General features: G+C 46.3%; 7 protein-coding genes across 11 annotated transcripts; 4 read left to right on the forward strand and 3 right to left on the reverse strand.

Moving 5' to 3' along the window:
- Positions 1-2,531: 2,531 nt before the first annotated feature.
- LOC107314477 (scavenger receptor cysteine-rich type 1 protein M130-like) lies at positions 2,532-7,018 on the reverse strand. Its single transcript, XM_032445039.1, has 12 exons — positions 6,355-7,018; positions 5,922-6,242; positions 5,534-5,848; positions 5,152-5,454; positions 4,736-5,050; positions 4,344-4,658; positions 3,965-4,273; positions 3,538-3,888; positions 3,275-3,421; positions 3,100-3,189; positions 2,945-3,028; positions 2,532-2,789 (listed from the first exon to the last, which is right to left on the reverse strand). Exons 1-12 carry the CDS (start codon positions 6,545-6,547, stop codon positions 2,626-2,628), a joined length of 2,907 nt encoding a protein of 968 aa, XP_032300930.1. The 5' UTR covers positions 6,548-7,018; the 3' UTR covers positions 2,532-2,625.
- Positions 7,019-17,152: 10,134 nt separating this feature from the next.
- On the forward strand, positions 17,153-21,708 carry FTH1 (ferritin heavy chain 1). The gene is made up of 4 exons (XM_015863682.1): positions 17,153-17,557; positions 18,944-19,090; positions 20,536-20,661; positions 21,367-21,708. Exons 1-4 carry the CDS (start codon positions 17,447-17,449, stop codon positions 21,526-21,528), a joined length of 546 nt encoding a protein of 181 aa, XP_015719168.1. The 5' UTR covers positions 17,153-17,446; the 3' UTR covers positions 21,529-21,708.
- Positions 21,709-21,719: 11 nt separating this feature from the next.
- Positions 21,720-32,569, reverse strand: BEST1 (bestrophin 1). Of its 2 annotated transcripts, XM_015863681.2 has the most exons (10): positions 32,325-32,569; positions 30,014-30,173; positions 29,267-29,361; positions 28,638-28,871; positions 27,819-27,973; positions 27,044-27,121; positions 25,723-25,875; positions 25,215-25,295; positions 24,563-24,714; positions 21,720-24,197 (listed from the first exon to the last, which is right to left on the reverse strand). In XM_015863681.2, the coding sequence occupies exons 2-10, from the start codon at positions 30,163-30,165 to the stop codon at positions 23,006-23,008; spliced, it is 2,292 nt and encodes a 763-aa protein (XP_015719167.1). In that variant the 5' UTR covers positions 30,166-30,173; positions 32,325-32,569; the 3' UTR covers positions 21,720-23,005. The 2 variants fall into 2 exon arrangements, with proteins under 2 accessions (XP_015719167.1, XP_015719165.1); XM_015863679.2 differs by lacking the exon at positions 32,325-32,569 and having other exon boundaries at positions 30,014-30,283.
- Positions 32,570-36,261: 3,692 nt separating this feature from the next.
- Positions 36,262-49,831, forward strand: RAB3IL1 (RAB3A interacting protein like 1). 3 transcript variants are annotated; one of them, XM_032445037.1, is made up of 12 exons: positions 36,262-36,405; positions 37,174-37,439; positions 39,437-39,671; positions 40,028-40,123; positions 41,527-41,604; positions 42,051-42,266; positions 43,564-43,683; positions 44,839-44,967; positions 45,081-45,190; positions 47,655-47,754; positions 47,876-47,942; positions 48,377-49,831. In XM_032445037.1, exons 2-12 carry the CDS (start codon positions 37,426-37,428, stop codon positions 48,457-48,459), a joined length of 1,248 nt encoding a protein of 415 aa, XP_032300928.1. In that variant the 5' UTR covers positions 36,262-36,405; positions 37,174-37,425; the 3' UTR covers positions 48,460-49,831. The 3 variants fall into 3 exon arrangements, with proteins under 3 accessions (XP_032300928.1, XP_032300929.1, XP_015719126.1); XM_032445038.1 differs by having other exon boundaries at positions 37,260-37,439; XM_015863640.2 differs by lacking the exon at positions 43,564-43,683 and having other exon boundaries at positions 36,266-36,405.
- Positions 49,832-57,292: 7,461 nt separating this feature from the next.
- On the reverse strand, positions 57,293-73,981 carry FADS2 (fatty acid desaturase 2). Its single transcript, XM_015863639.2, has 12 exons — positions 73,518-73,981; positions 70,123-70,233; positions 69,096-69,293; positions 68,370-68,471; positions 68,008-68,133; positions 65,579-65,639; positions 65,010-65,086; positions 64,701-64,798; positions 62,042-62,138; positions 60,862-60,941; positions 59,635-59,760; positions 57,293-59,111 (listed from the first exon to the last, which is right to left on the reverse strand). Exons 1-12 carry the CDS (start codon positions 73,722-73,724, stop codon positions 59,060-59,062), a joined length of 1,335 nt encoding a protein of 444 aa, XP_015719125.1. The 5' UTR covers positions 73,725-73,981; the 3' UTR covers positions 57,293-59,059.
- Positions 73,982-80,260: 6,279 nt separating this feature from the next.
- LOC107314438 (acyl-CoA (8-3)-desaturase-like) lies at positions 80,261-89,883 on the forward strand. Its single transcript, XM_015863638.1, is given in 14 exon segments — positions 80,261-80,285; positions 80,288-80,341; positions 80,344-80,600; positions 82,024-82,134; positions 82,440-82,637; positions 83,423-83,524; positions 84,007-84,135; positions 84,887-84,947; positions 85,066-85,142; positions 85,813-85,910; positions 86,241-86,337; positions 86,927-87,006; positions 87,444-87,569; positions 87,970-89,883. Coding segments are annotated over 14 exon segments (1,467 nt in total). The 3' UTR covers positions 88,022-89,883.
- A 2,250-nt stretch (positions 89,884-92,133) lies between these two features.
- Positions 92,134-111,943, forward strand: LOC107314472 (acyl-CoA (8-3)-desaturase-like). Of its 2 annotated transcripts, XM_015863708.2 has the most exons (13): positions 92,134-98,782; positions 100,101-100,623; positions 102,968-103,078; positions 103,688-103,885; positions 104,620-104,721; positions 104,908-105,036; positions 106,849-106,906; positions 107,312-107,388; positions 107,838-107,935; positions 108,427-108,523; positions 108,844-108,923; positions 109,125-109,250; positions 109,347-111,943. In XM_015863708.2, the coding sequence occupies exons 2-13, from the start codon at positions 100,405-100,407 to the stop codon at positions 109,396-109,398; spliced, it is 1,347 nt and encodes a 448-aa protein (XP_015719194.1). In that variant the 5' UTR covers positions 92,134-98,782; positions 100,101-100,404; the 3' UTR covers positions 109,399-111,943. The 2 variants fall into 2 exon arrangements, with proteins under 2 accessions (XP_015719194.1, XP_015719195.1); XM_015863709.2 differs by lacking the exon at positions 100,101-100,623 and having other exon boundaries at positions 109,347-111,942.
- Positions 111,944-119,533: the final 7,590 nt, after the last annotated feature.

A 119,533-nucleotide genomic window follows, 5' to 3' on the forward strand; every position in this document is an offset into this window, starting at 1 on the left:
CAGGGCGGCCTCAGTGCCATCACAGAATCTAATATGCAGCCAGATGCGTCCCTTGCCCTTCCCAAATAGGGAATATGTGGATGTATGGGCCACTGTGCCACAGCCCAGCTGCCGGCACACCACACCAGCCGCATCCATGTCCCAGCCAATGTCGTAGCTGCAGACGGAGCCCCATTCGCCCTCATGCTTCACCTCCACCCGACCGGCACAGCGCCCACCGCCATTCACCAGCCGCAGCTCCTCGCTGCCTGTGGACAACACGGGGACGTGGCTGAACCTGGGTGTGCCTGTCCCATGGCTGCAACCCTGATCCATCACTTCCCCCCTGTCCCATGGCCTTACCCCTGCCCCACAACTCACCCTTGCAGAGCTGCACACAGAGGAGCAGTCCCAGCACCCTGGCAGGAGCCATCACGCCCCACATGCTCAGCTCATGGACCTGCATGAGGAGGGGAGATATAGGCAGCCCCTGCTGGCAGGAGCCAATGAGGATGGCGAGATACAGTGGGAGACATTATCAGCAGGGTTATCAGCCGCCTGCTGGGTCCCAGCCTCCAATAACCTGCTTCATGCCCAAATATGAGGCTGGCTCCACTTCTGGCGTCACACAGCCCCACAAGCGTTCTTGGTGCCTGCATGTCCCTGAGGGAGCCAGCCTTCCTGGGTGATGCATGTCCATGAGCTGGGACTCTGACTGTGACCATTACAGTGGGTCACCAGTGGGACAGGTTTGACCCCAGTAGGGGTCTTCACCCCAGTGCATACCCCATTCTGGTGGGGAGCTGGACCTGCCTTTGTAGTTCTGCAGATAGTATTGAGGTGAATAATGTCCCAAGGCTAGTATGGACATGCACAGGACAGCCATCCCCAACCCCGTACATCAGTGAGGACACAGCACTGCCTGCAACTGAGGACACGCAGCCTCCACACCTACCCTGCATCATGAGCAGTAAGGAATGAATTCCCCCACATGGGGACCCAGCGTCAGCACCAACCACTGTAGCAGTCCCAGGGCTGTCCAACTTCTTTGTGGACATCACAGCAACCCCAGCACCATAGGGGAAGGCTGCGTGGCTGAACTCTCCCGGCCCATGTCCCCTTGTGCAGCTTAGTGCTGGGGAAGGAGGAAGTGTGCAATGGCTGTGCGGCCGCATTCAAAAGCGAAACCTGCTGTATGTAGGGCTGGGATGTGGGGCAGCACCCGGCCCCGCTGCAGGGTCAGTGCATGGCGGCAGAGTTCATTGGGCACTGGGGGCTCCTGGGAACACGGCTGTGGTGCCAGGCTCTTGCTGAGGCTGTGGGGATGCAAGGTGCAGGATGGGGATGCCAGCATGGCCCGGGCATCGCTCCCGCCCCACTGTGCTCACGTTGCTGAGCTGCGGCCTTGCCCTGCACTCAGCAGAGCACCAACATGGCCTCCCAGCAGGCCGCAGAGGGGCCCAGGAGGCTGCAGCAGCCCCGCAGCAGGGCTCAGCAGGGCCGGGCATCCAGCTCTGCCAGCAGCACCAGGCAGCTCTGCAGCCACAGCTCCGCGCCCAGCTGAGGGGCCTTGGCAGGAAGGCCTGGTCTGCGCTGGAGGAATGAGCGTTGCCAGCCAGGAGGCCGCCATTCCTCCTGGCAGCGGCACACAGTGGTGGCATAGAGCACATGGGGAAGGACAGCCTGTTCCAGGACTTGAACTGAAACCCCAGGGACGGCTGCCTGGCACCTTCCATCCGGAACATACATCAGCTGTGGGAATCCTGACCTCCGCCTCTGCAGGTCCTTAGAGGGTGCAGTAACAGACAAGCGCAGGAGGCGGCTCAGACCCCTGACCTGATGTTTCTCGTGTCAGAGGGAGCTCTTTAACGTGTGTGCTCTTCCCACTGACAAAGGAGGTGTCCTCAGAAGGGGAGATCCTCCCAGCAAGCGCAGGGTGAGAGTCAGCTTACCCGGGTTTGCTTATCAGAACGTGTGAGAAAAGGCAGTGAATGTGTGTGGAGTGACATACACGTACAGTTATCATCTGCATTTCTGTAACTGCTTTCCTTTTTTGCCCTTTTTGGTTTGCATCCCCCACACAAGTTTGTTTACAGCTCTCTCCCCCATGGCACACTGGGGGCAGGAGCGAAGTGAGTGAAGGGCCGGGTGCTGCTCAGCTGCCTGCAGGGTGAAACCACAGCGCGTGGCAGCGTGCCTGCACCTGTGTGCCTGTGGGGGCATGCGCTCCTTGTTGTCCTTCCACTGCAGCGCAGCACGCCTGGGAGCCATCCCACCGCCTCTCTGTCCACTTTCAGACTCTTTCTGTTGTTATCCCCGTGTCCAGAGCCAATGGGGTTGTCTCTGAAATCCAGCTTTTCAACCCAAACCCTAAGGGATGGCCCACGTGCACATGAACAGGAGCCAAGAACGGAAGTGAGTTTCCGCACAGATTTATGCTTTAATAAAGAAGTGACTTTAAGGGAATAGTCAGAAAAATAATGTTAAAACAAGGAGATTATCTGTTGCATCCCAGCTTCAGGAAGGAGAACGAAGCATTTTGCTGCTGTTCTGTGCACCAGGCAGGGAGAGGCGATGATGCCAAGGCCAGAACCACCCCTCACAGGGCACACAGGTCCCAGTTCCAGCCATGTCCCCACAGTTTGCTCACAGCGATGTCCCCATGGTGCTGACACCAACATCATCATACCCCGTGTCCTCGGGGGGCTGTGCTGGGGCATCCCCGGGGTGGGGAGAGGGAGACGCCTCCGGCACAGCCACAGCATCATCGTAGCCATGTGAGGGGCTGTGCTGGGGCTGGGCAGGGGACTCTGTGACAAAAAAGGGAGGGGATGCTGGTAAGGACAGTGTTGGAAGGGATCTGTGATCTCACCTACGCATGAGTCCCGTGTTTGGCTGGGTTCCCACAGAGGGGTTCCCTGTGCCCTTCTGCGCTCACAGTGCACCTCAGTGCCCGTGCCCCTACCTGGGGACACCTGGAGGTCACTCTCCTCTGCACCATATCCATTGTGATCAGACTCTGCTTTCCCTGAGCCCTGAGACAGGGAACCTGGAGTGGAGGAAGTGTGTTGTGGACATGACAGGGGATGGGGACAGCCACAGAGGCGATCCTGCTCCCACCTGTGCGGCTGGGCACCTCCTGGTACTCAGGAATCAAGTTGTAGTCAAGCTCCTCATACACAGCCTCGGAGGCAGCATCCTTGCTGCGGCCTGCAAGGCAGCACGCATGGCATCGGTGTCCCCAGTGTTCCCAAGGCTTTTCCCTGTCACTTGGAACTCACAGAGAGGTGCCCACCTTGGCACTGGGCCCGTGTACGGTGTGCCAGCACAGCCAGGGTAGCCAGGGCCAGGCACAGCAGTGTCCCCAGGATCACGCACAGCACCGTGAGCGATGACACGGTCCTTGGTTCTGCTGTCAGCGGGACAGTGCTGTGGGTGAGAGCTGTGGGGCAGCGATGGGAAGGGTGAGGCCCCATGGGGATCCAACGGCAGCAGTTAGAGAACAGTGAGCATGGGCAGAGCCATTTGCTGAGGCGTCTCTGTCCCAGTGGTTGCTACCTGGGGCTGGGCTGGTGACCTCACTCCTGTCGCTGGTGTCCTCGTCACATGTGATGTGTGTGATCCCGGCAGGGCCGCATTCCTGCAGCTGCCAGGGTGCTGAGGGGCAGCGCCAGAGGGAGCGGGCCCCCTCCTCACAACTCACCCAGCTCAGCCACGCACGGCCTGAGCCCTCTGCAGGGAAGGCTGCCAGACTTCCCCCAGTGCCACATCCCAGATGTCGGCAGACGGCAGTGGCCGTGGCAGGGCTGGTGTCATTGGCGCAAACATGACCCCACGTCCCCTCATGCAGCACCTCCAGGTGCCCACTGCATCTGCTGCTTTCCCCCGTCAGCCTCAGGTCCAGCAGCCCTGCAACGAGGTCAGAGGATTGCTGCACCCCAAGGGTGGTGGGGCTGCTCCCATCCAGAGCGATGGTAGCACTCACCTGAGCACACGACGCCTGCACCGCCGCCACGCCGACAGCCATGCTGCACTGGGGCTGTGCAGTGCCAGAGAGCATCCTCTGACCCAGAGCAGTGCCCAGCACCCGGCCACAGCGTCCCAGTGCCAGGCCCAAAGCGCTCAGATCCAGGTGCCTCCAGGGCCCTTCCACAGCCCAGCTGGGCGCAGGCAACGTTTGCATCCTGCAGGGTCCATGTGTCCTGGCAGACGGTGCCCCAGCTGCCCTGGCTGTACACCTCCACCCTGCCGGCACAGCGCCTGGGGCTGCCCGCCAGCCTCAGCTGCTTGCTTCCTGTGTGGGAATGTCAGGCTGGGGATGGGGATGGCAGCGTGATGCCTGCGGCCCTTCACAGTGCACTCACCTGAGCAGGCAATGGCCAAACCCACAGGACTCTTGCTGGGCTCCTTGGCCATCCCCGATACGTTACACTGTGCCAAGAGCTCCTCGGTGCCAGCGCATTGCAGCTCCTGTAACTCCATGGGGCTGGAGCCATTGTCCAGCACAGCATAGATTTTCTCAGGCACACCGCAGCCCAGCTGCCGGCACGCCACAGTGGCAGTGCCGTTGTCCCACAGCCCCACAGACACACGGGCCCAGACTCCAGGGCGCACAGCCACCTCCAGACGTCCATCGCAACGGCTCTCCCCACCGTGGAGCTGCAGGGGCTCAGCGACACCTGCAACAGCCCAGCTGTGTGCTGGGGACAGGCAGTGCACCCCACCCGTTGGGAGTTCCCACTTTCCCCACACCCACCTGAGCAGCTGACACCGGCTGTGTGCCCGGGGGTGCAGGCAGGCTGCCCCAGCACCTCCACAGGGCACTCGCCTGGGTGCCGCTCGCTCCCACTGCAGCTGAGGGCGTCGCTGCGCAGCCTTCCTGTACCCATCCCAAAGTGGCCTGGTGGTGGTATGGAGATGGCAGAGCCACATCCCAGGTGGTGGCAGAGGACATGGGCGTCGGGCAGGTCCCAGGCAGTGGCACACAGGGGCCCCCACACCCCTCGTGCCTCCACCTCCACCCGCCCAGCACAGTCTGAGCCTCCGTCCACCAGTCGGAACCCGGTGTAGGCTGCAGCAGAGAGAGGGTGTTGGGGCTGGTGGAGAGAAACACCCCCACCATGTGCACCACGCTACAAGGGGCTGATTCAGATCCATGGCCCCTGTACTTACGGGAGCACATGATAGCAGTGGGTTGTGTGCAGGTCTGGATGTTGAGAGGCTGCTGTGCGCAAGCGGACAGGAGGGGCTCGGTGCCATTGCACTCAAAGGAACCATCCCAGAATGACCCCTCTGCTGGTCCAAATTGCCCAGTCCCATATAGGGCCAGTGCTGTCCCGCAGCCCAGCTCTCTGCAGACAACCTGGGCAGCCATGAGGTTCACATGGCCATGGCAGATGCTGACCCAGGACCGGCCCTGCCGCACCTCCAGCCTCCCTGAGCACTCACTGTCCCCTCCGACCAGTCGGGAGAACCCTGCTGGGAGAGGTGGGCTGCTGGGCTGAGGGACGTGGGCAAAGGGCTCCCCATAGTGCTGTGTGTCCCCAGCTCTCACCTTGGCAAACCACAGAGGTGTTATGATCACGAGGAAAATTGTATGGACCCCAACCCCTAATGCTGCAGTCCCAAATGGCCTTCTCATTCCCCTTGCAGCTGATATTGGCCAACATTAGCGGAATGTGTTCTTCCGAAAATCGCCAGGTATGCGTAGTGTGAGCAGCTGAGCCACAGCCCAGATGTTGGCACACCACCTCAGCATGATTCATGTTCCAGGCTTTGTCAGCCACAGTGCCCCAGCGTCCCCGCAGCTTTGCCTCCACTCTCCCCTCACAGGGTCCCCCGCCGTCTGCCAGCCTCAGCTCCATTGCCTCTGCATCAGGGACTGGTCTCAGCCCTCCCCGGGGTCCAGTCATGGTGTACCAATCCCAGCCATCCCACCTTACCTGAGCAAATCACTCCAACATCCCATTCGTGGTCACAGAAGTGTTTGCCCCAGCCCAAGTTACGGCAGTCCTGCAGGGTGGCCTCAGTGCCGTCGCAGAAGTAGTGATGCAGCCAGATGCGTCCCTCACCCTTCCCAAATAGGGAATATGTGGATGTACGGGCCACCTTCCCACAGCCCAGCTGCCGGCACAGCACACCAGCTGCTTGCATGTCCCACTGGATGTTGTAGCTGCAGACGGAGCCCCATTCGCCCTCATGCTTCACCTCCACCCGACCGGCACAGCGCCCACCGCCATCCACCAGCCGCAGCTCCTCACTGCCTGTGGACAACCCGGGGACGTGGCTGAACCTGGGTGTGCCTGTCCCATGGCTGCAACACTGACCCTCTGCTTCCGCCTTGTCCCATGGCCATCCTCCTTCCCCACAACTCACCCTTGCAGAGCTGCACACAGAGGAGAAGTCCCAGCACCCTGGCAGGAACCATCATGACCCACACGCTCAGCACGAGGAGGGGGAGATATAGGCAGCCCCTGCTGGCAGGAGCCAATGAGGATGGTGAGATACAGTGGGAGCTGTTATCAGCAGGGTTATCAGCCTCCTGCTGGGTCCCAGCCTCCAATAACATGCTTCGTGCCCAAATATGAGGCTGGCTCCACTTCTGGCGTCACACAGCCCCACAAGCGTTCTTGGTGCTTGCATGTCCCTGAGGGAGCCAGCCTTCCTGGGTGCTGCATGTCCATGAGCTGGGGCTCTGGCTATGACCATTACAGTGGGTCCCCACAGGGTCAGGTGTGACCCAATAGGGTCTATCTCGTCACCCCAGTGCATACCCCAATATGGTGGGGAGCTGGACCTGCCTTTGTAGTTCTGCAGGTAGTAGTGAGGTGATTAAGGTCCCAGTGCTGGTATGGACATGCACAGGAAGCCACCGCTAGCCCCTCACATCAGTCAGGACAAAGCACTGCCTGCATCTGAGGACATGCAGCCTCCACACCTACCCTGCATCATGACCAGGAGGGATTGTATTCCCCCACATGGGGAACCAGCGTCAACACCAACCACTGTAGCAGTCCCAGGGCTGTCCAGCTGCTTTGAGCACAGCAACAACAGCTCCACAGGGGAAGGCTGCAGGGCTGAACTGTCCCAGCCCATGTCTCCTCGTGCAGCCCGTTGCTGGGGAAGGAGGAAGTGTGCGATGGCTGTGTGGCTGCTTTCAAAAGGGAAACCTGCTGTACACAGGGCTGGGACGTGGGGCAGTGCCCGGCCCCGCTGCAGGGTCAGTGCATGGCGGCACAGCTCGGTGGGCACCGGGGGCTCCTGGGAACACGGCTGCAGGGCCGGGCTCCTGCTGAGGCTGTGGGGATGCAAGGTGCAGGATGGGGATGCCAGCATAGCCCGGGCATTGCTCCCGCCCCGCTGTGCTCTTGTTGCTGAGCTGCGGCCCTGCCCTGCACTCAGCAGAACACCAACACGGCCTCCCAGCGGGCCGCAGAGGGGCCCAAGAGGCTGCAGCAGCCCCGCAGCAGGGCTCAGCAGGGCTGGGCCTCCAGCTCTGCCAGCAGCACCAGGCAGCTCTGCAGCCACAGCTCCGTGCCCAGCTGAGGGGCCTTGGCAGGAAGGCCTGGTCTGCGCGGGAGGGATGAGCATTGCCAGCCAGGAAGCCGCCTTTCCTCCTGGCAGCAGCACACAGCGGTGGCATAGAGCACATGGGGAAGGACAGCCCGTTCCTGGACTTGAACTGAAACCCCAGGGGCGGCTGCCCGGCACCTTCCATCGGGAACATACATCAGCTGTGGGAATCCTGACCTCCGCCTCTGCAGGTCCTTAGAGGGTGCAGTAACAGACAAGCGCAGGAGGTGGCTCAGACCCCTGGCCCAACCTCTCTCGTGTCAGAGGGAGCTCTTTAACGTGTGTGCTCTTCCCACTGACAAAGGAGGTGTCCTCAGAAGGGGAGATCCTCCCAGCAAACTGCAGGGTGAGAGTCAGCTTACCCAGGTTTGCTTATCAGAACGTGTGAGAAAAGGGGGGTGAATGTGTGCGTAGTGACATACACGTACAGTTATCATCTCATTTCTGTAACTGCTTTCCTTTTTTGCACTTTTTGGTCTGTATCTCCCCCACAAGTTTGTTTACAGCTCTCTCCCCCATGGCACACTGGGGGCAGGGGCGGAGTGAGTGAACGGCTGGGTGCTGCTCAGCTGCCTGCAGGGTGAAACCACAGCGCGTGGCAGCATGCCTGCACCTGTGTTCCTGTGGGGACACACTGACCTCCTAATTAAGCAGACATGTCAGTCTTCTTCATTAATTATTATATTTGGGCTTCTGTTTTCTGGTAAACTTATTTCATAAGGATCTCTTTGTGAAGGCCAGCCTCTGCTGTCCTGAAGCCCATGGCTGTGAGCTGTGAGCTACCCGTGTGCTCTCCTTGCTGCCCTAAGGATCCTGAAGTCCGCTGGTAATTGGACTGCAGCCATGGCTGCCCTTGAGATTGTCATTGTCTTCTTGCCCCTCCATGTGAGTGAGAGAGAGCACCCTCACAGCACCTGCTTGTTGGCTTTTCAATCACTAGGGGGAGGAGCATTTCATCAGTATATAGGGACCTGCTGGGATGTTTTTGCCTGGCTGTTCTGTCCTTCCTACAGGTATTGGGCTTTGTTGATGTCCCCCTGACCTGCTTCATCCCCTGAACCTGCTTTCTGCTGCAATATGAGTTTTAGCTCTATTTCTGGTAGCCCCAGGATGGGACCTTGGTACAACATGTCCCCAAGAAGAGCCAGCCTTCTTGGGCTCTGTGTGTCCTTGAGCTGGGTCTGGGGCTGTGCCCATGGAGAGTGGGCCCCCAAATGGAAACTTTCCCCTGCACGGGGACCCTTTGTTGGCATCAACTGCATGCAGCTGCTGTGCCACCTGCACTGCTGGAGATAGCACTGTGGCTTTGTGCATCCGTAGGGTTGCAACCGAGGGAGCTTGGGGCCCTAGCAGGGCCCAGGGACCTGAAGAGCTTTGTGTACACTGAGCTGTGGCACATTTCTTGAAGAGAATGTGCCACCTGCAGGGAAATGTTATAACTGTATGAAGTGATGCTTCTCTACTTGGGACTCCAGCATGAAGGTAGGTGATTCACTTCCCCTGCTTTGGTACTCCAGATGCCTATAGACTGAAGGAGGAGACAGGTGCAGAGATGTCTTGGACCTCTGATATGGTGTCTCTTGCTTCTGAGGGAGCTCTTTCAGGTGTGTCCCCTTCCCGCTGACAAGCAGCATGTTCTCAGACCTGGTGATCCTACTAGCAAGAGTAGGGTGAGACTCAGCTTGCTCAGCCAAATATGCTTATCAAAGCACCTGGCTGTGAGTTTGTGCTGGCCACCCAGCCTTCCTTTGCTGGCAATAAATCAAGTGAAACAGGTGATTGTAAATGATCTAATGATTATAAAAGGATTTCAGATGACTCAGACTGGCATTTTTGGCAGTTAAAAGGAGGTGTAAATTCTTTCTGTTGTGGAAATGGAGGTGTAGTTGGATGGTATTTTCTTGGTTTTTGGTTTAGTGGGACAAAAGTCACTTCAGCAAATCCTCAGGTTAGTGGTAAACTGGGCAGAGGGAGGAAGGGAAAGGCAGTTCATAGCCACAAAGGTGATGCATCAGCATTTGTGTTAAGAGAGTGCTCTTTTAAGGGTTTCTGATGAAGGGCCTTTTCCAGTACAGCAATGAATACTAAAGGCAGGAATTGACGGGATCAAAGTCTGATCTGTCACACTCATCAATGAGGGTATGTGAGTGTGTGGCAGTATTCATTCCATCTGGGTTAACTGATTGAAGACTTCTGCATTATGATGGTAAGAAGAAAATACAGGAGAACAGTGCTGAGATGGAGACTTGACAAAGTGAAAATGGAAATGATTATAAGAAATAAACCTCTGGCTATGTTAGTAGTTGAGCTATCAAGGTACAGGTGCTGCTTCCAGAAAGGTATATCTGGACTTTGCAACTGATAAAACTATGAACAAGGGCAGGAGCTGGACTAGGAGGAGTGCAAGAAAACTGCACTGCTCTGGGAGCCCATGGTGGGAGCAGGAGGAATAAAGCAGGGAGACTGGTAGAAAGGGTATGAGTGCACATGAGGATCTGAGGCTGCTGTTTGCCTCAAGCACGAGGTTCTGTGCCTGTGCTCCCCAAGTCCTCTGTTCTTGACCTCAGGAATAGGTCTGGTGGGCATCAGCACAGCCAAAACTGCACTTTTTTTTTTTTCCCAGAGGGGCCCCTGCATTGTAGCTGTTGGTCACAGGCTGGGCTGGGCCTAAGAGTGGGAGATGCTCTGGCATTACAGATAGCCTTAGGGCAGTCAGGTGAGAGGGAAGTGTCACTTGGATTTGTTTTGCTGCAGAAAAGAAGGCTAGGATGAATTATGACACTGCTGTACATCCTGAGGAAGCAGAGCTAATGTATATGAAGATCAGCAGAGTGGAAAGTACAGGAAAATGAGCCTTCTTGCTTTTACAATGACGGGATTAGGCAGGTGTGTTAGCAGTGCAAACTGTAATGATCCTGGAAGATAGCACTGGCATCTCCCTGCTGTCCTTTCTCTCTCTTTTGAATTCTGACTTGTATAAAACAAGGAAAACCCCCTGATTTCCCACAGTAACAAAAAATTTGCTCATGGCAAGTGAATGCTGTGCTTCCTTGTTTGGTTGTTGCAGACCTCAGGCAAAATGTGTTGCCTAGAAATGAAATGTTAACCCTTCCTCAAAGAAGAAAATGAGTAAAGGTTGCATGCTGGCTCAGAAGAGGCTCTTCTTCCCAGCCTTAGAGTTTGGTTGCTGTTACAGATGGTGTTTTACTCAATTGTGATATTCCTGCCTAAGAGGAAAACAGAACCTGACTGAGACTAAAGGTCTGCCTGACTGTAAGGAGACCTGTGTTGGTGGTGACACAGGGGAAGTAGAACTGCTTCTACCGTGTCTTGCCAGAAGAAGGCGCTTCTGAGAGACCTCAGGTGCAAAAAAAATAAAAAAAATCTGGTTGATGTGAAGCGGAAATGGTGTTATTTCTTTTCTTCCTGTTTCTCAGTCTCATGATGCAGTGGTGTTTCTTGGGCTGGATGTGGCTATAGAGACAAATAGTTCTCGTTGTCCTTCCTTCTTCCTTTTCAGCAACCCGAACTTACAGTTCCTTTCAGGTTTGTTTTGACAGGCTTCTGTGTGACTATCACTGTGATGTGATAAGGGCAGTTCAGGCTGAAGTCATCTAGGAAGAACTCCTTTCTCTTGAACTGATCCACTTCTGGATCAAGCAGATTTCTGACCTCTACAGTAAAGCAAGTAGATGCTGAACCCTTCCCACCTGAGGAAGTTTGTGATGACATGGGGCCTTGCAGGCACTACAAAGCTCAGGATGCAAAGGAGAAGGGTTTTTAGAGGCAAACACTGGAAGGGAATGGTCTCCTCTTTCAGGGCTGGCAGCTGTGGTCCATTCTGCTCATCTAGAAATGTTCATGTTTACAGAGGGGGAAGTAGACCCAATTGATTCCAAGAATATGAGATGATGAAGAAATCAGAGAAGCCTCATCAACACCAGCTTTTCTTAACAAGTGAGTCTCTGGACAAATGAAGAAGGTAGATAAATGGTGGAGTTATTTTGTGGAGATTCATATTCTGCCCAAACACTATTCTTCAAACAGTATGATCAGCAAATGTTACTTGTTTGTATTTAGCACCAATCACAATTGCTGGTGAACTATGTTTGAGTGGTTCTGGCTCATTAGATTTTGTAAATCCAAAGGTGTTTTTTATTAGGGCAATAGGACAGCCTGTTCCTTGACTGCAGGTCTGAATCGACTGATCAGAGAGGCAATGTGATATGGGAGTAGGTGTTAAATGAGAACAAAGTTTGATGGAAAATCCATTTGACCCTTCTTTCTGAAACTGAGGCACTTGGGATAACGAGTGAGCAAAGGGCTGGTGTGTATGCTTCTGGCTGAGCAGGGTCCTGGGCTCAATGCAGCAGTATTCTCAAGGGAGCCTCTGCTATAGTGAGGGCATTAGGGGCAGGGAAAGAAGCAGGAATTGCCTGTGTCAGGCAGTATTCAGTGCCAGTTAAGATTCATTATGCCCAAGAATGCAGGCAGTTATGAATTCCAGTAAAAGACTGTGTGATCATGCGGGGCTAGTTCCTCTAGTTGATTTTACTGACAGAGTTTCCTGGATTAAGTAACAGTGCTGCAATTCTAGCTTAATTTTCTTCTCAATCAGGGAATTTGTGTCTTACATGGTGACCTCAGTAATATCCACATGGTTTAGCATCTGAGCCGCTCCCTCCACCACCCCGTGATTTTAGCTGAAGTCAGCCTGTTGCTCAACCTGCGCCTCCTGACCGGAGAAATGCTTTGTAAGAGAAATCAGTACAGTCACTTCTGCTTTAGGGCTGATTTAACATCTTCACAGATCATCATCTTTGGCATCTTGGCCAAGTCCTAGGTGTTTAGTGGGCAAAGGGGAGCTGCACAGGCAGTCTACTCAGACCATAGGAAGGTATATGCTCCCCAGTGGCATCAAGAAGGGCTGTTTCTGGCATTCATTGGGGGAGTCAACTCCAGTTGTGGCTGAAGAATGCAGACCTCATGCCAATATCTGCAATGGTCACCTCTATGAAGGCACCTGTAGGACAATAAGGAGCTTCTATATGGGGAGATTTTCAGTCTGCATGTTTTGTTCCTGAAGTGTTCAGCCTTTGCCAGTCCGTGTCTGAGGAACGTCTGAGAGCTTTCAGAAGCAACCAAGTGCACCAAGCAGAGGCAAGGAGCAGAAATCTGTTTTCCTGTCTTACTGGGAAGCTCCTGATTTGACTGGTTTCAGTCTTTGTCATCTCTGGCCTACTGAGACAAGTTTGATGAAGTGTGTCCATGCATGACTGAGCAGGCCTGCTTATAAGGCTGAATAACTGAGGGGAGGGAGGGATGTGTTAGGTCAGGTTAAGTATTCCACCAGCCTTCCTAAACCTGAGATGAAGCTGGCTGCAGTCCTAGATGAGAGCCTGCACTACTTACTAACTCATGAGACTAATAGTAAGAGCATTTAACTGGAGCCTCTTTCCAGAATGCTGAGCTAAATCATGGGGCAATGTTATCTGATTGCCAAGGTATAAGAGTCTGATGGTCCGTCTGGGTTTCATGATTCCTCCTGATCTGTTTTGCACAGAAGCTGCCAATACAGCTAGTGCTATGTTGTGAAAAAGCCCAATGTGACTGCTAAGGAATGGATATACTCCTTTCTGTAGCACCACATGCTCCTGCAACTGCCTTTCCATGTAGCTGGCTGCAAGGGCTTGTCCTGAGAGTTTTTTTCTGGTTGCTGAAACATTGGACTGTGCCCACAGATAACAACGTCTGATGAATTTATGCACAGTCCTCATAATCGATTTAATAACACCAAGTCAAGCCTTGCCTCACTGTAGCCTGCTGACACCTTTTCCTTGTTTTATTTCCCCATCCAGTTAAAACACTAAGACCCAAACTGTCAAAATGGTGTCTAGGGGATGGACAGTAATTACTAATATGAACACACACAGGCAGGTGGGCAGCCTGATCGGGGTGCAAAGCCATGGGACAGAGAAACCTTAGAAGAGCTACATGGCTGTATCTCAGATGGCTTCAGCTGATAGCACTAGGGACAGGCAGGATGGGACCCAACAAAAACACATATTTTAATAAAAAAAAAAAGGTATGTTCAGTCTGTGCATCCCACTCTTCTTCTTTTTTCATTCTTGAAAGCTGCCCGACTCTCCATGAGGACTTGAGCATCTATCCGTGTTTGGCAGTGGAATTCGTGATAGGATGAAGGTTTCCGATGTACTAAGAAATTTCCCACTGGCTGTTGACACAGGCTGTAATAGGAACCAAATCTAGAGCTTCTGACTCACCGCTCTTCAATTAGGATAAACGGGGCTGGTACACGCTAGTAAATGCACCAAATCTTGCTTCTGGCCATGCTGAGCAGGCAGAACTATTGTAATATTAATTAACATTGCTCTTCCTCACCCTCATGCCCCAAGCGCTTTTTCCTACCAACGCATGCCAAGGAAGACAAATTAAATTAGAAGGATATTCTGAACAAATTAGAGAAGTGACACCTCCTGGGGCAGTCAGTTCAGACTCTGTGCAAAAATATTTGGGGGCGGGGGGAGATAAAAATTCTAACTGCATAGAAAAAGTGTCTGTCCAAAATGGGTCTTGTATTACTTGCCTTTAAAGCACAGACTTTTCTATGTCAGAGCTGCTGACCGCCTCCTAAGCACGTTTCCTTGAGTAACTTTCTGTTAGCCTTTGTGTTTCTGCCATTGGACTGTGCTTCCAGGAACTGGCAGTTCTGCGTAACCGGCCATTTGCATCCAGAGCTGCAAGTACTCTGTGAAACCTGTTGCCTAAAACCGGAGTTTCCCCAGGAAATTGCGCACCTAAGTGAGACAACAGAGGAACCAAACAGTGTTTTACCCAAGGGGACACGGGGGGGGGGGGTTTGCAGTCAGTGTTCTGTGTGTAGGATTTCTCACAGAACAAACGGAGCCCCGATGTTCTCAGTAAATGGCTTTCAAAACAGTTGAGATCAGTGTCAAATTTCCAGGCACGTGATGGAGCTTGGAGCCAAGTTTGGGGTTACTGTTGTGTTTACCCAAAGTCTGCAGGCTGCATTGCACCGAAGGCTGTGTGTGGGTGGAATAAAATTCTCTGTAACAAATATTTGACCGGACGTGTGGTTTATCTTATTTACAGGACTTTGAGCTTTGAAGAAAGGCTGCTTTGTTTTTGTTATTGTAATATTCAAGGCATATTCAGCTATCTCTCGCTCGCTGGATTTAGACCAACAGTTGTGTTTTTAACATAGATGTGTTAGGACTCTAACCATTAAGAAACCAAGTGTTTTAAAGCCAGAAGGGAACCACTTGTACAGATGATCAATGCACATTCTTCAGCACTCTGCCTTGCCTGACTGCAGTGACCTCTGCCCACATGGAGGAACGCCTCTTGTCAAAGGTCGACCTGGGTGCCTAAGTCACATGCTAAGATCTTGCTAAGGCAGTGAATCAGCAAAAAATCCAACTCCCATTTTTACAAGCTCAGAATTTACTTTTGGTGTGTACTGTCCAGCATCACACACAGCGTGTGCCATTCACTCTGCTGAGAAACCCTGAGGTGTGTAGAAACAGCACACATATTTTTTTCTGTATCTAGACCTTGACCTCTGTCAACCAATTCTGACTTCATGGCTTCTGTATATTGTCTCTATATATCCTGTATATCTAAAGAAACACCTGTCAAAGGAGCTGGGATTATTTTTCCAAACTGAAGTTGATGTCTCAAGCTGTCACGTGAAGGAAACTAAGTGTTACTGTCCTTGAGATGGCTGACTTTCTGATCTGAGCTTGACATATAACAGTTAAGCTGTAAACAGAGAGAGATTTTGCTCCATTGTTTCAGATGGGATCTGAAACAGTGACTGTCTTCAACAATTTGAGGCTTGTGTGGGCAAACAGTAAACTGCCTTTTGCCAGTGGGCAGCAGGAAGAATGCTTCTGCTTCACACCAACAAATAGCCAAGAGGCGACACAGCTGCAAAGTAAGGCTGTGCATGCTGTCAGCTAAGTTGATGGATCAGCCCCCGGGCAGCTGTGATGTTTGTGTGCAAAAGGATACTGAAAGAAAGAATTTGGACTACTGGGCTCTTTTTCCTCAATACACCAAGATGTTTCATCTATTGCCTTTAAATGAAAAGGGCCAGGATTTCCCCACTACTTTGAACAGTTTAATGAATAATGGTCAGACATGCAACCAGCTAGTAGCTGCTGAAAGTAATATGACAGAAAGTAGTGTGCAAAGCATTGCTGGGTGCAGAAGATGAGCTTGTTGGTTAACAGATGTGAATGTCATTTGATGTGAAGCCTGGACAGAGCACGATAATGCTTCTGCCAGGCTGCTTCCTGAGCATGCCCATAACTGCACTCCTGGAGGATGAAAGAGGGCTTAAAACAAGCCAAAGGAAAACATGATGGAACAAAGTTAAAGCGCTGTGATGGTAGTTTGAGACAGAGAAGTTTTGGTTATAGCTAAACCTGAACACTTTCAGACAAGAGTGAGAGACAGGCCTTCTGTTTGTCCCCAAGACGCCGTGATGCATGGCCTTGCAGCCCTATGTTTCCTATTCTGACCAAGCAAAATCTGCTGCTGTCGATGTTGATGTGTGTGTTTGTGCAACTTGCCATTGATCTAAAAAAGCAGAATTTACTGCTTCCCTTATCTTACTGACATTTGATCACGGGTGGCACAGACTGTTCAAACTACAGAGGACGCATTCCTGTTATTAATAGGGTATTTGCTCAGTTCCTTATGAATTGTGCTGTTGCGCAGCCTTTCATGAAACACCGTAATGAGGATTTATGCGTGCTTGGTCACAATGAGACTGGAAAAAAACAACAAGCAATGGTTTGCAATCTAGAAGCTGCTGGGAAATCGTTTGGAAGTAGGTTCAAGGTTAGCCCTTCTGGAGTACTGAGCTGTGCTCTGCCATCGGCTGGCAGTATAGAGGCCTACCTGATCATAAAGCTATAAAGGGGTTTGTGCTTTGAGAGGACAACTCCAGCCAAAAGCAAGGGTTCAGCTTCCAGCTGCTGAAAATACCACACTATGTAAACAATAATGCAACTCTGCCCAGCGGTTACAACTTTCTTCCTTTCTTCCTTTACATAAGCATTAGCGTGGGAGGCGAACAGGAGAATTCAAATGTAGCTGGCAGCCTGAGAAGCAAGAGGCACCATCCACCTTAACTTCACGATCTTAATGACTCCTGACTGTTAACCGACAGGAAAGCCGTGAGACAAAGGAAGGCATCGGCTGCCCGATTCTTTCAGACACCCAGCTAAAAAAGCAAACACACCCCTATGCATCACCCGGGGGCAATCACAGCTTCAAAGACCATAGTAAACTTTGCAGAACGGGGCATGTCTGAGGAAAAATGAAGCCAACCAGAGCTTGTAGGCTCAGTGATTCACATTGCCATTGCTTGGAGTGCTCCTGATAAATGTCAGCGTTTTCTAATGGTACATTAGAAAGGTGATGGCACAGCAGCAGGAGGCCATGCTTGGCGTCTCTATGTGTGCACACGGTTCCTTTGTCCATTGCCCTGCTGCTCCATGGTCCCTTTAGGCTTCTCCCATCTCTGACCCATCGCCCCCCGGTCCCGCCCGCATTGGAAGTGCCGCCCCCCGCTCGGGTGCTGAGTCACGGCGGCCCGGCCGGCGCCCGGCGGGCAGCGCACGGAAGCCCCGCCCCGTCCCCCCTCCCCGTGGGGGCGGCGGTATAAAAGGGGCGGAGCGGGGCGGGAGCGCTCAGAGCGCGTCGGCGAGGCTGAGCGGAGCGGGTTCCTGCGTCAACAGTGCTTGGACGGAACCGGCCGCGCTCGGACCCGCCGCCTCCCCCCACCGCCACCGCAGCAGCCGTCGTATCCATCGCATCGATCTCTCTCTATCTCGGCAGCGCCATGGCTACGCCTCCTTCCCAGGTGCGCCAGAACTACCACCAGGACTGCGAAGCCGCCATCAACCGGCAGATCAACCTGGAGCTGTACGCCTCCTACGTGTACCTCAGCATGGTGAGCGCCGGAGCGGGGCGGACAAGGCCTTAGCGGGGGTTGGGGCCCGGTATCTCCGGGGACAGGCCCGGGCAAGGCCCGGCGGGGGGCGGCTCCGGGCGGTGCCTCCCGGCGCAGCCGCGCTCAGTTCCTCCCCCCAGGGGAGGGGGCGGCCCGCGCAGCTCGCTGGATGCAGGGGGGGAGGGAGGCTCTTATCTCCGGGCCGGCCTCGGCCTGGCGTTAACTGCTGTTATCGGCGCGGCTCAGAGCTGCCGGGCGGCGCTGCCCTTGGGGCAGGGCTGGGTAGCGGCGGTTGCCCGATGGAGCGCTTGGCAGCTCTCCCACTGGCGTTCTCTGGAGGCACGGCTCTCGGGTCCCGGTTTTGAAGTGAATTAGGAGGAATCCGTGGCATCCCCGGTTCTGTGCTTGGCACGCAGCTCTCGAGTTGGTGCCCGCAGTTCAGACAGCAGCTCTGACCTCTGCAGGCAGCTTCCTACCTGTATTGTATCGCAGTGTGCTGGTGTAGGATTAAAGTGCTTGCTGCTATGTTACTACGAGGACGTGACCCTCCACTGCAGGCTCTTGGTGATAGTGGTACACAAACACCAGCGTCCTGTGAGCCTCTGAGCTGCTGCTGCTAGAACTCAGAGCTCTGCAGGTTCTTCCCTGGTAGATAACTCACAAATACAAAGATACAAGTAATACACAGATAAAAAGCTTTCTATTCTGCTCTTTATCTTTAAAGGAAAAGGAGTTGTGGGATGGCTTCTAACAGTTGTCACAGATGTGGCTTTCTAGAGCTGTTTATGCTGTTGAATAGGTGTTCTAAATGCAGTTAAGCTTTTTGCTTTTAAATGTAGTACTAAAGGCTTTCTCAGAAGTAGGAAGCATATTGCTGGTCTAACACCTGCTAAATCTGGTGGAGTATGCATGAAAGCGTTATTGAAGAAGTACTTCAGTGTTTCTGCTCACTCTTTACTTACTCTTAGCAGGTGCTACGTTTAGAACTTTGACTTGAGACCATTGTCAATGAATTTGAGTCAATGAAAAGAGTAGGAAACAATCCTGGAAAGCAAGGTGCTCAAGGTGGCAGAGCTTAGAGAGCTTAGTGGTGTGTGGGTTTTCACGTATTCATAAGTGAACCACAAATCCAGCTAGTTGTATTTACTAAGCAGGACATGGATTAAAATCAAGTAAAGCTTAAATATATCAGGGAAAGCTGAACTTTCCATAGAGGGAGGATTTTGGTCATGTTACCCTGCTGCTTGTCGTGCTGCTGGTAACCCCCCTCTTGGGCTCTAGTCTTCTTGAAGGGCTGAGATGTTTGAAGTTACAGCATAAATGTTGCTTTGTGCTGCAGCTAGAGTGAGACTTGAGTTTCTCAGTGCACAAATTCTTATTTTTCAGTCCTACTACTTCGACCGGGATGATGTGGCTCTGAAAAACTTTGCCAAGTACTTCCTGCACCAGTCCCATGAGGAGCGTGAACATGCTGAGAAGCTGATGAAGCTGCAAAATCAGAGAGGTGGGCGCATCTTCTTGCAGGACATCAAGGTGAGCTCTAGGTCTCTGGGTTGTTATGCCTAATGCAGTACTAATCTTAGGGCCTGTCTCCAGGCTGTCTGGGAAGGAATTTCCCTGAGAGGCTTCATGTAGAAAAGCAGCAGCAGCTGCCAGTGGTTGAGCACGTGTTGCTGTTATCTGTGTGTGGTGGCCAGTCTGGGCAAAGTCTAGGTATGCACATTAACTTGCTGACCTACTAGGAGTCACTTCCTCCATAAGAACAGCTGCATATATGTAGCTTATAGTGGTTTTAGAGGGTGGTGGTGGTGGTGCTGGGAATGGTGAACTACAGTGTAAGTGGTTCATTTACGTTGAACTGCATGTGCCTTCTTGGATTTCTACTCTTGTGACTAGAGCTGAGATGACAAAATAGTCTTTTCCCAGTTGTTAATTAGGACTTGCTGCAAGACTTCATGGCATAATTTGCTCCCTTTACTCGTTTTTCCACTGTTTTGATTTACTACTAGCATGTTCAGTTTGATACATAGCAAATCTTTATGGAGAAAACAGTAAGTGATGGTCACTTAAGAAAAATAGTTTTCAGCTTCCCTGTTTGGATATCTTAAACAGTTTGGTTTTCTTTGAGGTTGTACCTATGCAATCTCATGTTCACTCAATCCCCTCAATCCTCCCCTACTGCGATGGGGGGAACATTAGAGAAGGGATTTTTAGAGGCTGAGACAAAAGGGAGTTGACAGGACAGAAATGGAAGGAAATATAAGGGATATACTAAAGAAGTGATGTGTGGTGCAGTTGCTGGCTGGTGTTCAGCTAATCTCAAGGTGGCAGCCCACCCCTAGCAAACTCCCCCAGCTTTATTATTCAGCCTGATACCATATGGCATGGGCAATCTCTTGCAGTTTTAGTCTGCTGCACTGCTTCTGTGCACCCCCAGCCCCTTGCTGGCACAGCAGTACAAGGAGCTGAAAGGTGCTTGATTTCTAGTGTGAGCTCTGCACAACAACTAAAACATCTGCGTTATCATACTGTTTTTCTTCTCAGTGGCATCATGCCAACCACTATGAACAAAGCTTAGCATGTTTCAGCCAAAAACTTGGCACCTGCTTAGGTGTTTAGAGCATGAGATTAGAAGGGGAAAAAGAAAGGTAGTTTTGACTTTTAACCTTTAAGATTTCACAGAATGTAATGTAAGAAGGTCTTGGAGAACAGATGTATGTCTGCTTGTGGCTTTAGTCTGCATTCAGTTCTGTCCTAAGTGCAATGTGAGTGCCAGGTTGTTTGGTTCTTTTTTATGCGAGACCCAAATGCTTGAGCTTGGTTGTGTTTAAGGAGTTTTGGGTAGAAGAGCTTTACTGGAGAATGGGTAGTGCAGTGAGTTGCTTTTTTAGATGGACTTTGAGACCGACCTAAAAGACTTTGCTTTCTATTGATTTGTTTGCTTTATGAAAACATGGCTGTGGCCTTTTACCTTTTAGAAACCAGATCGTGATGACTGGGAGAATGGATTGACTGCAATGGAGTGTGCCCTGCACCTGGAGAAGAACGTGAACCAGTCGCTGTTAGAACTGCACAAACTGGCAACTGAAAAGAATGACCCACATGTAAGTGGATGCTGAAGCTGAGAGCATAGCTGTGCAGTGAGTGGGCAGTACACGCATATGTGTGGCTGTGCACATGGGTGTGAATTGTATGTACCTGCTGTTCCTAGTGGTGAAAGAGGGATGAAGTAGTGCAGCTCTTTGAGAAGGGATGTCCTGGTGTTTCTGTTAAGCAGAGGACCAGTTGTATTAGAGTGGCAAAGGTCTGTCACAGAGCATGGGGTGTGTAGCTGTGCTCAGACCCTTCTGTTGGTGCTTTTGAGAACAGGAGATGCTCGTGTGAACGCCACTTTGCAAAGTATGGCTTTATTCTCTGGGGGCTTCTGCCGCAAGGTTCCAAGTCACTTTTTGGGATGATAAAAGCTGCTGCCACTTCAGGCTGCTGCGATTCAGACTCATGCTATGAACCTCTTCCTGTTAGTTAAAAAAGCCTCAGTGCAGCCTTGGTAGTGATGTTTGTAGTGAAGCCTCCAGCTGGGAATTAACTTGTTCTCAGAGTACTATTGAAAATATCCTGTGCAGCTAGAAGGACTTATTTTAAAGGGAGCAATGTAGCTGGCTGTTCTACCAACATGTATAAAGGCTCATGAAGTGCTGTACCATGTACTTCTTAAATACATTCAGAACCTTGATTCATCTTTTCTTAGCATGATTTTTTTTCAGCAGGTTGAGCTTTGTTCAGCCCTAACCTTTTCTTCTCCCTTCCAGTTGTGTGACTTCATTGAGACTCACTACCTGGATGAGCAGGTGAAAGCCATCAAGCAGCTGGGTGACCATGTGACCAACCTGCGGAAGATGGGGGCACCCAAGTATGGCATGGCAGAGTACCTGTTTGACAAGCACACCCTTGGGGAATGTGACAACAGCTGAAGGCTTGACAAGAACCACCCTGTGGGTTTCAGGGGACTTCTACTTTACTGGTCCAGCAATGCATGCGTCTTCAGCTTTCTAGATTAAACAGTTCTTATACTCTGTACCAAATATCAGCTATCTTTTCTTTTGTGTTTTGTGTACTGCCCTCCATCCAATAAAGTGACTTGGTTCAAGGTAGATTCTTCTGCTTTATTTTTTTCCCCTTTTGGAAGAGTACATGCAGGGTTGTGGTCTTAACTGAGGAAGTTCTCTTGAGCAGAGCATGGATGAGGAAATGAATTGGAAGGGTGGAAAAGACCTGTGATATTTGTGAAGGACCGGAGGTATGTTTCAAAACACCTTTGCCACCAAAGCTTCTGTCTTAATGTACAAGAAGAGGAAGGCTTGAGCCTTGATGCTTCCTGCACCTGTGGATTTAGGTGAGATTGTGCTTGTCTAATGGAAATGGCTCTATGCTTGTGTATGGAGACATGACACAGGGCTTCTGCATTCTTCTTCACAGTATAAGCTACACAAGCAGCATTGCAGGTCTCAGAAGGCAATGCATAGGGTATTGGGTATGGACTGTAGTGCTGTTTGCCCAGTTCAAGCAACTGTGCCTGGTAGACAGAGGGTCGGAATATTGCATGAGGTTATTGCAAGGGAGGTGGGTGGACTGAATGTGTCATGTGCTGCATGTGATTGAAGGGAACGTGCAGATTTTTGTGAAAAGAGGAAGAACTTAATGGTTTCTTTAAGCTTTTATTGTGTGGGAACTAAAATGAGGAAGCGCGTGGTCCTGGCCATCTGCCTTGCTTTTAGGGTTGGTTCCTTTATTTTAGGAAAGACTTATTTAAAATCTTTGTGTTGGATGCCACCATCCGGATGATTTCTTTGAGTGCTTTCAAATCGGCAGTATGTGACAGAAAACTTGAAGCAATGTAAATACCATTGATGGCAGCCATGTGTTTGAGTGGCTTTAACTCATTGCACCCCGTTGCTTTACTGGTGCTGCAGGACATCAGCTGGGCAGGACTTGGTGAAGCACTGCGGCTCTGCATCCCAAATGCTGTGCGTCAGTCCCTTTCTTTCCTGGGAGCAACTTGTGCGAGTCCTGGGCCTTATGGCAGAAAGTCGTGTAAACTTGTTTCAATTCTTGCTGTAACAAAGTACCCTTAACTACAAACCTCTTCTGCTTAGGCTATACCTGTGCTTCAGGTATCTGTTCAGCTACAGTTCTACAGTTAGGCATTGTGATACCTAATGCTAGAAGTCTTGTTTTGCTGGAGTTTACAGAGATTATTTCCTCTTTTCTTGTTCTTGTTGCAGCACTGAAGTGCCTGCTGCTATGCCTGAGTCCAGTAGTGGTGAGTCACTGGTGCTGGGTTGTAGGTGCTGCCCTTCTGTTAGGAGGCTGAGTGCCAGTGTGGGCCAGGTGTGGAAACACTGTGGTCTCACTTCTCAGGTACCTGGCATACGTGTGTGTCGGTCCCCTCTAGCTGCACTGATCCATCTGCTCTTCACATACGCTTTCACTTGTCTCCATGATCACCTCCATCAGCCCCACATAGTCACCCTCAGCAAGAGAGATGCCAGAGTCATTAGTGGATGGACTTTCTGCCCTTCTTGTCTCTCTCATAGGAGGAGCATTACTGCTTCTGTTCGCTGTATCTCTTGTGCTCCTGGAAACCTCTGATGGATGCTGGTCTGGTGCGCTAGCCATGTCCTCCAAACTTAAGCTGTGAGTATCGGGGCCTCTGTTCCCCATGGGGGATCTCTCCAGCACTGGAGATGCGACAGGAGTGAATGAGAAGCAGAGGGAGGTGCTGCTGCTGGGCAGTGTGTTGCTAGGTTGGGGGAAGGCACTTGGTTGCTCAGAACTGGGAGTGGTGGTTGCTGTGTTCTCCAGCGTTAGCCAGGGTGGGTGGGAGCCTTTCAAACTCTTCAGACTTTTGAAGCTGCCCTGCTGCTCGTGGTCTGGGGACTCTGCTAGGAAAGGGAATTTAGGGCTGTCTGATGCAGTGGATGGAGCTGCTGGACTTCCAGTTACGGCAGCTTCTCTGCTTTTGTTGTTAGAGTTGCTCTTTTCCTCTTCCACCATTACAACCAGTGAGTCGGGACCTTTATTCCGTTCTGTTGGCCAAATAAATGTTTCCTTTGCACCTGAGCCGAGGGAGCTCTGGCTTTTGTACATATCACTCATCCTGGAAGGTGAGGAGTTGACAATGACGTCCTTAAGAGAATTTGAGCACGCAGCTATGCTGGAGAGTGCAGGGGGCTTCTTGCGCCCTTGGCGTCTAGAAGGGAAGATCATGGGGATGGAGCTGATGGGTGTCTGTGGAGCACTGTAGAAACCAGGTCTCTCATAAAATGGGGTCGATATGAAGGCATCAAACTCCCTTAGCTTTCCATCCTCCCCGTCCCACTGCTCCTGTGAGTTGGTGTCTCCCCTCGGCTGACTGATGTTCCCCGACTTGCCCATGTCGTGGTACGTGTAGTGGGAGAAGGGGGATGTGGGCTCCCCTCGCCTGCGCAGTAGGTTCATCCGGGAGGAGGACCTGGAGAAACTTGGTGACTGGACACCCAGGAGGCGGCCCAGGTGTCCCAGTAGTGGTGTGGAATGGTTGGCTTCCTCATTCTCTTTAATTTGCTCCAGGGGCTGGAACTCCATCTCTTCTTTCTGCATGCTGGGGAAAGGCAAAACAGGGTGTTACGAAGCCACAAAAGATGGTGCTTTGTGGTGGTGAGGCTGGCAGCACAGGGAGCATTGCTTCCAAAGGCAAGCTTCTCCTGTACTGCCACATCAGTTATGTGTTAGGCCCTCCGCTACAGGGATGCTTGCTGTAGAGGAGGGGGGCAAGAGATCAGATGTATTCTTTGTGAAGAAGGGTACTGGCTGTCACCTTTGGACAAATCTGTGAGTATTTTAGAGCAAGGTTTCACAGACTAGAGAGGAAGACAGTGTTCTTTCTTACTCGAGTATAATATCCTGCACTGCACCTGCTCTAAGGTGTAAATGCTGTCTGTTCTGACTCTCTGTAGCTGCATTCACCTGATATCAAAGGTTGATCCAAGGAACGATGGGCGCTTGTACTCAGCGGTGGCTGCAGTGTAAGGTGGCTGGGGGTCGGGCTCGTTCCAATATAGGTCCTTCTCCAGAATGGGCAAATCCTGATGCATCTCATCCACTGCCATAAGGGAGACCTGGGGGGGACAGCAGGAATGTTGAGGTGAGCAGCCTGTTCTCAGCAGACAATGGGATGCAGGGCAGAAGGCAGCAGTGTAGTGTGGAAGTGAAACAAGCAGCTGGATTTCCTTTATGTTTTCCTGTCACTTCTGGTTTTGTTGTTGTTGTTGTTTGATTTTTGTTTTGTTTTTGCCATGGAGAGATTTGATTAATTAGAAGGGAAATGGTACAGGAGGAGAAATGAAAGCAATATGCTCACTAGAACCAATGAGTTTAGTGTTAGGGAGTTCTGAAGGAGGAGAGTTATTGCCCAGAAGAAACCAGAGGAGGTGATTATAGGTATAGGCACAGTGTGGGAAAAGCCAGGGAATGATGTGTCATTGAAAGGCAGTGAGGGTCTGAAACAGAATCTGGATCCAGCATGTGTGCTGGAAGATGGACCAAGGGGGCAGATGAAACCTCAGTTGCAGCCCTTAGTGTTCCTCTGCAGGTCAGGAGAATTCTGCCTTCACTTTACCTGCAGGTTCCTGTCGATGAGCCTGTTGGTCTCAAAGTCATCATCGTCCTCCCCAAAAGGGTTAATTAGTTGCTCGGCCACCTGCACACGGAGAACACACAGCAAAGATCGTGGTCATACCCACCTTTCCCTGCAGGGAGAAAATCTGTTGGACAGAGCCTGGAAGGGTGACATGCCCTGAATTTGGAGCAATGCTGGTTCTCCACAAAAAGGGGTGGCTTAAAAACAGAAGCTTGCCAGTTACTAGGAAGCATCGTTATACAGGTAATGCAGTCCACTGCCTCTCTTATCCCCCAAACTTAGGAAAGGTGAAGCTGATATTCAAGCAAGATACTCAGAGTCTGAGAGTCGTCGCATTGCCCTTAGCTCCCGTTGGCTCTCCATTTGTCTACCAGCAGCTGGCATGTTGCTCATAGACCACAGTACACAGCTGGGTTCTTTGTGAGCGTACAGTGGGAAAAACCCAGTGGGTCAGATTTCAGCTCCGGGCATAATTTCTCGGACATACCTTTAACCAGCCAGCATAGAAGAAGAACTGCAAGAACGTAAAGACAGGCACGAAGAGATCTAGCTCATGGCCAGGGTATGCTTTTTCAGGATCCAGGAACTGCCGCCCGATCAGACAGGCCAGGAAGAAGCTGTAAACAGCCATGGTCACCACCTGGGAAAGATGCCAGGGGACACAGCAGAGAAACTTCAATTCCCAACTTGCCTCCTCAGCATCTTCCTCTTCTGTTCCCACCCCCCGCTTATATCAAAACTGCAGTGCTGGCTCGGGAGCCTTTTGAAAGCCTTGTATTCAGTTACAACAAGCTTTCCCTCTGTTGTGTTTTTTTTTTGTTTTTTTTTTTCAAGAGGATTAATTTCCACTGCAGGTAACTAAGTGTATCCTCTGCCCTTCACCAGTTATGTATACTGCATTTCATTCCATGCTGTCCCTGGAATGACATCTGTGTCCTAATAGTTCTCCGGAGCCCCTCATGATCTGCTTGGTGCTGGTAAGATACCTGGGATAGGAACCCTGAGCATTAGTGCCAGCTGTGGTTTGGTCCTAATGAAGGATATTTTAATATTTGCCTGCTTGCTTGCCCGAATTTCAGGCTACAGTTAACTTTGTACTTTTTCTCTGTAATCATGAGTCTGGAAACTTCCACTTTTCAAATTAATAGCAGCTGAGACTGGTGTCAAGCAGGAAGGTTCAAAACAAACAGCCAGCATCATGAGATTCTAGAGTTAGCCCAGCACTTCCCAGCAGGGAATAGCACAGGGCTGCCTCAAGATGCACAGGTTACAGGGTGCCTGCAAAGACAAACATTGCAGTGTGGATGGGCAACCGTAGACTAAAAGGTCATGCACTGCAGAGAGGAGACTGTTCCAGATCATCTGGCAGATCCTGCTCACAACTCCAAGACCCAACTGAGGCGGACAGAGGAGCTGCCAGTTTGGGCCCAGTCTTTTCTACAACCTGGCATGGCTCTGTTTTGTGGATCTAGACTACAGTACTATCTCCCTCTCTGCAGGACATGGGTCTGCATGTATCTGTGTATTCTGTGCTCTCATATGGAGCACATTATAGGTAACTAATTACACTAAGGGAGTGTTTCTGTAGAGGTGGTTGTGTATTACAGAACTAAGGGTGGATGGTGTGTGCGCCTATGTGTGAGTAAGAGCCAGCAAGGGGCTTGCACGTGCAGGCATGGATGAGAGGTCCAATTATATGTAGCATCAGCATGGTCTGTGTGTAGGGCAGGTACGGGATCAGGGGGGATTCTGGAGCAGCATGTGTAGGCAGATAGTGCAGCCATGGATTTGGGGGAAGCCTCTCTCACCTGGGTGTAGACCAGGGGAATGCTGATCCAGTCGTACCCATAGAGCCGCCCGCACTGGCTGCGCAAAGTGTTGAGCTCCTGCAGGGAGAAAAGGAAAGACCTGTTGGCACTACATGTGTGTGTCCTTCCCCATCCCCTGCTGCTCTGAAAAAACATAGGTCTCTCAGCACATGAATCTTAGAGAGGATGAGCTGCTCCAGAGTTGTTATTTTCTCTGCAGCTGTGCAAGGACCAATTCCAGGTCCTGCCTGTGGAGTATGGCCTGCATCCCAGGACTGTCCAAGGGTTTTCAATAGTGAAGTTCTCTATAGGGACCTTGGTTGTTTAATATGCTTTTGACTTCTCCTGCTTTTTTTCTGTGGCTTTACAGTTGTATCCTACAGACCTTCATTTGGCACTGGAATGTGTGAATGCTGCAGGAAGGTTGATTCAGAACCTGCTACATAGACGTCTCATATGACTGCACCTAGATGTGAGTCAAATGGTTCTTCCCAGTCCCAGTTTTGTGAAAGGTGTTACATTCTTTAGCCTCTTCTGTGTGTGGCATCGCTAATGTGTCAACAGGCCATGAAAAACTCTACTTTGCCATCTGCTAGAGAGTGGCAGTGGAGGTATTTCCCATTAAAATGAATGTAATATCCCCAGGGACAGACATGGCTCACTATCTGGACATCCTACCTCAGTGTTCCTGTTTCTTGCCTGACCTCTGGAAATCCCTGCTGTTCCACCTGGAGGACTGGATGAGGATCTCAGTTGCCTATTGATTGTCACTCACATTCAGGATGCCTTGGAGCAGCACGCTGTCTCGGATCCTCCCCTCATTCCTTGCTTTCACAGCCAGGTTGGAGAACCACACGCACGGGATCCAAAACTTGTTGTGGGGGGAGTTCAAGCTCTCAAACTTCTTGTGCTCTTCAGGTGTCATGAGGCCTAGGTGCAAAAGAATAGGTGAGAGAGGAATGGCCATAGAGAGTAGGAGGTAGTCACTATAGCTCTTTTTATATTCTGAGAAAGACTTCATTCAGCCTTTGGAAGATGCAGAAAAGGATGGTGAGCTTTGTTAAAACACTGATTTTTAAATAAGTGCAAGAAGACTTTCTCATTTCATAGAATAACCCAAGTTGGAAGGGACCCATAAGGCTCACAGAGTCCAACTCCTGGCTCCACACAAGACCATTCAAAATTCAAACCCTCTGAAAATGTTGTCCAGAATCTCCTTGAACTCTGTCAGCCTGAGGCTGGGCAGCCTGTTCTATGTCCACTGCATTCTGGTGCAGACCCTTTCCCTAACCCCCAGCCTGCCTCTCCCCTGACAGCTCCATGATTGGGTCCCGTCCCTCAGCTCTCTGCCCCCCACTCCCCTTGTGAGAAAGCTGTAGACTTTGGATGTCTGCAGCATGTCTGACCCAATCCCAGCCAGCAGGGAGATAGAGAAATGCTGAAGGTGCAGTTACAGAGCATATTTAGACAGTCACTGAGAACGTGATAACTCATGTCCTAGAATTGCACCATCTCTGCTCCAGAGGAGGTCAAGTGGCAGGGTGCTGCTGCCCACCTGGCCCAGAGCTGTGTCGAAGGCAATACTGGTACCAACCTGCCCTCACCACATGCTCCATGCTGGGAAAGCGCTTGTAGACAGCAGTGCTGACGGAGCGCAAGATCAGCACGCTGCACAGGTTGCTGTAGCGCATCAGGGTGCGACGCAGCAGCCGCCCATACTCATCCTCCCCATCCACGTTGCAGGAGACCAAGTTCATGATGCGGTCAGGCCATGGGATGCTCTCGTACTGTGCCCACCAGCGGGACACCACCAGGGCCACGTAGAAACCTGGAGGTGAGCCGAACAAGTTAGCCATCCTGAAGGAGGGGAGGTGTATGCTCTTGTATAGAAAGGCTGGCACTGCTCTTAAGGGGATGAGGGAAGGCAGACCTAGAGGTGATTTGGATCTCCATGCTAAAGCTAACGTTTGGCTTTCACAGCTTATCTAGAGATATTTGGTCCTTTCCCTCCTGGTAGAACCCAGAGCATGTCAGCGTATCTGTGCAGTGAAAGCTGTGTGCATACCTCACAGCTGCAGCATTAACTGATGTATTTATAACAAAGGCAGAATGAGAGGACTGCTTAGTGAATCCTGCCTGCTTGAAGAGCTGTATCAACCCAGGGTGAGAGAAGAAATGCTGCCTGCTTCCCCTCCCTGCGTGTTCACAGTCAGAGCTCCTTACCCAGCACAAAGGACACAGGGATTAGCTCAGCATAGCTGTTGCAGTAGAGTGCCAGCTTCTCAAACATCAGCCTTTGGCTTTCGCTGAGGATCAGCCTGGAAGGGAGGAACAGAGGCATCAGCCTTAAGGAGGAGACTGTGCCTTGTTGGGCCTGCTGGGTAAGACTCTGGCAAAGGAAAACAAGGGCACAGAGCCATGGCACAACCACACTGTGGGCATGGGGTGATGTGGGGAGCACTCAAAACACCCTGCTGACATGTCCAAAGGAGCCTGAAGTGGTTGTTGAGTGGTAACTGCTGCAGCCTGATTAGAGAGTCCTATGTTTTCAACCCAGGGGAGAGTGCTATCTGGAATCAGGGGTTTGCCATAGTGCTTGGATGTGCAGCATGTTTTATTTAATACCCTGCGAAATATCATTCCAAGCTCTGCTCACTTCAATGGTACCCAATGTGAGTTCTTTCTTCTTAGAGCTGCTTTCCTGCTTCCATTCTGCATTCACCCAACCAGGGGAGCTCTGTGGCTTTCCCCACCCAAATCAGACCTACCCCAGTGCATAGCTGCCTTCTGACAGGTCTGCAGTCTGATGTCTGCTTTCAGAAATACTCAGCCACCGCAGCAGTGGGGAAAGACTGGAGAGTGTCTGGCTGGCTCCTTTTTCTCAGGACTGCTGTTCCAACCCTTGGTTGTCCTGCTTTGGGACTGGCTGAGAACGAGGGGCTGTGGTGGTGCTGGTGTAAGGATGCTCACCTGTAGACAAGGCTGATGGCGAAGTAGAGGGAGATGAAAATAAGGAACTCAGAGTAGAGGAGTTTGTAGATGCTGCCTTTCCACTGGAGCAGGAGCTGTGAGAAGGTGCCTAGGCGGGCATCGGCCACGCGGTTGGTGTATGTCACTGTCATCACAGATCCTGGTAGAGACACAAAACGAGCAGATGTTGAAGCTGCCAAGCAAACCTGCACAGAGGGAGGAAACAGAAACCTCAGGCGTCCCAGCAAGGCGGAAAGGAAGGAAGAAAGAATGAGCGAAAGAGCTGAAATCAAAAGACAAATCTGTTCAAGTCATTAAGGTAGAAAACCAAGAGGAAGCTTATGGTGGGCATGTAGCGTGATGTGCTTAGCAGCTTCTTCCTGTGTTTTACCTGCACATAAGCTGGTTGCAGTGGCAGAGAGCACACTTTTGGTGAAACCCTATGTTTCTAGCATTGGACTGTCAGTGTTCAAATGGAGCAGCTCGATGGCAGTGGACAGAGCCCATGTGCCGCTGTTTTCCACACATACAGTTGTTTGAGATTAATGATCAGTCTCACGAATTCCAGAGTTCCTCATTTATCTGTCTTTAAATTAAGGCTGATGTGCACAACCAGACTATGCCAGCCCTGGTCCTGTAAGCAAAACAGCCTTCACTGTCAGAGAGCTGAAGGATGGATTTTGGCTGGGCTTGCAGAGCACAAATTCCGGTAACTCCACCTCCCCAGTCCTCATTGTGAGATAAACGGTGCTGAAAGAAAAAAGAGCTTTTATCCAATCATGTGGCATCCTCGCTGCATTTATTGCTTTCTAACCCTGTGTAAATAATTATTTATCATCAGTTAATTGTTGGTCTGACATTCAGATAAACCTGAAGTTATATATAAAAATAAAAGCCAGCGTAATCCGTGCCATTCATGAATAATTATTCAATGCAAAAAATGATGGAATTTCTAAGTTGAATCAAAACACACTGCATAGTTGTTAGACACTGCTTTGGCAATGTGGTTAATAGTAGAGGGGCCTCGGGCTCTTTCCTGAGTTATGGAGATGGGGAGGTACGTCCAGGGCTGATTCAGCCCTTGCTGGTCTGCAGCAGCAGCTGCGGGCAGGTGAACTTGTGTCCATCCTCTTCATTTAAGCATCCCAGTGAAAGACTTATAGTTAGGTGGGGAAAATTCATGTCCAAGACAGCTGGTGCCGTGAAGATAAACTGCAACGTCTGTTGGCTGATTCAACAAATAACATCTTTGTTCTGACTTTGGCTTCTTGGTTCTGCTCTTCCTTTGGGTTTCCTTGTTGCAACTCTCCCTGAGGCCCCCAGTGATTCTATCGGAGGGGCAGAGCTGGCACCTGCCCTGCCAAGAGCTCCCCAGCTGCACAAATGCCCCTTTCACTGCAGTCTCATACACATTCACGCCTCTCCCATGTGTATTTCTGGTCAGCGCACAGGATTGAGAAGTGTTTTGTAACTGCCCCGAAGGCATCACACACATGAGCTGTACAGATGAGAAATGTATGGAAACACATGCAAATGTGCTGGGGGCCGCTTACAGAGAGCAGAGTGTTTGCTTTAGGCTTTGGGTCTTGAAAGTGCTCAGGGAGACTCTTCATTGCGTAATTCAAATGCAGATTCACTTTTTACCAAACATGGAAAACTTCAGCTCTTGTCTATGTAAGTAATGGATGTCACCCACCTCTGTGCAGTTCTGCTCAGGCACGGGACGTGAGGCTCTTCCCAGTGCTTCTGCCTGCAGTCCTGTGCTCTTAAGGCAGCTCCATGCCTGCCAGCCTGTGTGCTTGGCCCTGGCTGTCACTTGGCAGCTGGCACACTTGCAGTGCTATGTGGGGTTGAAGTTGGTGGTGTGAGGCAGCTCACTACAGCACCGTCACAATGGTGCTGGTGAGGCAGAAGACCCGTCCCTGCACAGAGCCCACAGAGCCCAATTCCCCATAGGGAGATGGGGAGCACGGCACTGCCTGTGCGTCTGCTCCCCGTCTCTGCTGGCATCAACTTGGCAGGTCCCCCTGAGCTCACTGCTGCACCTGGGGATCAGCTGACACTGACCAGCCTTTGGGAGTCCCCAGCAATGAGGATATTGCAGCAGCAAGCCAGATTTGTCTGTGCAAGTTGTGTTACCCGCTGCATAATGCTGCAAGTGGACACGAGCGCCTATTGCAAGTGCAGGGAACAAAGAGATACAGTGGACAGAGAAAAGCCAGAGGAGTGATGAGCGCAGATGCACAAGAAGATAGACAGACTGATCAGCTAATCTTGGAAGGAATCTTTCCGCTCTTGTGAGGATACTCACAGTCACGGGCTCCTGAGCTGCACTGGAGACGGTGGAGGTTTGGTCCTGCATGTGTCCTCGCTGGGTCCTTTGTGGCCAGCACCACAGCTTGCCTTTCCTTGCCCCCTTGGCTCATGGGGGGATTGAACCTGACAGACGTGGTGTACTAAGGAGCCTGAAACCCACTTGGGAGCTGCAGCCGGTCACTTGATGCCATAATCCTTCCTCATTACAAAAGAGACTCTGTTGTCTTTTGCCCTGTTCCTTTCTAATCTTCTGAGTAAGCCCTGCGTGTTTATAGAGGCGGCTGAAGGAGGGGGAGGCAGGGCTGGCTGCTCCACACTGCTGCTGCTAACTCCTGGCACAGCCATGGTGGCTGCCAGAGGAGAAGCATTTTCTGCTAATTCTTTCCTGTTTGGTCCCTTTCTCTGTCACAATCTTCCGGGAGCCCCAGGAGATTATGCAGAGCTGGAATTTTGCACAAATGTTGTAACGTGTGTCCCCCTTTGGGGCTCGCACAGCCCTCTCTTCCCCAGGTGCTCCTGGATCATTTGGTTTGCAGAACACCTGACCCATGCTCTGCTAGGCTCTCAGCAGAGGTTTCTCTGTAATTCACTGCCTGTCTCCCTGTCCCTGCTGTCCTTGAAGGAGGGACTGATCCATTGCAGGGACAGAATCTGGCACTTGTCCTTGTTAAGCTTCATGCAGTAGAAGATTGCACAGCCATCCAAATTGCCAAGATCTCTCTGCCAGGCCTCTCTATTGCCAATCTGTTTTAACATCCTAATTTAATATAACACACAAACTTATTTAGTATACATCTGAGTTCCGTATCTAGAGCACTGATAAAAACATTGAAGAGAAATGGCCCCAACATGAAGCCCTGGGGAACCCCACTAGATACTGACCACTGATCTGGTGTAACTCTGTTTTCTGTAACCCTTTGATCCTGACCCATCAACCAATCATTCACTCACCATATCCATATTATTTTTGTGTCTAGTTGTATGGTGGGCATTTCATCTAGAAGCATAACACAGTATTGAAAGCTTTGCTTTTCAGCTAGGACCTCTACAGATTCCCAAGACCATAGAAAAATAATTGCAGCTCCTTGGCCCTGGAGTGAGAGGTGACATTTTTGGGGCTGAAAGGAGGGCAGGGCAGATGAGAAGAGACAGCACGATGCTTCTGCTGTGTGAGATATAGAAGAACAGGCATGGGGAGGGCCATGGGGAGAAATTCACATTCACGGTATGGAGCAAGATAGAGCTCTTATCAGTGGCCAGATGCTGGTAAGTAAGGGGTTGCTTCACTGGCCCAACCATAGCAAAGCCAACTGACTGACTGATGCAGCACACAGCTTTGTACCAGCCCTATCTGTGAGTATCACGAGCAGTGTTCACCAGGACATAAAAGCCCAGCTGTCCTGCCCTTCTGAAGCCTTATCCCTGCCAGCAATGAGGCAGAGTGACCGTGGTGTGGCTGTTACCCCAGTGTGAGCAGCACCTATCTGTGACAGGAGGTGAGGTGCCTTGGTTTTGCAGATGCTCTGGGCCAGTGTCATTCCTGAAAGTCACACTGCACTGCCTGTATTAACTGCTTTGTTGTGGGGCTGAGCTTGCTGCAAGGTCCCTGAAACACTGCTGCTGGGTTCCAGCTGCTCCCAAAGGATTTTTATAGCAAGAATCATAGTGCTGTCATCCCAGCAGGGTCCCTGAATGACTCAGGATGATGAAAATGTCTCTAAACACCCAAAGAGTTCCATGTATGGGGGAAGACATGAGAGAGCACAGGATTGGGCTCTCTCTGGAGGCAGGGTTGTCCACATGAAGGGTCAGGGTCTGGGGAGGACACATGTCTTTGAGATACCACTTTGCATACACATCTAGAGAGAAGGGATTACTAGGCAGGCAGACAGAGATAGTTCTAGAGGGCCCCAGTGCCTGAGTCCATGTCCTTTTACATGGCAAGAACAAAAATGGTTCTCTTGATAGATTTTCTGGAACTGTGGGGATTTTCTGTGATCGTGGGGACTCTAAGGAGGAACAGCAAAATCTTGAGCATCCAGCTCTTGATGGAGGGATATGTCCCTATCTGGGGGACTCTGCTGCCCTCCTCTGAAAGCAGCTCATCCAGCAGTTCATATGGCTCAGAGTTACTGTTAGGACAGCACCAAACATCCGTGGCATCTAATAGGAAAGTAAATAACTGAGGGACTACCAGTGTGGCAGCAATACTTGGATCACTTTCTGCATTCCCCGAGGCCTCAGTTCTTCCAGGCCTGAAGCAAACTGCCAGTCTGAAAGCAGCAGAGGAGGAGCAAGGATGCACTGACGTCCATCCTCAGTCTCGCTGCCTTCCCACTGTCCTTGCAGGCCCTGGAATCCTTCCCATTTTCTCCATTTTGCAGATGTGCAGATTGGGTTACTGTGACGGGAAATGAATCCCTCCCCCTGTGCTGACTGAAATTCATTTGCTGCAGCTGCCTCCGGGAAGGGGACAGAGCCCTCCCTGCAGTCTGACAGAGAACAAGTGCTTTTCTCAGGACACCACGGGTGTCAAAGCCCAGTGAAACCCCTCTCCCATCTCTGCTTTCAGTGCCAAGATAGATGCTGATGGGTTTTATTTTTTCAAACTAACACTCTTCCTCGGAGTGTGATGTAGAAAAAAAACACCAAAATATGAGAGTATCTGAGGAATTGCTGTTTTTATAGACAAGACTGACTCTGATGTTTGAGCTTGCCGTGAGCCTTTGGAGAGGATGCAGTGACCATCAGTGCTTTTGTGAAGAACCTCAGGCCTCTCACCTTTACAATGCAGGATTTGTGGCAAAAATCCATCTCATTCGGGACCCATGGAACTCAGGACAGGCTGAGGGTGCTCAGTGTGTGCTAATTGCTGTCTTTGAGGACCATGTACTGTTTGGACAGTCCTTTCTTTCCAGGTTTCCCAGCTGCTCTTCTTTTTCCTGTCTCAATGTCTCTTCCTCTGGGCTCAGGCTGAGCTCTTCCAAAAAACACTGCTGTCAGCAGGGAGCAGCAGCCGAGATCTGGCAGGGGTCAGCAGTGCTTCCAGTGCCACAGCAGGACTGTGCCAGGCTGCATCTGCCTGAGCAACACAGCTCTGCTACCCCCAGACACAAGCCTTGTTGCTCTTCTTTCTCTGCTTTTTCATTCTCCTTTTCCTCCCTGTTGCCCTGGGAAATGGGCAGCAGTTTGTTTGGTGCTTAAGGCAGATCTCGTCTGTGAAACTGGAGATCTTAGCCCCAGAGATCCCAGAGGAGCCTTGCTGGAGCCCTCCTCACCAGTTGAGCAAACATGCTGCATGGCTGGAGGGAGGGGAGCGAGTGGGCGGATGGATCCTGGAGTGTTACACTCTTGCAATAACATCCGCTCTGAGTTTGCTGGGTCAGGGCCCTACTCCTGCTTTTCAGCATCTACAGCCTTCCAGCCCTCCATCAGACAACCCGGCTGGAAACATTCTCTTGCTGCCTTTTGGACTCTGGAAGCAATTCTGCCTTTCTAACCCGAGGACCCTCCATGCTGGGAGTTAATCATTACAACTGATTAGTTCTGGTGCTGCCTGCAGAGCTGCGGATCTCCCCTTCCTCACAAAAGCTCCCAGCAGGTAACAAAGGTTACAGCCACGGATGTGGCCACCTCAGACACTTTGCTCTGGCACCTCAGATGATTACGGACCAGATGGGACTGGGCTGTAATATAAGGGAATGGCCTCCAGCTGTGCCAGGGGAGGTCCAGGTTGGATATTAGGAAGCATTGATTGACGGGAAGAGCGGCGATGCGGTGGCACGGGCTGCGCAGGGAGTGGTGCGGTCACGGTCCCTGGGGGTATTAAAGGACAGGGCAGCATCAGATACTCATCCCACAGCCCCCCTATGGGGCGGTACCCCCCCCAAATCACGGCGTGCTGACGGCAGCGCGCACGCGCATCCGCGGGGCCGCGCTTTAATCACGTGGCGCCTCGCTCTGCCCCCTCCCGTCGGGGCGGCCCCGCGGAGCCGGGCGTGCTGCGGGAATGGCGGTGGCGGGCGCTGCTTCTCCGTCCCCTCCGCCGCCGTGATGCGCCGGGGGCACGAAGCGGGGTAGGTGTGCGGGCGGCGGCTCCGGCCGTGGGTCGCTGCGGGGCCGCCCGGGTAGAGACGCGCCGCGTCCGTGCGTGCTGCGGGGCGCCACGCAGCGCTGTCAGCCGCCGCTCCCGGTGCGGGACGGGCAGCAGCCCGCAGGGAACGGCCGTGCACGGAGCCGCAGGAAACTGCGGGGTCGGAGCGGCAGGAAGCTGCAAAACTGCCGAGCCTGCACTTTTTTTGTTTGGCTTTTTCTGCGGAATCCAACTTGGGCAGTTTGTGCTGTGCTCGGCTTTTTTTGCTTGCCTTCCTTTTTAATTGCTTTTTTTTTTCGGTTCTCCTTTGCCCTTTTCTCGCGCCTGGAGGACGGGTAGGACCCGGCCCGGTTCCCGAGCAGCGCAGCCCATCGGGGCAGAGCGCAGGTGCACCGCTCCGTCGGGTGCCGTCGGCTCGCTCCGTGCCTTCCTGCCGTCCCTCCCGATGCAGCAGCGCAGCGCTCTCCTGTACTGATAACTTTCCTCCGAGAGCTCGAGTCACGAGGAAACGGCTCTTATCTCTTTTTTCCCTTCCTATTCCATGCGAATAGCTGGACTCTTAGTAGCTAAGCGGGCTGTTGTGGTGTCCCTTTCTCTCGTCTCTTTCTTTCGCATCTGTTTGGTCCTGATTTCGGTTTTCCCTTTCTGCTCTGTTTCTTGTCCCCTTCTGGCCGTCCTAGGGAGCTTCCTGGCTAATGCGGGAGTCCCCGAGCCGTGCGCTCGCTGCAGTTTGCCTGTCTGATCTCTGCAGGGAGGGATTCCGCGGGGCCATCCGAGATTTGGTTTAACTATTGAACGAACGCCTCTGTTTGGAACGCTCTCCCTGCTTCGTGGCAGATCCATCGCAGAGAACCTCCCCTGGCTTCGTGCGGCGAGGATGAATTGGTTTCATCGAGTCTCCACCTTCCCGTGATGGGCTTCGTTCCTTTCCATTGGGTCGTTCCTTTGCTCGATACCTCCCCTTCCTGAGTGGGGCCCTTGGAGACCTCCTCGTTCCATAGCAATGGCCCTCGTTAGGTAAGTGCTGCCTTAGCTCATCTTGACCTTTCACTGATTCCCTGAATGTGTCCAGAGAACAGCTTGACTACAGCCAGTGCTGTGCTGTCTGAACACCATGCAGTGTGCACCATAAGTGCTCTCTCTTGCACTTACAAGAGTAAGTGCTGGCGTGGTCTGGGAGTTTCCACTGGTTACAAGTTGCTCACTCAGATCTATGCATCCGTGTGTGTATATGGCATTTTTATCGGCAGCTCCAGCGTGCTGAGTAGCTTCAGATTAATTATCTTTGCATGGCAGTGCTGTCTGTCGTTTTCCCTCCCCAGCGTGCTCCTTTATGTTATTTATTATACTTCCTAATAGCATTTATCACCAGAACAAGCTCCTTCTAGACCTAGTAAGACCAGGTCAAGTCAACCGTTCCTTCTGAATCCTTTCCTCCCTTCCAGCACTGCTTAAGCTCTCTTACTTATTCTATAAAGAGACTGGCAAAATCTATGACACTGACTGCATGCTGCCCCTTCCCAGTTCTGTCCAGTTTGCATGGCATGGCATCGTGGATGGTCCTGTACCCTTTCTCATCCCATGGCTCAAAGAGGTTTCTCTTAGTGCGCATTCACACCACTCCCTGTGGTACCTGAACTTCTTTGCAGGAGAAGACAGCTGGCAGACCACACTTTCTGCCACGTGGACAGGCATTCAGGCATGTGTTTTCCTCTTGTAACACACCAGCAGCTGCAAAACCTACCCAGCCTCTTCCTGCCCTGTGGGGTTGAAGTCTGGATCTGAAGTGAAGGGGGTCACGGTCTTTGTATTGCTATGGAATGTCAAAGCTGTACTGTTTTTTTTCTTTGCTCCTCCTGTGGTTTGGGGAGCAGCGTCCCTGAACTTAGGCCGATGGAGTGTTTGCTGGAATACTAAATAAGCCAGCTGTGGTCTGTTTTTCTCTGAAAATGCTCAAGAACGGCACTCCTGGAATAGCTGTGTTTAGTCTTGCTTTGTCCTGAGTTAAATGTCTGAGATGTTCTGTTTGGGAAGGGTAAAACGAGGTGTTATAACTTTGCCTACTTATGTTTTGTGTGTAGAGAGTTGTCTGTGAGGCAGTACTTTGCTGTTGAGAAACAAGCCCTTCTTGCCAGGAGTGCAGGCATCTCACACTGTACTTGGTGCGATTATTGAAGATCCCAGGATAGCAGAGATTTCCTCCCAACTCATTGCTTTGGGTCACTGTCTCCTCTCTGTTGCTGTTCTGAAAGGAATTCATGTCAAAAGCGCGAAGTAATCCAGTAGGGAAGCAATATCTGTGTGTATATCTGGGATCTTTTAAGAAGGAAGAGAAGAGAAATGGCCAGGCTGTGAATTTTGTATGTCTGTTCTGCCTTCAGTGTTTGCTTAGGGTCTGTCTGAGCTATGAGGGACTTCAGGGCTGAAACTCACAGATGAGTGTTCCCCATCTTCATTTGTTCTGATTTGTTTGATGCTCACGCCTGCAGCAAATGAATCTGACAAATATTTTTCCTGGCCTTGGCTTGTATTTAAGAGAGGGCAGTACGAGGAATCTGGTGAGCGGCTTGTTTAACCATGCTTGTAACAGTATTTGTGCATGAGCAGCTTATTCCAGTTACATTTCTCAGCTCTCTCAATCTCTGTTTGAAGAACTGGCTGCAAGAAGATGGTTTGTTTGACAAGGATTTATCCTTAGAAATTCTGCTGAGGGCAGGCAAGCCCAGCCAGCAGGCAAAGGAGCTGGTGCAGCTCTGGGACACAAAAGAGGTCCTCTAAGCCAGTTTCTTTGTATGCCTTCAACCTGCCTGCTTCACTCCTGTGCTCTTGGGAGCCTGAAGGTGCAGCACAGCTCACTACTGAATGTCCTGTTCAGTACGGTACCCCTCAGCCTCCCTGAAATGTTGGGTGAACCCAGGCTGGTTTGTCTTGCTGTTGCCTCTGAGGCTGTTTCTGAGCCTGGCAGGTTTGCTGATCACCCCCACACACAGTTTCACTGTGCCGGTTCCCTACAGCCAGACCCATTTTGAGGAAGACAGCCAGGAGCAACCAGCTGTGGGATACTGGAAACCACTAAAGCCATCCAAAGGCAGCAAGGAGGAGCCAGAGACTGGATGCCAGGATGCAGGCTGTGGGGATGACAGCCAGTCCACTGAGCAGCGCAACGTCTCGCGTCTCCGCAGCTCTTCGGTGGAGATCCGGGAAAAGGGCTCTGAGTTCCTGAAGGAAGAGCTGCACAAAGCACAAAAGGTAAAGCCTAGAGCCTGTGAGAAGAGCTGAGTGTGGAGGCACTGAAGGACATGGTCTAGAGCAGTCACAGGCATGGGTTGGTTGTTGGGCTAGTTGATCTTAGCAGTCTTTCCAACCTTAATGATTCTGTAATGTGGAGCCTAGTCATAAACGAGCAATTCCAACCTGAAAAGCCTGCTGCAGCTTGTGGAGGGATGCTTCTGGTGGCACAGAGTGCTGTGACAGGAGTCTCAGGTCCAGGATCAGTGCAGGGGTATGGAGGGGAAGGGGTGTGATTTGTAGGTGAGCCCAGGCGGGCATCAGCACTGCTGGGGCCTGCTAGCAGCTCATGCATCCCTCTCCTATTTCCTCAACAGGAGCTGAAGCTGAAGGACAAAGAATGCGAGAGGCTGTCAAAAGTCAGAGAACAACTGGAGCAGGAACTAGAAGAGTTAACAGCTAGCTTGTTTGAGGTACCACCCTCTTCCTTTTCCCATCATTTCTTAAGCTAAGCTTGCTTCCAATTCCTTTGAGGTAGGCTTTCTCTGAACTTCCAGCCATACTCCTGTTAAACTCCCACAGCTTCCTCAGTCTTTGTTCATTTGCATTTGGAAAGCTGCACAGTGCTGCGGGCAGACCCTCCCAGGGGCTGGTACTTGCTTCTGGGGAGGATTTGCATACGTTCCTTTCCCCCCCTCGCAGCTGTGGGGTGACATAAAGAGCACAGCAGGTTCCATGGTTACAAACCTAAATGAAACCAGACATGGGGATGCCCAGAGCTAGAGGTGAGCGTGGCTCCCTGGCCTTCTCTTGCGCCTGCTCTGTAGTCTGAACAGCATCTGCTGTGGCTTGCTTTTTTTGTTTGTTATTGTTAATTTTTTGTTGTTGTTATTGTTAATTTGATTATTGTATGATGCGATCCCATGATCCCATTTACCAACAGCTTTAATCTGTAGATCTGACTGGACAGTGAGGGAAGCCAGAACCCAGCTGTACCTGTGAAACACAAGCTGGTGCTGAGTGTAAGGTGAACTCAGAAGTTCAGCTGAGGGCTTCCTCCTTCACCTGGTGGCCTTGGGCAGAGTGCTTCCAGGCAGTGCTGTGGGGTGGTTTCATTGGGACTGGTACCACCCACCTCACCCTTCCTGTGGGATGTTGCTTCTAAATTTAGTCCCTACCTGAGCTACCACTCCTGCTGCTGTGCTGCAGCTGTGCTCAGAGCAGTGAGGACTGGCTGCTCCATGTAGGAGTTAGGAACAAAATGCAGTAACGAATCAGGTAAGTGCAGCAGGGCAGTGACTGAATGAGGAGCTGGGATGTGGATCAGTGAGTCTGGATGAGGATCTGTGCCAGTGACAGTGATCAGGGTCAGAAACAGTCTACTGATGAACCAGCAAGTCTGCAGTGGTGACACACGTCTCAAGTCATGCCAGGAAGCTAAGCCAGTGTGTTTGGATCAGTCATAAAAGTATTGGACTACACAATTATGATCTAGCATGGGTGGATGCCAATGTTAAAACCTTGGCTTTAAAGCATATCCCAAGGGCAGGAGGGGCAGGCCATTTCTTCTGGCTTTTTTTGCACCTTCTGTGATTGGAGAAGATAACCTTGGGCTCAGCAGATGAACTGTTATGTTTATCCAGCTGCGCTGTTGGGAAGGGGATGCACTCCATGCCCTGACGCTGAGAGCCCTTTTCTGGGAAATTATGGGGGGCCAAACTCTTCACATCTGTCAGAGTAAAATAATCAGATGTGGCAGTGATGTCTGTGCACCTGCCTGCTTGCACAGAGCATGAACAGGGCAGAGCTTTGGCTGGCCCTAGTGACTGTATGAGATGGGGCTGCCACAGACAGACTAAAACTCTTTCTGGTCTAGGAGGCACACAAGATGGTGAGAGAAGCAAACACAAAACAGGCGGCGTCAGAGAAGCAGCTGAAGGAGGCATGGGGAAAGGTGAGAACTGCTCACTCTGTGGCTTGATTTCTTTGCAGGGTTGGTGTTGATCATCCCTTCCTCTTAGAGAAAAGGGTGTGAGGGGAACCACATAGAAGCAATCTACTGTCTAATTGCTGTAGCCATGTGGTCAGAGCTTGATGAGGGTGCATTACAGGGCTGCTGGATTGGTTCCATCTTGGAAATTGAAATTACTTCTGGGTTATTGTGTCTAAAAAGAGACTGGAGCAATATATACTCAGACAGAGGAGCAGTGGGATAGGTTCCCAGTTAGTTCTTGTTTTCCTCTTTAAAAGTTTGGCTGACAGTGGGCATCTGGGAGGATGGGGAGCAGGCTTCATGAGTGTGCTTGCAGTTGGTTCCCTGCGGCCTTACAGTGTTGGGTGCAGTGCTGAAAGTTCAGCAGATGCTGAAGGTGCTGTTGACTCTTGCCTCGTCTCTCTCAGATCGACATGCTGCAGGCAGAAGTAACAGCTCTGAAGACACTTGTGATCACATCTACACCTTCCTCCCCAAACTGGGAGCTCCACCCTCAGCTCCAGAGCCCTTCTAAAGCCGTCTTCAGGAAAGGCCATGGGCGAAACAAGAGCACCAGCAGTGCAATTGTCACAGCTGTCAGCCAAAGTGCAACTCCAGCACCAGTCAGTCGTGAGTGCAAAGAGGTGGGTGAGGGCTGTTCACTGCACCAGCCTCGGAGCCACTGCTGTTTCTGTGTCTGGGAAGTTTTGCTTGGATCTGACTGAGAGAAGCCATCCATGCAGTAGGCTGGTTTGCTCCCTAAACCGTGCTGATGAGGCAAACTCTGGAGGGTTTCTATTTGTGGAGATTTCCACTTCTGGGAATTAAGTTCAAAGCTGCATTAGGACAACTGCTAGAGGAAGGAGCTGAGGCACCACTGGAGGGTATGGGCAGACCAAAGAGTTAGCAGTGCTGAGAATGGATGTGGTGGGAGTTGCTGAGCAGCAGCCAGTTGTTCTGATGCATCTTGGCAGTTGAGTCTGCTGCCTGTTCTGGCGTGATTTGCTTTTGTTCTTTTTTCCAACTGGTTTGACTTTCAATGATCCAGGGCCTGGTTTTGGGCTCCAAGACTCCTCCACCAACTTCTGTCAACATCTCCATTGATATCTCTTGTTCTCTGTTCTTGGGTATGCCACTGCTTCCTTCTCTTGCAGAGCATATGTTTAATGTTTGCCTTTCTCACTGTGTGAGGATGTGTATGCAGAAGGGCAGCTGGTGAAATTAATATTTCCACCTAACAGGAGGACTGTGCTGTGAAAGGCTGTTTGCAATTTCAATGGATTTACTTTGCTAATTTCTGTGTAGTGCTGTTGTTACTAGTTTGGATGGAACACTTCAGGCAGTATCGGCTGTAGCTGTTCTGGGGCCTCTAGCAAGATGATCCTTAACTCTGTTTGCAGGCAGAGAGGAACAAAGGCTATGTCCAAAAGAAGACTGAAGGAAAAATTAGTTCAATAACTGTGAAGCCCTGCTGTACTTGTTTCTCTTGATCACAGAACAAACCAGATATGCTGGAAGTTGTAGTCAAATACTTAGTTGGCTAGAAGCTAATTTGAGAGCTAGGGAGAAAGTGGCTTTAATCTTCTAATGCCCTTTGTGCTCTCCTGATGGTTACCATTCCTCTCAAGTTATTTAATGGCCCGTATGAGAGGTGGCATGAGGGAACCTGGCATTCAGCTTGGTGCTTTATGGAAAATTTGTCCCATCCTAAATTGTGCCTAGAAGTTGCAGCATTTCTGTTCTGTTTTAGCACATCAATCTGAAGTTGGAAGGTGTAGTTTATGGCCTTGTGATGCCATAGCATCAGTCGTAGTTCCCTGGAAAAGAAGCCTTGAGTCTCTGCCTGTACCTTCTGTATTGTTATGGTTTTTTTACTTCCCTTTCTTGCCTGTCACTCTAAACGTGTTCCTTCACTGTCTGTCTCTTTCTCTCGCCTCAAAGTCTGGGGTGCCTGCTCTCCTCTCTCTGCTCCTTTGTGTCATCCCTGGGAAGGCCATCCAATTCACCTATGAGCCAGGCTGGCAGGCACTGGGGGCAGATGTTTCCTCACCCTTGCGGCAGGTAACTGTACTGGACAGGATTGGAGAGGGGTGGGACCCATCCAACTCTCACACTTTCAGCCTTTCAGTTCTAGCTTCCTTTTATGCTAACCTCCATTTTTGTTTTGTTTTCCTGAATTTGTTTTTCCATGTTGTGGCTCTGAAGCTGTCTGCTGGTACGAGGTGAGCGGTCCCCATAGCATACAACAAGTGTGCTAAGTCTCAGACCTCTTTCTGTTTTGTTCCTTCATGATTTTTGTATTGTTTGGCATGTTTTTGTAGTTCTGTTTCTCCTTTCAGCATCTTTAACAGGATTTGCTGGCCTTTTAAACAGCTGCCCTGTTGGGTTGGTGGTTGGGCTAATACCTGAGGTTTAAACGTCAGTTCCAGAGAGTCTCCAACACTGACGTATTTCCAGTCAGGCAATGTAGGAGGGATCAACCTAATCAAGGCTCTGTCCTTGAGTACCTTGCTGCTGAGGAGTGATAATTCTTGCAAGCCCACTTGTAAAAGGCAGTGAGCAATCGCAGCAATCAGGAAAGTTATTCCCACTCAGGTTTGATGTTCCACTTGTTCCTGCATGCCAGTGAGATTGCCCAGTATTCCCATTACTTCCTCAACTCCCCAGATACCAGAATTCTCAGTTGAAGTGGCCTTTAAAGGGCTGGCGTGCTCTGTTATTTGGTCTCTCTGGATGTAGTCCTGCTGATATTAATAGCTGCTTTTTTTTTTTTCTTTTCCGTTTTTCATCCTTTTCTATAGCAGTCCTTTCTTAAGAAAAGCATTCTGTGTCTGGGTGTCGTTACACTGTGCTTTGCCATTCAGATCCTCTCGCTGTTTCTGCCATGGGCACTTGCTCTGTTCAGCAGTTGTGTGGTGGCTTTTCTTCAATTGTGGTGCTGCCTTGTCCTGGACAAAGGTGGGAGAGATGCAGGTTTCTGGCAGAATGTGCCCACCTTGGCTGGATGGGTCTGGCACACATCTGCAGATGGGTGAGAGACAAAAGGTCCTTGGAGAGAGCCAGCTTCCCTCAGGCACTTCTGTCATACTTGAACCTTTCTAGATGCCAAAGTAGATGTTGTATAGTTAAGTTGCCTGTGCATTAGTTATCTTAGACATGGTATCTCTTACTCTACCTACCTTCTGTCTTCCTTCTTCTCCTGAATATTTACTGCAGATCGACTCCATTTTATTTGCCGAGTTCCAGTCCTGGAAGGAATCTCCAACTTTGGATAAATCCTGCTCCTTCCTGGACAGAATTTACCGAGAAGATGTAGGACCTTGTCTGGACTTTACTAAGCAGGAGGTGAGTGCTGGTAACTGAGGACAGAAACTGCATGTTCTGGTGGCATCAAAGGTGCATCTTTAGGGAGGTGACCTTTGCACATCCATATCTGCAGTTATTTCTCTTTGCTGCAGCTGTCTGAGCTGGTGCGAGTGGCTGTGGAGCAGAATACACTTACCATTGAGCCTGTTGCTTCCCAGATGCTACCTGTGGTGGTGTCAGCAGAGGACTCTGGTGGGCCAAAGTAAGGAACCTTTCTTGTTCTTGTCCCCTCTTTGCTATTGGTTTTCTCTCACTGCCTCATGGAGTTGGCTGAGTCGGGTACCATGGCTCAGCTGAGTGTATTTCTAGCCCAAGATTAGTGGTAGTTGAGTTCCGCTTTCTGAACTCTTCACCAGCTGATGTAATTCTTCTTGGATATACTGCAGTTGAGTGGCTGGGAGATAATGTAATAATGTGCTAGTGCCCTCAGCTTGGAGGAGTTTTACTTGTTTTCTTTTCCTACTCAAGAGATGAACTTCGTTAATATTCTCTGAAAGCTTTTGCATAACGTAGGGTATAAGGGCTGAGTTAGAGCTGCGTTATCTCACATTCTTGTATCTTTGACCCCCAAGCTCACCTTGTGCTGCTGACATTGCTGGTGCTCCAGGTGGATTTGAGCTTGGCTGAACTTTTCCTCGCTGCATATATGTAATCTTTCCCTCTTGATACTGTGTCTGTGTTTGATGTGACAGATGACTTAGGTTGTTTCAAGGAAGAGGAATGCTGGCAGGAGCAACATCATCTTTCAGAGTAAGACAGGGGACTTTCAGTTATTGAATTTGGTTTCATTTGAGGCTCTGTCCCTTAGTTCTTCCCCCTTCCCTTCAAGCACAGCACCTTCCAGGCAGTGGTGTTCCTGTAATGAATGTTGCTCATGTGCAGGCTTCCTACTCCTCTCTTCTACATTTTTTTTCTCATCTCTAGACAAATTGTTCCCCCAGCATGTGTCAGAGCTCTGCCAGGACCAGCCCATCCTGTGTTTATCCTTGCTGGTTTCCTTTCAGGCTTTTTTCCCTCTTCACAATGTGTTCCAATCATAAATTGTAAAGTATTACTAGGTGATCAAGGATGGCTGATCTGTTAACAGTAGTTTAGTGTGATTAAGTGGCTTTGAGGCTAGAGCTGAACTAACCAAACTCTTTAACTCTATTTAATTTCTACCTTGACCAGGTGTTAAGGAATCTTGCTATTGATTATAAATGGGTTTGATTTGTTCCCTGGATAAAAATGCAAGGTTTTGCGGCACCTTTGGTTGTGCTGTGTTGTAGAAAGAAGAAAGCTTGGTCCCTTTCACCCTATGGTACAGACTTCATTGCAGTGCTTTTAGGAGTGCAGGCAGCAGCTGAGCTTGATAGCAGTGGAAAGCAAGCACCAAGGTGTTCTCAGAAGCTTTTTGGAACGTCTGCTCCTTTGTATGTTGTCATCCTCCACAGTTCCCAGAGTAACTTTTGCAGCTGAGGAATGGTGTCCCTCTTCCAGCCATGCAGCCATTAGATCTCCGAGGAGCCATGGTAATGACATTGCAGCCACAAATTCTGCTTTACTGCTGAAGGGGAGGTTACTGGCTGGTACAGGGAACTGTTTGTCTTCAGAATAATGGAAGGAAATGGCAAGAAAATAGAGGCGTGCTGCACCCTTGCTGGTCACATCTTTTTGTGATCTTTGTGGGAGCCATGCTGTCTTGAAAAGGGTACTTTTGTCATCCTTTGTCTGAAATCTCTACAGTAGTAAGGCTGAACTTCTCCATGCTAGCACAGGAAGGGACTGGTTTGTTCTTAGGGACCTGAAACCATATCCAAAATCCCCTGAAGTCAGCACAAAGTTACTCCACTTGGCTTTCAAGTCTGAAATAAGGAAGAGGAGCCTAGCATAAAGGCTGCATTGCAGCTAGTTTTCAGTTCTCGGAACGAGTTAGTGGAGTTTGTGCTAGTTGGTGGTGAGAAAGTGTGATACAAAATCTTTAGGCACTTTAGAATACCTGACAGCTTCCTCTTGTAGCTCATTCAGTCATTTCATTTTAAATGTAACACCAGATGAGTGGCTTCCCTTGGATGTGTTTTCCTGTGGTGTGGCAGACTTGTACGTTTCCCAGTAGTGTGGTGTGTGAAATCCATGCAGGGATACCTTGAGGAACACCTTGCGTCCTGTGTTGGAGGGTATTGAGGAAACGTGACAAGTCTGGATGAAGTTCAGTGTCTGGCCAGCAGGGGGATGATTATGCTCAAGCATTGGAATATCTGTTTTGAAACTGCTTTTTGTCCCCAGCTGGTAGCTATATATCCCACCAGGAGAGCTGAAACACCTGGACAGAACTCCTTCAGCAAAATCCTTGCATGGCAGAGATGCATGGAGCCCAGAGGACATGAGTTATATTCTGCTTTGTCCTCACCTCTTTCTGTGGTTCTGCCAAGGGTAACACCTTGGTTTGCTTGAGCACGGGTACCAGATTTTTAGCTTAAGTCTCCTAAACTCACTGTTTGTGGAATCTTTCTAGGTTGAAAGGCTAATTATCAGCTGCAGTTGGTTTGTTTTTCTTTTCCTTAATGCTCACTGATACGGGTCTGACTTCTGAGCTCCACCTTCCATCTCCTGGGGATGTACTCTGCTGTTCTGTGAGGTTGCTTTATAGCCTGGTCTGTTTTTTTTTCCTCTCTCTCTGCCTGCAGGAAGTGTGCTCTAAGTGGCCTCCCCAGGACCTGCAAACATCGCATCATGCTGGGGGATTCTGGGAATTACTATTACATCTCACCGTCCTGCAGGGCCAGGGTGAGTATTCCACCTTCCCAGAGTGTATCTGGTGATATGTAGTACCATTTCTCAGGTGCTGAACACCAGGATCACTCCTGTTCTGTAGCTGATGTCTTTTTTTCTTTTCTTTATTCCTCAGATCACAGCGGTGTGCAACTTCTTCACATACATTCGCTATATCCAGCAGGGCTTGGTGAGGCAAGATGGTAAGAGGGGACAGCAGCTGGGTGCAGTGGGACCTTTGATGGGCCAGTGGGAAAAATTCTGAGGTCATAAGGCTGACTCCTGTCAGCATGACAAGAGTGTGGCCAGCTTGGGATGCCCTGAACTCACTGGATCTTTGAGAAATGGTTAAATGGCAAAGAAGAGATGCAAGCAGGTGGGATGGTTGCACCCATTCCTTGCTCAGCAGTTTCTTGGACACTGTATCCTGAGGCAGAGCGAGTAAAGGGGTGACCTGCTAGGCCAGTCCTGCTGGACCCTCCAGCATATCTGCTTCCCTCAATTTAGTGGGGAGCCTTGTCAGGCTGCACAGTAAGCATAGCGTAGCATGAGGTGGGGTCTAACTATACCTTGCTTACTAATTTTTTTTTTTCCCTGCTTTTTCATTTTTCTTCCCTATTCCCTTTTTACTTTGCAGTGGAACTGATGTACTGGGAAGTGATGAGACTCCGGAGGGAAATGTCTCTGGCCAAACTTGGGTTTTATCCCAATGAGATGTAAGCAGCGGCCTGAGCTTGGAAGAAAACTGCTCCTGTCTGAAGGATTCACCAGCTGTGGTCTGCCAAACAGATGAATGCAGTGTCTCTCCAGCAGTGGCCTTGCTCCCTCCTCTCCCTCCCTATGCCTGATGCTGATCATGGAGCAAAAAGCACAAGTTCTACCTTTGGCTGTCCCATTCCTCCCGGTGTGACTGGAATGCAGCTGCCAAGCTACCTTCTGAGAGCTGGGCTGGTCCTGGCTGCTTGGGACTGACTGTCTACAGACTGTTCCTTATGGAGATATGCAGTGTATATCCATTATTTTTAAACTTTTGTTTTTATATACAGTCTGCTTTGGTGTAGTCTGAGGCCAGCCCTGTGCAAAGTAGGAGTCCTGGGCTCCCTTCTTAGTAAGCAAGTCTTTCAGGACAGATGCTGGCGGTCTGTCTGTCTGTTCCACTCATTCTTTGGGGTGGAGGGTGCTGAAGTCTGCAAGAGAATCTTTCTTCCGGCCTGAGTCACAAGAGGGTTTGGTTTCTGTTTTTAGCTTGGGATTTGGTACTGGGTGTTTGTAATCCAGCTGTGGGGAGCAGCTAGGGCTGAGTCCAGAGCTGTGCACCTGGGACCTCTGGGAGAAGGAAGCAAGTAGGGAAATTGCATAACTTGCAGCTGGCCACAGCTTGGCTGCACTCAGTGCTGGATATTTTCTCCTGGCCTTGAGAATCTGCTGTTGCTGTCGTAGGCAGATGTAGACCTTGTTAGCACATTACCATGTGATGATTCTTGGTGCAGAAGTCCCTGGTGGTACTCCTAGATACAAACCTCACCCACAAACAAATACCTTTGTTTTGTTCCTACCCTGAGGGTAGATTTGGGCACTGTTCACGCTGTTTAAATGGAAAACGTGCTCCCAGGCCAGGTTCTTTATGTCCAGAAGGATCATGCTCATGCTGGGGCACAGCCTTGAGGCTCGGAGTTTCCCCCTCTGCTCTAACACTAGACTTAGAGATGCGTGTCCATTTGGAAAACCCAGTATCTCTCAGGCTGCCATACCCAATGAGGAAACGTGTGGTATTTTTGTATGGATGTGAGGGATGTGGCTGTATGCTTCAAAAAGTGCTGGGAAGGATATCACTATGGCTTTTGGAGAGTGGAGGCCATCTGTAGCTCAGGCCTGTTTGCACAGAACTGTACTAACACAGTGTTGTAGCTGATGTAGCTCTTTCTCAGTCACCCTCTCACTCCATTAGGTTCCATCCTCTCCTGAGAGATGCCACAGTGGGAACTTTCTGTCTTTGTTGTAAGAAAACTGAGCTGCTGTCATTCCGTTAACAACAGGATGGTTGCACCTTTAATGAAGGAAAAATAAACATTTTGCTGTTGGCCTACTCAAAGGTCTGGCTGTAGTTCTGGGTTGGCCGAGGGGTGTGTGTGTGCTCAGTTGCCAAAAGGAAGGTCAAGTTGGGCTGCAGCAAAATACTCTTCTGAGCTGGCACAGGAATAACTTGTTTTCCCAGTGGGCTTCTCAACTTCCTCCCCTTGCTGAGCTGTGACTGAGTCTAATGCTGAGGTGACTGTGTTCTGTGGGGCTCGGGGAGGGCCAAAGGGTAACTTAAGCACCAAATGCAGCTGTGTTCCCACTGGACTCTAGGCTGCCCAGCAGCTGGGATTGAGTTCCGTGAAGAGGCCGAGTGAGCTGGGGTCCTGTCTAGAGAAGGCATAGGAGTCTATCAGTACTGAAAGTGAGCCTACAGGAAAGCTGGGAAGGGACTCTTTATCAGGGGGTGTAGAGACAGGACCCAGGGTTAATGGCTTTAAACTGAAAGAGGGGAGATTTAGATCAGTTATTAGGAAGATCTTCAGTGTGAGGATGTGGCTCAGGCTGTCTGCAGGGTCTCTGACAGTGGAGCTGCTCAAAGCCAGGCTGGCGGGAACCCTGATCTGGTGGGTGGCAACCAGCCCATGGTGGAACTGGGTGGGCTTTAGTATCCCTAACAAGCCCAGCCATTCTATGAGTCAATGAAATTACATAGAAGGAAAAACTGCTCAAGATTTTGTTTGGGAGTGTAAAGCAACCTCTGCTCTGACCCAGCCTGAGGCCACTCTTTGCCCTCTCTTCTGCACCATAGGAGAGAATTCAGGTTCCAGCAGAGATGAGGACCACCCTCGGCAATGCCTTGAAGGGCAGCGAGAGGGAAAGCAAAAGATCTTTGGGGAAAGAAACAGGTACAGCTGGAGCAGCAAACAGCATGAGGCCACACGATGGTGGTTCTCATGGGACACAGCGTCACCGGTGCCCTGTGTCCTCCCTGTCCGGCACCACCAGAGGGCACAGGCACACCAGGCACGGCTGTCCCTGCTGTCCATCCTGTCCTCCACCCCGCGTTCAAGGTTAGTCCAGGTTTGCAGAGTGCTGTATATCAGACCGTCTGTACGCAGCAGGTCAGACCGTCCTCTGAACACACTGAGATGAATGTTTCTGGGAACCAACAGTGGAATTATTTCAGGTGCTTGAAAGGGAAGGGGGGAGAGGTGTGAGGGTGGCCTCTAAACTGCCCCCAAACTCTGCTATTTCAAGGCTTTCATGATGATTAGCGAGCCTCCTTTATGACAAATAGGTCAGAACCGTCGGCTGTGGGAAGGCTGCAGTCATTTTGGAAGTCTGGGGAACGTGGCTTTGCCAGGAAGAAGTCAATATCCTCGCACAGCTCTGAAGCTGCACGTGACACTGAGGTGTAGGTTTGGCAGCTGTGCCAAGCCAGCACAGTCCTTATAGGAGCAGTCCCTGTGGTACCACTGCTGGAAGCCAAGAGGTCAGGTCTGCTGTTTATCATGTCGATATTTCCCTGTTTGAGTGAGGGCCATTGGATTGAGCTGAAAGGAGCTGAACATTGACTTTAGCCCACCTGTGGAGACAGGTGGACTTTGTGTTGGCTTACAAAACATCTGCAAGAACCATCAGGAACCAAAATGGCCCCCCCAGTGGGGTAATTTCTCTGGTTGTAAAAGAGAAGTCGGACAGCAGAGTGCATTCCAGCCCTGCTTGCTTTGCAGCTCTAATGATACCCTTTGGATTTTGGTCACCATTTAAATGCTACGGTTGCATTCCTTTGCTTTGTGGTCCAGCAGAAGGCTCGGTGTGCTGTTATGTTCTTTGTGGTGAGGTCAGAGCTCAGAGGGCAGAGGGGGGCTAGCAGGGCTGATGTGAGCCCTGGTAGATAGGCATGGTGGACAAGGACAGCTCTTTGTCCTTAGTTGCCCTGGGTCACTGTTCTAATTCTGCTCTGCTAATCAGCTCAGGGTCAGCTTAAGATGCCTCATGATAATGGGCACGTATGTCAGTTACAGCTGAAAGGCCTTTGCTCTTTCTGCATGGAAATGGTTTGTCCGTTGCCTTCAATGACCTTCCCATTTGTCAGGCCGCATGCTGAATGCCAATTGATAAAAATGATAAGGAATGAGGCACAAATCAAACTTTCAGTCAAACAGATGGCAGAGCAGTGAAAATAGAAAATGATGTTTCATTGGGAATTGCAGAAGTGCCCAGTGGTCCCATGAGTGGCTGACAGGAGTGCTTTAAGGCAGGCTAAGTGTTGGGACAGCCTGACAGACTGCAGGAAGCCTAAACACTCTTCTACATTGAGGAGCTGTAAGGAATAAGACTCTTTAGCTGGGTCTGTTGTGATAGGACAAGGGGAAATGGCCTCAAATTAAGAGAGGTGATTTAGATTCGATGTAAGGAAGAAGTTTTTTATAGTAAGGGCAGTGAGGCACTGGGATGGGTCCAAAACTGCTACTACAGTGTGTGTGCTGTCACACTGTGACTCTGTCCTCCATGTTTGTCTATAGACAAGCCTTGGAGAAACAAGTTTGTAAGAGCCTTTCTGAAATTTGGGTATATTTATAAAACATCTCAATGGAACTTCTCATGTTGTCCTGACTTTTCCGTTGGGAGTTTGTTACAGAGACATAATGGGAAGGAAATTGCTTCTTAATCTCTCTTCCCCTTTCTGTGTACGATTCTGTTTCATGTCCCAGAGTAGCCTGATACAACAAGTTTTTGCTTCTTACGGAGGGATTTCTAGTCACGCAGGCAGGAATGATAATGTTCTGAAGGAAAGAAAATTTAAAAGCAATATTTCCTTTGCTGTTCCCCCTTCTTTTCATGGGCCAGGATCAATAGCAGTGAACTCTGGCCTTGCAGTGCTTGAAGGCATCATTGAAAATTGTGGCTTCTTTGTGGTAAGACGTTTAAAACAAACAGCACCACCTCACCTCATGCAACTCAAAGCAACTGACTGACCAAATCCAAGCCTGTTCTGGCTTAAACAAATGGCACCAATGGAGCTCAAAGGATGTGACATTTAAATGGGAAATGAAGGAAGCAGAATACAGAGAAGAGGTGATTTATCCAACCAAGGAAGGAGATATCTTCATGCTGCAGTATTCAAAGCTTGGACGTTTTGTTTTCAGGTAAATTATTGATTTTTGCAGGCATGTGAAAGGTGCAGTGCTGCTGGAATGAATTAATCTAGACCCCTGTGCAGAGACTCTGGCTTTGTGCTGTCTGTGATGACGATAGCACACAGAGGCAGTGTAGTATGGTTCCTCTGTTTTACATAAGACCACTGCCCAGCTCGACAGGTCTGAATAACAATTAATTAAATCAATTAAATTAGCCAGATAAGAAAAGCAACTACACCCATTTCAGCGTGGATGTGTGCAATTGCAAGCAATTACTGTGATTAACCTTCTCATATAAATCCAGCAACTGGCCAATAAGGTGAGCATGTGCCTCTGCTGAGGATTTTGCTCCCGGCAAGAGCTGTGCCCTATGTGAGGATCCTTTTTATTAGTTTCTTTCCCAACCGTTTCCTAGAAGCCTTAAATTTCTCCTTTTCTTTTTTGGCTTGACCTGAACTGTGTTTGCTATTGAAACATTTGTTGTTAGCAGTGGGTGGGAGAGCTCTGCTACAAAATCACACCATCCTTAAGTCAAAAGTTGCCATTCACATCAGTGGAGCTTCCCCATCTTTGCAGTCAAGCAGCCTCTGTAGGAGTCAGAAGGAATCCGTTCTTCCAATGAGAAAAACACTGACTGAAGGCAAAAAGTTAGATAATATTGATGTTATGGTTCAATTTGATATGGCTGTGTACACACAGCGCTTGTTACCATAAGAACCAATGTGTCAGATCAATAATCAGCAGCCTTGCACCAGTATGTTTCAGGAAGCAAGCTTAGCTTTTCATATGCACAGCACTATTGTCATTTTACATTATATGTATAAGGAAAAGAAGTACATAATATATACATAGGAGTTGTTCTTCAGTATCTTTGAATTGCTGGATTGATATCACTAAGATTTTCCAATAAACCCACATAGAAGTGGGTGCCAGTTGTTTTTGTTCAGGATTACAGCAGATTGTTTTTAGATTCAGCTTTATAAATGACTCACGTTCTCAGCTTGAGAGCACTGCAGCTGCCAACAGGAATGCAGTGAATTTAGACAATTAGTGAATCAGTCCTTAAGCCATGAGGGGAAGATTAAGATGTCAAAATGATCAGTCACCTGCACTGCTATCTCAGTGGTGTATTCAGTTGCAGTAAATTTCTCAGTTAGAAATAGGAAAAAAAAAAATCCTTAGTGGTGTAATTGTTCTCATGCTGTCTCTGGTCAGTATTTGTCCACACCCATCTTAAATTGGTCAGCAAGTGGAATGTGAGAATATTAACTGCTGTACAAATAGCTTTGGTAATGGCCTCTTCTTCCCTGTGCCACTCATCTGTCTGCTAAGAGTTCTACCTCAGCAAGATGACAAACTCTATGCTCTGAAAGACCTCCTCCTCTCCGTTAGAGGGAGGTTATTTAGTCAGAGTTCTGCTATATGTTGCTGATATCTCTTGCTGGAACACCCCAGGGCTCAGGCTCTGTCTGAGATGATGAACCTCCAGCTAAATTATGGGATTTCTCCTTCTAAGGTATTACGGTGCATCTGAAAACATGCACTTGTAATGGAAAAGGACTTCAGACTGCTAAACGTTATGTCTCAAAGTGGCTTTCTGAAGAAGAGAAACAACCTCTTGACTCTCAAGCCCCAGTATGAGAAACTTCCAGGATGGTGGAATCATTGTACAGAGTTTCTACCACCATGTAAAGGAGGACTGTATGATGACAAACAGCTCTGTCCTATGGCAGTGTTCAATACACCATGGGTGGATTATTTACTTTCCAGCTTGCCTTTGAGTTCTGGCATTTTGCATTTCTCTCTTAATACTTCTCATAATACAGCTTTCAAGCAGATGATGGTTCTCTGTTCAGAGTTGTGCACTGTTTTCTGAGATATCTGGAATTGAGCTTTTACAGAATAATCAAGAAGATATTTTTTTGAAGCAATATTGCTAATGGATGAAGGCTTCTTTTTATATCTTGCCAATTACAAATCTCTCAGTTCTTAGGCCATTAAGCAGTTTAAAATAGAGTTGAATAGAGCACTGAGTAAAATCAGGAAGTGTTTTTGTATGGCTGTCATACATGGCTTGGGTGTAGGCATCTTAATCCAGGACATGAGCTCAGAATGACCGGGCCCTTGTTCCCCTTCAAGCTATGTTGTGTTGGGATGCTTGGGGGTTCTGGTAACATCTGTACCAAGAAGGAAAGCCAAGTGCTATATCAGTTTGCAACATTTCATTTTTGTGTAAGAGCTTCTGTTTGTATTAAGGGAATGTGTTTATTTTAGGATCAAGTGAAAGTCCTAATAACAAGGCAAGGTAGGGTCATTTTCCCTTTTGAGTTCTGTGACTTCTCATAGAATGCTTTCTGTGCAGAATTAGTTTACCTATGAAGCAATTAATGTGTACTCTGAAAAACAGTGTTGATAGAAAGCAGCAGATAACCACAGACTGTCCTTCCCTGACTTTGTGTCATAAGATCTAGGTCAGCCTATGTGATTCCTACTCATTGCCACTGTCTGCTGTGTGCTTCTGCAGCTGCCAGTGCAGCTCAGGTGGGTTTGTCTGCAAGGACAGGCTCCCAGTTCCATTACACGTTGCTGTGTGAAAGCCTCCAGGTGGACCTAAAGCCATTGACTCCATTGGACCATGCTGCCCATTGGACAAGCTGCTGGCAAGCTGCCTATTGCACCACTGGGAGAGCCATTAATGGGCAGTAAAACTGAGTTTTGACAAACTGCTGGAAGCTTTTACAGGTTCTGTATCCATATTGATCTCACCTGTCTCCTTGAAGTGCCCAGAGACTGAATTTGAACATTTGGGCCAATCTTTTTACATGAAAAAGATTTCTTTTGGTGGTGGTTCCCAAGACAAAGGTAAACACTGGCATCATTCTGTGAAGGCCACAAAGACATGTACTGTCAGTGCTGTAAGAACCATTTCACCCAGTGCAGTGGAAAAGGGACCTTCCACTGAGACACTGCCATGACTCTAGATGTGGCTGAATAAAATACAGAAAGCGTTTTTATGGTCAACAAATAGTTATGATTTTAATGAGCAATAGAATACACTGGAAAAATTATTTTGAGTTTCTTTGTTTGTTTTTGAAGAACAAAATAAATAGGAGCTGTCTTATAAGGAATGTAGGTCTGTTGTTTTAACAATTCTTAGGGAATGCTTGAAATGTTAGGACTCAGTTAGGAAGGCTTTCTTAGGAAAGCATCTTCTAGAAGAGGCTGTGGCTGGAAAGTGGCTGCTTTTAACCTGACTTGTGAGGGCTGATTTCTTCTCACTTTGTGGATATCTGAGCAAAACCATTGTCCCTATCTCAGCTGATGGCCAATCAGGGACTAGCAATTAGTGGAGGAATGTAAGCACCTGGTTTCAAGGTACCTTTTTTTTCTTTCCTGTCCATGGCATTGGTGTTTGTCTTCTCGCTCAGCCTGCCCCCTTCCCATGTTTTTCCCAGCTCTGTGCTACTCCTTCTAAAACACTTGCTCATCTCTCTCTAGTCCAGAGTTAATGCCTTTCTCTTCCAAGCATCTCTGAACATGCTGCTCCTCCTACTTCGGTGGCATACCCTGCTAGTGTGACTGAAGAGAAGCAAGCCAGCCCCCTGCTGCCTATTCTTCCATCATCTGACCGAAACAAATGCTATTTCCAACTCACAGCCTCCGTACGTTGCCAAATGCTCATGTGGCCAACAATGTGGTTCAGGTGAGTTTATTTGCAAGCCCTGACAGGCTTCAGGTATGTTTGTGAGATTTTGGTGTGTATCTGCAATGCAAATTGCCTTTGTCAAGGAGGTTCCAACTCATTCTGTTTCCGAGAAATTAATTAGTTGTGGTTCTCAGAATGCTGGAGCAGAACTGTGCAGAGATGTCAATATGTATATCTTTCTGGTGGCTAACTGGAACCTGCAAAGGGAAGCTTTTTTCTCTGGGAACCGAGCTCAGTGAGCTCATGTGAATGTTGCATCCTTTGGTGGGCTAAGTCTGCAATTTTACTGAAGCTACTGGAGCACCTGAACTTTAGATGTCACTTTGGTGCTAGCGATCACTTAGCAAGATATATTTATCTAGATTTTCAGGCCTCTTTGCTAGTGTTGTGTTTGATTGAGTTAATGGATAGAGAACTCAAACATTAAGGTTCATGTGAAACACTGTGTCCCAAGATGGTGGGATGGGATTTTTTAGAGGGAGAGAAAGAAGCTACATGACTAAGGCTGTCAGTGAGACTTTGCCTGAAAAAGTAACCAGCTTCTTGCATTTTCACAAGGCAAACTTTCTGAACATGTAAGCACAATGATTAAAAGAATGCACTGCAAGGGGTTGGTGACCTGTGCTTTGCAAAAAAAAAGACCTTTATATCTTGCAGAAGCAAGAACAGTACATGACGCTTGGAAGTCACTTCTTAGGATAGCATTACACAGATTTTATTTCTGGATTTGAGTAGCTGCACAATTCGTATGAAAATGGGAGTCTTCAAGGGTCTGAAAGAGGAAATAGTTAGAAAACAGCTAATATCAAGATCTCTCCTGTCCCCTCTTTCTTCTATTTGGTATCTTGTGCTAAGGTCTTGGGAAGAAAAATGCCCATTAGAGGAGTCAAAAAAAGATGGACATTTTAAGGCATTCTTAGCAGTGTTGGTCAGAATTCTGGACTAGCCCATTACTACCTGTCTGAGAAGTTACAGCATCCAGAAGGACGTCACTGCTTGTGCTGTTAGAAACCAACTATAAAAACTGCTTACATTCTGCTCAAGCTTCAGATAACCTGGAGTAGCTTTTAATCCTAACAATTAATTGTGCTATTCAGGTGAGGGGTGAGCAAGAACACAAAAATAAGCCCTTCATAAATCTGAAGTATTAGTAGCTAGGTTAAGTTACAGTCCTACCTATGAATTTCCTGTCTGTAAGCATAGAAATCTCAACCAGTTTTCCAAAGTGGGAGGTGACAATACTTCTTATTTTGTTGGGAGGGCATTGCCACAGCTCTGGAATTGTCTCTGCATGCAGAACCTTGCTAATTTGGTGGGGCTTTATTGGCATTGAAGGTTCAAATGCGAGGATCCAATTTCAATGTTGGGCAACACAATGATACGTGCAAAGTAATTCCCTAATGACTAGAGCATCCCTTTTGTACTAGGAAATGAGTTTGGAGCTGAGAAAAGCTGTTGGGACCTAGCACTGCTGTTGAAACTATGGCTCTTCTTTGGAAAGAATGTCTCTTCCACTGTATTACAGCTGAATCCAAAGACCTTGATCTACCTGGAGTGGGCTTGGGATTGTGTTGCATGTTAACTAAGCGATTGGAAGCTGTTCAACTATATCCTCCGGTCAAACCATTCATGGGTTTTGGCTATTAGACAGGGAATAGAGTTACAAGGAAATTGTAAGGTGTTTCTATGGGAGGTTTCACATCACCAGCACAGCCTGGTCAGTTCCGCCTTCAGCCACAGGGCCTGGGGTCAGGCTGAGTGCTTGGGGAGCTCCTCCTCCTCCAGGAGGAACCCATTTTCTTTGCTGATGGGTCTTAGGAGCAGGGCATGCAGCCCAGGGCTCTTGAGGATAGAAACAGCCCTGGTTTCTGCTAGGCGTGTGCAGACAGGTAGAACTGGGTGTTGCCAAAGCTCTGCTCAGGTGAAAAAAACCATTTGCGGTTACACAGGATTGACTGGCAATTAGTATGCTTTGCTTATGGGCAGGACTGAAAGCCGCAGCGTATGGCTGCTGGGCCCTGTGGGTTGAGGTTCTTGCAGCAGAGCTGGCACAGGTGTCCTAGGATTGTCCTTGGGCTTGCTGAAGTCTAATAAGTTGTGTGTGTGAATCAGGGGCTTGTGTGCTTTAGGCAGAGCAAGAATGGGTGAACGGCAAGGAGATGGAGGGCAGATGCTAAATGTCTCCTTTTTAGACACTTCTCTCTGTTCTCTCCCACCCTTCTGTTTGTGCATTGGGTCTTGTCCTCTGAAGGCTTTGCCCAGCACATTTTACATCTGTCTGGATTTAACAGGTTGCCTGAGCTCACACCAGTAGCAGTTCACAAGACAGGAAGCTCCCCTCAAACTGTGCACATAGAAATAGACTGAATTCTGATAGTAAAAGACACGTGTGATCTTCCCCCCTCACCCCCATCCCTCCCTGTGACTCACACCTCCCCATTAAGACTCATGTTCACTTGTGGAGGTAAGCATCCAGCCATAAATCTCCAGATTTCTTTAGTGACCTGGGGAAAGAAAATGGAGAGAGGTTTGTTTGTCTTGTGAACCTCTGTCACTTTGTTCCTACAAAGGAGAACTCTGATACTGAGTCTGAGCATGAACCCCATAGAATGTCCCCCTCAGAATACCAGAGGAGCTGCCTATTTTGCAATTTGGGCTCCTCAAAGTGACTAGTTTCAAAGTACTTTGGTTGAAGTGCTCTTGTTGCAGAAGCAGCTTTGGGGGACAGCACTTCCCCAACCTACCTCCCCTCCCTCCCACAATGTAGTGAAGTATTTTCCCATTCCCATGCCAGTTGTAACCTGGCATCAGTCCACTACATCAGTGGGGCTGTACCATTTCTGGTGAATTAACAAATCTGCAGGTATTCCTTGGGCTGTGATGCGAAGGTTGTTACCCTAGTGACACCAGGTTACAGAATACTGATATGCTATTTCTCAAAGTGTCCTGAATTATTTGTAGTAGCAATGATAGGATGCTTGTGTAACAGTGAACTGCAAACTGCGGATGGTATTACAAGAACCTTACCCAACGATATCTACAAATGCTTTTCCAAGAGGCTTCTCTTCGTACTGGACCCCATACTTGGCACATAATGACTTCACCAAGGGTTTGATTTTCCAGAAATTGTGCCGTGGCATTGTTGGGAACAGGCTTGAATAGAGAAAGAGAAAACATCTGAGAAAAATCTAGAGCATAACCCCAAGGGATGGGCATCTCCATCTGCCTTCTCATGGGGCCAATTATTAATGCCTTCCTGAGCTACACCAATAGACAAAAGAAAGAGAGGTAGAGAGAGATCTGTGCTTTACAGTACTCTGTTTCAAGAAGGCTTGTGAAAACAGAATGCATCGATTCTCCTGCTGCTCTGCCAGTCCTCAGAACAAAGCTGTGTTCAAGAGAGACAATCAAAGCCAGTTTATGCAGGAGAGGATGCTACAAGTGCAGTGCAAAGGAAGCAGGAGAGAGGAAGCAGCCTTGCTTTGCTGGGATAGCTGCCTGTTTGCTTTGCGCAATACTAATTGTTTCTTGCCAAACTGAATTATCAGTGGCCCCTTTTTCCATCTCATGGAACACAGAAGCAGGTAAAGAACCTGGGGTCACACTGATTATACTGTTCAATGAATATTTCCAAAGCTGACTTCCAAACCAGTCACCTTTACTCTAAATGTGGTCTCTATTACATTTTGCTCTAACAGACTGCCCTGGTTTTAATACCCCTCCTGCAGCCTGATACTCAGCAGTATGTACAGTCCCACATTTCCAGCCATAAGATGCTGATGACCTTTTATTTAGGGAAAGGACACTTCTGAAATATATCTTAAGATAACTCCTTGAGTTTTACTATCCAAATCTGTAGCCTTTGTATCTTGTAGTTTTGTACCAATGACTTAGCTGAAACCCAAATTAAAATTGTGAGAATGAAAGCTGAAATGGTGGGTAGCACGAGAGAAAGATGCTGTGCCTATAGTGACAACAACCCCCCAGCAGTTTGGGATTGTCTTTGCTTGAAATGTGGTAGTGCTCCAAAGAGGAAGTGGAAGGTTTGACTAGAGAAGGTGTTAGACAACCTTGTGTAGGCCTTGCCTTTACTATGAAAGTTTGGACCAGATAATTTCTGAGATCTCTTTCAACCTGGGCTTCTCTGTGATTCTGTCCCCTCTCACACATATGTTTTTAGCAGGCTATCCCTTGCCACAAGTATAGTACTGTAACAGCCTGGTGATGACCAAACGTTACTGGGTCCATACTCACTGGTGCTCAATTTGGAAGTTCAGGTGTCCGGTGAACCAGTCATTGAAAAACGACTGCTCAATATTGCAGGTGGCTGCCAGCTGTGGAGGCAAGAAAGCAGCCATGAATGCTAGTGACCCAAATAGCTGTGAATTAGTCACCCTAAAATCAGCATGAAGCCTATCTTGCCTGTAGCAGGGGCTGGAGGACAAAAAGCATCTTCCTCTTCTATGGGTAGTCATTGTGTAGGAAGTTGCCATTCTGAGACAGATGACTGTAGCATGGGAAACTTTAATCCTCGGTAACGGCTGGCTATCAGCTGTTGTGCTGACAATGCCATGAAGGTTTGAACAGGGATCAAGGGGCGATGCAGGGAGATAGTCATGTTTGGTGACATATTAGCCCAAGGACAGGGTCCTAAATCTCAGCATATCTAGCTGGAGACCAGATGGTTAACAACAGGATCAGGATGGGAATTTGGAGAAGAAAACACCATGGTTACAGAAAGCCTACTTTTACTCCCGTCTAGTTATTTTCCAGTATGCCTGAACTTCTCTCAGCTCAGTTAGACAGAATTCATGTAGTCGTTATCCTCTAGGTCTGAAAAAGACTTGGGCCACAACAAATAAAAGGTGTGCATTTGTCTGACCAGGCATTAAAGAGATTTATATGTAGAAAGCGGTACAGCTTCATTTCATCCCTTATTCCATTAGAAAACTACAAACTTTAGAAATATGCTAAAATCTTTCTTCAACTGGAGTTGATGTGTTTTCAGCACAGGGATTTAAAGTACCATTTTCCATTAGCTGATGATTTCCATTGAGACATTTCTCTTTGCTCATGCGTGTATGCCTGTATATACACCACATGAGCACCTGATACAGCCTCAGAAATGAAGAAACAAAACATAACTTTCTGATTATTGAAATCAATACAGAAGTTTGGACTTCCATGCCTTGAATGACTTTGGGGAAAGCAAATGGTGGGGATTGGATGATGTTTGGACTAGATGATATTAAGAGGTCTTTCCCAACCTTAATGATACAGTAATTCTATTATCTTTATGGTAGAGAGGTCTTGGGTGGAGGCCCTATGCTATAACATCTTGTACCTTTACCAGGGGATAATTTGGTACTCCATCCACTCTTTGAGTAAATTGAGTAAAAAAATCCAGTTTGGGGTGAGTGAAATCAGAGGTTACCTGAGAGCTAAGCCAGTCTTTGTGCTTCTCACAATCAATTTCCATTGGAATGTGATTCATCTGAGTGACCCACACAAACCAGTGGCTCTCCAGAAACCTTCAAAAACATACAGAGGAAAACATGGAACAATTTATATTGCAGACCAGGACCTGAGGTAAACAGATGATGTTTGCAGGACATACAGCATGTGAGAAAAACATTTCCTCAGGATACAAAACTAAATGCCTCTTCCTATTGAAACCAGAAAGAATCACTTCTGCAATGAATTTCTCTTTCTCTCTTTATACCTCTGGGACTTATGCTTCTCCTTCCTCAGGAATGGATTGGTCTTTCACACTAATTTTGCCTTTCTCTAAATGAAGATGTAATACTGAGGGGGACCGATAGGACAAATAGCTTCTCCAAAGGAATAGTGATGCAATGGCACAGGCTATCCAGGGAGATGGTGGAGTCACCATCCCAGGAGTTGCTCAAGAACCTCAAACGTGTGGCAGTGAGGTCAGTGGGATGGGTTGGCCATTAGACTTGGTGATCTTAGAGGCCTTTTTCAACCTTAATGATTCTGTGATACTATACTTCCAATTACTTGAGAAAAAGGAGCCACAATTTAGAAATTCTGAGTTGATTTTCTTTGCAATTGCTTGCTGGATATACAACAGTTTCAAAGTCCATCTGCTTATTGGTGTTAACTTTCTGATTGTCAGATTTAGCGCCTGGGGGCTCCCGGTTTCTCTTTGTTTTCTCTGTAACTTTACCATAATTCTGAATTCTGAACTTGAGATTGGCTTGTTTACTGCTTATGGTGTAAACCACAATTTTAGCCCCTGGAGAACAGCCTACAGAAATACACTTCAAAGCTGTTTCACTGTGCTGAGACTGAGATGCGTGTTGCACGGCAGTTGTTCAACATCCTTTTCCAGAAAACAAGCCTATAGACTAAAAAAAGCAGATGATCTGATGCTTCACTTTCACCAGTAATTTCAGCAATCACTGTAATGTAACTAGCAGTAATTTCATACAATCACTGACTGGGGTAAGCTAATTAAACAGAGCTGTCTCAGAGCTTTTTGGAAGTCTGGATTTTGATAGTTTGTTTTTTCCAGTGTTTTCATCTGTCTGACGAAAGTCTAAATAAGACTGTTGGTGTCATGTGTCAGCTAATTAGAACAATCTCAGCTTTCTACTCATTACTCACATCTGGGGTGAAAACAAAATGAAATGTTTTCATTTAACTTTATGCCTTATGTATTTAGATTTAGAGTGGTGGCCTTCATAGTATATTCTTATTGCTCTAAGCCATGGGAGAACTGACTACAATGGTGCATTGTTCTCTGAAGCTCCCAGGGCTGCTCTTTAACTGACTCAAGTATAACAGAACTATAGTAATAGGGAACCATCTCCTGCTGAACTTTCATGAGGAACTGGAAACAGTTTTGCAAGGAGAAATGTTCTTCCTTCTGTATTTTCAGCTTGATCAAAATAGAAAATCTTAGGAGATACAAGGTCAGGTGGTGTCACTTGTTGAATCCAGATCAAATATTTTGGCTACAGGCTTACATAGGTGTCCATCTTTTGAAGTTCCCAGTTAAAAAGACAAAAGAAAACAGGACCGAATTGTTCTGAAGCTATAAAAACTGAAGTTGTGAATGTTATGTTTTCTGGAGGCAAACCTTCAGATTTTGCGAAGGCTTTTCCATATCTGCTGCAGTTTCTTTTTGCTTTAAAAATGTGGGGTTATTTTAGAAAAATGTTTTTCACTCTGATAAAATGTTTTCTAAAACTAGTGCTGACTGTGGGACTAAATGCCATCCTTCAGTATTAGCCAAAGAGCTGCAGATATTTCATGCAAAATAGAAATACAAATTCAGTGCTACCATCTGGGATAGTGTAACCATGCAGTGAGTAAGCTTCCCAACCCTGCCATGCCTGATTCATTTTGGCAGCCCATGCTTGCAGTTCATGTTTTCAGATCTCTCACTGAACTTTCCACCCATTTATCATACAGCAGTAATCAAGAGCAGCTCGTTGTGGAGGTTGGTGACAATAAAGTGGAAGAAGACTAGTCAGAATCAAGACACACAGAATACTTTCTCCATAGGTGTAAGGAGAGCTGGGAGGTAGTTTTTTGGGGTCTATTGGAGTGTAGGGATAGGAACACTGATCTGTGGTGTGAAACAGCTTTCTGAGGCACTGACCTCTGCATGGGAGCAATGATGTGCATGTGTAGTGTACAAGACATGAGCTATTTTGCATGTGAGAAGTGGGGAGCATTTTCATTCTGGTGCTCAGGAGGGCTCACAAGGCACCTTCCAAGTTAGCTGGGAAGAGTTTGGCCTGATGCACTGTGGAAGTGTCTGGCCTTGGCGAGTGTGGAAAATACAAAAGTGTTTGGATTGGGCAGTGTATGAGAATGGGGATTTAGGAAAGATACAAGATACAAGAATCCCAAGGGCTGAGGAAGGTGCTGAGCACCAGAATCAGCTCTGCTGTGAGGTGGTAGAACTGGGAGATGATAGGAAGAAAGCAAAGCAGTAGGAATGCCCAATAGTACAACACTGTGTGGCAGATGACTGCAGAGAACCGTAATGAGGAAGGCCTGTGGGCCATAGCAGAGCTGGAGCTTGGTTAGCCCAGCACTGGAGGTCCTTTATCTCCTACCTGACAAAAGTGAGGAGAGACAGGGATCCCAGAATGCCATAGAATGGGATGTATGTGATGAAATAGCGCATGTAGTAGCTGATGGCCCAGGCCAGGTCCTAGGGGAAGAGAGAAAATATGAGGCATCTCTTAGCCTATTTCATACAGTGTAGCTCTGCTGGTATCATTAGGGGCATTAGCTCATTAGTGCAGCAAGTGTGATCCCTTCCCAGCCTCCCTCTGCCAGGTCTCTTGTGCTGGAAAGACCATTGGTCTCTCTCCCCACTCAAGTGTCAGACCCCACCAAGACTGAGGGAATATGTCACTCACCGCCCAGAACCTGCGCTTGATCATGGTTGAGATGATTTGGATTTGGAAGTACACGGGGATGAGCAGAGGTGGGAAGACTGCAAAGCAAAGGGAAATGTTTCGGACATCAGAGAGGCAGAAAAGCGCGTGACATGATAGTGAGCTGGTGATTTAGGAACTGTTTCTGGGAAAGTCTGTCCAGCACTGGTAAAGAAAGCGATATGCTGGTGACAGGGACAGGTGAATTCTCTGTGAAGGAGGCTTTGGTTCACACCTGTTCATCTTGACTCATAATATACAGGTATTTCATTGAGCCTCCCACACAGAGGTTACTTCCCAGTCTCAACCGCTTGTCTTGCTTTCTATAGCTGTGCTGGAAGTGCTAAAGATGCTTGGATATCCATGAGAATATACTGAATTGATTTTGAGGCCTGTACAGGTATGCCATTAATGAGACTGTAGTTCTTGGGAAGAGAAAGATGAGTTGAGACTTATGCATTTCTCTGCTAACACAGCAGGGCTGAAAACTGAACTGATGTTCAGTTCCTGTGATCAAAGAGAAAGAGGAAGAGCACAGTGCAGATACTCACTGAGGAAGAAGTACTCGTGCTGGTGGTTGTAAGGCAGGTACTTCAGCTTCTTCTTGCCATACTGTGGGACAAAGATGAGAAAGCTCAGTCTTGGACAATAGAACCCATGTGTAAGAGAGGATTATCTGCAATACTTCTTTATTGACTGGAGAGTTTTGACCAAATCCCCACACCATCAAAGCTAGAAAGTATTTTATTATGGATAAATATCCTGACTTCATAATTCTCCTGTATGTAAATTCCTTTTTAAAGCCTTCTGGTCTTGATTTTGACAGCTTCTTTTTATCTGTGAACCTGATGGCACTTTTATTCATTTCTGCTCTTCCTGCCTTGCCTATGGCTGTACTTAGAATTGCCATTTTTCCTTTATCACCAACACAAATTCAAGACTTTGATAGTTGGACCAGATGATCATGATGGTCTTTTCCAACATTTATGATTCTAAGGCATAGCAAAGTCTGACCAATGGTACATTCTTAGGTAGGATACTTTTGGCAGAGAATGGTGCTGAACATTGGCTTGTCTTCCACCAAAATGTCCAGCCACCAAGTCTTTCTGACTTCTGCAGCTATCAGCACGTGAGCCCTGCCATCTGCCAGGGCTTTGTAAAGTTGTACTTTATCAACAGTGGAAAAACTAGTGTGGCCCTTTTCTATTTACACAGGAAGTCATGTAGGTGTATTTAAGTCTACAATGCCTGTGTTGCTAGTTTGACATGATTAGAAGTAGTGTGCTGCCCCTGAGAGCTCTTCTGCACCAACTGCTATGTAACCATGGTTCGTCTACACACAGCAGAAGCAGGTGTTCCCCCAAAGACAAATTTGGTCAAATTCAGTCTGTTTAGTGGGGACTGAAAGAAAAGGAATTGAATTTTTCCCTATTGTTCCTTGTAAACTGTTGGAACTACCCCATTAATCTCCACGACAGGACATTTTGAACAGACAGCAAAGAGAACTTCCTGGTGATCTTGAGTGCTGAGCATGGAATTGGCATGCCCAATGAATTCCCAGTGTGCCAGCTCTCAAGCCACGCTGAAGTGTTGTTGGCAGAGCAGATCTCATCCTGAGAATTAAGTACCTTCCATTTTTCCTTTAAGTAAACCACAGTCTGCTTTAAAACCCAATTATCAAGCACAACGTTTTCCAATGAGATGTACCAACACAGTGAAGAGCTAGATCCCAGTTCGTATTTTCTAGACTGTCTTTTTTTATGCTCCAGAGGAAGGCTTTCATTTTAGTTATATACAAAAGACATTTCTGCATCTTGAAAATACTATGTGTGCAATATACCCTCTATACATATTAATCTACCAGCATGTATGTGTCTGATGTATTTCTGGGGTTACTTTCTTAGTAGGATAAAAGCTGGCTGAGAAAACATTAGATTTTTCATTCTGTACTTCCCTGAGCTGTACTTGCTGCAGATCTTTTTGTTGTAGTTGTTGCTGCTGTTTTTGACTAGAAACATTTGTTCAATTGTTAACAAAAAGAAAAGAAGAAGACCAAATGTTTATTTTCTATAAGTAGGTTTTTATGAAATTCTAAGTATTTTGGCTCTATAAGAACAGATTGAATCAAAACTCCTTAACTGCCTACTACTCAGTGTGCAGCGTGTTGGTCCACAGCTAATGTAAGAAAACTGTTTGAATAGATGACTGCAGTTATCTGGTATAACCTGAAGAGTTAACAGTTGGTCTGGCTCTCAGTCTTGGTCTTTGTATAAAATGTCTATTTCAAGATCAGGTGATGCCTGAAGATCTCTAGAGTGAGGTGAGAGTGCAGTCACTTGCAGCTAGCTTATACAAGCAGGAAGTTTCTGTGTGCCTTGAACTTCTAATTCAGTTTTGCTGGCTTAAGCCCTCAGATTGAGTCAAAATCTCCACAGATTTTGCCTCGAGAAACAAACAAACAAACAAAAAACCCACAGAGATGTCCTCCTGTTTCTATGCAAGCAATATCCTCCCACATGCATGGCAAATGTTCCAGTACGGAGGACATTGTCCAAAATATTCAAAGATATTTTCTGTGGAAACAGAAGATCAGTTTTGAAATATTCTTGGCAAAGTACTTAAAAACACCATATTTTCCCCCTTGTGTTGATATTTCAATACAGCAGAATGAAGTTTTCTTTAGCAGCTTTCTATCATCCCTTGTTTATTGCTTTTCCTAAGCTACCCCCAAATAATATTTCCTAGGGAATATATAGGAAATGGATGGGGAATTGTATAGTCAATCCTGCACTTCCTCCCAGTATGTGGGAGGGTGTAACTCCCAACAGATCTCAATAGATGTATGAAGTCCCTGGGAGAAGCATTTGCTTTCTTATCACTCTTGTAAAGAAAAGAAGACCAGCAAACTTCTGTTTTAGGATGACGTTCTCTGATGTCGTTACAGATGAGGATTTTCCTCTTTTTAACCACTTTGCCTCACCTCAATAGGCTGACTTTCTCCAAGGACAAAAACATGCAGCATGTTCACATCTGGGTCTTTCTTGAATATGTTGGGCTTAGCGTGATGTTGGAAGTGACGATGGTTCCACCAGTTTGCAGAGGCACCCTGAGCAGATACAAGAACAAGGAATTAATCCATGTAAAAGCGCAGTTCCTCTAGTGGTAGCTGCACTAAAACAGCGCAGTTCTGATTATGTCCAAACTACTGTTTGCATTTAATAAAGAAAACTCTCTCTGCATCTGCTCATTGCTGAAAGACTGACAGACGCAGGGTTCTGCTTTGTTGCAGTCAAAGAGACTGTAGCTATTTCCACAGACCCCCCTGTCCATAACAACCTTTACCTTCAGGTGTCCAATCACAAACTTGTGGACGATGTGGTTCCAGGAAGACTTCTTAAAGACAGAGAGGTGTCCAAAGTCATGTTGCAGCCAACCTGCCTGGGCCTGAAATGATGGGAAGAAAGTTAGTTGTACAGCTGCTTGAAAAGAGAATTGAGCATAAAAGAAAATAGAGACAGAAGACAAGTTCTGAGCATGAGAAAGACAGAGAGTGAACTGGAGAGGGTGAAAAATCTGTTTTGGTTCTGGAGGGGAGCATAGAATTGTGGAAACGCAGAATAACACTATTTGGAAGGGATACACAAAGATTGTTGAGTCCAGCCCCTGGCTCCAGACAGGACCAACCAAAATCCCAACCCTGTGTCTGAGAGCTATGTCCAAATGCTCCTTGAACTCTTTCAGTTCAGGGCTGTGCCCACCACCTCTGCTGAGGAACCCTTCCTAAACACCCAACCCAACCCCCTCCTGCCATTCCCTCGGGTTCTGTAGCTGTGACCAGGGAGAAGAGATCAGTGTCTCCATTTTCTGGAGTAGAAAAGGCAGAGGAGATAAGAAAAATGTGTGAAGCATAATGAGTGGTGTGTAGGGGTGGTCAGAAGGCACCATGGGATCTGATATGTGGTGAGTGTTTTTCCTAGTTCTATGGGTCTAACAAGAAAAGTTTAGCACGCATTAACCATCTCTGCAGTGAAATGGGCAACAAATATCTCTGTGCCTTCTACTTCTTACCTGGGAAGTTGCAAGGATGAAGGCAAGAATTAGAGTTGTGATCCAGCCGGTACCGAAGTATGAAACCATTAGCCAAGCCAATGCTTCCATTGCAATGATATGGGCCAAGTAAAGGGAGAAGAACAAAGGACTGGCTCTGAACAAGTTCATGTCCTCTGCTGTCTTTCTCAGGGTCCGAAAATCCTCCACCAGCTGGGACTGCAAAATAGACATGCAAGACACAGCATGCAGTTTGTAAGCAAGTCTGAATGTATCCAAGGAAGACAAGGTTCCCTGCGAAGGACTCTGGTTATTTCTTGCTTTGTTTGGCTACACCAAAAGTAAGGAAGGATACAATTTTATTTCAGCTCTTCATAGCGCTTTCTTTCTTAAGAGTAAACACTCTGGCTGGTCTGAGTCTGTGCCTTGACCCTTTGTACCCTGAGCTAGGAGAGTAACTTGAGCCTCATGCTGTGAACCAGGGCTACTTTGTTGTGTTGGGAGTTACAACATTTGGTGACTTGTCTGAATGAGCTTTATAGGTAGTAGGGAGCCATTAGCATCATCTCTTCCATTCTGAGTAAGACAAATATACCAATGGTCATGGCCAGCCATAAACAACAAGGTGGAATTAAGGGTTGGTTTCTTTTGTTGGTGGTGTTGTGGTTTTTTTGTTGTTTTTTTTTTTTTTTTTTTTTTTTAGCAAGAACTAGTCATGTACAGTGCCTGAATAATGAATGAATGAACTGTCTGGGATAGGTACAGAACTGGATTGAGGATATGGAGTGCATAGAAATGATACTTGCTGGGTTGCTGCTCCTGAAGCACAGGCACTGAAATGGAACGTTTCCTCACCCATGTGTCCCTATTGCTCCTACCACTTGTAACATAATTGTGGTTGTTCTCCAGAGCTTTGCAGGTACTGGTCTCAGCTGGATAAGCTGCCTGTAGTGAAGGCCCCTTTATAATCTACCTGGAGAACGTTCTGAGAGGGAAAAAATGGTGGCTCTTGTCCATAATAAACACCAGCTCATTAACAAATACTCACATTTTTATCTCGGTCCTGGCTGGGTTCCCCTGGAGCAAGCTCTCCAATAAGTAATGGCTTGAGAAACTTCTGCACCAAGCTGGGGTTGATGTGGAAAGCCTGGAATGCATCCTGGAGTAGAAATAGGAGTAATTGAGATTCAGCAATATCTGTTGCTTTCTGCCCATTGTTCTGTTCCTGCACATCTCCAGCACTGCCCCTCCTTGTAGTAGACCCCCCCACCGTGGGTGGAGTAACACTGTTACTGTGAAAGAGAGGTGTGATCTCTGTTCAGTGTGGTACTTCTGTGCTGATGGAAGCACCGTCCATGGAGATGTTCAAGGTCTGAGCACCTGGTTGTTGGGAGTTGGACCAGGTGGCATTTAAGAACCCCTTCCAACTCAAACAATTCTATGATTCTAACAGAGAAACTTTCTGCTAGAGGCTGATATATGTGTTTATTTAGAAGGAAGTAAACAGTGAGGCCTGGGATGGTATCTAGATAGGTGGAGAAAGGCACCCCAAGAAATTTCCTAAGCAACTAAATACCTAAATCCCGCTTAATTCCCTGGAAGGTAGGCCGACAGGAATGTGTGCAAATTCCCTCTAGGATATAAATGCTCTATGGAAGTCTGCTGCCTGGAGGACGTTCAGGAGAGGGGGTTGACTTTTGTTTTCACAGGGCATTCGATTTGAGCAGAGTTTATCTCAGAGAGCTGTAAAGATACAGTTCTGTGATAAGTTTACCACACTGAGCCACAGTTCTCTTTTTGAGATGCTCATCAGCATAAAAACTCCAGCTTCATCTGGAGCTTATTTTGCTCACTGTGCTTCTCCTTCTCTGAGATCCTAACACATCTGGGGAAAGCTTGACATCTTCTATTCCTCATGGAAGCAAACCAACTGATCTCACAGAGGCCAGAAGGCCTAAGATTTAAAAGGGAAGGTAATTAAAAGAAGCATGGGGTTCTAACTTAGCCAGTGACTAATGATCCTAGTGGTTGTAGTCTCCTTTTCTCATTATGTTGAAATCCCTATCTTCTTCACTTTATGAATAAATAAAAACAACCAAGATACAGCCAAAACCAGAATTTGGTAGTACCATACTTCAGCATTTCTTCCTTCATCCCACTGACTAACAATTAATTGCAAGGACCACCTAAAATCTCCCCTCTTGCTCTAAATTCTTATTATTAGGGGGAAAAAAAATCTTCTCAGTAAGAGTGGTGCTGCAGTGGCACAGTCTGTGCAGAGGTGGTGAAGTCAGTGACTCTGGAGGTGTTCAGAGTCAGTGGGGATGGGCAGGGGGCTGGATTTGGTGATCTTAGAGATCTTTTCTAACCTTAATGATTCTATGATAAATAGGAAGGGCAGATCAGAACACGCTCACTGTGCCTAGCTGACCTTGCTGGGAGCTGACCTCCATTCATAAGCTGGCTCTGGAGTTCCAAATTCCCAGCCAACAACCTTGGTTTCAAAGTGCACCAAAGTCCATGTAAACTTTCACCTTATTCCAGGACTTTGGGTTGAGCTTCAGTGTAATACTCCGATCACAGAAGTTCTGCTGTAGGAGGCATGTAAGAAGCGAGAGCTTTCTACCCAAGGCTTCCCTGGTAGCAGCATATCTGTTTTCTGAACGTGTCATGACATTTCCAGGGAGAGCTCTCCTCCATATCTGAACTTCACAGCTGTGCTTCTTTCAGGGTTGGATAAAAGGAAAGGTTGGAACAGGTCAGAAATGCAATCATGCATCTTAGAGCACAGTCATAAGTCAAGCTTCTTGTGGGAAGGGGGAATTATCCTTGCTGCTTTTGGTGGTGGAAAGAAGTTTTCTTTATTGGTGTATGTGCTGTATATAAGCATCAAAGTACTTGGTGCAGTCAACATGAAGATGTTCTTTTACTTTCTCGAACATCATCTAAAACAGAGATGCTGCGAGATGCTGGGACATATGCTAAGCCTTATCCATTTCTTGAAGGCAACTGTGCATGGTGTGGTGCCACAACTGGCTGTCCCTGTCCCAGGCTGGTGTGCCATATCAGTGTGCCTGAAGTGAGTGAGTGCTGAGCACTGCTGGTACTTGCAGGGGAAACTCACATGTAAGCTGTCCTGGGACAGGGATAGAAACAGTTTAAGAGCTGAATCTTTATCATTGCTTTTGCCTTCTCCAAAGCCCTCCCAGTTGTGATATCTTGCAACTCAAACTGAAGCTTTTTAGCACAGCCCTGACAGGCTCAAGGCCAAAGCTTTCTCACCCTGAATACAAAAGATGTTTTGGCAGTAAGACGTTATTCACCATGGGGAAGCTGGAAACCAGATGCCAACTCTGTGTTAGTGCTTGGGGCAGAGCACCCTTCAGTCTGTGCCTTCACAAAGTGCTTTCTCAGTATGGAGGGATGCTGTGCTGGGGAGGAGGAGCTGGAAGCAGCGTCACAACCCTGTCTTTCGGTCTGCCTTGCAAAGATCAGAGACAAATGCAACAGCAGATGCTTTTTGATTCCCTGTGGAAGAATTGCAGTGAATTCTCAGGGATAGGAAGCCATCGGAGGATCTCGCAGCTTGTGCAGCAGAGTGAAAGCCCCACCCCTTTCCTTCTGAGGCAGAAAGCTACTAATTTGGGGCATTTATTGGAACTGGACAAGAACAGAATGCATTTCAGTGCTTCCAGGAAAATAGCAGGGAATAACCGCAGGCAGAGGGAGACTGAAGGAAAGCGTTAGTAATTCTGTGGCACCCGCAGCCTTCTTGCTCAGGTGTTAGAGCTGCGGCAGACCAGCAGCTAATGCTACAGCTCTGCTTACCACGCGTACAGAGCTGGGGGCTGCTGCATTTATTCACCCCGAATTGGGAACGTGCTCTTGGGATGTATTTCTGCAGAAGGTGGCTTAGGGGTAAAACGCAGACAGGAATCTCTGAACCAATTTGTTCCCACCCCCTCCCTTTTTTTTTTTTTTTTTTAATTGCTGAAACAGGAGAGGTGTCTGAGACAACCCAGCCATGGAGTCCAGGAGCAGCTGGAGCAGCAGCAAACTTTCCCCCCTCCCCCCCGTAGAAACCTGTAACACTCTGGGGAATTCTCTCATGGGAAAAAGCTGAACGGAGCCTTGTTCTGCTCACCTCTACTACAGAGCAGCAGTGAAACGGGCCGGGCTTTAACCCTTCCTGTGCGTGCTCTCCGGCATCGGCATGCCTTAAGCCGCTCAAGGAGGAGGGGAAGACCCTCGGCCCACGAATCCCCAACTCCCGGCACCGCACGAACGCAGACAAAGCCCCGCAGCGGAGCCTCTCCCGACCGCTCCCCCAGATGTTGCCCAGCGGAGGAGCCGCTGCGCCCGCGGGTATCGCCGATGTGCGGGGAGATGATGTGCGGGGAGAGAGGGGCGGCACGGTGCGTGCCCGCGGGGATGTGCCCTTACCGTGGCATCCTCGCCGGCGCAGTGGCCGATGACCCGCTGGCCTCCCGGATGCCTCTTCGCCCACTGGGTAACATTATACACCTTCCGCTCTATCACCAGCCACCTGTCCGTCCTCAGGTTGTGCTTCTGGATCTCCTCCCAGGTGTAGAAGCGGACCTGCGGCTTGCACTCGCCGGACTCCTCTCCTTTCTCACCCCCCTTCCCCATGGGGCCGGCCGCCGCTTTGTCCTCTCGATATGCGAGTCCCGGGGGCCGTGCGGACGGGACGAGCTTCCCGTGCCCGATTTAGCTCAGCTGATCCCCGGCTCTCCCCCGCTTCCTCTGCTCATGTCCTCCCTTCTCTTTGTCTCTCGCTGCCCGGCCCCAGCGCTCCACCAGCTCCGTCTCTGGCTCCGAAGTGCCCCCTAGGCTACGTTTTTTCTCACTGATATACTTTCTCCTCGCACATAGCTCCGTTTTGAGGCAAGCTCTGCCCATTTCCACCCCCCACCCCCTCGTCCTTCCCCCCCCGCCTCCCCAGCATCCCCCTCCATTCAGTACCGGTGAGGCTTCCACAGGGATCAGCAGAGCCCCTGCACCAATCCCGGCCCTCCCGCCGCAGAGCTGGGCTCTGCCATTGGCCCCGCGCGATCTTGCGAAGGGAGCAGCCGGCGGCCGGCCAGACCGGGCTGCGAACCATCGGCCCGACGGCACGGGGGGAGCAACTCGTCTCCCACGCCTCCCCTGCAGCAGGATTTTGGATCCTGCTTCTAAAAGCTTTTTTTTTCCTTCTTTTTTTTTTTTCTCCCCTTTTCTTTTTTCCCCCCTTTCTTTCTTCTTCTTCTTTTTTTTCTCTTCCCCCCCCCCTCCCTTTTTTTTTTTTTTTTTTTTTTTTTTTTTTTTCCCCTTCTTCTTCTCTTTTAACCTTCCCCTTTCTTCTCCTTCCTCTTTTTGTTTCCTCCAGAATGACTGCCACCCTTTTGAACTTAGGAAGCACGTTTTGCTCTTCTGGCCAAAACACACATTGTTTTTCTCTATTTGCACACATCAAGTTGCAGTGTAAGCTGCCCCTTGGTTGCAGGAGCTGTTGCTCCCATTCACAAGGCAATCTCCTGCTTGGGGCAATGCTTCTGCTAAGCAGTGGGACAGTACCATCTTTTCTTTGCCGTTAGGCACTTTGTGATAACATAATCCTTGCCAGGATGTTGCACAAGGTGTTGAGGTGCAAGGGCAAAGCCAATGGAGCAGCATTTTCAATGGTGTCTATCCCATGCCTGAGGGTACCTGCAGCTGCTTTTCGGGGTGAGGCAATCATGATCAATGGCTTTCTTGGCAATAGGCATCTTCCCCTGTGACTGTTTGTTAAGAAATGAAGGGCACATTTTTCCTCCAGTGTCTGTAGCTGATTTTAAGTGGGCTTCATACGCTGATGTTATTAGGGTACAGATTGCCTCTCTTGACTTGCAGCACAGAGGTGGTTTTCTGCTGCATGATCAAATCTTAGGTCAGTAATAACACTGGGTTTGTAGCTCAGACCCCATTCTCTGACCTGGTCTGCAAAAGGAGGGGTAGGAGCCCCTATGGCTGACCATCAAACACTTCAGTTCATGATGTTTGCTTACTCTTTAGCTATCCATTGCATGTCACTACTGAAGGAGGGAGCTCAGGCTAGATATTAGGAAACATTTCTTCTCAGAAAGAGTGGTGAGGTGGTGGCACAGGCTGCCCAGGGGGATAGGTGGTAAGAATCACCGTCCCTGGAGGTGTTCATGAACTGTGTGGATGTGGCACTGAGGGACGTGGTCAATTGACATGGTGGGGGTTGGACTTGATGATCTTAGATGCCTTTTCCAACATTCATGATTCTGTGATCCTGCTATGAGGGGGTAGGGGGTAGGAGGTCATCCTCCTTTGGGGAAGCTGAGCAGTGTCTGCAGCCCTGGTGTTGTTGTGTTCCTGGCCAACCCCAGGCTCTGTTTTTTTCCTGCTGCCTGTGGCTTGAAGGAGCTGAGAACAGGGAGTGGGTATTCAAAAAGCCGTTGCTCCCCTCCCTTTCTCCACCCACATGCCATACACATGCTATAGGAATGGAGAGCAAAGTCAAAAAACATGCAGCACTTCCATGCCACTGAGAACCACCTGGTGCCATTCTCATGCCAAGGCATCCTAAAGACTCCTGCTTCTGCCTGGCCTTGCTGCTGCAGGAGGGCTTTGGACTGTTAAACAGTCCTTCCTGCAGCATGGGATGGTGGAAGTCAGAAATGAATGTTTTCCCAAGACTTTATTTAGTTCAGTTCAAAATAGATGTCTGACAAAGACAGTAATAACAAACGTCAGCAGGGCACTGCTGGTGCAACGGTGTAAAAGTGGACCTGAAGCTTACTGCATGTCATGTGAGGAAATTTACCATTGTAACCTCTGTGCTGTGTTCTGGGAATGTCAGGAATTTAATTGCATTGTTGATGCTGAGCAGTGCATGGGATGCTTTGACCCCCATAGGGTTAACTAAGGTTGTGCTCTCTGTGCTCTCAGCACCATGTAGCTGAGGCTGCCATGGCAGTGCTTCAGCTGGGTATGCTCCCATAATGGTGACCTTGCACAGAAAATTCAGGCTCCAACTGGGAAAGTGAGACTGCTACAAGCTTTGTTTGCTAAATAGTGATATAGAACCCACATCAGAACTTGGCTCATGTTGGCCACTGGGACAGTGTGGTGGAAGAGCTGCTCTCAGCTTCATGCATGGAAAGGAATCCCAAGGGGAATCAGGCTGACAGCCAAATCTATATTGACTAGTTCCATATGGCAGTAGTTTGCTGCTTTGATCTCTTATTCCTGAGGAGTTTCCCAGTAAGAGATCCATGCATAGTGAATGTGAATTTTGGAGCTATCTTTGTTGAACACTCAGTTCCATAAACACTGAGATGTCTACAGACCTCCATTGGAAAACTGCTTTTTTTAGTACATATGAATATTCTTCATTTTAATTTTCTCTCTCTCTCTTTCTTTTCTATCAGCATTTAATTATCTTAGGATGCATTTCTTTGTGCTTCACTAAGGATATTTTACCACGGGAAAGAAAGTAGAAGGGATCCATTACAACACCAGGTATTTTGAAGGAAATTTAGATTTACAGACTCACAATGTATTTTTGCTTGTCCAGTGTCCTAATTCAAGGTTTTATCCTCCATGTCCAAAAGCAGATTCATCATTTCTTTTGACCTTGTAGAGATAAAGACACAGATTGTTTGTGACTCACAGTATGGACTGATGGTCAGAGTCCATCAGGTCATTGGTCAGTGAAATAAATGTACCAGTGGAAACTGGTGGAAATGCACTCGTAAGAAAGAAGAATCAATTGGTCAGAAGCGGAATCTGTCGTTGTATCTTTTAGATGTACATTGATGTGAAGTCTTTAATGCAACTCCTCATTTGATGTTCTAGATGGTTCACATCGATAATTGTGTAATAATGTAACAGCAGACCATTGAAAGGTTCCTGTAAAAAGAACAACCAAACAAAAAAGCCACCCAACAAAGGCACTATCATCTTTCTGTAGCTCAGGCTGCAATGCTGGCAAGGCTGTCTGTGGCACTTGTTCCAGGTTTTGTTTGGCTCTTAGGCACAAAACTAGCCAGGGCGATGGGAAGAGAACAGACTCGGTGCTGTGGCCAACTAGGTGAAAGGCTGTATTTGTTGCATGGCGTGGCTTTAGCAGCACAAAGAGCTTGTGTAGTGGACACAAAGGCCCTGGGTTTAATGGGAGAGTCAGGAGAGTGGCGAGAAACACATCAGGAAATAGAAAAGGGAGGCAAAGAAGTGTAGGGCAGAGGAGTTTTCATGGGAGGAATGCATTGAAGGGGTACATCTGCTCCTCTGAGCACTGCAGAAATATATAAGCTACCTTGAGTAAGTGAAGGCCATCTTGCTGAGATGGCATGGAATGGGGAGAGAAAGGAAATTTAGATGTCTTTGCTGCATTGATTTGTTGGTGTTAAGGGAAGAAACAGTTTCTGAAGAAACTGAAAAAAAAACAAATAAATAGAAAATTGAATGTTAGTGTTAGTTTTCTTGTCCCCTTATGGAGTATAATCTAGAGATTGGCAAGATAAGACTGAAAATATGCCTTTTGGAATGGAGTACCTGGAGGATGACTTTGGTGTTGTCCCATCAGGGCTTTCCTTGCAGTGGCATGCAGCTGCACCTCACCTGGCACCAGTGCATAGAAGTGTTTAAACTGGAATACCAGGCTATGGTGGTACACATAACTTCCTTTCTACATGGAAAATAGCTGCAGGACAGTGATTCCATTTTCAAAGTGATTTAATCATCTTCAGCTACTCTGCCCACCTGTTCGTGTGTCAACACGAAGCTCTCAAGAAGGTTGCCTTGTTGGTAATACTGTTTCTTAACGACTGTGCCCCCAGTTTTGAGTGTCAGTGTCCCTTCTCACACATCTGATCACCTCTGTCTTGTGACTACCTTCTTTCAGCAGCAACTGTCCATGCTCTCTCTCCTCTCTCATACATTGATGTGTTCATAGGATTATAGAATATCCCGAGTTGGAAAGGGCCCATGAGGATCTTTCAAAACATGTATTTACACAGCACCTTGCCAATAAGGCCGTGCGCCAGGCCCGTAGGTGTTAATGTATGAAATGACTTTATAACAGTTAGAACGGAGGGAGATCGTTTCATACCAAATGCCACACTCTCTAACCATGGTTCATCCTGCTACATTACACAATTGTTTCCAGCAGAGCCATTTTGTTGCCATTTAGGTCCTTGACGTTTCTTACAGGACTAAACATTGTGTAAATGTACTTTTTAGCTCGGGGGTTTGGTTACATGTGAACGGGGACGGGGGATGTGGGAACTTCAGGGTAATCCACGACGCTGCCTGGAGCCAGGTGTTGGGCTCAATGGTCTGTGTAAGTAGCTTCCATACAGGGACATTCCGTGATCCTATGGCTCTGGGAGGTAGCATTTGGAAGGTGCAAGGAATACCCCTTGCTCTGCCATGGAAAATTCCCAATGTTTCCTAATGTCTACCTGCATTTCTATTTATTTACTTATTTTAAAGATAAGAAATCTAATTGAATTTTCCTTTGACATATCCCAGCATTTCGAAGAGAGTTGGTGACACTTTTTCTAGCCATGGGACAGCGCTGAAGAGCTGACTGACTTTACACGGCAAACGAACAAAAAGATCCACAACCTCCTGTTACAGCGCTGTCATTGGCACCAATTCCACCCTCTGCAGAGGATCTTGGATGGGCCGTGGGGGATTGTCAGGTCTGGATGCCAAGGAAGCAGGCTGTATAATAGCACTTAATTAGTACAGGAAGCTGCAGACATTGCAAGTGCTCATCGGGGTGAGATTAAAGAGAGAAGAGTTCCGTTCTAACAGTGCCCTATCAGTGTGATGTCATTGGCAATAACTTAGAATGAAGACATTCTGCTGTTATCTGCAGCTGGAATCAGGGGGGTCTCGCATTTCCTCTTTCTGCAGATTTCTCTTTGGAAAAAACCCCAACAATTAGCACCTCACTGGCTCAGTTACCAGCCTTAATTTACACATTCCTCAGGGCATGCTTGTTTTTATCTTTGCTCTTCCCTTCATATGCTGATTTCTGGTTGCTTTTTCTGGCAAGTCTGAAACCTCCTCCCAGATGACAGCCTTCCACCAGTAGTCCACCACATCTTATACTGGTTGTTACCCTCTGTCAGGTATAATTGTTGCCTCTAATTTTTAACAGTTAGCTTTTAGGGTAGGACAAACACTCCATGCAGTTAATGTGGACTGAAGAAACGCTGTTTATAAGCAAACCCAAGAACTACTTGTTAGTGTCATTGAACTGTCAGTAACCCAAACAAAGAGGTCTGGGTACAACGCTAACTTTCCTTGTTCAAGCCATTCAGCTCTTGCGGCTCATTCCCAGTGATGCTGCAGCTGCTGAGCAATGTTGCAGAGAGCTGGAATGCAGGGAACTGAAACACCCGAGTTTCCAGCACTTCCCTGCAAGGGAAATGTTGCTAAATATGGTGCTTTCCTCCCGCAGAGCAGCTGCTGGAATTGCATTGGCAGCAGCCTGCATCATGTAACTCTTCCGCGTTTCATTCTGTTCAGAAGAGCTGCTCCCGACCCTGACGTCCTCTCTCCCCTGACTCCCTGCTCCTGTTCTCAGCCTCCCTGCTGGCACACCACAGCACCATGCACTCTGCACCTTGGGCTTTGCTCAGGGTGAGCCACAGCCAAGAGCTGACTCTGTTGGTGGGACTACCATGCAGGTTCAGACCCCACTGATCCCTCTGTTATCCCGACTCATTTTCCTCTGCTTCAGGAAGGCTGGCAACCCTTTCAGTCCTCCTCCTCTGTTTCTCCACGTATCCAGCCTGGTCATGAGGTTCTTGTGAGCTCCGTGATGTGTTTTTATGCAATCACCTAAAGCAATTCAATGAAGACTGATTGTGTTAGTGCAGACAGCCACAGCTGGACGCAGGATGCTGCTATGTGTGTAACAGCAGCTGGCTTTCCCTTGCAGTCATTATAACAAAGCCTTCATTCTCTCCTGCGTGAGGCCCACCGAGATGCCCCGCGCAGGAGGAGCTGCTGGTGCAGAGACAAAGGAAATTGGGGGAAGCGGCAGAAGGGCGTGGGGCGCTGATTGCGCTGCGTGCTCGTCCCCGCACGGGCGGATTAGGCTTTGTTCGGGCAGCATTCGTGGCTCACGCTGCAGGGCTCCCCGCGATGCTCAACGCCCCGCGATGCTCAACGCCCGGCGGCCACACGCAACCCCGAGGGGGAGGGAGCGAGGCCATTCGAGCCAATGGGCGTGGAGCTCCGGCGCTGGGACGGGCTAGCGGGGCGGCTCGCAACAGGAGATCGCGGCCGGTCGCGGCGGGGAGAGCCATGGAGGAGCGCGGGGCTGAGCCGGGGATGCGCCGCTTCACATGGGAAGAGATCGCGCAGCGCACGGGACGGGGCCCGGCGGCGGACGAGCGTTGGCTGGTGATCGATAGGAAGGTGTACGACATCAGCCGCTTCCACCGGCGGCATCCGGGCGGCTCCCGCGTCATCAGCCACTACGCCGGGCAGGACGCCACGGTGAGGGGCCGCGGGGCCGGGATTGGGGCCGGGTAGGGACGGGGAGTGAGCGCTGCTGGAGCGGGGAGCGGGCACGGGGCGGTTCGTGTGCCCCCGCTGCTGCCTGTCTGCACCGCGCACAGTGAGGAAGCGCCGTTGTTTTCTGCAAGGAAGAAAGAAAGAGAGGGAAAAAAACCCAAAGGAAAGAAAGAAAAAAGCTTCGCTTTGCGTGTGCCGAGCTTTGCGGCGGCGCTCTGGGCGCTGGCAGGGAGAGGCGGCCGTCCCTCCGCTCCGCTGCTCGCCCCGCTGCCGGTGGCCATTGGGCTGAACGCGTGGGGCCAGCCCGGCACGGCCCGCAGCCCCCCCCGACCTGAGCTGACCGCCCCCGAGCTGCTGCGGAGCTGAGCCCCGGGCTGCGCTGTGAGGTTCTGAACCCATCTCCGTCTCGTGTTTTGAACCCAGAGAACGAGCAGTGGTGTTTTTTTCACCTGGTGGTCTGGTTGCCATGTCGGGCCGGACGGCGGCCCTGAGCACCTGAGGTCCCTATTCATTGCAGGGGAGTTGGACCAGATGGCCTTTAAGGGTCCCTTCCAGCTCAAAACAGTTCTGTGGTTGACATTGCAATTAGCTGATAAAAGTAACCGTTTTCCCTAATTAGAATCTTCAGCATAGGAAGCAGGAGAAAGAAAGTTACTGGGGGTGCTCTGAGGGGAGCCAGCTGGGAGCACGGGGCACCAGCTAAAGAAATGAGGATATTCCAGTGAGGTGTGGACATATGGACTTTGGAGATCACCCTGCGATGTGCTTAGAGCAATGTGAGGGTTTTGAGAGCCTGGTGTAGGTCACCAAGAGCTGCTACCATCTGTCTGTGGTCCCTCCCACCCCGTTTTTCAGCCAGCTGATTCTGCTTTTGTGCTGATGTTTTGTCCCTCTCCCTAGTCTGGCTTTCATTTCCTGATATGGAGTATGAGGACAATAAGACAGAAGCTAAAGACAAAAGAGGGGAGTATGTGGTTGAGGTGACAGATCTCGGGGCTCAGCAGAGCGTGAAAGAGAAGGGTGGATGTGGCTCCAGGTGATGTGCTTTAGTGGGAGTAGCAGTAGCAGTGATGAGTTTATAGCTCAGCTGGACGATCGTGGTGGTCTTTTCCAACCTTAATGGTTCCATGAAATTTTAAGGTTAGATGGGAGTAAGCCTGTGTTCTTTGGTGTGCTGTGCTCCATAGCAACCTGATGGAAACTAATTCAGAAAGCTCAGCTACAAATAATTATTCACAGTGAGAAGAAAGCACTAAGGTTTACAGCAGAAATATCAGATCCTGCCAACTCTGCTGATTGGTTTGCTTTTGACTTAATCCAGGATATCATGAAAAAGCTTTATTTTGCTACTACCCAAAGTGTTTTTTGTCATTTTTCTCATCCCGTTCCTATGTCTGTATTTCAGGATCCTTTCATAGCATTTCATCTTGACAAGACGCTGGTGAAAAAGTACATGAGCCCACTCTTGATTGGGGAACTGGCACCGGATCAACCCAGCTTTGAACCCAGCAAGAATGTAGGTATCTCAAAAACTTTGGTATTTGGGTTGAAGCTGTGCTGGTTACTTAGTGGCAGCCAGAAAGCCCATCAGTCACCCATAGGTGGGAATGGAGGGAGCAGATGCAGTCAGCTAAGAAGGTATCCCAGAAGTTGTTGCCTACTTGGGGCCACGATGCAGCTGCTGATGTGTCTCTGAACTGACTGACCCCCAGCACTGCCCCATTGTCATAGCAGCTCCCTGAAGAGGAGACACAATGCTCCTCTTGAGGTTCCTGGGGTATTTTCAGCTCAGTGGGTACATGTTCTTGCATCTCCCCACAGAAAAAACTGGTAGAAGATTTCCGTGAGCTCCGTGCCACTGTAGAGAAGATGGGGCTTCTCAAACCCAACCGCGCCTTTTTCCTCCTGCATCTCTGTCACATCTTGGTGCTGGATGTTGCGGCGTGGCTCACCATCTGGTACTTTGGATCATCCACTGTGCCTTTCCTCTTCTCTGCGTTGCTTCTGGGCACTGTCCAGGTAAGCAGCTAAGCTAAGCACAGGAAGTGACTGAAGAAAAAAAGGCCCAGAATCCCCAAGCAGCCATTCTTTGAGACAAAGCACAGGAGAAATTCTGGTCTTTGTAGCCTTTCTGAAATTCTGCTTCTCCCTAGGGTTCCACTGGGGAGTCAAAACTGCAGTACCATGACATGAATTTTTTGGTAGAGCAGGCTTCGTGCTGCTTTCTGCTTCCCACAGCCCATCAAAGCTCTCCTTATTTCCAGCTTTCCTCACGCAAAATAAAGCCATGCTGCACTTCTGAGGTCCCTTGTGCTGGAGCTCTAAGGAACTGCGCTCTGGCCAAGCCACCAAGTTCCCATGGGAACATACAGTGAGTTAGAGAAGAGGGCAGAACAGCTCTGAAAGCCCCAGCTATTCCTGCTGCAGCCAGCTGATCCTTTTGGAATTACAAGTACTCAGAGAAGGCAGCAGCAGGCTGCTCCTAAAAGGGGACTTTGTTGCCAATTTCAGTACAGTTTTGTAAGAGAATGAGTGCTGATTGTTAGCTCCATTAGTTTTTCCTTCCTTTAGTCTGGGACTAAAAGTCATTAGCAGAGTCTGAACTGCACTGCTATACAGTAAAAGGTGATTGTTTGATCAGGTAATAGTTACGGAAATGCTTCTTTGTGATTATGGAATGTGCTCTTGCTGACCAATGATGTCTTAAGGGGAACGTGGGAATGGTAAGTGTAGAGGAGAAACCCCTTTGTGGAAGCCAAGACCCCCCCAACTCTTTTTTTTTCTTTTCTTTTTTTGCCATCCAGGCCCAGGCTGGCTGGCTCCAGCACGATTTTGGGCATCTTTCAGTCTTTAGTGAGTCCAAATGGAACCACTGGGTGCACAAGTTTGTGATCGGCCACCTGAAGGTGAGTAGTCACTGCTGGGTGATCTACCAGAGAACAGCCCAGGAGTCTCTGCTGTCAAAAACAACTTCTGTATAAGAAGGAAGAAATGCAAAGAGCTGCTGGGGAGGGAGGACTAAGTTGCAGAAGGTGCAACTTGTTAATGACACTGTATTCTCATCTCTGCCCTGAAAAGAGCCTGTAGTGAATGGGGTTGGCCTCTTCCCCTGGGTAACTGTGATAGGATGAGAGGGAATGGCCTTAAGTGCTGCCAGGGGAGGTTCAGGTTGGATGTTAGGACATGCTTATTCTCAGAAAGTGTGGTGAGGCATTGGAACAGGCTGCCCATGGAGGTGGTGGAGTCACACATCCAGGAACTGTTAAAGAAGCACACACACGTAGCGTGGAAGGACATGATCAGTGGGTGTGGTGTGGTGGGGGTGGGTTGGGGTTGGACTTGATCTTAGTGGTCTTTTCCAATCTTAATGATTCTATGATTCCTGCAGGGAGCACCAGCCAGCTGGTGGAACCACCTCCACTTCCAGCACCACGCGAAACCCAACTGCTTCCGAAAGGACCCTGATGTTAACATGCACCCCTTATTTTTTGCTTTGGGAAAAAAGCTCTCTGTAGAGGTGAGACCTAGTGAAGTATGTGAGGTCGCAGCATGCAGTTTTGGAAAGCTGAAGAGAGCTGGGAGGCAAGAGACCAGCTGGTTTGGTGAATGGGCTGTCTCAGTATCTATTGAATGAATGGAAAATGCACCTTGCCATTAGTGGCCTTTGAATTAGTTTGGGTGCATACAGGGACATAATGGAGTTCCTTGGGGGTGTCAGCAATGTGATCTGTTATCTTCATACAGGAATGCTGAGATATTAGCAGTGTGGGGAGGATAATCTGTTCGCCCCCATTCCTGTAGGCACAGTTTAGTGTCTAGGTGTTTATTTCTGTGCCTTGGAGACTAACTGTGTGTAGGTGGGAGTTTTACACACTGTCACCTCTGTCAGTAATATCATAGGTTTCTCTTTTTAATGAGGCTCTGTACTGACAGCAAACTGTTCTCGGTGCTGTGTGGTATCCGTTCTTAAGCAATCGTGCCCTCTGTAGGACAAGAGCTTCCAGTGCACTTTACTGTTTGTGATGCAAGAAACTACCCAGCCCAATGCACATCCAAGGCAGGGAGAACAGGTTCTGTTCAGAAAGCATGGCACAGCAGTCATAGACTGAAGTTCCAGGGAAAAAATGAAGCCAATAGCATGGTGGAGTCTGGTGTTGTTTGACAGGATATCTGTTTGATACGATGTATCTATGCATGATGCTTTAGGAATTGATGAGGTTGTATATGCACATGTCTTCGTGGCCTGTGTACTTTGCTTATTTTAACAGCTTGGTGAACAGAAGAAGAAATTCATGCCTTATAACCACCAGCACAAGTACTTCTTCATCAGTAAGTAACCCTACATTTTACAGTTCTGTGCCATGTTCTCAACCCCTCAGTTTTTCAGTTCACACCAGTGTGATTAAGAAGGCATGGCTGATGTCTCCGCAATCTCTCTCCATTACAGTTGGTCCCCCAGCTCTGGTGCCTCTCTACTTCCAGTGGTACATATTCTACTTTGCAGTACAGAGGAAACAGTGGGTGGTAAGCAAACTTTTGCTGGTCATGGCTTTTTCTCGAGTTACAGAAGCATTTGAGTATAGGAAGTGCTGCATTAATAGAAAGATCTCTGAGCCATTCATCTCCCTGTCAAGAAGGTGAGGTTATATGATCAGGGAATTAATGTTTGGTGGAGGAGAGTAGCTACTTTCCATGCAGCCCTTCCCTGAAAAGTTCATTTCAGATCTGGGTAACAAAAGCCGTTCCCTGAGTGAATGGTCTGATGTGGTTGTCCAGCCACCCTCCATTATATTTGGTAAGTCATGGCAGTCAGGTGGTGTCCTCGGTGACTGGAAAAAAGGAAGCACTGTTCCCATGTTCAAGAAAGGGAGAAATGAAAATCCTGGGAACTATAGACTGGTCAGCCACACCATGGAAGACCTGTCCATGTTAAGACATGCAGAAGCTAGGGAGGTGATTTGAGATAGCCAGCATAGCTTCACCAAGGGCACATTTTGCCTGGCCTATCTGGTGTCCTGTGATTGAGTGCCTGCACCAGTGGACAAGGGAAAAGAGCTGATATAATCTACTTTGTCTTCTTTAAGGTCTTTGACGTGGTCCTACATAGCAGTCTTGTCTCTAAATTGGAGAGAGATGGATTTGGATGCCAATAGTTCTTCCTCTTGATTAAAATTTTATATTTCTTCCCTTACAGGACCTGGCCTGGATGCTGACCTTCTACATCCGATTCTTTCTCACCTACCTGCCCCTACTGGGCGTGAAGGGTATCCTGGGGCTTCATCTGTTAGTCAGGTATCATTCAGCTTCAAATTGAGTGCATTACCTCTGCTTGGTTCCCTTTGTATCACCTCTTCAGCCTTCTGGTTATCTTTTGTTTCTGCTCCCTATTGCATTCCCTTATTCCTTTCAGCACGACAGAGCGTGTTTGTGTCTGTAGGAGGTCTGTGTAGGCCTGATCTGCCGGGCAGATTTTTGGGGTTCCTGGCGTTCATTTTATCAATTGTTGAGTAGCTTATATAAATACAAAATTGTATCAATTGATGATTAGCTTGTGTAAGTACTGACTAGTTGAGGTATTGGTGTAGGATCAGTGATGGTTTTGTGTTGTTTCTGTATGCACAGGTTCATAGAGAGTAACTGGTTTGTCTGGGTTACACAAATGAATCACATCCCAATGCATATTGATTATGATAAGAACGTGGACTGGTTCTCTACCCAGGTAAGACCTTCTTTTTAGAGAGCTGTGTCCTTGAATGAGGGAAGGTGCATAACACCCAAGAGAGCTGATCACAGCAGCAATGTGAAACCGAGAGAGGAAAACATAAGCAGCTTGCCCTCACTGTGTGAAGTTGAGTGATATGTGCAAATAAAGGGGGTGCAGAAGTGGAAAGGAGGCTCTGAATGCAGAATACAGATTCTGTCAAAGAAAAGAACCAAAGATGCTACAATGGTCTTCAGATGGAGATCTTCCAATGCACGAAGGGTGTATCTCACGCTTTGTGTTCTGTCTCATTTAAAGTCTGAAGGCATTACATAGTTTGAGAGATGTGAGGAGACCTGCACAGCAAGTCAGGGTTTTTCATCATACTGGGGAAATCATGTCTTTTCTCCTAAACAATATCTCTAGCAATCACATACCACAGTATGACCATCTCATGTTGACTTGAAATTGCTCTTGGAATTGCTGTATTCAGTGAGGAGGCACATGATGATAAGGAGCTACTGCCTGCTTACTGTTGTATTTGACTCATGTAAGTGAAGGAGCAATCCTCAAACCATTTTTATTTGTTATCTGTTTTTTCTCTTAGCTCCAGGCAACCTGTAATGTTCATCAGTCCTTATTCAATGACTGGTTCAGCGGACATCTAAACTTCCAAATTGAGCACCAGTGAGTTGAAGCGTGGGTTGGGGATATGAGAGTATTTCAGGGAGTGCTAGTTATGTGAGAACTGAGGAGCCACTGAGATCCATGTCTCTATCAGCTAAGGCAGGAACAAAATAAATTGTGGGTAATGTTTGTGTTGTTTATAAGGGGATGGAATCCCCACATGGGAAATCCAGATGATGGTCATAAACTTTTTGGAGTGCTGGTGAGCACCAAAACCACTTCAGGTATGAGAAGCGTGGCATAGGAGTGAATGAGAATTGCCAGTTTCCTGTTGAGTACAGCTACTGAGTGAAGTGGCATGAGAGACCGCTGCAGAATGATAGTGTCTGTAAGCACAAGGGGAGGCTTTGTGCTTCCTAAGCTTAGGTACAGAAGGGGTAGGGGAATTCTGCAAGGCAATAATGCAATTCCCTTTGTTTCCCTCTTGCCCTCCACAGCCTTTTTCCTACAATGCCTCGACACAATTACTGGAAGGTGGCCCCTTTGGTGAAGTCCTTGTGTGCCAAACATGGTGTTGAGTACCAATGCAAGCCACTACTCACTGCCTTTGCAGATATAGTATAGTATGTATCAACAAACTGTGTTCTCTGGGTAAAGGGCTGTTCAACTTTAGAGTGAACAAGCAAGGGACGTAGAGGGGGATGTCCTCCTTTCTTTCCCTCCATCATCATCCCCAGTATTTCTTTTCTATTGATAAGTCATGCATCTCTCTTCTACCACGGTTGCTCCTTTTGCTTCATTCTACTCAGGTTGTTTTCTTAGCCTTTCAGTCTTCATCTGATGTAGAAGTGTGTCTTGCTTCTTTCTCACCTTTTCTAAGGAGCTACAGGCTACACTGACTTGTCTCTAAAGATCTCCTTTGCTTAGTCCATAGATGGGAATTCTTCCCACAAGTTTTTGGGAAAGTTTAGATGCTGTATTTCGTTACCTTGTTGCTAAGAAAATGTGGTTCTCTCTTGGCAGCTCTTTGAAAGATTCAGGGGAACTCTGGCTGGACGCTTATCTGCACAAATAAGAAGCAGTGGATCCTTACAGAGGAGTTCCCCACCCTTATTTCTTCCTGTGGAGATCACTGGAAGGACAATGCACAAAGGAGAGAGAGAGCTGGCTAAGCCAGAGGTGGGGAGGTGACACAGCTTAATTTCAGTGATGAATGTGATTTATACAATAATTTTTAAAGGCGTGTTCTTAATTCTTCTTGTGCTTCTTTCATTTCTCTTCTCTGGTGCTGAGATACAGGGAAAAGTAGAATGAAGGAGCTGGTTCCATCAGGCTGGAGGTTTCTTTGGGACTGGGAACAAAATTGCTTTCTGTCTGCTGACACTTCATTTGCTGAGTATGTAGGAGAGAAATCTCTTGTCTAACATAGGCTTTTTGAGGTGGCTTCTCGTTATGAATGTAGTAAGAAAGCTGAGACAATATGCGATGGGAGTAATTGAAATGTGAAGACAATAAGAAGAAATTGTGTATGTGCTATGTTTTCAAAAACCTGCGTGTAATCAGCAATGGCAGTAGAAGTCCCCAATCCAAGGGGCAGTGGGGAGCGTATGAGAGCTCATACCACTATTTTGTATATATGGTTGGAGGCAAAAAGGTGCAGGCAGCAGTTCTGTAGGGATAAGTGTGAGGAAATTAGAGACCTAACTAAGGCAGAGGAACAGGAAAGTGCAGGCCTGTCTATGTGAGAGCCTGGAGTGCCATTTTCTGTATGTTCTCCTGCACTTCCCTTCTGTGCTGAAGGCCACTGAGTTATTTGACCATTCCTAACTTCCTATGGAGTGTCTGCAAATGATTTCCACAGTGCCATACTTCTGAGTGTTATTGAACAGATTGCTGAAATATGGAATATCTGTAGTTAGGATCCCTACGTGGGTTGGGTTACTGCAGAAGCAAAAAGCAGGTTGGGTTACTACAGAAGCAAAAAGCGTGTTGGCTTTCTGAAGCTTTGCTTCGTTCTTAGATCCAGGACTAAAGGGTGATTTGCTTAGCATAAATTCAGATCTTCTGGCCCAAGGAGTATTGTGGGTTCCTGTAGAAAAATTGAAAAGGAGTTGTAAAAACGTTATGGTTTGGGGTACTATTAAATTACATTTAACTCTTCAACCAGCAGAAGTCAGCAGGCTGCACATCCAGAGGCACGCATCAGCCAAACCATTACAGATCTTTCTCTGTTGGGTGATGTGCCTTCAAAACACACCCCAAGAGGGCATTACTGTGTGATTGATTGTAAAGTTGATTAGCCTTACTGTGTTCCCCAGTGTATTTTCCTTTACTGCACCAGTGCTGTAGATACCAAACAGGATACAGCTCTTGGCATAGCAGTAAATTAAGATGTATCCTTCACGTTCTTGTCTTTAAACATTTTAGGTTTTTTGTCCGTGTTCTGGGACCAACCCCTTTTTCTACCGTCTCTCAGGTAGACAAACAAGGTGTAGTTTTCCACCTGTTTTGTGCTTTCTTTTTTGCCCAGCTGCTAACTGTAAATACAGCGTGCCTGATTTTTGAGGAAGATAATGGTGCTTTTTCTGGTCAACGTCCAAAAGGAGTGTGGCTTGTGAGGAAATAGAGGAAATGTGTCTTCTCAGGCTAAGATTATTTTTAAGCACAGAATAAAATCATAATGGGAATAGTAAAAATATAATTAGATCATCAATAACCGTTGATTTAAAAACTGTAAAGGAAATGGGCCTTAGTCACTCTTCTACCTTGTTTTTCCTGCTGTTTCTCTCCCTTTCATTATTAGAACTGTTGATGGAGGAAGTGTTAATAATAAAACTTCTTACCTTACCAATTATTGCTGTCATGAGAGTAAAATATTTCTGTGTATTTGTCAGCACTCTTTAAAGTGTGGAATAAATGTCTGCAGCTGCAGAAAGAGCTGTCATAGACTTCATCATTTGTATTTTGGAGGAAGGGATCGGGATGTAAGGATTTACATTCAACGAGCTATTAACTCTCAGATGAAACCTCAGAGTGGCTCCATTAGTCCCACAGCAGCAGGAGTAAGCCTTGTGGCTTTGGCTGTTCTCCTGGGCAGTATCACCCAAAACCATCCTCTTGGTTATGGAATGGAAGGTGGGGGAAAGACTGATGTTTGAGTGCATTTAAGGTTTTCTGCAACCTTGGATTGTTGGCACTAAGCCTCAAACAGGAGAAGTCATGTGCACTGGTCTGAACAGCTGTGGTTTAATGTCTTAACTCCATAACAGATACCCCAGGCTAGGCTTTTCATGCATGTGAGTGAAGCTGGACAAGCAGGGAGCTGCTATGCTAGGCAAGAGAAAACACTGAAGGTAAGGACGTTTCTGAAGATCCTCCAGAGAGGATCTAACTCAAGTGCCACAGCTTGAAATTTAAACTGCTGGATCAAACAAACCACACAGACTGTTCTGGTAGCAAGGGGAGCTGGAATGTAAGAATTTTTGCTTTCATTCTGTGGGCTAATGAACCTTCAATTCAACAAGGCAACTAGAATCATTGCAACGGGCAAGGAGGGCCCTTTTCCTACTTTGTCAGAGCAGGTTTTCAGTCATAGCTGTCAAAAGAAGGAACTGATCTTATGCTTCTCTGCTTGCTGGATATTGAGTACCCTAGTCATAGAGATTTTTTATAAAGATCCAGCATGTTTTTGAAAGAAGGCAACTAGACTTCAGCTCAGCTCATGAAGCTTACTTTGAAAGCACTTACCAGATGGACTGTGACAAGTGAGGTAAGTGGGAAAAAATCTCTGTGTGCCAAGAGGGTCATATGCATTCAACACTTATTTTGGAAGTGCTTGGTATTGCCAATTTTATAGTAGTGTACTGCAAGTCCAAGGCCTCTTGCAGTTTCTCAATATGCTCTCAAGCACACCTTTTAGGAGCACCACAGGCCCCAATTTTACCATTGAGCAGAAGCCCTTTGGCTTCACATCCATCCTAAAAGCATGGAACCTGAACACCAAAACGGCCACATGGTGGCAGCAGGGCATCAGAAGGGATGCAGGACTTCACTGTCTCGGAGAACAGAAATGTGAGTATTTAAAGGCTGCAGTCTTGCTATTTATTCTACTACTTGCTTAAAGGAAGGAACTGTAAAATAAATCGTAGAACCATTTAGGTTGGAAAAGACTTTCAAGATCATCAAGTCCACCAGATCCTTTTCTTCTGGGTAAAGTTCCAGCCACGTTTTTCCAAGGCTTTTCTGATGCATGGGTTGTTATATCTCTGCAGAGTTCAAAGCAACTTTTAGTTGATGTGAGAATATCAGCCCTTCCAACCCAGAGGGTTCTATGATTGTACAGTTGTGTGACATATGTACCTGTCCATGTAAAAGACCTTTTTTGGGGGGTTAAGAATACAATTCTAATGCAAATCCACAACTGATAAACAGTCTGGATCCTGTATCAGCCATAATATTCAGTCTTTATCCTGACATTGACTCTAAACTGAGCAATGAAGTGGCTGATCCAAGGCTTAATCATAAAGCAACTGAAGGAGAGGCATGTGCCAGCCAGAATGTGTTCACTGAAATGGTTTGCTGTTTTTTTTAATGTGAATTCTTATTTTCTTGGTGTGATTATTAGTTCAGCTGAGAAGGGCATGTGATAGATTGACCCTGGTCACTCAGTACCCCTCAGTGGGATGAGGGAGAGAATTAGAAGAGAAAAAGCAAGATAAAAATCTGTCTTAAAAAAAAAATAAAATAAAACAAACAAAAAAAAATTTAAGAGGTGAAGGAAAATAAGTGATGCAAAGGCAATCACTTACTACATCCCATCAGCAGCCAAATGTTCAGACAGTCCCCAAGGAATGTCAATCTTGGTACAACTGCCCCAGCAACACTTATATTTCTGAGCATCATGTTGTATGGTACAGAATTTCCCTCTGTCAGCTTATGCCAGCTGTGCTGGCTGTGTCCCCTCTCAGCTTCTTGCCCACTCCCAGTGTATGGGAAATTGGTAATCACAGCCTGAACCTTTGATTAATCAGCTGAGGCAAGCGTTGGGTCAGCTGTGGGAGCACAGGTGAGAGTAATTTAGCTATGCTTCTGGAAGGGATGGAGCTTGACTCCCTCTCCACTAGACCCCATTTAAGGGCTGACCACCAAGGCAGTATCTCTTGGAGACTGCTCCTCAGTGGAGATTGCCTCAGTGGTTCCCAGCAGACTGAAGGTTTCCATATGGGTGAGTTTTTCCTGTAAATAACCTTTTGTGTATTTACAGCTACCATCTTTCCATTATTGTCACCATATACCCAGCCATCCATCTTGGTGGAGGCAGAGTGAGAAACAGAGAGGTCCTCAATGATGGACAAGCACTGTTTTTATCGCTTGTTAGCAATAGCAGAAATGTTGGGTCATTATCAATGATCTTTTGGTCACCAGGCTGAAACAGAAAACCACATTGGCTGATATGAATGAAATTAACTGTTTCAGGGTACATGATGCCATGACTTTAAGGAAAAAGATATGGAAGTCATTGTCTATTATCTGTTGTATATGAGCAGTTGCATCGTGCTTTAAGAATGCTTAAAATAAATCTGTAAATACAAAGGCTAGAAAGGGAAAGGAATAAAGAGAGTTGCTACCTTCTATATGGGTATGCATCCTCTCCAGATGTTTTAACTGGATGTGGTGCCTGCTAAACAAAAACTTGTATTCTGCAATACAAGAATGTGAATCATTACCAGTTCAAGCTACAGAGAAAGTGTATATTCTTAGTAACAAGGTTAATTAGCTTCATGTTCAACATAACAAGAGCAATTTGTCCATTAAGGGAATACCAGCATTCAAGAATAGTTTTCTAGAGGATACTTCCTTGTAAGCAGTGGCTGTTGCCTGCTTTCACTCAGAAAAAGGTTGGGGCAGTCCTGTGACCAGTATTGTGGTCATTGCATGACTGTATGATAGACTCTCTGGGATGAACTCAAGTGCTTCTAAAATAATCTTTCAGAAACATAACCAAAGAGAATCATAGAATGGCTTGGGTGGGAGCGGATCTCGAGGATCAGATAGACTTGTAACTTCTGGAAAACACGTAAATGTTGTAATTCTTTTCCAAGATCATCTTGCAATCATAGTTATGGAAAATGAACAAGATGAAGTAAAAAAGGCAGAGTTTTGCCCAAGTTTAAAAAAAAAAAAAAAAAAGTAGGGACAGGAAAATGAAGATTCTGCCATTGAGCTCAGTTTGTCTTGGTCAGTTTGATGTTTTCTTTGTTTCATTCCCTTATTGACAGATGAGGTCAGAAATGTGACTTCATTTGAAACTAGAAAGCAACAAATACTTGTATTGAGCAAATATTCTGAAGTTACTGATACAGAGAATTAAACAATAAGGAAAAAGGTCTGTTGGAGTCTTATTCAGGTTTCAGACATTCTGAGTAGCTAGTTCTTATTATGGTCTGTATATAATAGGCACTTCTTGAAGAAAGCACATCTTCTAAGAGAACATCACTTTAATGAAAGATAGTCACTGCCAGTAAATGCTGTGAGGCAGAACATGCTAATACAGGAATGGACTAGAACAGATTCCTGAACTTTGTGTCATCAGAAGCAAGACTAGAGGCAGAAAATGGAGGATTCTTTTTTCTGAAATTAGAAGAGGGTTTGTAAAGCTGAAGTCATACCAGGGCATAGGACTCATCAGGATTCTCTAATGTCTCTGGAGTTTAATGCTCTTATAGCCGAACTCCAAGTGGGATCTTCTTGCAGGAAACTCCTCATCTGTGCTGGGCTAGAGGGCAGCCCTCTTGCCTGTCTAAACCTACTGCTCACCTGCACCTGTAAGGTCTTTTTCAGCATGCTTCCTTTGTTTTAAGAGAGGCATCGCTGCTTTCTCTCATTAACCAATGATAAGCCTGAGCACAAAAAAATAAATAAATAAAAATCACAACAAATGGGGCAGGAATGTGCCTATAGTTCCTATAATAGCAAGGGTTCCTATTTCTGCAGTCTAGGGTCCCTGGTCCTAAATGTGCTGGACTTTATGGTGTGATGGGGGTCATCCTCTGCTTGTGGGTAACAGGGATAGGACAAGAGGGAATGGCCTTATATTGCACTGAGGGAGATTTAGGCTGGATATGAAGAAAAGTGAATTCTGAGAAGGACTGATGCACTGGAACGGGCTGCCCAGGGAGGTGGTGGAGTCACCATCCCAGGTGGTGTTCAAGAAAGGGTGGATGTGGCACTGAGGGACGTGGTCTAGAGTGGTCTCAGGTGTGAACTGATGTTAGGTCTGGATGATCTTAGTGGTACTCCCTACCTTAATGATTCTATGAGCCTATGACTCTGTGAATAGCTGTTATCCTGTGATTGTTTCCAGCTCTCATTTCTATCCTCACTTCTGAGTTTCGCTTCTGTAGGTTGTGCAACTTCTAAGGACTCTAACGAGAGCCCTCTTTCTGTAGTACCAATTGTGGCAATTAACAAGCTACTCAAGGAGTCTGTCTCTCCCAGGCATGGGTACTTGACCTTGTTAACATGTAGGTGACTGTCTGGAGTAGTGTATTCAGCTAGAAGAAGGAGCTCAGACGCAACTGTGTGGGGAACCCTAGTATAGAAACCTTACAGGACTTTTTTCCCTTGTAAGGAGAGGAGAAACAAATTCAGGAGAGTATTTTACATTGAGGAGGAACTACTCTGAATCAGATTAGGAATGCAAAGAGTAGAGAAAAGTTCATGAAAGTGCAAGAAGGCATTGCTAAACGTCAACTTTGCAAAAGAAATTAAAGTAATTAGTAAAAGCTTCTTCAGCCATGTATATTAAAAATATGAGAAGAAGTGAGGCCTCTGGGGAAAGGGTAGGAAGAAGTTAGTTTGAGTCATGTCTTCAGATCAAAATACACAGAATGGAATCCTGGAATCATTTGAGCTGGAAAGGCCCCTCTGGTCCAACTCCCCTGCACTGAATAGTCACCTACAGTAGGTCAGGTGCTCAGAGCCCCATCCTGGCCAACCTTGAACTTCTCCAGGGACGGGGTACCCATCACCTCTCTGTGCAAATGTTGCCATGCCATGAATAAACTTGGTAATATGTGTCTAGGGAAGGGTTAGTACAGTAGGAGGTTGTTGAAGGTCTGTGTAAGCAAGTAAGGAACCTATAGACTGGGCAACAAGTAGATGCGTCTGTTCAGAATGAAAGCAGAAAATGAGTTTTGCATCTGGAAATTAATTTAACAAAACCAACTTCAGCTGTTTGTGTCACATCTTGGCATTACTGGTGCCAGTACAGTCTAATATCATCAGTGATCTGAGTGATGGATGGATGCACCTTCCTCAGATCCACTGCTGTTACCAAACCAGAGGGAACAATCAGTACGTTGGTTAACTTAGCTATACAGCCTTAGAATCATCTACGTTGGAAAAGACTTCTGAGGTAATCAAATCCAGCCACTGATCTAACCTACCAACTCCCATGAAGCCATAAACTGCATAGTATTTGAAGACTGAATTATGGCTCTGCAGCTGAGAAATCAGACACACCACTCTGAAAGCAAGGAAAGCATGAAGAGGTGCTCATGGATGCAGGTGAGCAGTGTGTTTCTGTGCCTGAGAGGGCTGCCATAAGGATCAACACAGGTAATTTGCCTGCAAGAAAACTCCAGCGGGGGCTTGGTTCCATATGGGGTAGGAGGCAAGTGATTGCAGGATCCCTGCCTCCTGTGTTGCAAAGCTGGAAGAGAGCCCAAGACTTGCAGGAAGGACAAAAGGATGGTGTTCTGTGTGTAGGCAGTAGAACTACTGTGGGTGTTTTAATCCTTGCTTATGTTGTGGTTCCTAATTGGTGTTGCACAAGTCGCGTATTAAAAAATGTTCAAGCTTGGCTGCCTTTTGCAGGATCTTTCTTTTTGTGGATGCACAATAGTGTTTGCAATCAGTGTGCTGAACTCAAACTGCTATAAAAATGCTGAGTGGTGTGGAAAAATAAATCCCAAATTATAACAGTGGGAAGACAAAATGGTATTGACGCAGGCATTGGATCACTGTGTGTTTTAGTTCCTCTGTAACAATATATATAGTGATTTTAGATTCTGATGGGTTGGGACCTTAAACCTTAGGGGCATATGTGAAGCTGGGGCATGCCAAGGATTTGTTTCTTAGGAACTGCAGGTTAAAGGAGATCCACAGCATAGGGATATGTGGTGATTGTCACATAGATTATTACTGGCCCTCATTAAAAAGAATGTGAGCTTGCAGTTACAAATGATGCAATGAGTAGAGTTTTAGCTGAGAGTTTCACAGTGCTTAGACAGAACCTCACTTTGTGCTTCACTGTAACAGCATGGCTGAGTTCTCAGCATCTTTTTAAATTATTATTGCTCACCCATAAAATACAGCTGAGAGTGAAAGCGAAGTTTGCTACCACCCAAATGGTGGGATTTCATGGGTGCCTTTTCTCTTTTGAAAAAGATATTAAAATTGTTTTCACAAGTAAAAAAACAATAAAAAAATATATAATAGCTTACTACTTATACCAGACTTAAGGAATGGACTGAATCATAGAATAACAGAATCATTAAGGTTGGAAAATGCCTTTAAGATCATCTGGTCCAAACCATCTACCTACCACTGATGTTTTCCCACTAGACCACATCCCTCAGTGCCACAACTCCATGGTTCTTAAACATGTCCAGGGACAGTGACTTCAACAGCTCCCTGAGCAGCCTGTGTCACTACATCACCACCCTTTCAATGCAGAAATTCTTCCTAAGCTCATACAGACTTGGTTTGAACAGCCTGGATCCTGTACCTCTTGGTTTCCCAAGCAGAAAAGCAGCACCCATGCAGGTCAAAGGCTTCTCACAGCCCTTCAGGCTCTTTTGCTGTGTGCTGGTTAGACTGCACATGGCTGTGCACATTCAGAGCCGGCCTTGAGCACAGACAGCCAAACCCGCGGGGAGGAGAAAGAAGCTGCAGGGCTCGTCAGGGCACTCAGGGCAGCTCAGACATTCCAGGGATGATATTTTCCTGGAAACAAAGTACTTCATTGCTGTGCACCTTAGTGCTTCATTCTTTCTGGATCTAGGGCCATTCTGTGCTGTGACAGTTTATCTGCAATGGGTTAAATGAAAATAGATGGATATACACTGTATATATACTGGATAAAAATGTTGTTGTAATAGCTATTGGTCCAGCAGTCATGTACTGAATTTCTGGAGATCTGGACAACTTTGTCAAGTGCTTATGCAAGGAGATGTCACAGACAGAGCTCTGTGCATCTGGACAAGCTCCGAGATGCGTACCATATAGATTTTGTGGGTGTGTGGGCTGTTGTTGCAGAACACTGTGGTGCATATTCACTTTAACAGATTTCTCAATAGCTTCTCTGGATAAACATGCCTGCTGTGGCTTTCACTATCTGGACTTTTCCATGCAGCTCTGGAATGAGTTTGGTGACCTGGATAACACAGCCAAAGTTATTTTGCTTTCAGATAGGGAAAGGATGTGCTTGAGACATTCTATGCTTGTTAACTCTAGTATCTTCTTGGTTCTGTGTTCTCCATCTCCTCATAGACCAGAAACAAAACCTCCATTTTCATCTGTTCCTTTTCAGGTAGCTGCTAGGTTTGCAAGTGAATAAGGGCAAGTTGTGTGAATAAATGTAGAATAACTTGAATGTTTGTGTTTTTTTGGAAGTGCTTAAAAAACCCCAAACAACCCACACTTGCAACAACTATTGCATATTTTACTACCACTACAAGTGTGGATCAGGCCTTATGTATGTTGTACTACTCCACACACACACCACTCTGGAATGTGAACACAATGTGACACTTTTACTTAGACCAAGATAAAGAGTTACAAAATGCCATGTGGCAGAACAGTGTAATTTTTTTCCTCTCATTCTTTTATCGCTGCCTTTTAATGAATATCAATAGTCCCATTTCTCTTTCAGCTAGGGTGGTTCAAGCATTGCTACACATCGGAATATTTAAATTGATGTTTTGGGCTTGAGTGATTAATTTGCAAGGTGTTATGTGATTTGAAGCATTAGAATTGCATCATTTACAGCTCTTTGTCAGCCAGAATGGCTGCCTGCTCCATGCAGGGCTGAGGGTAAGGCAGATATCTCTACTGTGTGTGATTTTTGCTGTCTCTGTCTGATGGTTCTTGTGCTACTACTACAGAAAATAAAGGAAGACAAAAACTAGACCTCACATCTGGCACTGTTTGCAGTCTGAAAATTGCACAGAGCATACTAAGAAAGGTAACTGGAAGAAGCAAAACTTCATGATCCCTTTTAGCTCATACAGCCTGTAAACTCCTTTCCAGTTTCTTAAGCAGAAAATCTCTGAAGCTATTCAATATACACTAAATGAAATCTTTGTCCCTTTGAACAACCCTTGCCTAGGCTTCCTGCATGCTGTCTGTCTGGGAGAGAGAATACACAAGCGAAAGTGGACCTTGCCTTGCTCAAGAACACAAGTTGGGTGCATTCATCACAGCAATTATATTATCAAACAGAAATGTGTTTATAGTTTTGTTTTGTTTTTTACTTTGAACCTGTAGACTGTAACTATTTCTTCCTGTGCAGACTAAACTGTGTGTCAGGTGAGAGAGAGAGAAGGTGTGAAGAATCACTTTGAGGAGCAGCCTGTCTTAGTAATAATGGGGGAGGTTAGGACAACTATTATATTAATGGAGGTGTCTCAGTTAAGCATGTTAATGACATTTTTAACTCATTCTTCACCAGTAAGTGCTCTAGCCGTGCTGCCCAAGCTGCAGAAAGCAAAGCCTAGGATCCAGAGAATGAAGAACCTGCCAGTAGAGAAGACCACAGATGAGACCACCTAAGGTATTTGAAGGTGCACAAGTCCATGGGGCCTGATGAGATGTGTCTGTGAATCCTGAGGGAACTGGTGGATCTAAGCCACTATCTATCCTATTTGATACCTTGTGGAATAATCCTCATGTTTAAATATGGAAAAAAGTAAGATGTGGGGAACTACAGGTCTGTCAGTCTCACCTTTGTGCCCAGCAGATCAAGGAACATAGAGCAGATCATCCTGGAAACTGTGCTAAGGCACATGGTGAATAGAGAGGTGATTGGTGAGTGCCAGCACGGCTTCACTAAAGGCAAATTATGCCTGAAAAGTTTTGTGGCCTTCTATGGCAGGGTTACAGCATTGGTGGATAAGGGAAGAGCAACTGATGTCATCTACCTGGACTTGTGCAAAGCATTTAACACTGTCCAGCACACCATCATTGCCTCTGAGCTGGAGAGAAATGGGTTTGGGTGATAGATCACACAATGGATAAGGAACTGGTCACTCGAAGGCTTGTGGACGACAACAGCTCAATGTTTAAAGTCTTTCCCAATCCAAACCATTCTATGATTTATAGTTTCAAATTCAATGAATTAATAAATGCAAACAAAAAGTTTGGTGTAAAGTGGAAAGCTCGTAATTCAGGACTTAATTTATTATTGCCTTGTAAAAGTATAAGATGAAAATTTGATGAGGAAGACTATGCCATACCTGCATATTGATTCTACCTTCCTCAAAAGCACCCATGGATGGTAATTTCAGATTAAAAAATCCCAGGCTTGGAAGATGGCAGTATTTCATATACTGTGGGCTTAGTTTTTTCTGGGTCAGGCATAACAATGATGTGACTCTATAGGAAAGAATTGGAGAGATCTCACGGAGAGATTGCAGACCTTGGAGCATTTTGCTGTTTTCACTGTGTTAGTATAGTCATAAGCTCCATGTTTCATTAGCAGGAACTACAATTGAATGAGATATGCTAGCAAACGTATTTATGTGCAACTTTTGGCTCACCGCACAGGTTCCCTTATAGTGTTTTTTTTTATTTTGATTCTGTTTGACATTATGGAGATCTGTTGTATGATAAATGTAGGATTAATTACATACTGAAGCATTACAGGGTGCTAACAGTGTTTCAGTTTTCTAAAATTATCACAGAATAGTACCTGTAGAACAGCCAACACACTTCCTCAGATTTCTGTTCTGGCTAAGATCCACGTTCAATCAAATATGGAAACTGGCTAACAGCTTACCTTATCCATTTCCCCCCGCTCTGTGAAGAAGGTCACTTAATATATTGTTCTTTCACTATAATGCCATTCTAAATTATCTTCTTAAATCTTTCAGTGTATGAATGTTTGTATTCAGTGAAGTAGCCTACAGATCTCTTGAGTAATCAGACCTTCCAGTGGCAACTCAGAAAGGACAAGAAGAAACAGAGCATTTATTCATGGGTGTGTCAGAGTCTGGCGTGAACATGGAAGAGGAGGGTGTGTCTGTGCGAAGGGAGTCAACCAGCCCTAGAAGCACAGGGTGTGGTTGGGGCTGAGACTGTATAACGGGCAGGCTGGCATGGCTCTTCTGTCTGAGCACAGTGCGGCAAGGCTGAGATGAGTGAATCTCAGTGCTGAATGCACATCCAGAAGTGCAGATGGCTCCACAGACAGGCTCCACAGAAAAGGAAAGGAAACCTGTTTCAGCCTTTCTACAGCTTTTCACTTGGGAAGAGATCAGAACCCACAATGGCCGTGGCCCAAATAAGGAGCAGTGGCTGGTGATTGACAGGAATGTTTACGATGTCAGCAATTTTTCCAAATGGCACCCTGGAGGCAGCCGGGTTATTGGCCACTATGCTGGACAAGATGCAACGGTAAGATCTAGGGATGGAGAGGAGGAGTGTTGTTCCAGTGCAGGGACAGGAGGACATGGTTGGATCCCAGTGGAGAACACCACGCTCAGTCAGATAAGGCTGGGCTGGATGGGGCTCTCTGTAGCATGATCTGGTGGGTGGCACCCAGCTCACTGCAGGGGTTGGAGCTCAATTATCTTTGAGGTTCCTTCCAACTCAAGCCATTCTGTGATTCTAAGATAGGGTAGTGGGTGTATCTGTGCTGCCTGTAAAAGTACCTTTCAGGTTACCCTCAAGATCAGCGTTACCTGCTGCATAAGGTTCATTACATTAAAATGTAAATGCTGCAAATGAATACTGCCTGTTTTGCCACTGGGCATAATGGGGCAGGCTGTCTTCCAAGTACCTGCAAAGCATTTCTTTTTGCAGCAGAATGAAAGAGGTTGGGAAGTGGTACACTCAGTGCATACTACTGTTTTAATGTCTGAGCGCTTTCAGATATGATAGAAGCCAGGATAATCAAAGATAGAGCAAGGCGGTGAATAAGGAGGGGGTAATGTTCAGAGATAAAGAAGAATTAATTCTGGGGTAAGAGCAAGAAATGGAAGTAAGCAAGGGTCCTGTTTTGAACAAGTGAGTGATGAGAAAGAAGGTCTTGAACAAAAATTCTGTTCCTAAGGAGGGGGAAGAAGAGTAAAATAGAAGAAAAACAACTGAGAAATCAATAGAATGACATTTGGCTGCAGGAGATGAGGGAACTTTTTACAAATAGTCCACCTGAAAGTAGATCTTCTACAGACACCTGCAAAAACCTTTGATTTAGAGGATCTCCCTGAGTTCTTGATTGTTGAAAAAGAGAATAATTTTCAAGCAGATTTCATAGATTGTTTGTTAAAAGTTGGTATTGAATTTCTGAATTCTCAGAAGCAAGACTAGGATTAGGACATAAACATGTGGTGAGGGGACTCAAATTTAATTCTTGTCATGACAGATATTTTGGCTTCAGAGAAGTAGACTGTCCTTTCTGTTCCTCAATCTGCAATTTATAAAGTAGGATTACGTGTCCTAACTCACGGATCTAAACAGATCAGAGCAGTAATTTTTCACAAACCATTCCTTTCACTGTCCAAAGTTGAGGCAGAAAAAGAACTAGTGTTCTCAAGTGAAGGAAAAAGCCCTTCTGGCAAGAATTATCTTTTTCTATATGTATTACTTTGCAAATATAGATGATACTCTGCAGAATGTTAGACTCCTGTCTAGTATTGGGAGTTAGGTCCATTGCAGATGATAGTCCTTTAAGGTAATCTCTCATAGGGTGGTAAGGTAAGGTAAGAGCAGAGAGAACACAGACTCATAAAAGAAAGATTTCCCCGGACCACAGGTCTGGGCAGAATTTCTCATTATTCCCTGCGACAAAGGGCCATGAGATGTCTGCAGAAATCTCATCTGTTTAAAACATCACTTTTTTCTGACTTGCTTAAGTGCTCAGAGATGGGCCTTTTCTGAAGTCAGGCTCAAGAGGAATGACAAAGTGCACAAGGAAAGTCCTCTTCTTATCTGGAAGTGTGCAGATTGTTTTGTGTCATGACTAAAAGATTGTCTCAGTTTATTGCAGTGAGAAAATCTGCATGGATGTGACTAGTCAGACACTGAGGGTTTTGTAATATTGACTCTTTCTGGAAGGTAAAGGAGTACGTTCAGCATCTTCACCTTCCTTCTGGGAAATCCACTGAGGAGATAAGCTGAAGAAGAGCTGTAATTTATCTGGGACTTCCTGTTTCCTTTGTTCCATAGTTTATATTTCCCTTTGAAACTGGTACTACGAATGGTTCTTGAACAAATATGTTTGTGTCACTTGTGTTACTCAGTTGCCCAAAATGTAAGTTAATCTGAATACAGGCAACTGTAAGAGAAAGCTACATAGCCCTGTATATTTCCGTTGATACTACTGTGACAAAGGCAGGGTAAGTATGGCAAAGAGACATCTCAATGATGTGTTTTCCTACTCCTGGGTCCCATCCACAGGGCAGGGCTGCTGGCTGAAGCCTTCTGAGGAAGGACTGTGTTGAAAGAAACAGATGAAAGAGAATGTTTCCCTCTGCAAATAGTTTTTCATCAAACACTTTCATACTCATTACCAGCCTCACCCAGATACTTATATGACATCTAGTTTCTTGAAACTTCTCCAGCTTCCTTGGGCCTAGCTCCAGCAGATGGCAAAGCAGTACAGGAACAACTGTAGGAACAGAGCTCTGAAGATCTAATATATCATATTTATTCCACAAAATGGAAGAAGTCGAGACTTGGCATCTGGTATTTAGAAGGATATCTTTCTTATCCCATTTGTCTGTGTTTTGATTTGTAGGATGCCTTTGTAGCATTTCACAGTGACAAGGCTTTGGTGAAGAAATACTTGAAGTCTCTGCTGATTGGGGAACTGGCACCAGATCAGCCCAGCTTTGAGTCTAACAAAAAGGTGAGTGTCCTAGAAACTAAATGTGGAATGACTTGGGGTCCTGCATGGGAGAAGAAGAAATACAAAAGGGGTAGATATAATTTCCAGAGCAATGTAATTGATATTGTGCCCTATGCTGGGTGGGTGGATGGGGAGGCAGTTGCCATAATCATGCATGGAAACAAGTAACACGGTGCCAAAAAAGCTCGTAGATCCATGCCTGGGTGTGAGGAATAGGCTCCAGAGTACCAGTATCTGATCAGTTCTTCCCATGGTGACATCTTACTGACAAAGCCTGTCAGCAACTTGTTTTGAGTGTCAAAGCAAACCTGAGATGTGTTGATCTTGTGCTCACTCTTGTGAAGAAACCCCACTGATAAAGTATCTCCACTGACTTATAATTTTAGAGTCATAAAATCGTCTGAGTTGGAAGTGACCCTTAAAGGCCATCTGGTCCAACATCCCCTGCAATGAACAGGGACACCTACAGCTAGATCAAGGTGCTTAGAGCCCCATCTAGCATGAACTTGAATGTCTACATGGCCACTTCCATGGCCACTCCAGGATTCATGGATCTGCTGAATTGGACTTTCAAAGTAGCTAGCACATTAATACTTCTTTTACCCACAGAAATCACTTTTAGAAGACTTCCGTGAGCTGCGCTGCACAGTTGAGAAGATGGGACTTCTGAATCCAGATTCCACCTTTTTCTTCCTGATTTTCTTTCACCTCCTGGTACTGGATGCTGCATCCTGGCTGACAGTCTGGTACTTTGGGATATCATTAGTACCCTTCCTTGTTGGCATGGCATTCTTCACCATTGCTCAGGTAAACTGCTGACAGCAGTTCAGTGGCATGGACATTTTTGTTTCATCCCACTGGAGAGGATCAATGAAACATTCATTTTCCAGTCACTGATTTGCTATATCCTCTTAGATCTAATAAGCTTGCTGAAGACAACAAGCAGTTTTCATTGCTTCCAGGGAGCCTGGGTTTGCTGACAACACATTCACTCTGACTGGTGTGGTGTTGTGAGGTTAAGTAGGCAGATTTATAAGATGGGATGGGCTGATCTAATCACTCACCCCAGATGGAATAGGGAATATCTCATTCTCAGTTCCATTTCTGGTTCCAAGTTGTGTTTACTGTCTGATGGCTCTGATGTTTGGCCTGTCATTCACCAACCCCGCTCAATAATTCAGAACAGTTTTCTGCTGTGAAGTGCAATGAAGCTCTGGATTTGGAAATTATTACACTTTCTAGATGGTTACTTGGAAATTATATATGTTTTCAATGGGAACTAGTGACTGTATGCTCTAACAGTCAAACTAATTTTAATGATGTTTTGCTGTAGAACAAAATCAATATCTGTCATTGAGCAACTTTAATGGGAGTCATCTGAATGGAAGTTCTCAGCACTGAGCAGATAGGATTACATGTAGTCCTTCTTCCCCAGATCAGAGGGAGATGATATCATGCTATGATACTACGAAGACTCCCAGGTGTAAATTAGTACAACACTGCTATGATTCTGAATCCCTGGTGATTCTTTTGTCTTCTAGATCCAGATGGGCTGGTTCCAACACGATCTGGGGCACTGCTCTGTCTTTAGGAAGCCTAAATGGAACCATCTGCTGCAGATCATTGTGATAAATACCCTGAAGGTAATTGCCTTACTGCAAGAATATTCTCTGGGCCTAATCTGGACTAAACAATAAATGGGAGTGACTCTACATTCAGTCAGCATTACCTATGAGGAAAATATCGTGCAATTATCAATGATAGGTTGACAAATAACAGTCTCTGATAGAATTCTAATTTGAATCCTTGATATTTGGCTTTTCCTGCAGGGATTACCTGCCAGCTGGTGGAATCATCTGCACAATCAGCACCACGCCAAACCCAACTGCTTTCGCAAGGACCCTGATCTCAATATGCACCCTCTCCTGTTCAGCTTGGGAAAGACACTCTCTGTAGAGGTGGGTATGGAGCTGCAGAGCCTTTGGCATAAAAGACAGAACTGAGGTATGATAACCTGAACTATGCCTTTTTGCCTAAACTCATAATAATAACTTGGAAAATGGAGAAATGGTTTAAAACTAAAAGAGGATAAATTTAGATTGGATATAATGAAGAAATTCTATTTCAGTAATGGTAGTGAGACTTTGGAACAGGTTGCCCAGAGAGGTGGTGGATGCCCTATCCCTGGAGACCTCCAGTGGTCAGGCTGGACAGGTATTTACCTATAGGTGTTGCTGTTCCTTGCAGGAGAGTTGGGCTAGACAGCCTTTCCAAATCAGATAGTTCTATGATTCTATAATTTCCAAAGTGTTAGATGCTTTGACAGCCTCACAGTCAGACTGTTCTGACTCTCACACTCCCAGTAGCAGATCCTTGCTGGATGCATTAGCACCAGGGTTCAAGTTCTAAGTAGCTTACTTAAGTACCAGCCTGTGACCTGGTTATCATGGTGCTTAGGCAGCAAACTCTTAAAATCACTAGTAAAATTCTCTGTGTTGCTAGAAGAGCAGGGTAAGTACCTCAAAGGCCATCCAAATAATGAGTCAGTTTACTTGGTTAGCGTTAGATAATTTTAGTGGTATTGTAGATACTGAGTCAGACATTCCCTCTGGGTCCTTTTGGTAGTAGGACCTGCTTGGCACCTAAATCCTTTAGCACCAGTGTATCTGCTATGCACAAAAGCACAAATATACAGATTAATTTTTAATCTCCTTAAAAAAAAAAAATCATAAAAATAAATCCATGAACACAGCTCCCCCTTTTTCCCCATGATTTCAGATATCAGAGTAGGTCAGATCTCCTGCCTTTTCTTTCCTTAGCAATTCTGTTACTCATGGAATGAAGAAATGACCTCTTGCTTAGATAAGCATTCCCTTTAAATAATGCGTCACTCTCCATTAGAGGGTCATAAGCAATGAAATCTTTACAGTGCATGTGGAAACTTCCAGCTCTGCTGTCTCAGGAAGACTCCGGGCAAGACAGCTTATACAAAGTATTTATTAATAGAAAACTGTTAGCTGCAACATGAAAGAACTTAGTCAGTGATCTTCTGAAAGATCTCTTATAGCATTAACTTAAGCATGCATTATCTAGAGTGAGGTGTCTGTCCCTGTGCTACATTAGCTCGGATGGAAGTGGAAGTGTAGGAAAATAGTTCTCATCTCTTCCAGCTTTTAGTGGAAATGAGTCTGGGACACTGTGGATGGGCAAAATGCATTTTAGTGGTTTCATTTTGTTGGATGTCTTCAGCCCATATCCCATCTGATACAGAAATTTAGGCGTAGTTTTCTCAGCAAACACATCCTGCACTCAACACCCCCTGTTTCCTGACTCAGTTTTCATACAAATAACTTCTTCCCTAAGCACAGATGGTTTGAATGCTCTGCAGTGAATGTCTGAACATGACTACACTGCATCTCATTGCTATCACTGGAATCTTCCCCTGCAAAAATCAAATGCCTTTTGAGTTTTTTTGTTATTTTTGTGTAATTTTGTATCTTATTATGAGTTTTGGAACTCTACCTAAAAATTGCTGTGTTCTGGCCTTGGCACATATTGATATCTGGATATGGAGGCTCAAATGAGATGTTTCTTTTTGCCACTTTGGACCTTCAGTGCCTGCTTTTCAAAAGAAAGGTTGGATTAAAGAGATTTAATAAGTAGTTCTTGATGAGTTCATTAGATAAGAATCAGTATTTATGAAGGATCTCAGTTCTCCAATTAGGTCATTACAGTGTTCTTTCATTTTTATTATTTTTTTTTTTTTTCAGCTTGGAAAAAAGAAGAAGAAGTTCATGCCTTACAATTATCAGCATAAGTATTTCAGCTGTGAGTATCTCTGCTTTCCTATAGTGCTGTAGGTACATCACCCCAAAACTCCAACTTTATCTCCTTCCCAAAGTAGTAGGTTTAAAGATATTCCCATTGAAATCACAGCTTCAGAGATAATCACAACACTGGGGCGATTCTAAAACTAGGGACATTTCTTCATGTGAGGTGGAATTTCCCTTGACTATGCAATGGTTAGTACAACATGTGTATTATTCAGGTGTAAGGAATAGGAAAGAAATGAAGAAGGGTGCTGAAATAAAATGAACAAATTATATGGACACACAAAAGCTATTGCAAATGGAAACCAGCAGTTTCTCCTCTCACTGCAGAGGAGAATATTTCTAAAGGATTTATGTTGCAGTGAAGTTATAAACATCTGTCTGTTCTCATTCTTTCCTGCAGTATTGGCCCCACTTGCACTTGTACCCTTCTTCCAGTTTTCCATATTCTACTTTGGAATCAAGAAGAAAAAGTGGCTGGTAAGCACCAATTGCACTGTCTAGAAATCTTTTGACAATGTAACCACCTGTACTGTATATGCGGTTGGGTTGGAGTTAATTTTCCTCATAACAGCTCACAAGGTGCTGTTTAAGACTTGTGATTAAACCAGTGTTGTCAACACACTAATGTTTTAGCAAGGCTAAACATTTTAGCCACATAGCAGGTAGATAGCTAATAGAAAAGTATGGGACCTAGACAGAGTAGGATTACATATTTTTTCCTGGTGTTTAGTTAATGATTTTAAAGTTAATGCTCTGAGAATATATCAGGAATATACTCAGGAGGCAGAATGATGGCACAGAGCTTACTCTTGATAGGTTAGAGATCGTAGGAAGAACATCTTTTATGCTGAAGTGAAGAAGAGGAAATGAGGACTATCTTCAACAAAGGCATCATTATCTTCTCCTTTTTTTTTTTTTTTAAACAGGAAATGTTATTGGTGGTGTTTTACAACGTCCGAGTCTGCCTCATGTATATTCCTTTAATGGGATTTAACAATTTCATGGTGTATTACTGGATGTCCAGGTAACACACAGCATACTCAAAGTCCCCATGACTAATATCGGTAAACAACAAGTGTCAGTGGGAATAAATAAAGAAGTCATATTACTCGTACTTTACAAAATTAAAGTTTGCTCATAAATAAGTAGTGAGCCAAAAAAATCAGTGTAAGTTGGGGGTGAAGGGAGGCTGCTTAAGGACCACTGTAATGACAGATTTAGTGGCTCAAAAAATATTAGGAGGCAATTCCTCCAAAATTTAAGAGGCAAAGGAGTGGAATAGTAAATCCTGAATTTTGCAGAGATTCTCTGTAGGATAAGACAAGTCTTACAAGAGGCTGGGTAGACAGATATTAATAGGCTATAACTTTTTCAAGTCTTCTTGGGAAATGCCGCTTTCTTAGCCCCTACTCCCTGCCCAGCCCCTTTTTGTGTCAGATGTCAAAATGTATGTTTTAATGGCAAGTTTGGATGCAATCAGGTACATTAAATGTGTTTCTATGTTTATCTGATCAGGTACCTAGAGAGTACATGGTTTATTTGGGTGTCTCAGATGAACCATATTCCAATGCACATTGATTATGACCAGAACAAAGATTGGGTATCTACTCAGGTGAGAATCTCCTTTCTTCTGGAAGCCATGGGTGTGCAGTTCTAAATTATAGAGCACGGTCCTATCGTCTCATAGTATCAATCAGGCCTGTGTGTATATCAGTGAAAAACCTGTTATTCCTGAGGCAAGATCATGCCAAATTAACCTATATTCCAAGAATTTATTTCAAGCTAGACTTTGTTTAATTTTTCAGGTCAATGAAGACAATAATCTCTGACACTAAAAGTAGTTTCTTATGCTAGACAAAGGTGATTGCTTGGGTGTAATTATCTAGACTTCCAGAAAGATAAAATCTAAATCATTGTCTTTTTTCCTCCCAGCTTCATGCAACATGTAATGTGAACCAATCTTTGTTCAATGACTGGTTCACCGGGCACTTGAACTTTCAAATTGAGCACCAGTGAGTATGGCTATGGGGAGATACGGTGTGATAATAATGGGCACTTCATAGTGAGAAAGGCTGTGTTATCTCAAATAAAACTACATTCAGAAAATCTTTTGCTCTCATTCTGGGAGATGGCTGGGGAATAATTTGAGCAATGGGTACAGGGCATTTTGCAAGCCAAGCCTTACAATAACTGTACATCATTCAATTCTTCAGCCTTTTTCCCACAATGCCTCGACACAACTACTGGAAAGCAGCTCCTTTGGTGAAAGCCCTTTGTGATAAGCATGGCATTGAGTATAAAAGCAAGACTTTACTCAGAGCTTTTGTAGATATTTTGAAGTAAGTATCAATTAGCATATGTAGAAGCACTGTTTCTGTAATGAAAGCTGAATAGTGTTTCCTCAGAAATGATGTTGTAACTTTCTGTTCTTGCAGCTCACTGAAAGAGTCAGGGGAACACTGGCTTGAAGCCTATCTGCATGGATAGATGCTGGCAGCTCTTGAAGAGAACTTCTTCACAAGACAACTGCTGCAAAGTCGGCACAGACCAACAGAGTGTTTGTGGCTTCTGGCATAGGAACTTGGGAGCTGGGTGAAGTTAATTGCAGTAAGAATGATGGGTGGGGAAGTGGATTAAAGATGTATTTTTTCCATTGTTCTGAACCACGATATCTCTATTTTTTGCTGCTCTCAAACTCAGTATTCAGAGCCATGACAATCTGGGCCTTTAGATTTGGGTGTCGCAGCTCTTGAATCAGCTGGATCAATTTACTGTGTAGGTTTCCTTTTTTATGGGAAAAGTTTAAATGGCATTTCTTAGTATTTTTGGCTTAATGGCTCGGTAAAAATGGAATTAGATAAAGCAAACTGCAGGAAGTCAGGACACGCTAGGATGGGGGGGCCTTCATGGGGTATTCCAGGATTGGTAATTAAAGAACAAGATGGTCTGCAGTATGTTGTCATCTCCAGTCATCATGTGTTCTCTTACTAGTTAACTGAAGTGCTGTGACTTGTGCTGTTCATGAAATGCATAGGGGAGTAGATAACTGGATGCTCCATTTTACTTCTCTAAGAGTTAGTTTGAATATGGTCCAAAAGGTCTGTATAGTATGTATAATTTATATTTATACATATATATAAAAAATTTGTGTGCTCTCTGATTAGCTTCCTAATTTGATGTGTTATGCATCTTTGCTGATGTTAGACTACTTTTAAAACCCTTAGTTTCAGTAGGCTAACTTGAATTAGGCTTAGAAATATAGGCATTGGGGGTGGGTCCAGATCACAAAGGTATACAGGGTTCTGTTACTTTTACTGAATTTTACATGTATTATTTTCCCTCTAAATACCTTCCAGTGATTTCAAGGACACATGAGTATTGACATGAGCTGTTAGGCAACTAAGTACATTTGTGGTTCCATTACCATATCTGGAAAAACAATTAAATCATACCTAATTCCCCCCTGTGGCGCAAGTGGTAGAAGTGCCGCTCTGCTACACAGAGGCTCGAATCCCGGGGGCTGGACTCGATGATCTCTAAGGTCCCTTCCAACCCGCACGAAACTATGAAACTATGAAACTATGAATTCTGTAATTCCATGCAGTTCTCTTTGGCCTTTACAAATTTTTTTCCTTCATTTCAGCATCCCAAAGAACCAACTCTTACTGGTTTTGTACCTGTAAGATGTTTGGCTCCTCCAGGAAGGAGGGGAAGGATGTAGCCCCTCCACACTTAGGGTTCTGCAAAGCTTCTGCTAGTGGGAAGCATAATGACCACCCGTGTACAAGGCATAGTAGGTCTCTTTATGAAGAGTATATGACTCTGATTAATGTGTTTGATCTTCATTTAATTATAACATTTTCTAATATGACCTATAATAAATTTAGTTCATTTTGAGACAGTTGAGCCTAACTAGCAAAACCTGAATTGTACTGTATTCACCTAAATGTCCCAAAACTGTGAATGTAGTCTGCAGTGCCAATTATATAATTTGCCCATAAAAACAAAGACCAAGTGGAAGAAAAACGGTTCTTTTCCTCTGCCCTTCACACCCAGAATTCTATGCCCTAAGCTTTCAGTGGGCAAACCACTCAGGGGAGGAAAATGGGGAAGACCTTAAAGTGAAATGTTACTGTGGACAACCAGATAGATCTGCAGCCCACTGGTGATTAAATTACATGCACTAGAAACTTCAGACAACAGCAGTCCTCTTCCAAGTAACGAATATTATCAAACTCATCCCAAGAAAGATTTTGAACTTAAATTTCTTCCTTGCTTTTTAAAATTTTTATTTATTATTCTGTTTTAAGAACATTGGCTTTATTTATAATTCGTGCTTGTATGTGCAGGCCTAGTAACACTGTTCTGGTTATTTCCTAATAGTTGCTGATAGATGTCATTGAAAAAGGTTATGATTAAAAAGCACTGTTGTTCAAAAACTACTTAAATATACTTTGAAAATCTTTTCTAACTACTACAGTCTAAAATGGTTCTGTGTTCCCAACTCAAAGGTCAGCTATCCACAACTACATGCAGGAGTAGCAGTGGTTTTGTAAGTATTTAAGTGATAGCACTTTCTTAAGATGAATGCAGGGGGGTTTCATTACCTGCTCTATTGTTCTGGTGAAAGTGGTTTGTTTAGGTATTAAGGATTTTGGTGGGGTTTTTTTTGTTTGTTTGTTTTTTACCAGTGGAACATGAAAACTGTGGTCTTTCAATAAAGATATTGATTTTTGCTGAAATTCTCTAAAGACAAGATTGAAACACTGTAGTTCTTTTTGTTGTCTGCCTCATGAATCAATCTGGTTCTTTGTTCCATTTAGCCAACATTCTATTTGTTTGAATGTAGTAATTTATTGAGTCAATTTTTTGCAACCTCATTTAAATTAAGATGTTTTTGTCTCTTTAACTGATCTAACAGTGTGCTGATCTATGTGAATGTTGATTTATCTCTTTATCTGTTTCATAAAGGTTATTAGCATACATGAAACTGGTTTACCTTTGTCTTGTTCTAACATGGTTCACAAACTTCAAGGGTTTGGTGTAACCCTTGGTGAGAAGTTAGCAAGCCACCTTGGCTGGCATTAGAGTTCTTATGAACTCCAATGTTCCCTGAAAGCCAGCATGTATAATCAGGAATATACAGAAGAAAGAAGGAAATGGGGGAAACAGTTTGCACAGTATTGCTTTCTTTAGGAATTTATACTAAGATTCTATTAGTAGTTTTTTTATTCTTACACGAGTACACCAAAATAGTCAGCTTACTACAGGCATCTCAGAGGGTCCTTTCCATACAAGTCAGTGATGGCACAAATGGACACCCTGTTTCACAGTCAACAAGTACCAAGCTTCAGAGGGCCCTAACAGTAAGGAAGGCAGCAAGAACTGCAAAGCAAAAGAAGTGTGTCAACAGCTGTTAGAAAATTGAGTTCTACTTATATGAAAACAGAGTGTCATGCAGACTATGTGGTGTGCTTCCTATTAAACAGCAATCAGATGTCTCTATTCTCATAGGAATTCAAAGTTTAATTATATTTGAAAGAAAAATGGGAACAAAAAACCTTGTTATTGTTTAGTTTGTCTACCCAACTGTATTTTCGTTCTCAAAATTCATTTGCCTTAATCTGATCATTGCATGTACATTCAAATTCATAGTCACTCAGCCTGTTGCTAAAGAAAAAGGCTTGTTTCAAGGCACTGCCTTTCTGAATAAAGAAAATTTCAGAGAGTACAGGTACCTTAGAGACAAAACCATGGTCAAAAACCCTATGCTTCTACCAATATAGAGTAAAATTACTCCTGTGTAAGACTTGTTCACTGATTCCTTTCTTCTCGTCCCTAGTCTTGCAAAAAATTGTGGGTATTGTTCAATATTATTTCATAAATTCTTAAATAATTGGCTGGAAGACAACTTATTTATTGCTTGACATGAAAGAAATCACAAAATATAATAAATATCCATTATGGGGCATTCAGAAAGAAACAGAGGGACAATCTCTGCAATAAATCTGATGACACAGGAGAATGTATTTCAGCTTGCCACCTGAACTATCTTTTCTTGAGGTGTTGACTCTACTTGGCTCAGTAGGTGTGTTCTGCTATTATTCTAACACTCTTCAGCTGCTGAATTACACTTCTGTGCATGTAGAGATCTGCCTCAGCCTTAGCAATTTTCCTCTTATCATCCACTTAAGGGTGGATCTTATTAGTTTTTCCTGTCTGCTGTGTTGCCCAAGAAGTCTGATCCATAGTCATGTTTGTAACAAGCCTGACATACTGGCTGGACTGTGCTTTTCAGAGAAGGCTTATGTTTATTTTCTTTCTCAAATGGAGATAAAAGAGGTATTTTTTTCACTTTTTCATAATACAGTGGTTATGTCAGTACACCAACACACAGTTGCTGTGGCAGTGTAAGTGTCTAGGTTCGGTTCTTTCCCTACCAAAAGTGATTGGGTGCCACAATGACAGAAGGACATAAAACAATTAGAGAGCATCCAGGGGAGGGCTATGAAGATGGTGAAAGGTCTGGAGGGCAAGGTTTGTGAGTGGCAGGTGAGTTTGTTGCCTGGGTTTGTTCAACCCAAAGCAGAGGAGCTGAGGAGAAGCCTGATGGTGGCTGCAGCTCCTCACAGGGAGCGTAGGGCAGAGCTGAGCTCTGCTCTGTGTGACAGCGACAGGGCTTGTTTATTGCTGCCCAGTTCTTGTACCAACAAATAATGATGTGCTGGTACATGCAGTTTTAAGCCAGCACAGTATGGAGGACGTTGTGTAAGAGCAAGCTAATTATGCAAATCAGCCTGTATACTCTACAAGACTTGCCACACTCAGAAATCTGTGTGACTGTAATTTTCACTGTGACTCATAATTTATCTTTTTTTTTTATTTTGGTAAATGGTACAGCACATGACAGTTGTATGCCAGTCTGTGTGTTACTGGATCTTGATTACATGAGCATACAACCTATTATATCAATGCCGTACAGGCAGGTTAAAGCTTCAATTATCTGTATCTTTAGGGCTATCTACAAAGGCATTTGTACTGTGCACATACACATCAGTCAGAGAACTTAGGATCATATAGGACATACACAGACTGAATGTGGGGTGACATCAATTGGGAAAGAAACTAATAGCAGTTCTGCCAACTATACATCAGCTATATATGTATGTGTATGCTATATACTTATATGTATATGTATATACTATACATCAGCCATGCACTTGAATGAGTAAAGGAAAGCAGACATGTACCTATCATAAAAATGCTCATTTAATAGCTTTAAATGTCAGTTGTGGCACACAAGCTATAAGTTTGGTATTGCAGCATACGTTTGCTCATTCTATGCAATGATGTAAGTTTCCTAACCCTATGAATAAAGCTGCAAGCTGTGGGTGTGTGAAAATGAAGAGAGATTCTCAGGGTATTTTCTAATCCTTATATATTAATTCATTTCTTTTGACTGTCCTTCCCAACTTCAAAAAAACAGCAACAATAAATCTTACGTTAGAAGTTGTGAGAGTTGACAGCTAGTGAGGTAACACTTAGCCCTCCATCACTTGCGTATGGTTGTATAATGAGTGTAAATTGTGTTTCTTTCTCTTTGGAGTGCTTAATTTTCCTCCTTCCCTCCCCCCCTCCATGTCATTCCCTTTCCTCTTAGGAAAAAGGCAACTTCATTTCCCGTGGAAGTTAAGAATTACAAATTTGTTCATAAAGAAATATACTTTAAGGCCGAATTCCTTTTAAAATGTCTTGTCATGCTGTTCTGGCACAACAGAATAATACTTTTTCTTCAAGGGATGTACTAATGCTGCCTTTTCTTTTTCTTTCTCTCTTGGATGCTTCTATGAAGGTCGTGGCAGAGAGAGGAGCAGAATACATTCCCTGTTGTAGCATTTTAGAGCCATACTTCTCTTGAGAGATGTGAAGGAGGGAAAACCATGTCCCTCTCACAGTTCTTGGAGATATCTATCTGCTTCTGCTCAGCCACACTGTCACCCAACACTACGAAAGACGAGCAGGCTGTTTAGGAATCCTTGGCGGAATAAGGGCCAATCCTAAGACTGTGATTACAATTAAGGGTTTATTATGACACAAAATGCTAGGAACAAGTGTAGCATGCTGTTTTTTGCAACTTGCGACTCTTACCATACCTTACTGTTACACAGAATTTCTTGGATTCTCAGTTACAGGAACTTGTTAGTCACCCTGACCCTCTGCAGATCAAATATTTATTAACTGGAGAAATAACAGCAATCATAACCTGGAGTCTGGATGCACCTAAAAGAAGACAAGTTTCCCTCTCAGTCCTCAGAGGAAGTCTTCCTGTTCCATACCAGGTCTCAGGGAAACTTGAATTAACTGAGTTATGAATTTTTACAGGAGTGGATGAGAGGGAAAAGAGCTAATATGAAGCTGGTTTGTGTATGTGTGCATGTGTATGTATGCATATATATATATATATATATGTTTGGTCAGCTGTGGGAGCACAGGTGAGAGTAATTTAGCTGTGCTCCAGGAAGGGGTGGAGCTTGACTCCATCTCCTCTAGACCCCATTTAAGGGCTGACCACCACTAAGGCAGCTTTTCTTAGAGGTTGCTCCTTGGTGGAGATTGCCTCTGTGGTTCCCAGCAGACTGAAGGCCTCCATACGTGTGAGTTTTTCCTGTAAATAACTTTTTGGGTTTTTACAACTACCATTTTTCCATTATTGTCACCATACAAAAGATAAAGGGAGCCTGTCTTCTTTTATTTTGAACTATGCTTGATTCATTAATTTTTCACTTTCCAACCTTATACACTATAGATTAGTTTATTAGTGTATTTCTTTTCCTGTTTAGTACTAAAGATAACACGGTTGGTAAAAGCAAGACAAAATACTTCAAAGTTGTAAGCAGCATTAGAGCAAAAAGGAAAAGAAAAAAAAAGCATATGTGCAGCATCTTTAACAGCTTTTTTTAGTCTGGTGGCTTTGTAACAACATGGGCTGACCCTACTATTTGCCTCCTGGCAGGTTTAAACTTGTGTTATGATAAAGTGTACTTGGTACTTATTGTAGATCTGTGAAATAAAAATGTAGGACGAAAAGCTTTTAATTAAATTCGATTTAAGTTTCTGCTTCTTAATCCTTTGAGCTACACAGAAGGATTCAACTTTCCATTAGCTGTGATATATTACATAAGAAAGAAAGCTGGTGGATTGGAAGCATGCAGGTGCAATGATGACAACTCAGCCTCACAGGTTTTGCATTAGGTTGGAGAGTTTTATGTTGTCTAGTAGTATCTATACTTACTAAGCCTAAGCCTTGTATATGAACTTTATTTTCTGTGCGGGGATATTTGCAAGCAGGGTTGTAAAAAGGTTAGGAGTCTACAGTAATCTCATTTATAGCCTAATGCACACAGTAAAGGCCCAGGATCAGAATATTGCTAGGCGAAGCACCATGTGCTCACCAATGCCAATAAAGATCATGGCCACATAGTCATTAGTTGGGTGGAGAAATGTCAGCTGCTGCAATTCCTTGAAATAAGTAGAGCTCCAGTCCTGTTGAGCAATTGTCTTCGTTTTCTCTGCTTTTATTCCACATGGCCTTACAACCTTTCACTTAAGTAGTTTCCCCTTGAGTCCCTGAGTTGCTACTCATTCAATTAATTTTTCACTTCTGCTTCATTTTTACTTTTCTTGGCTTCTGTGACTCATATACTCACCTCCTTTGCATCATCAGCAACACTTTAAGTAAAACTGAACCAAGCAGGAAAAGCTGTGGTTCAGCAAACTGATGCCTGCATAACAAACAGCTTAGTCTCACAAGACCAAGCCATGGCCTACCATTTTTGGAGTCTGTATTTAATAAGCAAGTCATATCAAGGACATGTAATGGTAGAAGAACTACTAGGGGATAAACTGAAAATCTGATCAATGTATAAGTTTTTGATTGGGATTATGAAAAAAAATATACTTCTAATGACTAGGAGCTGAAGACTAATTTCAGGTATGGCTGAAGTTTCTCATTTCTGTAGCTCTTGCTGCTTTGGGTATTAAACATGGTGCAATAAAGTGCTGCAACACTGCACGGTGAAAATGGAGACCTGAACCGTACAGTCATGGCTTTGCATCTTCTTAAATCTTGTAGTGACATTTTTCTTGTGCTGTACAAATGACCTTAACATTCAAAAGCTGATTTCATTAGTGCTGAATGCTTGTTCTTCTTTAACTCCTAGCATTTCCATACAGCGTTCTAAATGCACATTTTTATTACAGCAATGATTGAATATTATAGTATACTGGAGAACTTATGTATCATTCTACAAGCATCAGCTGTTTGTAATGACATTAACACAGGAGCGAACAGCTGAGTACAGAAATATCTGTTGATCACTGATGATTAGATTTGGATTGATACACTGTTGCAATTGAGATCTGACACCAATGCACTTTTTTTTATCCATAGTGCCTAGGGCTAATAAAGTACTAAGCCTCATGATTAGCTCAGATTTTGCAGGAGTTATGGCTTTGATGTGGTTTTCCAAGGCTGGTAAGCTCATTGGACTTTGTCAACTGGCTTAATTGTTTTTTTATGTTTTTTAGCAACTTTTCTAAAGATTAATATTCTTTCACCTATAAACTAATTTGCCACCATCATCAGCTTCTATTGCCTGTTTCTGTTGCTGAGGCCTAACTCTTCTGTCTGATGAAGAAACCTTAAGAGAAAGCGTTGAAAGTTGCACTTTATAGTCTGACTTACTTCTGCTAGTACTCATCATGCTCATCATGAACAAAGCCTTATCTCAATAACCACTCTGACTCTGCACCTCTCTTCTAAGTCAAGTCTTTTGCTCCTTTGCTTCTCACTTTCTTGTCTGCTTGTCTCACCTTTAGCCCACAGCACTTCTTGTTGGAGCCGTAAGCTCACCAGTAGTTGGAGTTTGAAGCTTGGTGACTTCTAATTAGAAGCAGTACACGCTTCTGTTCTGCCTTCTGCGCTCTCTGGAAAGAGATGAAATGCAGCAGTGTTGTAGTAATATATTAGAAAAAGTACTTTTCAGTTACTCAGATCATCTGTTCCTTGGACTGTGATGAATGGTTTGATCAACCTTGCAAGATGTGTTCTCTCTGGGGGACCAACGAACCTGTATTTCATGAGAAATCTCAGCTCCTTTAAGTTGCTTGAATCTTTTCAGTTCTCAGTACCATAGGCATGAGTTTCTCATTTAAGCTACTTAGAAAGTATTCAAAAATATTTTGTCACTGAAAAACAGTCTTTTAATTTTAACTACTGTGCTGTTTTTCTGTGTGGACTGTTAATTTGCACCCTTGCTACACTTACCAGTTCAAAATCAGAATGTCCTAAGACAATTGCCACTGGATCTGTTGTGAAAGCAAATTGCCATAGAGATGTGAAACAGATTAGAGAACTTCAGAGATGGATATCTGAACTAATTAGAGATGAGGGCTCAATACAGTTTCCTTTGGTCACTGTATGACTCCTGTAGCATTATCCCCATCTGAAACTGGGTGCTAAACCTGAGTGCTCCAGGTACTCTCTAGCTCGTCATGTACATACTAAAATAGAAATCTTTAATGTCCTTTGTTCAGTAAGAGTTGTCTGGGTTTCCAATTGATTGGTATAGAAAGAAAATAAAGAGAAGAAGGCAAGAGATCTTCACAGATTTGATAAGAATGTGGCAAGAATTGAGAAGGTCAGAGTAGTGTTTGCATCGTTTTACTTGAATGTATTTAGTTGGACAGATTTGCTGCTGCTAACATAAAGATGGACAAAGCTTGGCACTGTATATTGTCCTTGTCTCCTAAGTGATAAAATGTATCATGGTGTGTTCATCAGGACTGATTATGCTTTTTCCATTGGATTGAATATCTAATTGTTGGTCTACAGTTTTCTGTATTGGTATTTTTCAGTCTCAATGCATCTTCCACATTTTGTTTCACAATGACAGTCTTGCAAGAATGCAAAGGACTTAAATTTTCAGTGTGGGAAGGAATGCACTGAAAAGTGGGGAGAGACAGCTTTGAGTGAGTTATTTAGTTACGAGATTATTTCATACAACATAGATAGCTTCTCCTTAATCCTTTTTCTAAGACAGACTATGTCAAGGCTCTGCTGCATGTTCACACAACTTTTATACTTGTTAAAGCATCAGAATATATGGATGATTCCAACATGAATTCCACAGGAGAGATTTTTCTAAATATATTATTTGCTTTTGTGAATGGAGTAATCTGGAATGCTATGAATCCATTTTGTGCCAAGAGAAAGGTTCAGGAAAAATAATGCCAGTTTGCTCCCTTGTGGCAATGTCACACAGTTACTTCTAGAAATAGAATCACAGAATCACAGCATCGTAGGGGTTGGAAGGGACCTCCAGAGATCATCGAGTCCAACCCCCCTGCCAAAGCAGGCTCCCTACACCAGGTCACACAGGTAGGTGTCCAGGCAGGTCTTGAATATCTCCAGAGAAGGAGACTCCACAACCCCCTTGGCAGCCTGTTCCAGTGCTCCGTCACCCTCACTGTAAAGAAGTTCTTGTGCACATTCATGCGGAACTTCCTATGCCCTCTAGATCCATTTTTTTGTTTGTTTTGTTTTCTTTGTATGATATCCTCT

The sequence above is a fragment of the Coturnix japonica genome, chromosome 5, assembly GCF_001577835.2.
Source record: "Coturnix japonica isolate 7356 chromosome 5, Coturnix japonica 2.1, whole genome shotgun sequence".
In the NCBI taxonomy this organism is placed as follows: Eukaryota; Metazoa; Chordata; class Aves; order Galliformes; family Phasianidae; genus Coturnix; species Coturnix japonica.

Excerpts from the sequence above, each read along its gene's own strand:
- FADS2 (XM_015863639.2), bottom strand. The coding sequence starts at position 73,724 with ATGGGGAAGGGGGGTGAGAAAGGAGAGGAGTCCGGCGAGTGCAAGCCG. Across the intron at positions 68,472-69,095 it reads TCATCCTTGCAACTTCCCAG|GCCCAGGCAGGTTGGCTGCA; the intron begins GTAAGAAGTAGA and ends CCATCATTTCAG. Across the intron at positions 64,799-65,009 it reads TCAAGCGCAGGTTCTGGGCG|GACCTGGCCTGGGCCATCAG; the intron begins GTGAGTGACATA and ends CTCTTCCCCTAG.
- LOC107314472 (XM_015863708.2), top strand. The coding sequence starts at position 100,405 with ATGGCTCCACAGACAGGCTCCACAGAAAAGGAAAGGAAACCTGTTTCA. Across the intron at positions 103,079-103,687 it reads GCTTTGAGTCTAACAAAAAG|AAATCACTTTTAGAAGACTT; the intron begins GTGAGTGTCCTA and ends TTTTACCCACAG. Across the intron at positions 109,251-109,346 it reads GCTTTTGTAGATATTTTGAA|CTCACTGAAAGAGTCAGGGG; the intron begins GTAAGTATCAAT and ends CTGTTCTTGCAG.
- LOC107314477 (XM_032445039.1), bottom strand. The coding sequence starts at position 6,547 with ATGTTATTGGAGGCTGGGACCCAGCAGGAGGCTGATAACCCTGCTGAT. Across the intron at positions 6,243-6,354 it reads CTGTGTGCAGCTCTGCAAGG|GCAGTGAGGAGCTGCGGCTG; the intron begins GTGAGTTGTGGG and ends GGTTGTCCACAG. Across the intron at positions 4,659-4,735 it reads AGCCGGTGTCAGCTGCTCAG|GTGTCGCTGAGCCCCTGCAG; the intron begins GTGGGTGTGGGG and ends GGGCTGTTGCAG.
- BEST1 (XM_015863681.2), bottom strand. The coding sequence starts at position 30,165 with ATGACAGTGACATACACCAACCGCGTGGCCGATGCCCGCCTAGGCACC. Across the intron at positions 24,715-25,214 it reads TCATCGACAGGAACCTGCAG|GTCTCCCTTATGGCAGTGGA; the intron begins GTAAAGTGAAGG and ends TGTCCCCCCCAG. Across the intron at positions 24,198-24,562 it reads GGATCAACCTTTGATATCAG|CATGCAGAAAGAAGAGATGG; the intron begins GTGAATGCAGCT and ends GCCTTTCCCCAG.
- FTH1 (XM_015863682.1), top strand. The coding sequence starts at position 17,447 with ATGGCTACGCCTCCTTCCCAGGTGCGCCAGAACTACCACCAGGACTGC. Across the intron at positions 17,558-18,943 it reads CCTACGTGTACCTCAGCATG|TCCTACTACTTCGACCGGGA; the intron begins GTGAGCGCCGGA and ends CTTATTTTTCAG. Across the intron at positions 20,662-21,366 it reads CTGAAAAGAATGACCCACAT|TTGTGTGACTTCATTGAGAC; the intron begins GTAAGTGGATGC and ends TCTCCCTTCCAG.
- RAB3IL1 (XM_032445037.1), top strand. Across the intron at positions 41,605-42,050 it reads TGAAGGAGGCATGGGGAAAG|ATCGACATGCTGCAGGCAGA; the intron begins GTGAGAACTGCT and ends CGTCTCTCTCAG. Across the intron at positions 47,943-48,376 it reads GGGCTTGGTGAGGCAAGATG|TGGAACTGATGTACTGGGAA; the intron begins GTAAGAGGGGAC and ends TTTACTTTGCAG.